Source organism: Impatiens glandulifera, chromosome 8 (genome assembly GCF_907164915.1).
Source record: "Impatiens glandulifera chromosome 8, dImpGla2.1, whole genome shotgun sequence".
NCBI lineage: Eukaryota > Viridiplantae > Streptophyta > Magnoliopsida > Ericales > Balsaminaceae > Impatiens > Impatiens glandulifera.
The window spans coordinates 11163901-11301774 of NC_061869.1; the positions used below are offsets into that span (position 1 = coordinate 11163901).

At 30.2% G+C, this 137874-nt stretch overlaps 17 protein-coding genes, 1 long non-coding RNA gene and 4 other non-coding genes across 26 annotated transcripts; 10 read left to right on the forward strand and 12 right to left on the reverse strand.

The window, feature by feature from the left end:
* Nucleotides 1-1263: 1263 nt before the first annotated feature.
* Nucleotides 1264-2146, forward strand: LOC124912987 (ninja-family protein Os07g0602900-like). Its single transcript, XM_047453613.1, has 2 exons — nucleotides 1264-1693; nucleotides 1773-2146. The coding sequence occupies exons 1-2, from the start codon at nucleotides 1264-1266 to the stop codon at nucleotides 2144-2146; spliced, it is 804 nt and encodes a 267-aa protein (XP_047309569.1).
* A 3425-nt stretch (nucleotides 2147-5571) lies between these two features.
* LOC124912411 (norbelladine synthase-like) lies at nucleotides 5572-6169 on the forward strand. The gene is made up of 2 exons (XM_047453024.1): nucleotides 5572-5768; nucleotides 5828-6169. Exons 1-2 carry the CDS (start codon nucleotides 5588-5590, stop codon nucleotides 6130-6132), a joined length of 486 nt encoding a protein of 161 aa, XP_047308980.1. The 5' UTR covers nucleotides 5572-5587; the 3' UTR covers nucleotides 6133-6169.
* Nucleotides 6170-7773: 1604 nt separating this feature from the next.
* Nucleotides 7774-10537, reverse strand: LOC124911316 (galacturonosyltransferase 8-like). Of its 2 annotated transcripts, none has more exons than XM_047451783.1 (3): nucleotides 10169-10517; nucleotides 8834-10078; nucleotides 7774-8341 (listed from the first exon to the last, which is right to left on the reverse strand). In XM_047451783.1, exons 1-3 carry the CDS (start codon nucleotides 10346-10348, stop codon nucleotides 8066-8068), a joined length of 1701 nt encoding a protein of 566 aa, XP_047307739.1. In that variant the 5' UTR covers nucleotides 10349-10517; the 3' UTR covers nucleotides 7774-8065. The 2 variants fall into 2 exon arrangements, with proteins under 2 accessions (XP_047307739.1, XP_047307740.1); XM_047451784.1 differs by lacking the exon at nucleotides 7774-8341 and adding an exon at nucleotides 8385-8539 and having other exon boundaries at nucleotides 10169-10537.
* Nucleotides 10538-19557: 9020 nt separating this feature from the next.
* LOC124911433 (oleoyl-acyl carrier protein thioesterase 2, chloroplastic-like) lies at nucleotides 19558-22202 on the forward strand. Its single transcript, XM_047451914.1, has 7 exons — nucleotides 19558-19974; nucleotides 20047-20180; nucleotides 20272-20385; nucleotides 20903-20998; nucleotides 21288-21375; nucleotides 21464-21532; nucleotides 21672-22202. The coding sequence occupies exons 1-7, from the start codon at nucleotides 19624-19626 to the stop codon at nucleotides 21960-21962; spliced, it is 1143 nt and encodes a 380-aa protein (XP_047307870.1). The 5' UTR covers nucleotides 19558-19623; the 3' UTR covers nucleotides 21963-22202.
* Nucleotides 22203-23897: 1695 nt separating this feature from the next.
* On the forward strand, nucleotides 23898-26078 carry LOC124912331. Its single transcript, XM_047452935.1, has 5 exons — nucleotides 23898-24257; nucleotides 24654-24761; nucleotides 25020-25145; nucleotides 25452-25577; nucleotides 25646-26078. The coding sequence occupies exons 1-5, from the start codon at nucleotides 23954-23956 to the stop codon at nucleotides 25792-25794; spliced, it is 813 nt and encodes a 270-aa protein (XP_047308891.1). The 5' UTR covers nucleotides 23898-23953; the 3' UTR covers nucleotides 25795-26078.
* A 1817-nt stretch (nucleotides 26079-27895) lies between these two features.
* Nucleotides 27896-28338, forward strand: LOC124912366. Its single transcript, XR_007096656.1, has 3 exons — nucleotides 27896-28025; nucleotides 28124-28179; nucleotides 28269-28338. It is a non-coding gene; the product is annotated as an uncharacterized LOC124912366 (long non-coding RNA).
* A 74-nt stretch (nucleotides 28339-28412) lies between these two features.
* LOC124912365 (protein XRI1-like) lies at nucleotides 28413-30008 on the forward strand. Its single transcript, XM_047452977.1, has 6 exons — nucleotides 28413-28544; nucleotides 28718-28772; nucleotides 28858-28963; nucleotides 29042-29076; nucleotides 29186-29266; nucleotides 29466-30008. The coding sequence occupies exons 1-6, from the start codon at nucleotides 28413-28415 to the stop codon at nucleotides 29750-29752; spliced, it is 696 nt and encodes a 231-aa protein (XP_047308933.1). The 3' UTR covers nucleotides 29753-30008.
* Nucleotides 30009-46392: 16384 nt separating this feature from the next.
* LOC124912157 (uncharacterized protein At4g13200, chloroplastic) lies at nucleotides 46393-48376 on the reverse strand. The gene is made up of 3 exons (XM_047452719.1): nucleotides 48109-48376; nucleotides 47549-47703; nucleotides 46393-46742 (listed from the first exon to the last, which is right to left on the reverse strand). Exons 1-3 carry the CDS (start codon nucleotides 48326-48328, stop codon nucleotides 46527-46529), a joined length of 591 nt encoding a protein of 196 aa, XP_047308675.1. The 5' UTR covers nucleotides 48329-48376; the 3' UTR covers nucleotides 46393-46526.
* Nucleotides 48377-50376: 2000 nt separating this feature from the next.
* Nucleotides 50377-53010, reverse strand: LOC124911620 (pantoate--beta-alanine ligase). Its single transcript, XM_047452124.1, has 5 exons — nucleotides 52831-53010; nucleotides 51126-51773; nucleotides 50941-51054; nucleotides 50723-50854; nucleotides 50377-50554 (listed from the first exon to the last, which is right to left on the reverse strand). Exons 2-5 carry the CDS (start codon nucleotides 51702-51704, stop codon nucleotides 50432-50434), a joined length of 948 nt encoding a protein of 315 aa, XP_047308080.1. The 5' UTR covers nucleotides 51705-51773; nucleotides 52831-53010; the 3' UTR covers nucleotides 50377-50431.
* Nucleotides 53011-54569: 1559 nt separating this feature from the next.
* LOC124911407 (60S ribosomal protein L13a-4-like) lies at nucleotides 54570-56254 on the reverse strand. The gene is made up of 4 exons (XM_047451884.1): nucleotides 55915-56254; nucleotides 55714-55830; nucleotides 55538-55625; nucleotides 54570-54852 (listed from the first exon to the last, which is right to left on the reverse strand). The coding sequence occupies exons 1-4, from the start codon at nucleotides 56184-56186 to the stop codon at nucleotides 54709-54711; spliced, it is 621 nt and encodes a 206-aa protein (XP_047307840.1). The 5' UTR covers nucleotides 56187-56254; the 3' UTR covers nucleotides 54570-54708.
* A 962-nt stretch (nucleotides 56255-57216) lies between these two features.
* Nucleotides 57217-62719, reverse strand: LOC124912577 (glycine-rich protein DOT1-like). Of its 4 annotated transcripts, none has more exons than XM_047453217.1 (15): nucleotides 62437-62718; nucleotides 61483-61563; nucleotides 61309-61397; nucleotides 61146-61220; nucleotides 60226-60320; nucleotides 60064-60144; nucleotides 59870-59932; nucleotides 59692-59757; nucleotides 59541-59603; nucleotides 58706-58768; nucleotides 58531-58596; nucleotides 58356-58418; nucleotides 58180-58245; nucleotides 58016-58078; nucleotides 57217-57614 (listed from the first exon to the last, which is right to left on the reverse strand). In XM_047453217.1, the coding sequence occupies exons 1-15, from the start codon at nucleotides 62557-62559 to the stop codon at nucleotides 57508-57510; spliced, it is 1164 nt and encodes a 387-aa protein (XP_047309173.1). In that variant the 5' UTR covers nucleotides 62560-62718; the 3' UTR covers nucleotides 57217-57507. The 4 variants fall into 4 exon arrangements, with proteins under 4 accessions (XP_047309173.1, XP_047309172.1, XP_047309174.1 ...); XM_047453216.1 differs by having other exon boundaries at nucleotides 57217-57617; XM_047453218.1 differs by lacking the exon at nucleotides 58531-58596 and having other exon boundaries at nucleotides 57217-57617; nucleotides 62437-62719.
* Nucleotides 62720-63754: 1035 nt separating this feature from the next.
* LOC124912625 (uncharacterized zinc-finger protein C4F10.19c) lies at nucleotides 63755-64932 on the forward strand. The gene is made up of 7 exons (XM_047453268.1): nucleotides 63755-63899; nucleotides 63986-64017; nucleotides 64092-64132; nucleotides 64212-64335; nucleotides 64423-64523; nucleotides 64601-64654; nucleotides 64744-64932. Exons 1-7 carry the CDS (start codon nucleotides 63826-63828, stop codon nucleotides 64768-64770), a joined length of 453 nt encoding a protein of 150 aa, XP_047309224.1. The 5' UTR covers nucleotides 63755-63825; the 3' UTR covers nucleotides 64771-64932.
* A 397-nt stretch (nucleotides 64933-65329) lies between these two features.
* On the reverse strand, nucleotides 65330-67097 carry LOC124912467. Its single transcript, XM_047453093.1, has 3 exons — nucleotides 66975-67097; nucleotides 66529-66755; nucleotides 65330-66466 (listed from the first exon to the last, which is right to left on the reverse strand). Exons 1-3 carry the CDS (start codon nucleotides 67087-67089, stop codon nucleotides 65372-65374), a joined length of 1437 nt encoding a protein of 478 aa, XP_047309049.1. The 5' UTR covers nucleotides 67090-67097; the 3' UTR covers nucleotides 65330-65371.
* Nucleotides 67098-67198: 101 nt separating this feature from the next.
* On the reverse strand, nucleotides 67199-68060 carry LOC124912988. The gene is made up of 4 exons (XM_047453614.1): nucleotides 67911-68060; nucleotides 67587-67658; nucleotides 67446-67502; nucleotides 67199-67332 (listed from the first exon to the last, which is right to left on the reverse strand). The coding sequence occupies exons 1-4, from the start codon at nucleotides 68029-68031 to the stop codon at nucleotides 67199-67201; spliced, it is 384 nt and encodes a 127-aa protein (XP_047309570.1). The 5' UTR covers nucleotides 68032-68060.
* A 1042-nt stretch (nucleotides 68061-69102) lies between these two features.
* LOC124911863 (myosin-6-like) lies at nucleotides 69103-82924 on the reverse strand. Its single transcript, XM_047452395.1, has 39 exons — nucleotides 82668-82924; nucleotides 81988-82116; nucleotides 81697-81840; nucleotides 81466-81611; nucleotides 81221-81377; nucleotides 81041-81099; nucleotides 80809-80968; nucleotides 79904-80053; nucleotides 79666-79802; nucleotides 79417-79563; nucleotides 79149-79250; nucleotides 77796-77853; nucleotides 77609-77710; nucleotides 77166-77203; nucleotides 76911-77037; nucleotides 76660-76827; nucleotides 76450-76581; nucleotides 76232-76341; nucleotides 76036-76096; nucleotides 74979-75156; nucleotides 74701-74906; nucleotides 74344-74463; nucleotides 73884-73982; nucleotides 73086-73298; nucleotides 72771-72910; nucleotides 72566-72680; nucleotides 72448-72492; nucleotides 72276-72359; nucleotides 72014-72184; nucleotides 71189-71332; nucleotides 70910-71095; nucleotides 70516-70644; nucleotides 70372-70442; nucleotides 70191-70290; nucleotides 70022-70078; nucleotides 69889-69945; nucleotides 69725-69805; nucleotides 69558-69640; nucleotides 69103-69476 (listed from the first exon to the last, which is right to left on the reverse strand). Exons 1-39 carry the CDS (start codon nucleotides 82668-82670, stop codon nucleotides 69362-69364), a joined length of 4524 nt encoding a protein of 1507 aa, XP_047308351.1. The 5' UTR covers nucleotides 82671-82924; the 3' UTR covers nucleotides 69103-69361.
* Nucleotides 82925-90920: 7996 nt separating this feature from the next.
* On the reverse strand, nucleotides 90921-90999 carry LOC124913496. The gene has a single exon (XR_007096742.1). It is a non-coding gene; the product is annotated as a small nucleolar RNA R160 (small nucleolar RNA).
* A 146-nt stretch (nucleotides 91000-91145) lies between these two features.
* On the reverse strand, nucleotides 91146-91229 carry LOC124913500. Its single transcript, XR_007096745.1, has one exon. It is a non-coding gene; the product is annotated as a small nucleolar RNA R160 (small nucleolar RNA).
* Nucleotides 91230-91380: 151 nt separating this feature from the next.
* Nucleotides 91381-91461, reverse strand: LOC124913498. Its single transcript, XR_007096743.1, has one exon. It is a non-coding gene; the product is annotated as a small nucleolar RNA R160 (small nucleolar RNA).
* Nucleotides 91462-91624: 163 nt separating this feature from the next.
* LOC124913499 lies at nucleotides 91625-91708 on the reverse strand. The gene has a single exon (XR_007096744.1). It is a non-coding gene; the product is annotated as a small nucleolar RNA R160 (small nucleolar RNA).
* Nucleotides 91709-102393: 10685 nt separating this feature from the next.
* LOC124911538 lies at nucleotides 102394-113600 on the forward strand. The gene is made up of 15 exons (XM_047452038.1): nucleotides 102394-102637; nucleotides 102950-103111; nucleotides 103200-103316; nucleotides 103402-103486; nucleotides 104153-104258; nucleotides 104720-104787; nucleotides 104907-105032; nucleotides 105111-106000; nucleotides 106287-106490; nucleotides 106611-106671; nucleotides 107292-107405; nucleotides 108783-108896; nucleotides 108999-109085; nucleotides 112698-112759; nucleotides 113350-113600. Exons 1-13 carry the CDS (start codon nucleotides 102564-102566, stop codon nucleotides 109047-109049), a joined length of 2172 nt encoding a protein of 723 aa, XP_047307994.1. The 5' UTR covers nucleotides 102394-102563; the 3' UTR covers nucleotides 109050-109085; nucleotides 112698-112759; nucleotides 113350-113600.
* Nucleotides 113601-120771: 7171 nt separating this feature from the next.
* LOC124911995 (phospholipid--sterol O-acyltransferase) lies at nucleotides 120772-128746 on the forward strand. Its single transcript, XM_047452545.1, has 17 exons — nucleotides 120772-121056; nucleotides 121244-121379; nucleotides 121738-121882; nucleotides 122396-122565; nucleotides 122651-122727; nucleotides 122888-123101; nucleotides 123179-123353; nucleotides 124691-124790; nucleotides 125712-125806; nucleotides 127103-127154; nucleotides 127251-127322; nucleotides 127415-127583; nucleotides 127669-127773; nucleotides 127855-127939; nucleotides 128027-128116; nucleotides 128298-128382; nucleotides 128472-128746. Exons 1-15 carry the CDS (start codon nucleotides 120841-120843, stop codon nucleotides 128106-128108), a joined length of 1893 nt encoding a protein of 630 aa, XP_047308501.1. The 5' UTR covers nucleotides 120772-120840; the 3' UTR covers nucleotides 128109-128116; nucleotides 128298-128382; nucleotides 128472-128746.
* A 4142-nt stretch (nucleotides 128747-132888) lies between these two features.
* On the forward strand, nucleotides 132889-133865 carry LOC124912262. Its single transcript, XM_047452830.1, has one exon. The coding sequence runs from the start codon at nucleotides 133219-133221 to the stop codon at nucleotides 133651-133653; it is 435 nt and encodes a 144-aa protein (XP_047308786.1). The 5' UTR covers nucleotides 132889-133218; the 3' UTR covers nucleotides 133654-133865.
* Nucleotides 133866-137874: the final 4009 nt, after the last annotated feature.

Genomic DNA, 137874 nt, shown 5'->3' on the forward strand with positions numbered 1-137874 from the left:
CATTCATAAACTAATAAGAACCTAACTAGTTATAAGTTTCAAATTAAAAAAAATGTTTTACAACAAATGTAAAATATGAAAATGACCAATAAAATATATATCATTAATTTAAATATTATAAATCTTTATTAAAAAATTCAAAATATTATATTCAATTTTATAACGTCATGAATTCATGACATTATATTTTAATTTATTTTAAAAAAATTATTATTTTATGAGTAAGTGATCAGATGTAATATATATATATATATATATATATATATATATATATATATATATATATATATATATATATATATTATTTAAGAAAAAGTTATTAATGAAATGAGTACATAAATAGCTGGAAAATAAAAAATGAATTTAAAGAACTAACTACACGTGTAAATAATGAAATGAAAAGTGTTTGAATCAATACATTTACGTGTAAACAAGGACCATTGAGTTTCTGTTTTCCAATTAAATGTTACCGAACACTTGTTAGTAAAAAAATTTAAAATATTAAATAAATAAAAAATACACATTTCTCTCGGCCTGTTTGATCTCAAAATTATTGCACATATTAAATCTTTTTGATAATTGTTTAAATATTAAATTTTAAAAAATAAAATGATATGTTAAAATAATTAACACATGATAATTCAAACCCAATACTACAATTTAAAGTTCCAACATATTATTTCATAAACTTATAACTCAATCCATTTGAAAAGATTAACCCATAATTTGTTTTTCCCTAATTGTTTATACGTTACAATTAAAAAAATATTTTAAAACAAAGTAAAGTATGAAAATGACATAAACATATTACACAAATCTTGACTAAAACGTCATAAACAAATATTATATTCAATTTTATCAAAAACGTCATAAATTAAGTGACGTTACATTATAAAAAAATAATATTTCTATGACTAATTGATAAAAAGTGTTATATTTTATAATTAAAAAAAATATTTAGTAAAAGGGTACCGAAATAGCGGGAAAATAAAAAATGAATTTAAATAATAAACTACACGTGGAAATAGTAAATTGAAAAGTGTTAAACTCTATACGTTTACGTGTCAACCGCCGACCCCTTGAGTTTCTCATTTCCGATCACGTGGCAATATGTTACTCCCTCTCTATCCCTCTCCTCTCTTATCATCCTCTCCCGTTTCTATTTCTCTCCCCGAAACCCTAGCAAAAAATTACGGCATGAAAAAGATAATCATCCATTGCTGAAACCATAATTCATTCTCATTTTCTTCAACTTTCTTTTCAATGGCAACCTCCAACAACAACAATGGTTCTCCAGCTCTTGACCTATCCGGTTCTGGTTCCGGTTCTGGTTCTTTCATTGAGAATCATGTTGATGCTGCCAATGCCAACCAGGTTGAGTTGAGCTTGGATCTGTCAATCGGGAGAAGCTTGACGAAACCGATCCATTTCCAAAATTCAATGGAGTCTGGTGAGAATCCCAGTTCGGAATTGACTGCTGTTGTCATTCCGAAGGAGGCCGGGGAGCTAGTTGGAGATCAGATCGAAGTTAAGGGGGAGATGATGGCCACGACTGTGGAGGGGAAGAAGAGGAAGCTAGAGGAAATGGGTGTGACGGAGGATTCGAGGGAGATGGAGACAATCGAAGGGATTCTCGCCAAAGACAGTGTGGATGTGAAAAAGACTTGCATGCCTAGCTCCTCTCTGGAAGGAGGTACTGTTTCTTTATAAATGTCTAGTTGATATACAATATACATACAAGTTTGGTAATCTAGTTTATCTTTTCAATGTAGATGCTGTCAAGAGTGAGACCGGGGGGATGATTGTCGGAGCAGGAGGAGAAGAGAACAAAGGCAAGAACCCGACATCAAATGAAGGAGGAGGATCAACCGCAACCGCAACAGGACCACCACCACCACCAGCTGCTAGGCCGACTTTCAAAATTTTCAGGCACCCGCAGATACCATGTGTGTCAACAAAAGGTAATGGACCGAATGGTAAGAGGATTAATGGCTTCTTATACAAGTACACAAAGACGGAAGTCTGCATTTGTTGCATTTGTCATGGAACCTCGTTTACTCCGGCCGAGTTCGTTGAGCATGCAGGTGGTATAAACATCGCCAATCCTTTGAGGCACATCACCATGATACCTTTCCGTCTTACTTAATGTTTTGTTTTGCTCTATTTGGGTAGGAAGAAGGTTGGATTAGATTATTGCTTTACACTAAATAGTGATTTATGATAGAAAAAGGTTCACATCTTTTTCTACATAAAAAGCTTAGTGAAAACATGATCATTCAACTGTAAGCCAATCCAAATGGGACAAATTTCATTTTCGTTGTTTATGATTTGGTTTGAAAAAAAGACTAGTTACAAACCATATCCTGTCTTCCTAATGATTCTGTCTCGGATTTTGCTGGTCTTCGGACTTGCTTTTATTCGTTGACAAAATTTGGTTTCTTTTGTTTGTTTTAAGACTTATGTTATCTCCAAGCCATGCTTTTATTTAAGTTATATCAAAGCTTGAAGTTATTTAGTTTCTCTTGATTAAGTTTGTGTTCTGATTGATCTTTGTTGCTCTCTAAATTATAAACTAAATCTTGCCCCAAACTGATTTTTTCATAGAAAAAAAACTGAAGTATTCCCTAATACTCTTTTATCCAAATTTTAAGTTTAAATATATAATTTATTTTTCAATGATTCAAAACAAATAAGATCATAACTCATAGCTGAAGAAAGCCTAAATGAAACAATTTTATTTATTGTTTAAAGTGGAATCTCAAATGTTAGTTTAATTCAATTTATATAAATAAGTTTTTTTTATTGCGACTCTGCTGGAGATTGAAAATTTATCTTGCTAGATAAATTGAGTTTAAATTTAAAGTTTAGAACAATATTATTTATCTATGGTAAATTCATAATTTAGTGATAGAACATATTAGTTCATATCTTCTTATTAACTGTGATTGAAATGTCAATAATTTGAATGAACCGTGAATTATTTGACATAGATAGAGACTCATAACTTAGTATCAATTCATAATCTCATATCCTTGTAATTTATTTGGTGGAAACTCATAACTTAGTGAGTATATTAATTCGTATTATTATGATTGAAATGTCAACAATTTCAATGAACTATGAATTATTTGACATAGATAGAGCATATTAACTCATATCTTCTGTCTAGTGGAGACTCATGACTTATTGTTATAGCATAGTGATAGAACATATTAACTCGTATGATCGTGATTGAAATGTGAATAACTTCAATGAACTATTTGACATCATGTAAAGACTCATAACTTAATGATATAGTATATTAATTCATATCCGTGGTGAAAATTCATAACTTAATGATAAAGCATATTAACTCATATCATCTTGATTGAAATGTCAATATATTAATTTATATCCTTGTAATATATCTGGTGTAAACTAATAACTTATTAATAGAGTATTAACTCATATTGTTATGATTGAAATGTCAATAATTTTAATAAATTATGAACTATTTGATATCAGGTAGAGACTCATAACTTAGTGATAAAGTATATTAACGCATATCCTCGTAATACTTATATCTTTGTAATTTGTCTGTGGAGACTCATAACTTAGTGATAGAGTATATTAACTAATATTTTCGTAATACTCATATTCACGTAATTTGTCTAGTGGGGACTCATAACTTACTTCGTAATACTCATATCTCTTGTGGAGGCTCATAACTTAGTGATAGAGTATATTAACTAATATTTCATAATACTCATATCCTCGTAATTTGTCTAGTGGGGAGACTCATAACTTACTTCGTAATACTCATATCCTCGTAATTTGTCTTGTGGAGACTCATAACTTAGTGATAGAGTATATTAACTCATATCTTCGTAATTTGTCTAGTGGGGAGACTCATAACTTATTGATAGAGTATATTAACTCATATCTTCGTAATTTGTAATTTGTCTTGTAGAGACTCATAACTTAGTGATAAGGTATATTAACTTATATTTTCGCAATACTTATTCTCGTAATTTGTCTGGTGGAGACTCATAACTTAGTAATATAATATATTAATTCATATCCTCGTGATAATAAATAGAGTATATCATCGTAATCTATTTGGTGAAGACTCGTGACTTATTAATAGAGCGACTTATTAATAGAGCATACTAACTCATATCATCATGATTGAAAACTATTTGAAATCGGTAGACTCATAACTTAATGATATTGCATATTAATTCATATCATCTTGATTGAAATGTCAATATAAATATATATATATATTAATTTATATCCTTGTAATATATCTGGTGTAAGCTAATAACTTATTGATAGAGTATTAACTCACATTATTGTGATTGAAATGTCAATAATTTTAATAAATTATGAACTATTTGATATCTAAATATCAGGTAGAGACTCATAACTTAGTGATAGAGTATATTAACTCGTATTCTCGTAATACTCATATCTTCGTAATTTGTCTGTGGAGACTCATAACTTAGTGACAGAGTATATTAACTAATATTTCGTTATACTCATATCCTCGTAATTTTTCTAGTAAGGACTCATAACTTACTTCGTAATACTCGTATTCTCGTAATTTGTCTTGTGGAGACTCATAACTTTAACTAATATTTTCATAATACTCATATCCTTGTAATTTGTCTAGTGGGGACTCATAACTTACTTCGTAATATTCATATCCTCGTAATTTGTCTTGTGGAGACTCATAACTTAGTGATAGAGTATATTAACTCGTATCTTTGTCATACTCATATCTTCGTAATTTGTTTTGTGGAGACTTATAACTTAGTGATAAAGTATATTAACTTATATTTTCGTAATACTTATATCCTCGTAATTTGTCTGGTGGAGACTCATCACTTAGTAATAGAGTATATTAATTCATATCCTCGTGACAATAGATAGAGCATATTAACTCATATCATCGTAATCTATCTGGTGAAGACTCGTGACTTATTAATAGAGCATACTAACTCATATCACCGTGATCAAAAACTATTTGACATCGGTAAAGACTCATAACTTAAAGATATAGTATATATTCATATCCTAGCTTGTAATCTGTCTGTATAAAGCATATTAACTCAAATCATCGTCATTGAAATGTCAATATATATTAATTCATATCCTCGTAACATGTCTAGTGTAGACTAATAACTTATTGATAGAACATATTAACTCATATCATTGTGAATTCGTAATTGAAATGTCAATAATTTTAATAAACTATTTGATATCAGGTGAAACTCATAGTTTAGTGATAGAGTTTATTAACTCATATCCTCGTAATCCGATTAGTGGAGATTCATAACTTAATGATAAAGCATATTAAATCGTATCCTCTACCATTGTAAATAATTTCAATCAACAAATTGAACTATTTTGAATATCATAGAAAGAGTGTATAAAGAAATGCAAAAGGAAATCACCTTCACATGTGCCATGACATCCCATCACATGTTTAAACTGACATTGAGTATCCTTTTTACCTGATTCCATCCTTGTCTACTCTCCCTAAAACAAACTTAAATCTATTTCAACTGCTCAATAGAACAGAGCATTTTCATCACCATATAGAATGATTGGATCAATTTCCAAAGAGATTCAAGTGAACGTTCCATCAATCAAAGCATGGGAGCTATACAGTTCCCAAGCTCTCGCAAAAATAACAGAAGAAAAACTCAAAAACGTAATCGAAAAACTCAAAACCGAAGGAGACGGAGGTGTTGGTACAATCGTAGAGATCGTATTTACACCAGGTAACAAAATCTCTCCTAATGTTATAATGAATCAAATCGTTTGTTAAGCAATCTAGCAGGTGGAGCGCAGGGATTTAGATCTTATAAAGAGAAATTTACAAAGATTGATCATGAAAAGAGAGTGAAGGAGACGGAAGTAATAGAAGGAGGTTACCTGGATTTAGGTTTCAATCTGTTTCGCGTGAGATTTGAGATAATCGATAAGGAAGAAGGAACGTCGTGTATTACCAGATCTACGATTGAGTATGATGTTAAGGAAGAGTTTGAAGACAATGCATCTTTCGTTAACATTGAACCGCTAGTCATGCTCATGCAAGCCGCCGCAGATATCCTCCTCATTGCCAAAGCCAATGGCCATAACTAGTCTCTCCCTATCTCTCTCAACTAATTAAATTATGATAATGACCTATTTTATTAGTCTGATCTATAAAATAAAAATAGGTTAAAGAGATTCGGCTTCTTTAAACTAATCAATGGTTTATTTAGTGGCCCAATTGCATTTTGAGCTTCAAAGTTCAAACTTAAACATAGGAATTTGGTGGGCTCGAGAGTTAATTGCAATCGTGAGATTTGAATTATCAAAATTTTCATTAATTTAGTTTTTTTTTCTTCAAATGGACCAAATAATCATAATATTTTTTCTAATAATTTTGTTAAATTTTTAAATAAAATGATATTTAGAGATTTATGCATTTTCATTCATGGAGTTGTTGTTAGTGACTAAAAGAATATTACAAATATTATAAATTTATTTTGTTTTTACAAATATTATAAATTAATTAAAAAAAAAGAAAGATATTATATTCAAGTAAAAAATTCGGGTTAATTTTAAAATTTTAAAATTTTATAATTAAAATAAATATTAATTAGTCTTATTTTAAATAAACTCTTTTAATTTTTATAAATTTTTAATTAAAAAAATTATTTAAATAAACTCTTAAATATGTAAATTTTATGATTTTAATTTATTATAATTTTATGAGTTTATAAATAATTTAAATTTTACAATTATATTATTTTACATTAAAAAATAAATTTAAAAAATATTATTTATTCAAATAAATAAATTAATATAATTAATTTTATAAATAATTTTTATAGTGTTATTTATTTATTATAATTATTTAATTAATTTTATATTTAAATATATAATTTTTTTAAATTGACTAATTAAGTAATATTTAATTATATATATAAATAATTTTAATAATATATAACTAATATTTTTTTAAAATTATACCTTATAATTTTAAGTAAACTAGTAAAAAAACCCAAATAACGATGGGCCTTTACCTAATTGTAAAAATTAAAATATAAATTTCTTTTTTATAAAATGATAAAATTATTAATATTTAATAAAAAAATATATAAAATAAAATATAAAATATATTTTAATGGATGAATTTATTAATAAGAAAATGAATGAAAAAATTGAGATTTTTTTTTTAATTATTTAGAAAAAATAATAGTCTAAATTGAAATGGAGTATGATTACAGGGATGATAGAAAAAAATTATTATCTCTTACTAAACATAAAACTTAATTATAATTGGATTTGAGTATTCATTTGATTATTTAAAAACTTAAAATAAGTAATTGAAATTATAACTAAAAATTACAATTCCAACTTAAAAATTGAATTTTAATTCTTTTAAAATTGAAATCATTTTAATTTCAATTATACTCATAGCCTAAAAGGGTTAGTTCCATTCTACATATACATTTATGTCTAGGCACAACCCGAATCCACTAGATTGTCACCTGAATACAAATCTTATTAATTTCGACCTTAATCGAGCATGAGTTGGTAATTTGTATACAGATGGCGATTGCTAAGGTATGTGCTTGTACATGTAGGATCGAACTAAACAGCGTAAAAGAGTGCAAGGTCTCAAACTAGCACATCATACCTAAGTCATAACTCATAACCTACCATAAAATCCAGATGACTTTAATAAGAATCAAACCTGATACTTCAGGGGTGATAAATAAACCTCTTAGTAAGCAGAATAAAACAAAATTCAGAAACAATAAGTAGAGGAAGACCATGGCCCATGATTTAATAGTGGAAAGTGCAACAAATTCTTAAAATTATTCAATTTAAATTAAACATTTATAAACAATTGAACAAGTATTCTACTATACTACCCCTTCTTCTTCTTCTTCTTCTTCTTCTTAGGCAAGAAAGAAATCTATACTTTAGGCTAGTAATACCTTGATTGTGAACCGCATGCAAAAGAAGGACCAGCTTAGCCGCATCCTTCTCCCCAACAACATAACATAGGTTTTTTCGTGTCTCAGAGACCAAAATTGCAGGCCTGTATGTAATCATTGTTATAATCGACATACTTGGTCCATAGCGGCTTGAATTGGTTCATGCCCAAGTCTAGCCACGGTTTCATGTTTCCATTGAAATGCACAACAGCAGCATTTTGAATCTCTTCCATGCTTATACTTGGATTGTAGCCAAGCCCCAAGACATGCCATGATTTATCCAGCGGCTTAGTAGTTGAATAAAACGTGATTAATCCCGGTGGCAATGTCCCTAGTTTCCATAGAGTTCGATTCTCATTCTGCATCAAATTTCATAGCTCAATCAATGTAATAACAACTTGGAATCAACAAATGAATTGAGTTAAACTAGGGGTGATCAATATGGAAATAACAGAACCAACTCTTGTTTCAGATATGTAAATAAGCATTCTCATGAATAAAGGATATTTAGGTTTGGTATACAGGGTTCTTAGTTTCCACAGATTTCGATTCTCATTCTGCATCAAACTTCATAACTCAATCAATGTAATAACAACTAGGAATCAACAACTGAATTGGGTTAAACTATGGGTGATAAATATGGAATAACAGAACCATCTATTGTTTCAGATATGGAAATAAGCATTCTCATGAATCAGGATATTTAGGTTTGGTATAGGGTTCTTGATAGAGTATAAACAAGTCTAGAAACATGGGTTAAGCAAATTGGGTTCAATCCAAATTCAAATATATCTATGCACTAATGCAAGCAAAGCAATTCAGCATAAATAAAGAATGCGAAAAATGCTCACCAGATTCTGCCAGTAATGATACTGTTCAGTGCATTTCTCCTTCCTCCAGGCATCCAAATCAAAGAAGTTCATGCCATAAGCCCATCCACATGTTTTAGGGTTAAACTTCTCCTTGATCAAAGGGTGGGAGAAATTCATGTATTGTGCATAACGATGGAATGAACCAAAGCAAGTCTCAACAGCACCATTCACCTTTCCATCCATATCAATCTTCCATAACCCAGTGAGATCCCTCTGAACAACAACATCGTCGTCAAGAAACAATATACGATGTAGTTTTGGGTACATCTCCGGTAAATAGAATCTCAGATGGTTCAGCATTGACAGATACTTAGGGTTCCTAAATTTCATGTTGTTGGTATCTTTCGTTGCATTCGCCATGTTATTCTCAAAGTAGAATCTCTGCAAGTTAGCTGATTCTAGCTGACGAAGAACCGGAACGTAGGAGGAATTCAAGAACTTGTAGTCTTCAACAGCTTTCACCTCAATATGAGCACCATTGTAGTCCTTCATCTTGAACATCACCTGCATTGCACCGAGATTCATCTTATCCGTTACAACATGAAACACGTGTTTTGTTGGCTCCTTTTGGCTAATTACAGCAGAATTCACCACAACTGAGGCAGCAACCACGTTATCAGAGAAAATAGCATAGTGATAAAGCTTTGGATCCTCTAATTCTGGTGCTACCGGTTTTCCTTCATCAGAGTATTTATCAGGATGTGCAATTCGCTCTTCCATCAGCCTCATCGCAATACAATGCAAGCTCTTCGGAATAGATTTTGCCGCAATTAAACTCGAGAACGCACCTTGTTTCTTCGCCTTCGTCAACTGTTCATTTACAGCAAAGATTGTATCCTTTAACTTCTGGATCTTGAGTTGGTTATCAAAAGACTCCTTCGCCTCCGATATAACCTGACGCGTAACCTTGATCCGTTCCTTCACATCCTTTTCGAACTGTCTAAGTGCCGATTCATCAATCGAGGATACATCAGATGTAAATAAAGCACGATAATTAGGTTTAGCGATCAGATCCGTGTAACTACGAGAGAGTTCGGCAAAAACTCTCACAAGCTTCGAGTCCTCGAGCTTGAGCTTCCTTGCATACGAAGCATATGCAAGGACAAGAGATCGATGATCTTCCGCCTGTTTCCTGAGCTGATCTAACTTTGGCTTTAGTGGATCTGACTTAACCGCAAGCATTGTTCTCCGGATCGAACCAACTCCAATTGAGGAAGAGAAACCCTAAAAATTGAAAGAAAAAAAAGCATTAGGTATAGAAAACACAAAACTACAAGATACAGCAAAACGCACATGTATAATAACTTAACTTACCATATCGAAGTCAGAAGGATTAGCCGATGAAGTGATAAAGAAACAGAGAGTGAGGAAGAGTAATACAGAAACCGTAATAGCGGAGGCAAAGAACTTGAATGTGCAGGACGGCCTTATGATCGATGCAGTGCGATCGGAAAGAATGGCGCGAGAGTTCCGCATTGCCGCCGGATAAGCCATGAATGGTGAAAGATGGAGAAATCTCTGGTACACTAGAGTGATGTGAGAGTGGGAATTCCCATCACATCAAGAAGATGTAGGCCAATTATTGGTTTTGCCACTATGAAGAGAGGAGAGATCAGGAGAGATTGAGAGAGATCGAGAGAGAGAGAGAGAGATCGAGAGAGAGAGAGAGAGGAACGCGTCTAATGAGAGAGATAGAACGCGGTATTACGCCTTGCATTATGAAGTTAGTTTATAACATGTTTAAATAGGGTTGGTTAATAATTAAATTATATTAATTTGATGGAACGCATTTACCTAGGGTTTGGTTAATTTTTATTTTATTTCATGAAAACAATGGTAACTATAGTATTTCTTTTATTTATAAACTAATTTTATCCACAGACATTTTGATTAAATATTCTCATTTTTTCTTTTATCAAAATAATGTACGTTGAGGAAGTAGAAAGAATGTTATATTATTATTTCTAAAAAGTTGTTATATAAGATATTACCGACATAACCCTATATTTTAAAAAATTTAATGTGTTTTAAAAAATTTAATGTGTGATCTTTAATATTGGCATTTTTGAAGAAATAATTTTGGGAGATAAAATTCAGTTTTTATCCTAAAATTCAAACATCTTATCAACTATTAAAATAAATAATTTTATCATTTAAATACTAAAATTACCCTCTAATTTTATTTTTTTCCTCTAAATCATCATTCTCTCTTACACCTTATCCTCTAAAGTCAAAAAATAAATTAGTTTTCAAATTTTAAAAAATTAATTTTTTCATAATTTTTATCAATCAAAGGATAAAACCTTAGTAAAACCCAAAAAAAAACCATTTCCTCAAACAAGCCCATTATATACAATATTATTATTATTTAAACTAGAATGGGTGAGTCGGTTTTAGATACCAAAATGTTACAAGTTCGATTTTATTTCACTGAAGTGTATAATTCAAGTTTTTCTTTAATTAAAAAAAATTAAAGTATGTGATTATCCTTGTAAATCATGTATATCAAAACCATGGCAGATCAGTAATAATATTATGCATTTACTTTGGATCCCATTTTTAGAAGTTCTTAAAAGTATATATATATATATATATATATATATATATATATATATATATATATATATATATATATATATATATATATATATATATATATATATATATATATATATATATATATATTGAACACTAAAGTTATAGTCACCTAATAAGGACTAATCAACTAAGTTTAGGTAATTTAATTAATTTTATATTAATTTATTATACATTTTTTAATTATTTTTAAAAGTATTAAAAAATTAAAAGAAATAAAAGTTACATAAACTCTATAAATATCAAACTTTAAGATAATACTGAATTATAGCGCAATCTGAATAGTATTTTGATAAAAAAAAAAAATTATTTTGAAATATATAATGTTATTGCGTAATAGCTCTGCAATTGCTAAAAGTTAAAAATGTAAAGAAAGATGAAAAATCATTACTTGAATCTTGTTCTTTATAATTTATAGATAAAAAGAATTGAAGACTATGGAAAGAAACAAGAAGATATGATAGAAGCAAAACTTAATATAATTCAATATTTACCATTAGTCTAATATTTAAATTGATTATATTTGTGGGTTTGTATTTGAGGTAAGTTATTTTAAATTGGGAATGATAGTGTTATATGTGATTGAGAAGTTGAAAGATGAAGTTATTTGTGTATTATAAAGATTTAAATGAATATTTATTAATAGTTGAGTGAAATATATCATATATTTTTTTTGATATCTATATATATCTAATGATGCTTAAGAAATAAAATGTAGGCTGATATTCACGCTCTTACCACATATCACATAAACTTATTATATTTTATAACTGTTTCTCTCTCTTGTCATTATTACTAATTTATCTCTCGTACCATAATTATTAATTTATTTTTTCTAATTAATTTTTATTTTATTTTACTAATTTTTTTTCTAATTATACATATTATTTTTCTTCATTAATTTTATATAAACTTATATTTAATATTATATATATATATATTTATAATATACATAATAATACTATATATAATATATAATAACGTTTAAATAATTTATTAAACTTAAAATAAAATTATAAATTTTACTTTTATATTAATTTCTCTCTCATATTCATAATATACCTTCCTAATTAATTTTCATTTTGTAACACTAATAATTAATTTATTTTTTATTTTTTTCCTCATTTATATATATATATATATATATATATATATATATATATATTTCATATTTCATATTTTCTTACACATAATTTTTATAATTTTTTTCATAAAATAAAAATTATAAAAATTTTAATTTATTAAAAAATTAATATTAAGCGTTTCTCTCTCCTAAAATCTATATATAATATATTTTATCATTAATTTTATATAAATATATTTTTTTTCTTCCTATTATCCTTCTATATATATTTATTATTTATATAAAATCTATAATTAATTAATTTTCTTTTATTCATTATATATTTTATCTATTATTAATTAACAAGGATTAAATATTTATACATACATAAAATTTTAAATTCAATTTAAAAAATACAAGTGGTAATGATTAAAGTGTTCACATATTTATTATTTATATAATTAATTAATTAATTTTCTTTTATTCATTATATATTTTATCTATTATTAATTAACAAGGATTAAATATTTATACATACATAAAATTTTAAATTAAATTCAAAAACACAAGTGGTCTAATGGTTAAAGTGTTCACATTTCATATTAGAGACCAGAGTTCAAGTCTCAATTTATGTGAATTTATAAATGATTGTGCATGTGTGAGTCCCTACATAGTGGGTATGAGTGGGTGAATTTGTGGTAAGTTAGGGTAAGAGGTAAGATGGCATGTAAACGAAAGATAATATATATATATAAATGTTTAAAACAAAAAAATTTATGGTGATATTTACCAAAATTTTACATATTTTATATGAATTTCTCATCAAATTTTCGTAGTACAATTATCTTTCTTTTCTCCTTAGGAGGTGGGTGTCGACAACGGAAGAAAAACTAGAGAAAAATATTCGATCTTGATTTGAAGAAAAAACGGGAAGCGAATGAATACGAGGATTGTAAATTAAAAGGAAATCGAGGATTTCTCTACCTCCGTGGTTTCTGAAATTTTTTTTAAAAAATTTAAAATTCATTATTTTTTTTATTATTTTTACACATTTTATATGATTTTCTAATCAAATTCTCACGGTTTATCAAATTTTCGCGTTACATTTATCTCTCCTTTCTCCTTAGGTTTAGGTCCTTTTTAAATCGACACTCCTTTCTCTTTAGGTATATGTAGCATGAGAAGAGGAGGAGGGCGACGCCGACGTGATGGAGAAGAGCGACGATGATACAACGGAGGAGGGCGACAATGACGCAAAAGAGACATAGGGGAAAATATTCGATCTTGATTTGAAAAAAATGAGAAGAAAATGAAGATGAAGATTCGAAATCAAGAGGAAGACGAGTATTCTGTCTCCGTAGATTTAGAAAAGAAAATAATTTTTATTTTATTTTTACACATTTTATATGAATTTCTCATCAAATTCGTCTCTCCTTTCTTTTTAGGTCTAGGTATTTCTTAAATTGACTCTCATTTCTCCTTAGGTATAAGTAGCACGAGACGTGGAGGTGGGCAACGACGACGCGACGAAGGAGGGCGATGACGACGTAAGAGAGACCTAGAAGAAAAAATTCGATCTTGATTTGAAGAAAAATGGAAAGCAAAAGAAGACATAATTTGAAATTAAGAGGAACCCGATAATTCTCTTTCTCCAAAGATTTAAATTTTTATTATTATTAATTTTTTTCTATAACAAAACCTAATAAGATATTTTATAAGAAAACTATAAATAAAATTGTATTTTAATGAATAATATTAATATTTTAATTATTTATATATATAATACAAAAATATATTATATATATAAATAATACAAAATATATTTAACTCTATATTTTGATAGGTTTTAAATAATTGATAAATATTTATTAATTTAATTTATAATATTATTATAAATATATATATTTTTATACAAAATATTATAAAATTGAATTAATGATATTGTTTAACCAAAATAAAATTATATATGTATATATATATATAGTTTTGAAAAAAGAGTTTTATGGTGTTGACATAAAAAGATGGTTTAATATTATTTATTAATAGATATTTCACATATAATTTAATTTATATTTTGACTTTTAATGTATAATAAACTGTTTTCGAAATTTTTGAGAGGATATAATGAAGCTGAAATAATTATGTACAAAAGAGAAAAAAATAGTAACATATTTTTCTCAAATATTATTTTCGCCAATTTAAGATAGTGTGATAATTCACGTTAAATTTTTTTAATTAAATTAATAAAAAAAAACTAAAATTTTGAATAAATGACCATATTTGTATTATTTTATTTTAGTTGTATTTTAAAAAAAAAAATCTATAAAGAAAAATTATAATAAATTTGAGATTAGATAACTTCACAAAATATTAATAAAAATGGAAATGTGAAAGAATATATACACAATATGAAAACCGTTAATATAGTATATAGTGTGATTAAATTATTTTAATATAGAAATTTTGATTTTTTTTTTTTATAAATTTATCCGTTTGCATCGCACGAAAATCATGCTAGTTTTATTTATAATAAAAGTTATATTTTACAATTTTTTTATTTACCATGTTGAAACAAATTATATTAAAGATTGTTTGCTTAAATTAAGTCAAATATGTTTAAAAATAAAATAAAAAAATGTAAATATCATACTTAGAAAAAATAAGTTCATTTTACTTAAAATAAAACTATGCATATCAATGATTGTTAAAGTTAAATGCATGAAATTAAATTTGGTCTTAGAAATCAAAAGCAAATTAAAAATGGTTTTTTTTAATGAGATTTGAATTTATAATTAAATAAAAGAATTTATTTTTTATTTTAAACAACTATGGTAAACAATTTATTTTTTAATTTAATGCCATAATAGTGGGCTTGGTAGGCTTATCATGGAGGCCCTGTTATTGGTTCCAATTTTATGATTTTTTTTTGTGAATTTAACAAGAGTGATTTAGACATTAAAAATATCATGTAATAAAAAGTTAAATGATTTTTGTAACGCAGGTACATGTATCTAGTTATATAGAATAAATATATTTAATGTTAGTGATGCGTAACACGTGATTACATCAATATTTTACGAGGTGAAATTAAATATATGATAATGCATATATAATTTATTTTACTAACCACAATAAAAATTTGATCTCTTAACTATTTAAGTGATTAGTGTTTAGTTTCTTTCTTCTTCTTTTATCATTTTGATTCTCAAATGGGCTTTGTAAATGTTATGTAACTATCTCTTTTAGAAAAAGATGTTACTTTATTTTTGTTGGTTACTAATTTTGGGCTTAATTTGACATGTCTAAGAATTGTTAGTCATCATGTATTTAAATGTTTCATTTTACAAAGCTAAAGCTTTTGGTTTGATTTTGAATTAATTATTTGTGTCAAAATATTGAACATGACAAGACTTATGAGGAGTAAGCAAAAGTTCTTGGCCCATAAAAATATATATTATCTTACTCTCATTATTAAGATTTGTCTCTATTTTATTTTTATTTTGAATTAAAAAAATAACACCATTCATTTCTTCAACTTAATTTTTATGTTGACACTTATATTATTCTAATAAGTTTGGCAATAATTTTTTTTTTAATTAACCTGATTTATTTTAGAAAAATGATAATTGGTTTTTTAGGTAATTTTTTTAAAAAGTATTAATATATAATGATAAATTATACATTTTTAAGAAATATAAATTATTTTCGAGTTTTAACTAATAAATTGAATAATGTGATTAATGATAGAATAATTAAAATAATATTTGATTATGATTAAATTAAAAATAAAAACTCAACAAAAAAGATCACAGAATTGTAAATTATAATTTTGGATCAAAATGGTTACCAATAATGAGATGCATGAGAAAAACAATTGATGGATGAGTGAGTTTTTATTATAGTTAAGGAGTATCTTAATTTAAATGATGTTTTAGGAATGAAATGGATATTGAAAAATATATTTTCACTATCCATTTAGTTATATATAATATTTTTTAATTGTTATTTCAATATATTTTTTTAATAGAAAAAATATATGAAGTAGTGTTGGAGAGAATTGTTTTTATTTTCTAAAGAAAAAGGAAGAGGTTAGAGAGAGACATTCAAAATTTTACATTTTTTTTTTGTGAAGAATTAATTTTTATTAAATCAAATAAAAGTTATATATGTATAATTATTAATAAATAATATAAGATATCATTTTAAAATCAAAATAGACAAATAATTTTCTGCATATTAAATTATATAAATAATATATATAATACTCTAAAAAAATATTCAACAATCATACAATTTGTTATGGTTTCTAAAAATTGAACTCATTAGAGTTTATGAACGATGAGTGTTGAAATAAAGCCAACAAAGTCGACCAATAAAACGGTATGAGATGAATCTACAAAAAATGACAAGTGATAGTTGAAATTCTCCTTAACCGAGAATGCTTAATAAACCTGTACAGGAAATAACAAATTTATTAATATTTTATTGAAAAAATAAAAAATAATAACAAATTCATTATTTTATTTCATTTGTTATTAATAAATGAATGGATAGAGACTCGAATAAGAATTATAACACAATAAAAGTATGAACAATAACGACCCATTATCGATTGAAAGTATTTTTCGAACGGTAAAAATTTAAAAAAAAAAACTAATATGAATAAACAAGATTTAGACGGAACAAAACAAATCTAAATGATTAAAAAAGCGACATCATCCATGCTAAAAACATTAGAGTGACCAAAAAAAATATTCTGGCCAAAAATATATTGTTTCAATTTTTGTTGAGTTTTCTTAAGAGAGAAACTAAAATGTTGATAATATTATGGGATATTCATAATTAAATATTATTTTATTTTTATTTTTTTTATCTAACTAAATTTATTAATTAAAATACTAAAATGCAATTAATTTTTTTTTTAAAACTTAATCATAATAAAACATTATTTGATTATCTATTAACAATTACATAATTTAATTAATTAACAAAAGCACTAAATATATATTTATTTATTATTATTATCATTATATATTAATAGCCATCAAATCTTAAAAAAAAACACATATTTTTAAAATTATCATAAATCAACATCTTTTAAATCATTTAAAGCCTTTGCTAACCTAAGCAAACATTATTTCACATTATTTCATTTACCCCGTTACTTATTTTTTTTAAATTAAAAGAAAATTCTCATTTTTTATAATTATACCAAAATCATATTTGTAAATAATTCATATGTTATTTACACAACCCACTAACAAGACCCAATATTATTTAAAAAAACCCTAGCTCAGAAACTTTAAAAAATATATATAATTCTCTAGAAAATCATAATTACTTTTATGACTTTTTAAATAATCCAGTTTATTTCAATAAACTAAGACTGGATAAACCTTCATCTAATTCTCAACATTTTAAAGGTGTATTTAATGTTTGATGTGATTTTTTATTTTTGATTCTAATACACTTACAAGACCTGAATATTAGGTTTATTTAATGTTTGATGTGAATTATTATTCTTAAACACTAATAAGACCCAATATTATTTTTATTTATTATTTGATGTAATTTATTATTATTATTATTTAATATAGCCAAATTATTATTTTTTAATTAAATAATATATATGAAAATAAGTATAACCCTTTATTTTTCTTATTATTCTAACATAATTAAATATTATTTTACTATTCTCATCAAGTATATCTCTTTTATTAATAAAATTATTTTATATTTAAAAATAAATATTTTTTTATCATTATATATTAATACTTTAAATATTTTTAACAAAAAAATAAAAACTTTATTTTCTTAAAATTTATAATCAAATTATTTTATAAATAATTCACAAATTATTTAAATAACCTATTACCAAACAAAATCAAAAAATAATCTATTATAATTAATTAAACGTGTTAAGTTAGGTCCCAAACTCATGTTTTTCTTAAATTATAAATAGGCGAAATTTGGGAAATCCTTCCATTATATAGGACAATAGAGTTAGGTGTGAAAATCATGGGCTTCTTAAATTCAAAAATTATATTTATATTTATATTTATATGTCAATAGATTGAAAGAATATATAATCTTTGGTAACCAACTACAATTATCATATACTATTAAATAAAGCATGAAAAAAATTAAGTATTTCTACAAAAATCCATATTTATCTCCTTGTCATTATTCTTTAATAATAATAATTCACAAAATGCAATATTAAAAGATTTGTTTACTAAACAAATTAATTGAGTTTTTTTTTTTTTTAAAATGGTTATTTTACATATTTAATATTATGGTATAGTTAAATGTGTGAAATAGACATTAAAATGTTAGTTGGACACTTAACATTGAATTTAATTTAATTATGTATGGCGAAACATTAAATTATGTTTGGCAAAACTTTAAAATTATAATTAAATTTCAACTTTTATGTTTGAAAAAAACTAAAATAAAAAAAAATTTAAATATATATTATTAATATATTTGTTTGACACAACTTATTATAATAGTTTTAATATCAAATTTATTTGTTTAGAGATACATTCTAATGAGAAAAAATATCAGTTAGACATATTTTTTTACTAAATTAAAAAAAATTAATTTGACATATTAAATTCATAAATTAAAATATATATATATATATATATATATATATATATTCAACACTTAATATTCTAAATAAAATAAAAAATAATTCAAAATAATAATTTCACATTTAACTTTTTAAATTAAAAAAAATATTACTACTTAAACACATCAACAATTAACCTTGTAAATGGAAAAAAATAATATAATTTTATTTAGAAAATATATAAAATTTTTAAAATTATAATTCTGCAATAAAAATATTGTAATTGAAAATGAAAAAAAAAACATTTTTAATATTATAAAAAATAAAATGTATTTGAGTTTTTTTTCTTTCCAAAAAGGTAAAAGAGTAAATAAATATAAATCCAGGGGTAATTTGGTCATTATACAGAACCTCGTTTCCATCGACAGGAAAACGGGATTATATAAGACACGTATAGAAAACCCTCTTTAACAGTCCTAACTGCGTTCTTCTTTCATATACAGATTTTATTTGTGGCCAAAGAAGAAGAAGAAGAAGATGATGTTAAGGGCGTCATCATCTTCTTCATCTTACAATGCAGATCACTTCCTCACCCCAAATCACCGATTCCATCTTCTGGGTTCACTCAATGCCGTCCCAGTTCGCCGTCAAAACCACATTCTTTCATCCAATTCTCTTTCCTCATTTCACAGATCTCCTATCCAAGCCATAGCTACTGGAGAATCAAAGGTCACTGAAGCTGTAATCGAGCGTAGTTTAGCTGACCGACTCCGTCTTGGTAGCTTAGTAGAGGATAGATTGTCTTATAAAGAGAACTTCATCGTGAGATGTTATGAAGTTGGAATTAACAAAACAGCTACTGTTGAAACTATTGCTAATCTTCTACAGGTAATCTTTTTACCCTTTTGTTTGAATTTTATTAAATTAGTATTGGATCATCATATAAACTGTGTGTTGCAGGAAGTTGGATGTAATCATGCTCAGAGTGTTGGGTTTTCAACCGATGGATTTGCTACGACTCTTTCTATGAGAAAATTACATCTTATATGGGTTACTGCTCGCATGCATATTGAAATTTACAAATACCCTGCTTGGTGAAGCTTTAGATTTCTTGATTTGTTGGGTTATATTGGGTGATGGAAAATTTTCTTAATTTGAATTGATGGATTTTGGTTTTGTATACAGGAGTGATGTGATTGAAATAGAAACATGGTGTCAGGGTGAAGGAAGGATTGGTACTCGTCGGGATTGGATTTTGAAGGATTATGCTACTGGTGAGGTTATTGGAAGGGCTACAAGGTATTGTTTAATCTTTTACTTTCAATTTCAACTTAAATTCCTTAAGGTATATGTCATTTGAAGTGACCTCTTTTGATGACTCAGATGTCCATTTCTTATCTTACCTGTTGCAAATGTTACCTTGATGATATCTGTTTTATTAAATTCCTTCATTTTATTAGTAGTTCTCAGCCATTTTTGAGGTTAAACTGTAATTTGTAAGTGCAGTTCAAAGACTAAGAATATAGCATATACATGTAATGACTAGGAATCAGTCATTTAATCATAACGATATTCGTCTCTTTGTTGGATTTTCACGGAAGTAAAGTGGAAAATGTATAAGAAAAGAGTTTCCTTAAAAAATTACTAGAACAGTTATGGGTACATTTCTGTAAAATTTGCTGATAGGTGGTGGGTTGTAAGAGTTATATATAGGGAACCAGATTGATTGTTCTTTACAATGCTTTTCTGAAAATGTTGCTATGTTTTTCATTCTTGTGTAAATAGAAATGTAATTTTTTTTTTCTTCTGGTTGCAGTAAGTGGTTGATGATGAATGAAGACACTAGACGTCTCCAAAAGGTCACAGATGATGTCCGTGATGAATTAAATATTTATTGTCCAAAGGAAACTAGGTATAATAATCATCGTCTCCACACCCACCTGTTCTTGTTATGTTTTCCAAAAATCACAATGATCTCAAAATACTAAATGAAGCAAAAAAAAAATCATACCAAACGAAGTAATATAATCTGAATCACGATATAAAATAATCTGATCATGATCCAAGAAAATCTTATACCAAACAAACAAAAAAGCAAAATTACTTCCACTTCTAACATTGGCGATTTTCCAATGAGATTGTGATTCTAAATAGGCTGAAAATTGGCTTGCACTATATATAATCTACCGAATGAAATGCAGATTATCGTTTCCTGAGCCGAACAATAAAAGCCTCAAGAAGATATCAAAATTGGAGGACCCTGCTCAATATACTAAGCTAGGACTGGTGGTAAGTTCCATTTGACTTTCACTAAGTTTATTTCCTTAGTGATTATAGTCAAATATCTAAAAGTTCTTTAATGTAATATCTTCTGCAGCCAAGAAGAGCTGATCTTGATATGAACCAACATGTCAACAATGTCGCCTACATTGGATGGGTTCTTGAGGTACTACTATTCTAATAAATCCCCATTATTTTATTAACAACAAATTGACTAATATTTGAAAACAACTACAAAGAACCAAAACCTTTTTGTTTTGTAAAAGTCATGAACTAAGAGTACTATGTTGTTTACTACTTGACAGAGCATTCCTCAAGACATAATCGACACTCATGAGCTACAAACAATCACGTTAGACTACAGAAGAGAATGTCAACAGGATGACGTGGTTGATTCTCTGACGAGTATCGAAACAGATGAAGATTTAAAGTTGGATGGAAATAACGGAACTACTACTACTACTAGTATTGAAAAAGGAGAGAAAGATGGCGATTACTGTCAGTTCTTGCATTTACTGAGACTTCAGAAAGATGGTATGGAAATAAACAGGTGCAGAACAGAATGGAGAAGGAAGAAACCAGTAAGATCTCGATAAGCTAATTAAAGCTTTTTAATGTCTGTTTATGTCTACTCTTTTATGTTGGTTCCCCACCTAAATGCTATTTTCTGTTTGAATTTAGTAATGTTATTCTCTTGTTTTCTCAGTTTTGATTCACCTCCTCCTGCAGACACTTGAAAACAATAATATATATGTAATGTACACTAGTACTAGCCATATTTCTTGTTTCCAGTGAGACTTTTATGAATTTAGTATAATAATTTGCTCTTTCCTTTACACCTTCTTCTTACAAAGAGTTATTAATTACCAGTAGATATGTTCCTTTGTTTCTGAATCTTGATTCGGATCCACTGATAATCTGAGCTAGATTACTTTTGAATCTAAATGTGATCCCATATGGGTGATAGATATATGATAGAAATGGTGTTTCCTATGAAGCTTTCTTTCTAGTTGAAGAACTTGTTTCATTCTTTGGTTGTATATGTCTTACAACTGAAGAAGAATGGGTGCATACATTCAGATCTGATTGAAAATGCAAATATTATATATCATGAATGTTGATGTTCATGACTTGATGGTTGATAAGTTGGTTAATCTCGATTCACTTGTGGAATGAGAAATTCATATGGGTTTTTCTTACAATAAATTAGAATAATGAGAAATTGGGCTAATTCCTGGTTTCTTTCAATGAGTTAGAATAATGAGAAACAGCTTGTTTGGTAGATGATTATTAGAATAATCTATAGAATATTTAAAAATTGTTAATTGATATTAATTTTGAGATTTTTTTTATAAAATGATTTAATATATATTTTTTTAAACAAATATAAAATATTTTAATATTTTGGTTAATGAAAATACAATCTTTTTAGACAATAGACAAAAGGTAAATTTATATTTATAAATTATAAAAAAAAATATTATTTATTCAAATATATCAATTTTATAAATATACAAGTTTTTATACTTTCAAAGGTAAAAAAAATTTATAATTATTTTAATGTAAATAATTACCAAATACTCTACAATAATAACTTTCATTTCAAAAGTGTTTTAAAAAATAATATGTATATTATTAATTTTTAATTAATTATATATATTTTTTAAATAATAAATGTTTAAAGATATTTTATTATATATATATATAAATAATAATATATAACTAGTATTCTAATAAAATAAACTCCTATAATTTAAAGTAAATTAGTGATGTTATGAGTTTATAATTACACAACTATTTTATATAAAAAAAAAATTATTTGCCCTTTTCAAATAGATGCAACTTTTTGAATCTTGTTTTTTTTTTTACATTTTAAAACTTTTTTATAAAATTGTCCAAGATTAATTTTAGTTAAAATTGGGTGTAAATTAGTGTTTTGAGTGGTATAGTATCTCTATTATTAAGAATGTTTGGATCTAATTTTAATTAAAATAAAATATTTTATAATAAAAGTCAAACTCAATTATAAAACTTATGAAATTAACAAATTATTTAATTTTATAAATTTAATATATATATAATTAAAATTAAATCTACTAAATTAAATATTATACATTAAAATAAAATACATGAACAATTAAATTAAAATTCATTACCAGACTTAATAAAATAAAATATACATTTTATCAAAACAATACATTATATATTTAAATGAAATATATTAAAAAAAATTATCAAACTTATTAAAATAAAATATATTTAAGTATATTTTATTTTATTTTGATTTAATATATTTTATTTTAATGTATAATATTTAAGTATATTTTATTTTAATTATTTAAGAAGAAAGATTGATATATTAAGAAAATAATCAAATAGTGAATAGTTTAAAAAAAATTGAACATGAATGATTAAGAGGAATGACTTTATTTATATATATATATTATTGATTCTTATAATTGAATAATAATAATGTTAATTTGAAATTCAATAAAGAAAATGGAATTTTCGTAGAAAACAGGTTTACATTCATCATCTCTTTTGACAGCAGCCGACGAAGTAGTAAGAAGCTAGAAGAGAAGAAAAGATGGCCGGAGATAGGAAAAGGATAATCAAATTGTTCTTCCCATCTGTTCCCCACAATATTGTTCCATTTGTAGTTTGGGAAGAACAAAGACTCGATCTTGGCTCGATTGCGCGTCTGTTTGATCTTCAACCCTCGACTTTGAAGCTCAACGGCCACTTCATAAGCAGGGGAATCGACTTTATTGCTTCGTCCGTCACTTGGAAGTCTCTTCTATCCTTCTTCTCCTCTCGCGGTTTCTCCACCGGTTCCTCCGACGCCGACGCGCTTTTAGTCGACGGCAAGCGCTTGATTATCGGAACGAAGCGTATGTTCTTCCTTTTTCTTTTTAATGATTAAGCTTAGTTTTACTATAATAGGGTTTGGGTCTCACCTGGAATCATCTGTTATTAAGTTGAAGATTTGAGGCTTTAAGTTTATCAAATTTTCTCATAGGAAAGGGGGAATCTTTTTGAAATATAGAATACTGTGTGGTTAGAAGTTAGAACCCTAGTTCTTGATCGATGCAGACCTTCCATTGTTATTGATGCTAACAGTTGGTTTTTCTTCTACTGCAATGTGGGTTTGTTCTTAATAGGATATTAGCAATCAATTTTGTTTGGAATATTGTGTGATTTCCTGATGTAGAATCAATCAATCTGTATGTTGTTAAATCTTTATTTATGTGGCTTTATCCCCTTATTTAACAAGGTTGTATGAACAGGATCTCATTACCCACCAACTGAAGATAATGAGGCTGCATGGTTAAGTTCTAATGTGGAAGGAGAAAATCTTTTCAAGAAGAAACGAGTAGTAGTTTCGCAAAACTCAGGTAAAATTTGGGAATTCATGAGTGTGATGCGATATATCTGTGTTGTCTGTTGTTTGAATGAGATTTTATAATCAAAACAAAGCACTCCGGTTTAGGTAGGATTTTTTATTTTAAAGTTTGTATTGATAAAGTTGTCGATTCTAAAGACAAAGGGTTATGTTGATCTAACATCAAAACACTCCGGCAATGATCTGATTTCTCCTTTTGATTATTGTATGTCGTAATGAACCTTTTTATGTTGATGTTCTTGTTTTAAAGGATATAATGAACATCAGAGCGGTATAATTTGCAATAGTGGTGAAATTGGGGAGAAGAGAAAGTGGCAGTATGAAGATACAACCGCGTATAAGAGAACAAAGACTAACGGTACTGGTAGTAGTCCAGGTAAAATATGGGAATTCATGAGTGTGATGCGATATATCTGTGTTGTCTGTTGTTTGAATGAAATTTTATAATCAAAACATAGCACTCTGGTTTAGGATTTTTTTTATGTTAAGTTTGTATTGATAAAGTTGTCGATTCTAAAGACAAAGGGTTATGTTGATCTAACATCAAACACTCCAGTAATGATCTGATTTCTCCTTTTGATTTGTCCTATTGAATTTATCATTATCACCGTTCTACAGTTATTTGCTTAAGATTATTGTATGTCTTAATGAACCATTTTATGTTGGTGTTCTTGATTTGAAGGATATAATGATCATCAAAGCGATAAAATTAGCGATAGTGGTGAAATTGGGGAGAAGAGAAAGTGGCAGTTTGAAGATACAACCGTGTATAAGAGAACAAAGACTACCGGAACTGGTAGTAGTCCAGGTAAATATTTAAGCTTTTTTTTCCTTTTCTTTTGAATGGCTGGTGTATTTATGCTTTTGTCTTGATAGGTGAAGGATCATTTTCGAGAACAAATTCGAACTCTCAATCAAGATGTGGTTTCTTCGATAGAGGTATGAAACGACCTAGAGAATTGGAGGTTAATATCTCCAGTCCTTGCAGCAAAAGAAGCAAATTTATTGACTTGAGTTTAGGTTAACACAAGTTTGTACAACATAGAATTAGAATGTTTTATGGAAAGACTCTATTACTATGTAATTAGATCCATAAGTATCATTCTTAAATTTTGTAGGAAAGTGAGTATAACCTTGAAAAAGAAAAAGGTTCAAATGAACTCGAATCTTGTGAGGCCGTGTTAGGGCTTTTATAGGGTAACGAGTTTATTTTGTGTTTTGAGATGCAGTTGTAAGGTTTGTATCGTATTTTTCATACTTTCATGTTGAATTGAAGGTTATATTTATAACTTATGGATTTAAAATAATATGACATAAAATAGAAATTAATATTTTGTTACAAATTTTTTGGGTTGCATTAGCATTCTATTTGAAAATAAAAAGTTCAAATAAAAATAATAAAAATTACTTGGTAAAAGTTTTTATTTGTTAGACAAACAAGTTTATTTGATATGTGAAGAAATACATATATGTATTTCTTGTTGATAAATAAAATTTATAAGTTTCATTTTTTTTTAATTCTCAATATTTACTGTTGGTGTGCATACGGATCCCTATAATGATATAAATTAAAATAACAGTTATATTATAGGTTCATTTATTTTTATTATATTAAAATGTTAGAATATATATATATATATATATATATATATATATATATATATATATATATATATATATATATATATATATAAAATTCCTTCTTATTAGTTTTCATGAAAGTAATCAATTAAAAATAAGATAAAAAAATGAAAACCTAGAGTTCTACTCTTAATAATAAGATCACTAATATTTAATCAACTAAAATAAATAAATATAATCAATTTTAACACAAGAAAATTGCATTTATCTAATTTCACTTAAAATAGAATATAGAAATTAAAATAAAAATAAAAAATCATTTTATTTTTGTTTTCAAGGTACTTTCAAACTCATGAAAATTGTTATCCAGCACTATTCTTTGAAGTTACATATGTCATGATAATTAATATAAACTATCTAATTTGGTGTATTGTAATTTCATTAACAAATTGACTAGATATTTATTTTGAAAAAGTTTGACTAGATATTTATTTTCATAATATTTTCTATAATTTATCATGCAACCCTTAATTTTATTTTGGAAGAAAATCTCACATTCAATTGATTTTCCAAAAATAATAATTTAAAAGCATGAGTATGTATAATTAATAATTTACTTAGCCAATAATTATTTTTGTAGCTGTCTATTACACAATGAAAGTAAGATTTTTGCAAAATTTTATTTTTCTTCCTTTTAAGTGAAAAATAAATTACCTGTATTAAGAAATTACAACTTTCTAAATTTTTTAATCAATTATCCCAATATTTCTATAATATATCTTTTACCCCTTCTTTATTTAACAAATAGAAATACTCACAAAAAAAGATAATAATATTATACATAATTAATAATATTTTTTCTTTATTTGTATAAATCACCTAAAATCCCAAGTATGTGGTAAATTGATCCAACATTCAAACAATAATGATTTAAGTAAAAATAAAGGATTAAGTGTAAATCTTAATAAATTATAATTAATTAAATAAATAAAACTCTTGATTATGTTAATTGAAATATGTTATATTACCTATCAAATACAATAGTATTTTTACCAATTATACGTGTTATAATAATTAGTTCAGATTTGTCGTATTCTGGATTTAAATATAATATACTTAAATTACGATATTTGTCGTGTTGTGTTCTGTATCTAAATATAATTAGTTAGATTACGATTTAATATGCTCGTGTTTATATGTTATTTATCCGTGTTATATTAATCGAGATTTGTCGTGTTCTGTATCTAATTAATTATATTCTTACTCAAATTGTGATATTTACAATTAATAATGAAAATGTTTTATTTTCTTTTAAAAACAAATTTAATTATTTTTTTACAAATGAAATAAATAGTTATTATCACAATATTTCTATAATATAACTTTCATCACTTCCTTAATTTTATTGAGAAAAAAATACTCACAAAATCTAAAAGATATTTAGTATGGTTAATTAATTAATTTCTTACTTATTAATGTAAAAGTAAAAAAAAAAAATTAAGAAAAAAAAAATTGTTAAGAGAGAGTTGGAATTGGTTCAGACATATATATATATTTGCTTAACATCGAGAATAGGATTCATACTCTAGTAACGGCTACTTGTAAATTTGCGATTTGTAAACCCTATTCGAGTTTTGAACACTGATTTTACTCAGATGGATCATGTAAATCACAGGTATGCCTCTCTGATTTCCTTTTGTTTTTACTTTTCTGGTTAAAATCGATGATCTATTGCTAATCTGTATGATTTTCTACCCTAAAATGTGTTCATAGTCAAATGTGGGATTGTCAAGAAGGATATGTTAAGATCCAAAAGGAAAGCAATCTGGGTTAGTTTCATTCTTCTTTGGGATTCATTTGTTTAATCTATTTATACTATGTGAAATGTGTATGAGAATGGGTTTTTTGATTTGAGCAGATTGTTTCTCTTATATGCATAATGGAGAATCAACCCCAGTTAGGGCTTGTGGGGATTTGACTTATCATGGTAGGTAGCTTCATTGTGTTTATTTTTCTGTTAAGGAAGAGGAATCAAAACATTTGTTAATGAATTGTAGGAAATATGAATAAGGACTTGGAAGAAAGTCCAGAGATGACTTCACAAGCAAAGAGACGCAGAATGTTGCAATTTGATAATGAAGTTGTTGGGACATCTCTTTACAGTGAGATGCCTTCGACTTTCTTAAAGTCAGAGGTTCGTTTTCTAATCAAGAATGTTAATGTAACCTATTTCAAATCCACATTTGAGTACTTTTTCATATGACTAGGTGATTAGCTGAAAGGGTAGATAGATAAGACCCTATTTGAAAATCCACATTTGAATACTTCTTCATTTGACTAACCTAATGTAATTTTGGTTGTTTCTAGGATAAAGAGGATTTCATTGGAAATGATTTGCCAGACTGGGTTTCCTTGTTTACAGGTATTATGACATAATTTCTTTTTAAGAAATACAAATTAACTTGTCCTATAAATAGGCTAACTGTGGTGATGTGTGTTGATTCTAGAAGATGATGTGCCTATGTCTGGTTTTGATGGCCTTGATCAGTCATCTGAAAGTTGGCTTGCTGATTGCTTCAATGATCCTGATTTCAACTGCAGCTCTGAGATGATGTAATCTTCCTTTCAATTCTATTATATGAAATAACAATAACTCACTTTAAAAATTATTGATGAAGAGTGTATTTTCAGGAATTTGTCAGGTGCATCTGATATTGATGTTTCTGGTATGTTTGTTTTGCTTTGTGTTGATAAGTTATCATTTCCTTGTTTATATTTTCCTGACCCATATTTCACAACATTGTCTGCATTCATAATCTTATTGCAATTTATTAGCGTGTAACACGCCACCTGAGGCTGAAGTTGTAGTTGTTGAAGAGCGACCTAAGCAAGTTCGTCGAAATGTTGTTTTCAAAGGTTTTTTCTCTATTCTTTTACCAATTGTTTTTGAACCCAGATCAATGAATGCATAAATTTGATTATCATTAGACAAAATCATGTAAAGTCCAAACAACTAAGATCTTGTTTGATATGGGATGATTTGAATAATGTGAATTGTGAAGTCATATTTGATCGTATAAACAAATGTTCCATTCTATCTTTCATTTTTTTCTAGGATCAAAGTCATATATCCAACCTCTTCCGAAGAAGATAGGTTCATCATCAACTATTGTTTATCCATTTGCATTTGTTAAGCCATGTGGAGCTCATGGTGATGTGACTCTTAAAGACATAAATCAGCGGATTCATACTCCACTCAAAAAGTCAATACAAGAAGAGGATGAGGACCTTACTTCTATCTACCCAACTTCGGCATTCTCTGGTAAGCCAGTAGTTGGCAAGACTAAAATTCGAACAGATAGAGGGAACGGATGCATAACCATCATGAGGACTAAGGGATGAGTTCACTTACAAATCTCTTCATTTTTCTGGGAATTTAATGTTATCTTGACATGTCGTCAGTTTGACGGCCAAAGTAGATAATGATGATGATGATGATGGTCGGTCTTCTAGGAGACCCTACCCTAAACCTCTGTTCTTTATTTTTCTTTGTCTTGAACTCTTATCTAGTGGGGAAACAATTGTTCTACTAATGTTATATTATTAATTGTTTGAAATCATAGTTCATGAACTTATGGAAACATCTTATACTAATATCCTTATACATTTCTGTTTTGTGTTAGAATCTTAGTTCTTGTATGATTGAATCTGTCTTTTTTTAATCTCATTGTCTTTTTATCCCAAGTGTCTAGAGGTTTGTTAACTATTAAGCCTGAGATAGTGGGCAAGAAAGCCAAGTTCGAAAGTTGTTTGGTGTTCACAAATTGTCGTTGTCTTATCATTTGAATTATCACGAGTGAGTAAATCATCAAATTTTCATTTCTAATTTGTGTATTCTTCAATATGCCTGAGCTTTTCAATCTCAACATCTTACAAAGTAGTCAATTTGATATGTATTCCCGCACTAATGGTTGAGTTGGCACCAACAATTTAAGAACACACATGAAAGAATGATTTTTTATGCTCCTAGTTCATAGTTTCTTGAACTAGTCTCTAAGTAATGGGAGATAGTCATATAGTTTATGTTACTAAAAGACATGTCATATCAAATAATCATTTTTAATGATAATTGAACATTAGGCTAAATTTGTTTTAAGTAGTTTATTGGACAAGTTATAATATGTTAATTAGTTTTTTTCTATGATGATAGGATAGCCATATACCCGATATTTGTAGGTATGATCGGGTTTGAATATTTTAAATCAGCTAGGGAAGGGAAAAAAATGCATCAAAGTCGCGAAACTAAAACCCGAAACAAAAATTTATTAATATTAAATAAATATATGTCTTTTTTGCTAAGAAAGTGACAGTTCATATCTCAAGATCATGACAAAACATAATTTATTTTATTTTTACTCACTCTTACTTTTTTTTTTTAATAACAAAATTTTTATTTCTCTCTCATTATTTTTAATCTTTTAACTTTTTTTAACATTTATTAGTTGGTTTTTTTAATTATACTCAAGGTCTTTGGATAAGTTCAGCCCATGAGATAGGGCATATCAACCATTGGGTAGCCCATCAAAAGTAATTAATAAAGCCTATCAATGCCAAATCCAACCCAATATGTGAAAGATATTTTTTCATTCAAATGTTATTTATTTATAAGAGTTCAATCATTTAAAAATAAAAAAATGATTATCGTTTAAACTAGATATATATTTTTTAACATACCTAGGAGCCTAGGACAGCCCAATAGTCACATGACTTTCCCTAGTAACAATAAATTCAATTTGTAAAAACATAAGTATATAAATAAATAATATTTTTATTTAATTTTTAAAATTTCAATATAACTAATTTTAAAGTTGTTTATTATTTTATAAAATTATATTTCATCTCTAACTTTTACCCTCTTATATTTTATATATATTTAATTGAGTAATGGAATACTCGAATTAGAGATGGTTACGTTTCCTAGCATAACTTGAATAACTTGCATGGTATAAGTAATTCTAATTTTGTTCTTGGGAATAATGTAGACAAAATCATTAAAAAAGAGCAATGGAGTTGAAGAAGAAATCTTACTAGCCAAAAATAAATTTAAAATGAGAAACAAAGCACAATAAGAGGAAACATAACCAAAAGAAATTGATAGGAAACAAAAACATAAAAAACAAATGAGACATAAGAGTTAAATGAATGCATTGTTCTTTCTTAAACTATTAGTCATAAAAATAACTCTTTTGATTTTAAAGAGACTATTAAATATATTATATTATATTATAATATCATAAAAATATCTTATAATATAATATTAATATACAATTAAGAAAATATTGTATTTACTAATATATTTATGTAGGTCATTCTCTTTATAAAGAAAGAAAAATTAATATGTTTTAAATATGAAATTAAACAATAAAGAGTTTCACAAAATCATACAATTTCTTCAATTCTCTTTCCTACAAGCTCGAGTAGAAATTGTAAAATTTAACAAATATGATTTAGTCTAAATGGCTATGGATCAAACTCTAGCCTCTCATCCTTTGTTTTGTAATAATTCATAATTTTATTAATAATATTTTATTTGATTCAAGATTAATTCAAATTAAAATTTATATATTATTAGTGTAATACTTATAATTAAATTTTATTTTATTTTTTCTATATTCTTACATAATTAGACTTTATTAATTAGTTTTTTTTAATATTTTTTTATTTATTTATATATATAGTTAGTTTTTTTTTTTAAACCTAATCAATTTAATTTTTCACATTTTTAAACTTAATTTTTATTCAACTATATAGTTCTAAATTTATAAATTTCTTTTTTAAATCGAGTATTATTATCTTTATATTTCGTATATTTATTTTAGTAAGGGTATTCGTAGAATGATTTGATTAATATTTTTCACTTATTACTCGTATTAGTGTAATAACTATAATAATTTCACCTAGTGAAAAAAAAATTCCTGAATTTAGCCTTACCAATAATGTATTTAACTTTAGACAAGTTTTTAAGTAAGAAAGGAAAGTGACAATTATGTTTTTAGATATCAGTTTTAGTCTAATCTCAGTGAGTTAAATTAGTATTATTTCTTTTATTATAAAGTACTGAAAAAATACATCATTGTACGGAAAATAACAAACTAGTTCATGTTTATTGAATATTAAGTTAATAATATTTTGGTGGACGAAACTCCATATATTACAACTATTTTTTTTTAATGTGGCTTTGCACTAATGGAATGTTATGACATTATTAATTATTAGTTTTTCTTTATTTTTAGTATTATTTATTTTAGATAATTTTAAAATTTTGGTGATTTTTATTGGATTCAGATGAATTATGTTATTTATAACTTGAATTAAAATACATTTTTATGAATTAAAATATGTATCTTGTTATCAAATGAAATATCATATCTGGTGAATTGTTTGTCCATTATAAGAAGTCAACAAAAAAATTGTGATATATGGTGAAATTTAGAATTGTTAAGAGATGAAATATAAGTATATGAATGGTAACTTAGATAAATACAAAACCACAAGTAGCTAATAGCTATTAAGAACTTTAACTAACAAATATTTTGAACATTTAAATAAATTAAGAGATGAAAAATAAATAGTGAACATGTAAATTTAGGCATTCATGATTTGTTATTAGGAAAATAAAATATTTAAACAAATACTTTCTTAAATAATTGAAGGTTTATTACAAAAGTATATATATATATATATATATATATATATATATATTATATTATATATATAATTATGAAATTTTAATGTTCTTGTTTAGAGTTACTAGGATATGGCTACTATTTACTGTTTTTGTTAGAGAAGGTAGTCAAATCTCGAGAATTTTATCAAATATTAATACTATATAATATAGAACATTATTCAAATCTCGTGTTAGCGTTAGGGTGGCTCGAGATGGGATGATTTCAATCTTAGTTTGTGTCAAACATCTTTTTAATATTAACCATTGTTTTTTTTAAAAATTTTGAGAATATCTGGCTGCTTTTGAAATTAACTAATAAAAATAATTAATTTTATTCAAATTTTAATAATTTAGGGTTTTGTTATAATCAATTTATAATTTGATTGAAATTCGGTTGAATTAATAAAACATAATTAATTTAATAAAATATTATTTATTTGAAAACAGAGTAGTCAAATGATTTTAGAAAAATCAGTAAAATGTACGTATATAAACTTACTTTATACTAGAGTTTTCATAAGGGATTCGTTATTTGATTACGTTAGGGAAATGGTTTTCGCGTTATTTTAAAAAGTCTAGTTATCAAAAGATTTATTTATAACATTTATTTCCTTCAATTAGTAGTTTGAGGGTCATAAACAAAGGATAAGTTTAAATTACGTAAATAATTATTCAAAATTATTTAGAAGTGCGTACCTGTGATTCTAGTTATTTAAGATTGAGTACAAGAACTTTCGGGATTCTTTAAAAATGAATTGGGGTTCCAAAATTACAAAAATAATTTTGGGTTTTGAAAGGTGGAACCAAACATTCTTTAAGACTGGAGTCCTAGGGCTTGGGTCCGTTTTTATCGATCGGAGACAGAATGTGCTCGATCTAGACCGAGAGTGCTCGAGATTGGGGCTCGGGATACTCGGTTAGGGGACTGGAGTAGTAAAAAAATCATTTTTAAGAAGAGCAAAAATCCTCGGAGAAATACAAATGCCTTCGATGATAGTATTCACCGAGGGCGATAAATGCTCTCGTACTGTCTTGGTGATATGACTGTCGATGAAGGAAACATTAATATCCGCGAGAGCATTTTTGCCCTCGGAGATGATTAAATTCTTTTACCAAGAGCATAACCAATGCTATCACTGATAATCAACTTTTCTAAAAAAAATATAATATTGAATCTCCATCCGATCGTCCAAACTCAATCATCATTTCTAGAATCTGAGTATTCAAACAGAAAATACTTCCAACAAATTACAGCATGATCGAAAATCAAACAAATATTTGATTAAATATGGAGTACAATCAATGTATATATCTACTACAACAACAAATTAGAAGAGGATGAAGAAAAAGAACAGTTGAGATTTTTCGGTAGAAAATAATTAAAAGAATGAGAAATATATACCAAGCTTCAGATATGTAGTTCGTTTCCTAGTTTTTTTCTACTTCTTCAGATCTGCGCGGATGTCTTTTGCAAGATCGAAGATTCACAATAAGTTTTGCTTATTTAGATTTGTAATGGCGTCATAATAAGTTATGCTTCTTTAGATCTGGCGAGATCAAAGAGACATAGAAGCAACTGAAACTTACTTAATCTACCCGAAGGAAGATAGATCGAAAATTTGCGGCATTAATGAAGAATGTCTCACCGGTTTGTTAAAAAAGATTCTAAAGGTGTTGACGACGGCGACAGAGCACATGGTGACAGAGCGGTTGCGTTTTCCGAGATGCGGTGGCACAGGAGATAGTGACGAACGACATGGAGGAACGAAGATGTTTTATTGATGCAGAGTAATTGGGCAAATAGAGAACGATTTGCTGAAAATATTTAGGGTTAAATTCAAGGATCTTACTATAAGGAGACCTGTAGATCTTGCTAGTAAGAAATATATTTACCTGTAAGAGATCGGTAGATTTGTAAGACATTATGTGGAGAGAGGAAGAAGAGAGAATAAGAGCGTTGGGAGTTAGGCGGCTAAGAAAGAAGAAGAAGAGAGAGAATAAGGTTGAGAGTTGGACGACCCTATTAATTAGGGAAAAATATAACTCTTTTACCGAGAGCAACCATTTGTTCTCGGTTATAATCATAATTATCGACGAGAGCCACCCTTTGTCATCGGTGATATTAATATCACCGAAAGCATTCTTTCGTTTTCGGCGACAATTCTCGGTAATGATGCATTTTTTACTAGTAAGTGTTCAGTTCTAGGGTTCGGGAGACTCGGTCCTAAACTCGGATGGTTCGATCTTAGGTCTGAGAGTTTTGGTCCCAAATCTAGATTTCTCAATCGTGGGTCTTGAGAGTCTCGAAAACAGGTCAGACCTCTCGGTCCTAGATAAAAATCCTCAGTCGGATTTCTCGGTCCTTACTCAAGAACTCCGGTCCTAGGGCTTGGTCCAAACTCAAGAACATTAGTCCTTGGTCTCGGTCTTAGGTCAATTTTTTTGCTCCTTGGCTTTGGTCAGGACCGAGGGTTCTTGGTCATACTTCTCGATCCTCGATTCTACAGGACTCGACCCTCTTGGACTCAAGGACCGAGTGTTCTTAATTTGGTTCAAAAGTTGTAGATTTGTAACTTTTGATACAGATCATGAAAACATGATCGGTAAGTTGCTATCAACTCCATTTGATGTAAGGATCATAACCCCTAATCGTAAAATCGATCAATCGAACCCTAAAATGATTGATTTTTCAAAATAATTTCTAGGGAAAAATTTGGCATCTTTTGTATTACGCCATATCATGGCCTAATTCTTATTCCAACAGATTCGAAATGATGTTTACAATCGAACACGACTAAAACATGAACATTAAGTGAGCTCTGTAACAATTTTACAAACTAAAATTTAAACTTTATTTTTCTAAAATTTCAAATCGATTAAACATGATCAAGATGTATGTGATATCATTTAAAAATCATCCTAGCATGTTTGTAGCAACTATTTGAATCAAATTCAAGATTAAAAGTTCAAGAACACGAATTTCAAATTTTCTAGATTTTCAAATCAAATTTGAGATTTTTTATTGGGGTTGAATTGATGAAAACTTTTTCAACAGAAAGCTTGAACATCATTTATGAATTGATTTTGACTATAAAAGGAACAAAATTGAGCCCTAAATAAGATCAACCCGACTGAACTTAAAATTTTCCAACTTTGAATCACAAATCAAATTACAACAGGTCTGGAAAACTTACTATTGATTGGAGAACACTCCAATGGTCTTTAAGAAGTTTTTCAGAACTCTTGATCGAAGCTTGGAACGCCATAATGATTTTTTTAAAAACAGTCGTCAAAGCTTTAATTGAAATCTTTGAGTAGGCTGTAAATTCTAGAGTTTGTTCGATGGATTGGAAGAAGAACACCTTTAATTTATACTCGAGCTAGTTCGATTTCGAAGTCGAATTCATATTGAATTTGGCTTTTGAAGTCTTATCCTTTGATTTCAATTTTATCCACGTGGACCTAATCTAGACTAGGGTTTGAATTCCTATTCTAGGGGAATTGAAGGAGAGACGTGTACATAGGTAAAATTTGGAGGGATAAGGATGAAAGATGGCGGAGATAATGCTTTTAGAAGGATCGCCGACATCGAGCGCGATTCTCCGGCGTTCGCCTTGTATCATCAGAAAAGACGAACAAAACAACGTCATTTTGTTTAAATAAATGCATCGTTGGAGTTCCGTCCATCGTCAGGCGTTCCATTTGGCGTCTGGGCTAACGAGGTGAACATCCCTTTAGTTGATCCTGTGTGGACCTAGGCACACGCTTCCTTGGTTACAATCGGATGCGTGGCTTCGTCATCTGCGCTGGATGAAAGTCCAGCGCTGATATGATGGATACAAATCTTGTTGTAGTCAATTTTCTTATTTTCGGGCACACTGAATTTTTTCAGTTTTTATTTATAATAAAATGGTTATTTAAATTGAATTTTATTTTTATTTTATTTTATTTTTCTTCACCAAATGAACACATATTTTTGACCACATAAGTTCATTTATTTTATTTTTAAATATTTTTAAGTATTTATTTAAATTATTTTATACCATAAATTATACATAATTTATATTTAAAATAATCATTAAATTATTTCAACCTCTTTTTAGGATAAATTTAGTAAAATAAATACAATATTTTAATTTTTAATAATTTTTAATTATTTTTTATATTTAAAATTTAATTATTATAATAGTTAATCATAATTTACCTTTAACTCTCTTTGATTATTTTGAATTAAAAATTCAAAATATTATTAAAAATTATTAATATTATTATAAAGGTCAAATTTTTATTTATTAAATTAAAAAAATAGTATATAAAAAATTATTTATTTTTTTAATTCTATTTATTTTATAATATATATATATATAACACTTTATTTTAAAAAAATTATTATTTGTCACCTTTATATGTATATATAATTCTATTTTTATTAATTATTTTATAATACATAATTATATATTATATATAACCACCTTTTTAAATAAAATAAATTATTATTTGTCACTTTTTTATATTAATATTTTTAATTCTCTTCATAGATACATTATTATTTTAAGTTTTTTAAAAAAAAAAATTTTTGTTTTTTTAATAAATAGTTATATACTGCTCAAATAAAAAAATTTATTTTTTATTTTACATTATTTTATTTTTAATTTTTTTAACTGCCCTATCCCAAGGGATAAGTTGGGCTTACTAGGCCAGCCCTGACCTTAAGCCCATGATACCTAAAGAAATAAATCTCTGCATCGGCCGCCGTCCTAAGGTGGAAACCCTAATTTTTATACCTACAGAAAATTATAAAATGGGACATGATCCCAAATGAAAGAAACCCTCCATATCTCTCTATCAGCCGCCGTTCTCTCCCCCACTTTCATTCTTTCTTTTTCCATTTCTCATGCGCCTTTCAACCCAAAGAAGTTTTGAATGTGGAAAGAGAATCATGAAAGGATTCATATACAATGTAAAAATGTAAGTGATACAATACATGTCTATGATGTTTTATATATGAGTGTTTGTAGGAGAATATGAAACATGAACTTGGAAAAGATGAGACCTGAGCTCACATTCCTTCTCATACTCAATGGCTGCGTTTGAACTGGCGTGGATAAAGTATTGTAGGGCAGATTCAAGCAAGGCACACCGACCAAATCTTTAACCCTTGTTAAGATTTTGATTGGATCAAAGCACCCTCGGGAAGTGCAACCTCTGTATCAAATCCTGGATTAGAGACGAAAGAAGAAGACAAAGAACCTTGGTAATGTCAATGAACGGAGATGATGTTGATGATTAGAAGTTTAGAAATTAGTTTGTATATTATATTTTTTCTGTAATTTTTTTTTTGAAATTATTGAGAATTTGTAATATGTAACCTATTAATGAAATGATAGATTTATTCTAAATGTAATGTGTTATTTGATGTGATGTGTGAGTTTAATTTTAATGAATGGTTGTGAATTTGTTCAAATTTATTTGTGTTTTAAAAACTGATTATAATTTGTATTCAGAAATTTTGTTGATAGAGAATTTATTTAATAAGATACTAAATTTTACTTTCAAACATAATCTAATTTGTTTTTTTTAAGGGATGTTCAAAGGGAGAGGACACAATTATCAAAACTACTTAATTTATATATATATATATATATATATATATATATATATATATATATATATATATATATATATATATATATATATATATATATATATATATATATATATATATAAAATAAACCCTAAATTCTAAATTATATATATGACATTTTATTTTAATATTTAATTTTTTCTTTCCTCTCTTCACTCTTCTATGAGACACAAACAGAGCCATCCCAATGTTTGGGATGCCCCAACCTAAAAAAAAAAAACTAGGTTTGAACACATGACAAAATGATAATTTTATATTTTTTTCCCAAACCACAATAAAGATCTATTTATGTTTAAAAAATTATAAAAATTTATTCTTTATTTTATTTAATGGGCTGTCCTAGGAAGTGGGCTACCCTAACCCGGGGGCTTGTTGGGCTTACCCTAGGGCCGGCCCTGGACAGGAAGTGGGCTACCCTAACCTGGAGGCTTGTTGGGCTTACCCTAGGGTCGGCCCTGAACAAGAAGTGAGACTATCTTTGGGTTAGCAGATCCGAATTCATCTTTGGGACAACAGATTCGAATTCGTTTTCAAATGGGTCATTCATCTATTTCTTTGTTTAAGAAAATCTCTAACTCAAAATCCAGTTGAATATCTTTTTACACAAATTTTAAATTTTTTTAATAATTATTTATAACTTTATAATTTAAACTTTAACATTTTTAAAACTATGGCCCATAAATAATTTATGATAAAATTGATTATTAATTAATAATTTATACACATAAAAAAATTAAACATTATTTAATGAAATGTTTTTTTTGTTATTTTTTAATTTTTTTATTAATATTGTTTATTATTATAAATTTATAATAAATAAAAATATTATAAATATATAAAATAAAACAAAAAATTAAACATATAAATAAATTATATAAAAAACTAAATATAAATGATTTAAATTAAAAGTTAATACCACATAAATAAATTATATAAAATGGAAACTAGTGTGATATACAACCACTAGCCACTTACAAATTTACAGATTTTGGGTTGACGAGTAGGGATGTAAATGAACTGAGCTGCTCGCGAGCTATTCGAATCTCGGCTCGATAAAAAGCTCGTTCGAGCTCGTTCGTTAGTCTTAATGAGCCGAGCTCAAGCTCGTTTAAAAACTTGAAAATTTAAACAAGCCGAGCTTGAACTTCTCAATATTCGGCTCGTAAGCTCACGAACATGTTCGTTTATAGGCTCGCTTATAAGCTTGCGAACAAGTTCGTTTATAGGCTCACGAACACGTTCGATTATAATATTGTTTAAATATAATTTGTAAATTATTAAAAAAAATAGTAATATATAAATATATATTATAATAATTAATATTATTACATGATTATATTTATAATTATAATTTTAATGTTGCATTCATTTCATTGTTCAATTTATAAACGAGCTTTAAACGAACTCTTAACAAGCTTTCTAAACGAGCTCTAAACTAGCTTTCTAAACGAGCTTTAAACGAGCCGAGCACGAGCGACTCGTGAGCTCAAATAAATCCATACGAGCTGAGCTCGAGCTCGATTGTAAAAGCTCGAAACGAGCTCGAGCCCGAATATATACTAGACGAGCCGAGCTCGAGCATGATACTGTTCGGCTCGGCTCGACTCATTTACATCCCTAATGAACAGTAATTAGGGTCTGCGCCTTAGGTAAGCCCAACAAGCCCAAGTGTACCGTTTCCAAGTCAGTCAATTTACTAAAAACTTATAAATAGTTAAAATTTATTTAAGAAAACAAAATTAATTTTTTTTTATTTGATTATAGGTTCAAATCTCACAAAACTAAATTAGTTTTATTAATTTTTTAAATTAAATCTAAAAAAAATACGTTCTATCTGGAGCTAGGCAACCCAAAACTAACCTTCATAGACTCCTCAGAGTACTAATGCTGCATTTCTTAGAGAGAGAAAATAGTGATACATGCATTTTGAGTTTCATTTAGTGAAAGGTTGGAGCTGAAAACCCTATAGGGTGAAAACTAGCACTCTAAGAATGAAATCTAAATAATAGCCACCGTAGTGGAATATAAAACAATAGCGTAAAAGTAAGAAAGAACAAATAACGACATAAGAATCTTACCAAAGTTTGGACCAACAATGTTTCACGTCCTACTTTCGGAAAATCAATTCAATAGAGTTATAATAGGGATTACAAACTTCAACTCTCTCTGTTTGTTCTAGATTTTAGTCTCACACGCTCTTCTCATTTACACTATATATATATACTTTTAGAATTCATAATAATGATATTTTTAACATCTCCACCATGATATGATCTCGTGGCTATTTAATTAACATTTCTATAATCATTATGTGATTTCATGCATTTTTGAATTCAATAAATAATTGCACAAATTTTTCTTCCCATTTTTGTAAATAACATTGATGCACACTAAATTGGGCCTCAAAACCATAGGCCCAATTCCACAAAATTTTCACATTGCCTCTATGTTTATTGTCAAATGAATGAACATCATCACCAAGAACACCAAAGAACCGATCATCTTACTTCTCCAATTACGTTCCAACTTTTGTGACGTGAATCAAGTTGCAAAATTTTCGAAACTTGATTACCGTCACCACCTTCGTGGTTATATCTACAGGATTTTCATCTGTGTGAACCTTCTCCACAACTTCGCTCCACTCCTTATGGCATCTCGAATGTAGTGAAGTCGAATATCGATGTGCTTTGTGTGCTCGTAAAACATTAAATTCTTGGACAAGTGTATGAAGCTTTGGTTATCGCAAAACAACTTCACTTTATCGTCCTTAATCCCAAATTCACCCACGAGACCCTTCAACCAAAGTGCCTCTTTGATGTTCTCCGTCACAATGATATACTCGGCCTCCGTTGTTGAAAGGGCAACTACGTATTGTAATTTTGCCTTTCAAATTACTAAGCATCCAAATAGGGTAAACACATGTCCTATTAGGGACATTCTCTTGTCCAAGTCACCTACAAAATTAGCATCAACATATCCTCTCAACTTATCATCACTTACACCCGCCCGTTTAAAACAAAGATCGACATCTAAGGATCCCCCAACGTAATGAAGAATCCACTTGATCTCCTCCCAATGTTCTTTCCCCGGCTTCGCCATAAAATGACTAACAAGATTGATCGTGTAAGCAAGATTGGGTCGTGTATATACCATGACATATATTAGGCTCCCGACTAGGGTGTTTGCCATTCTCATATTTTCCTCCTCGGTACTCGGTGATATCTTTGAGGAGAGCTTAAAATGAGTAGTTAATGATGTTTCAACCGCCTTAGCGTTAAACATCCCGAACTTGGCGACCACTTTTCGGAGGTAGTCGTTTTGAGACACAAACAGAGAGCATGTCTCCCGATCCCGCTCAATCACCATCCTTAAAATTTTCTTTGTCGGTCTCATATCCTTCATCTCGAACTCACTCCTTAGCAAATTCTTGACCTTGCAAACCTCTTCTTTGTTTCCCGATGCGATCAACATATCTTCCACATATAACAATAGGAAGACCCTACAACCATCAACCCACTTGACATAGACACAACTATCGAAATTGCTCCTCACGAAATCGTTATGAACCATGAACTAATTTGTGCAAATACCATTGTCTTTAGGATTGTTTCAAACCATAAAACGAGAGTTTAAGGATACATACCTTGTCTTCATCACCGGGTTTAATGAACCCCTCGGGTTGCGTCAATAAGATCTTCTCCTCTAAGTTCCCATGAAGAAATTCCGTCTTCACATCCATTTTCTTGAGCTCCAAGTCAAACTGATTCATTAGAGCAAGCAACACACGAATGGATGTGTGCTTCACTACCAGGGAGTATATTTCGTTAAAGTCGACCCATTTGTATTGTGTGAAGCCCTTAACTACGAACCTCACCTTAAACCTTGGCTTGTTACTACCCTCTACACCTTCTTTGCACTTGAACACCCATTTTGAACCAACCACCCGCTGATTCTTCAGTTTGTCCAACAATTCTCATGCCTCGTTTTTGTCAAGCGATGTCATCTTCTCCGCCATAAGGCCCATAACATACTTCAATTCGGTTCTCTCCTTGCTCTCCATCACTTTTCTAAACGGTCTCGGCTCTGAATCTTATACCTCATCTTCCACAAGGAATGCAAAGGCCGCCAAATTGGAGTAGTCAAATCTCTTTGGAGCTCGGATTATCCTACGGTCTCTATCTCGCGCTAACTAGTAGGAGCTAAGGTTATCATACGGATTCGTACATTCCTCCTCTACCTGGCCGTCTATTTCATCATCTTCACTAGCATCTCCCGTGTCTACCAATTCTTTAGTAATCCCTCATAAGAACTCCACCTCAAATTTGGTCATTTCTCTAGCGACTTCGCCAACTTCGACTGACTAAGTATCTCCATAATAGGACTCAGTTTCCCTAAAAACCACGTCACGGCTAATTATGCACTTAGTCGTCTCCCCGTCCTTGTAAAACAAATTTCAACCCTTTAATTTGTGCATACACTTCTTCGCTCTCAGATCCAGCTTTCCATTTAGTTTGTGCATTTAAGCCACACATCCAAATATCTTCAGGTTGTCGAGTTTTGGGGGAGCGTCATTTCAAACTTCTTCCGGTGTCTTGTATTCCAATTACGTCGATGGACAACGATTAATAAGATAAGCCGCAGTGTTAACCGTCTCACCTCAAAACCTCTTCAATAGACTGACCTCAAACAACATACACCATACACGCTCAAATAGCATTTTGTTCATTCGCTCCACCAAGTCATATTGTGATGTTTGTCGGACTGTTCGGTGACGAACCATCCCTTCTTCCTTGATAAACTAATTAACTCCTCGCATAGATACTCCAAACCGTTATTTGTTCAGAGCTTTTTAACATTCTTCCTGGTCAAGTCTTTATCATCTTCTTTCACTCATTATACTTAGAAAATACCTCATCCTTGTGCTTCAAGATGTATATTCAAACCTTGCGCGAAAAATCATCAATAAAAGTGATAAAGTACTGACCTCCACCTGGAGTTGCAGTCCTTGTCGGTCCCCATAAGTCTAAGTGAACATAACTGAGCGTCTCCCGAATCACCTCAACTGACCGCCCAAACTTCACCCTCGTAGCTTTATCGTATATGCAGTTCTCGTAAAACTCTAAATCATCAAGTTTCTCCTTGATAAAATAGTCTTTCTTACTCAACTCCTTAAAACCCCTCTCACTCATGTGCCCCAATCTTTTATACCATACACTCGTGGGCGATACATCTCGATGATCTGTCACTACCACCATATCACCAACCAAGGTGCTACCTTGAAAGACATAAAAACTTTTCTCTTGCACGCCTCTCATTACCACTATCGACCCCTTTTTAACCCTCAATACGTTCTTCTCAACATTCCATGCAAAACCAAGTTGTTCTAGTGAGCCGAGAGAGATTAAATTCCTTCGAAGGTCCAGGATGTGTCGTTTGTTTGTCAATACCCTCTCGATTCCATCATGCATCTTCAAACGCACTATTTTTATTTCCATCACCCTACAAGACTTTTTGTTACATGATAAAACATCGTCCAATGATGTTTTCTCATAGATTTTGAACAAACTCTCGTTAGGTGTCATATGGAACGAATACCCGAAATCCATAATCCAACGCTTATCAGACTAATTAGTGGAGACAACGAGAACATCCACACATTCGTACTCATTCTCAACCTCTAGAACAATCGCCGTTTCTCCGCTCTTTTTCTCGTCGTTACTCAAATATGGACAATCTCGCTTAAAGTGTCTCTCCTCGTCTCTTTTTCTTTCTTTTATTGTCTCTCCTCTCGTTTTTCCCTCGAACCAAGAGTCCACCTCCACTTACATTGATCTCTCTTCATTCTTCTTATTTTGGTCCTTCGATCTCTACACACTCATCACATCATCGAGGGTAAGATCCTCCCTCCCATGCTCAAGTATGTCTACGAACGTCTCATACGACTTATCCTCATGCTCAAGATTTCAAAAACATCAGCGCCTTATCCTCATCCTTGTATTTCTCCCCCAATGTTTTCCAAATCGAGGAGAATCTTGACATAATCGGCGAGATGCGTCAACAAGTCCTTCCCCTCAACCATTCTAAACTTGAAGAATCTTTGCTTGATGTTAGATCCGAGACGATGGTGTCTTAATCATATACAAAGACTCCAACTGAAGTCACACATTTATTGTCATCGTGACACTAGCAACCACTCGCAACACCCTATCATTGAGACTAAGAATCAAGGTGTTATACATCCTTTCTAACACCTCCATCTTTTTCTTCGCATCCATCGGGTCGGTAATTGCGATTCCCCCTTGAATGCTTTAGAAACTCCCATGTTATCTAAGTGTGCCCACATCTTCATCCTCCACAATCCAAAGTCCTTCGTACCATCGAACTTCTCGATATCAACCCTAGAAGTTGACCACATCTTAAATCTTCAAATTAATTGACCGAATCAAGAAAAAAAACTCACCAAAAAAATTGCACTACGACTACCTTAGCCTAACTTAGCTCTGATACCAGTTTGTGGTGAAAACTATCACCCTAAGAATGAAAACGGAATAATAGCAACCGCAGTGGAAATGCAAAATAATAGCATAAAAGTAAGAAATAACGAAATAATGACACAAGAATCATACCTAGGTTCGGACCAACAATGTCATACGTCCTACTTTCTGAGAATCAATTCAATAGAGTTATATACAAACTATAACTCTCTCTGTTTGTTCTAGATTTTAGTCTCACATGCTCTTCTCGCTTACGATGTATATATATAGGCTTTTAGAATTCATAATTAGGGTAAAAATCATGTGATATATTTGACATATCGTGACGATTTAGTTGACATTTTCATAATACAATTTGATTGACATTTTTACCATGATGTGATTTTATTTTTTTTTAATCCAACAAATAATCGCACATATTTTTCTTCCTCTTTTTTACTTAACGAGGCTCAACAAATTGGACCTCAAAACTCTATGCCCAATTCTACACCTATACGTATGAGGATGTTGAAGATGATCTAATACTTATTATCTCCTGAACTTTTTTATTTGAATGTGAATATATATATATATATATATATATATATATATATATATATATATATATTTTAAATTTTTTTTTAGTATCCGAATCATTACAAAATTGATGTAGAAAAATTAAAGCTCAAATTTTAATTCATCTCCTTCTATTATATAAGTTTGAGTTCATATATCTTGTAAAATTCAAAGTGATCTAAATACTTTGAGACGAAAATATAATTTACAAGTGCCAATGTTTATTTGAAGCTAAAATTTGAATCATTTTTATGGAATAAAATGTTCAAAATTTAAATTATATCAAATGAACCGTCACTATTTTTATGTTTTCTCATAAGGATAACAAAATGTTAGTCTTCTTATTTTTTAATGTAATATTTTATTTGTCAAATATTTAAATGAAATATATTTATAGAGATTTTGGTCATATTTTTAATTATTATTATTAAGTTTTTATTTTTATACTTTCGAATTTTAAATTATCGAAGGTAGTTTGAAAATTTGATAACTAAAAATATGCGTCTCTGTTAAACAATACATCTCATATTTTCATTAATGTGTAATGAACTGAAAATAACAAATACACACACATTGCCTCATAATTTCTGCATTAAAATGGCCACATAATTTCAAGAGGATATAATAAACATAACCATTTGTATAATTCAGAATAGTTCTTCTCTGTTGTGTATTGCGTTTTCAAATTAAAACATAAACATATCAATTGCTTAGAATTCGAAAAGGATAATTATATTAAGAAACCGACTGCTGACTTTAGTCCTCGTCTGAAATTACAATCTCACCCGAAAATGATGATGATGCAGGCTTCACATTATCACTAGCAGGAGGTGCAATTGTTAGATCTGCGCCATCTTCAATTATTGTAATGGAAGAAGTAGAAGATGATGACCTATTATCGATTCCCCGGGCTTCCATGGATTCTCGTGTTGCTTTCTCCTTTGCCTGTTTGGCTCTTTCTAACACATCTTCCTGCACACCCCAAATTCATTAATATGACACTTCAAAAAGAAAAGAGAAATTGAAAACTAGGATTAAGGATGATCGCGAATTGGGTTAGTTCGGTTATTCAAATCAATATTAATTTGACTCTCTAATAGATATCTAGCAAATCATATGCATCAGAATTGTCAATTTTTGAATATCCAACGCCAAAACAATTCAGATTTCACTAAACCAATTGATTAAACAAAATCAACTATGAAATTAGGTCTATGAGAACTAGCAAATTTTAATTGAATAATATGGCAATAGATAGACAATAACTGAAAGACAAATAAAATTTTCTAAATGAACAAAGAGTGTTGAAGTGTTAGAACTTAGAACAAATGCATCAGTCGGCGCAATACCAAGCCTAATATTTCTTTTTCATATTCGAAACAAACAAATAGAAGTAATAAAAAGTAATATTTAACGAGTTAAATATTATTGAATAGCAGCTACAACAAACTAAATGGATCAGTGTTGCATCTTTCAAAATTTCTTCGCATATATCACCATTATCTTTTCTTAACCTAACCAATTCTGAGTACAAACTAGTGTGATCGATAATTGAGTTTGTTCTTCTTATTATACTCAAGACCCTATTTTCATCCTTAATAGAAAGGTTTATCCTCTACCAAGACCCTATATCCAGCAAATCAGATGTTTTTCGGTTCGAGTGGGCAGATCACAAAACAAGGCCTTGATGCATTGTTGGCATCTCGGGGACATGTGAAAATGAAGTAGAGAACACTCCAAAGAAGTAGAAATTAACTCTACTCTACATATTTATCTACCTGAAAATCCAGAATTTGCTTCTGTTGTTCCGCCTGCAACCTGCCAATAGTACTCAAAAACTCGCCAACCGAAGATTCAATGCGCTCATTAAGAGCTTCAGCTAGAGCTTTTCCCAAGAAAAATGCATCCAGAATATTCTTGCTTTCATCCTCACCTGTAAATTCATATTAACATCCTTAATCCATAGCCATACATTGAGATTGAAAGGCAATATAATCAGAAACTAACATAGGATTAACTTACAATGTTTAACTAATGTGACATTTTAAATGAATCAAAATTGCCACATAGAAACAAGTTATGAACATGAATGTCAAAATCAATCACAATATGTGACAATAATCATCAAAAAAACTAACAGTAGCAGTTACTAATAATCAAACAATAAAGATATCATTCAACATCAGCATATAGAAAACCTAATCGAACATGTAGGCTATTTTGTTATCAGATAGATTCAATTCAGAGTCGGCAGTAAACAAGTGATTATGAAGAGAAAGCAAAACGCAATGAAGTTTGAATGATTGAAGTAAAAAAACAATCGAAAAAGCACACAAACCAGGTGGAGTCGGAGTTCCGGGGCTGCAATTGCATCTAATGGAGAGTTTGTTGTTGAATCTGAGATCTGTCTGCCGGAGATGGCGATGCTTCAAGGAAGAGGTCCATGATTTCGATTTGGATTTGGATTTGGCGAAAGTGATATCTTGTGGTTTCGATTGAACAGCAGCAGATGAAATTGTGAACTGTATTGTTGGGGTAGATACAAATCCCCCATTCATCTCTTTACTCTCTCTCTCTTCTCTACACAAAATGTGTAATTTTATGATACAAGAAAGAAAATGTAAGAATGAAAGATGAAAAATGAAAAATGTTTATTTACAACATTTAATTGTTTTTTTAATATAAATGTAATTTTATATATTATTGTTTTTTATTGAATAAATAAATAATACTTAGATATCAGGTGGTAAAAACGACAAATAAGCAATAGTCAATAGAGGTTGGGCCGTCAACAGTCAACAGATGTCATACATGACACATTGTCCCCTAAACGTTGAACTATTTACTTATAATAGAATTTGAGAAATTTTATCAGGTTAGGATGATAATATTATGCATTATAATAACAGGCATAATGGGCAGATTTTATCTTATTTGACAGATCGATCGGTCGCAGAAGAACCGTGGTGAGAAATTCATTGTTACGTAAGACTCTCAAAATCAAGAGTTTACTTAAAATCGTTAAGTAGGTATAAATTCGTAAGAGTTTAATTTGAAAAAATAATAGTTATATATTATTATTATTATTATTTATATATATAATTAAGTATTTTATACTTAGTAAACTTAAAAAAATTATATATTTTAATATAAAATTAATTAAAAAATAATAATAAATTAATAACACTATAAAAAATTATATTAAATAAATAATAACTTTATTTTTTAATTTTTAAATATAAATATAAATTTGTTTTTTTAAAGTAAAATCGTATAAAATCGTAAAATCGAAATTATTTATAAACTCGTAAAATCTTATTATCGTAAATTTAAAAATTACATATCTTTTTAGATGAGCATTTTCAAATTTTGTAAAAAATTGACATTACCTTCTAGAAAAATAAACTCTATAAAATATTTATACATTTTGTCTTGTTTTTCTTTTCTATTCAAATTAAGTTGGTATTACATTTTGTTCAGTATCGTATTTAGCGAGATTATTAAAATTTCGAATAAAATACTCAATCGTTGATGGATCATTTGTTTCTTATACCTTTCGATTAGGTTGGTGATCCTTCTCAAATATGTGTATTTCCCCTCTTAGTCTTAGCAGTAAATGAAATAAAATGATCAGATTTAAAATTATTTTTTATTTATTTAATAAAAAATTATTATATTTTATTATTTATATAAATGTCTTCCTACATTTATCTCCTCACTATTTTATGAATTTCTCACTATTTCAGTATTTAGTAATATGGGAAGACTAAACTCATGATATTTGGTAGAAATTTTTTTGTTATCATTTCATTGATTCAGTTTACTCTACTTCAACTCTCATTTTTTTTAATAACTCACTCTCAACAAATTTCATGATTGTTAGATATTTTTTATTAAAAAAATTATTTTTATAAATTATTCCTACAATTTAATATCTATAACATCAATTATTTATTTTAATTTTTAAATATTATTTTAAATTATTTATTAATTAATTTGAATTTAATAAAAATTAAAAAATATATAATTGTGTTTGAAAGAATAAAAGTTCTAATATAAATTAAACTTCAAATAAAAAATCATTTTACTTTTATGGTTAACAAAATATAATTGTATTTGAAAGAATAAAAGCTCAATATTATATTTTATACAAGAAATTGATATATATTTTAAAAGTATGTAAAAATGATATATTTTAAAACTATATATAACTATGAAAAAAAGCCAAAAATAAATAAAATCCAACTAACCGAACCCAAAAAAAAAAATCTTAGATTAATCAAAATTATTTTAACAAAATATTCATGTTCCTAATCTTACAAGTAACTAAATATCAGATGAATAATAGATTAAACAAAGCAAATCATTATTAATATTGGTTATAGGAATGACTAAATTATAAATAAATTTAAAAAAATCAATAAAGACCTTAATTTTAATTGTTTCCTATTTCTCTTTACAGATCCTTATTTTTCCACATTATCTACATATGACTATACTTTTTGGTATGCTTCTTATTCAGTTTGTTTTGAACTATAACTAATGTGACTTTTCTTCAATTAAAAATATTCCAACTTTATTAAAAACAAATATTAAATGAAATAAATAATATCAAACATACCTTATTTGAAAATAGTTATAAAATTCATTATATTATTACCTTAGACACTAATCATCTCCATATTATCAATTAACCTAACTTTACCAAACCAGGCAGCAATACAAAACACCACAGGCCTTACTATTGTCTCTTCCACTGCTTCAAGATTTTCTTGATCTACAACCTGCATCAATGTAACAAAGATTTTCTAAAACCCGCATTTAAACAAGATTTTATCCGTTTTCTAAATCGGGTAAACGATAGATTCAATGATAAGGTTTCTGATGTTTAATAAGATCCAGGTATTCCAAGAAGATGTATGAGAAAAGATGATTCTTGTTTAATTTCTTACCTCTACATAATCAATCTTTCCACCAGCTTCTTCTATTGAATGAACAACTGAATCCCTCAACTTTATTGAATTAGCTTCACCATTTTCAGCTAATCGTTTAGCTTGATATAACGATTGGTTTATTGACAAGGCCTGCAAATTGTGGTAACAAAATTATGCATTTTGCATGTAACAATGAAAAACAGAGACAATAATAATGGTGGTTTTGTTTTTAAAACCTGCGTTCTCAGTTCCGGTGAAAGATACACATTCCGGGAGCTCAGGGCAAGACCATCAGCATCCCTTACAATCTCAGAACCCACCACTTCTATACCAAAATCAAGATCTCTAACCTGAATGAGAATCATCAATTATATATTAATAATGAAGATAGATCCTTCTAAAGTATGAATTGAATACTCACCATCCGCTGAATGATTCTCCATTGTTGGTAATCCTTCTTCCCGAAGAAGGCGATGTCAGGTTCTACAATGTTAAACAATTTGGCCACAACAGTGGCGACTCCTCTGAAGAAGATTGGACGGCTCTTTCCACACATACCCTTTTCCAAATTATGAACTTTAATCCATGTTTCATGACCTAAACCACTATTGTCCAAACAAGAGACATCACCGTCTCCCTTTTTCTCTTTTTCCTTTTCTATCCTTTCTTCTTTTCCTGCTCCGTAATCATACAAGTTGTGAGGATGAAACACGACATGAACCCCTCCAGGGACAGAATTGAGTTTCTTTATATCGCCGCTAAAATCAGATGGGTAAGTGGAAAGATCCTCAGTTGGCGCGAATTGACCTGGGTTTACATAAATTGAGACAACGATAACATGGGTTCGCTGATGGGCTTCTCTGACGAGAGAAAGATGACCTTCGTGAAGATAACCCATTGTGGGAACGAGTCCAATTGTCTTCCCTTGGGCTCGCATGGATCTCGACCATTGCCTCATCTGGTTCTTGTCTGTGATTACTAAGGGTTCCGTCATCGCCATTTTTGTTGATGACAGTAAGTGAGAATTGATAGGGTTTTGAACTCTATAAAACTGATACGCCCGCAGGGTCTGAAATAAAGGGTCTTTTGTCAACCAGATACTTTTGAAGGAGAAACTCTTAAAAAAATGTTTCAGCAATGCTTTAAGAAACAAAAATACAGTAATATGCAGCATTTAATAACCAATTGTAAATGCCAAATCCATTCGCCATTTTCTTCTCCACCGTTTTCAAAAAGAGAAATTAGAATAGAAGCTTAAATGAAAAGGCAAACTTTGTTTTTAAGACACTGACACTTGATTTGCTTAAAAGAAACCGGGAAAGAAATAAAATGCATAAAGAATGCTTATCAAAGTTCTTTGTTTCTTCTGTGTTTGGTGAAACTCGAAAAAGAGTAGCTCTACTACTCCAAGAAGTATTTCTGGCCAATTAAATGTAATATTTACATATTTATAGATTTTTGGGTATAAGGAAAATTGGGATTGAAAAGAATGAAATGGACTAAAAGATATCATATCATTGGAATTGAAACTCAATTTCAACTAGGGCATACAAAGAATCATTCTATCCCCCGAGTTGGCTAATGATAGTGGATAGTTGGGCTTCAAAGAAAGGCAAAACCCAACATCATACTCCAATGAGTGAGATTTTGGATAATTGTCTTAATGATCAATCCCACTTCAAACCACCTAAATGATGACTTGAAGAGAATAATAAACTTGAAGAATTGTTTCAAGTGATCTAGGCAAAAGAATCTAGATTCATTGGTTTTTTCATTCCTAAGTCAAATCTATACCAATGACTCTAAACAATGATCATCATCATCATCACCATCATCATTGATTCATAAAGGTAACAAAAGAGCAATCAAGCAATTAAATCAATGTAACCAGTTTTATCAAAACAGATTAATTTTCTCATTTGAATTTCATTTTGTGATCTATTTTCAAAACTCATTTTCTCTTCTTCATTCAATCTCAAGTCATAACTTTGACTCAAACAATCAATTAATTAATTAAAATTCACATTCATTAAAGCCATTACATGTATTCTCAAATCAAGCATTATAAAACCCAATTAGTGTTTACTCAAAATAGGGTTACTAACTTAAAAATTATAAATACTTACAAGAAATCAAAAAAGATAACCATTGATTCCAGCTTGTTCTGATCGAAAAATCCCGACTTTGCTGTCCGCCTTTCGTGCCCTCTTTGCTGCCAAAACCAACCGCATCGTGGCCTCGGCCGAAGAAGAAAGCTCTGTTTGATTTCAGTTTTCTCTCTCTTCTCTTTTCTCTTTTCCTGTCGATTAATTTAGATGGATTGGACTCTGAGTTTGGCCCATCTTTAAAATAAAATATTAAGCCCATGTTTTCTTTTTTATTTAAATATATATATATTAATTTTTTAATTAATGGAATATATATTTTTCACATCATACTTATTTATTTATTTATTATAATTATTATTATTATTATTAATTTTGTAATAATTATATATTAGTTTCGTGTATAATTAATCCGAATATATTTATGTATTATTTTTTAAAAATAAAATTATTGACTCCAATTTAATAAAATTATAAATTAGATTAAGATAAGTGTTATAACAAAAACAAAAAAAAATTATAGAATATTAAAATTTCATATATTTACCTTACATTTATTTCGGTATAATATAGATATTATACATTTGATACCTAAAAAACATATTAATTTAAAAAAAATCAATTTAATATAGTTAATATATAAATATTAAACAAAACTAAAAAAAATATTTATCATAAATTAAAATATTCGTTTTAAAATTCAAAATTTGTAAAAACTAATCATTGTTAAAAATTAAAATTAATTAAAAAATTTGGAAATAACAACAATAAAAATAAGTTTAGACTTCAAGTTATATTAAAATGGATACGAAAGTGAAATTAAGAACACTCTTTAATCATATATTTATATCTGTAAATTTGTTTTTAGAAATTGATAATACAATTCAGGTTATATAATAATAATATTAATAATAAATATTAGTTAATTTAGACTTAATTAATTAATAGAACAAATAACTCTTTTTCTATTTTTCAATTTTTATAAACAATTCAAGTTCATTTGTTTTTAGAATATTTTTATAAGTTTAATTCTTTTCTTTTAGTCAATTATTTGTGTAAATCAATGTTTTTATCATTTTATAATTTAAACTGCTCCTAAAAGTATTTATTATCTTTTTTATTCAAGCTGAAAGAAGACTCATTAACAATATTCACTAACTAACAACCGTTTATAATAAAATTTCAAAAATATTTTTCATAATAATTAAAAAGATTGTATTCCAAATTTCACTTCCTTTCGATTACTTGTAAAAAATTAAAAATTTAGTCAGATTTTTTTTCAGTCTCATTAATATTTTATTGAATAATATTTTGTATATATATCAATATATATATATATATATTAATTTATAAATATTATTTTGATATATACCAAAATTTTGAAAAATTTATATTTTTACCGTAAAAATAATTTCGATAACGATACCATATTTTACTTTTGTCAGGATACCTTAAAAATCGCGGTCAAATGTTGGTGCTTATTTTAAAAATATGAATATTACAAGTGGATATATAAATTTAAGAAATACGTACTAATATTTTAAATTTATTAAAGTGGTTATACAAATTTAAGAAAGGATAGATTGTTCTTGGAGTGACTAATTCAAAACCTTAATTTATTTCCAAAATTTCAACTGTTCACATAAACATTTAATAACAACAAATCAAGAACTTCATTCAGAAAATTTTAAAGATCTGAGACCAACATAAAAAACATCCAAAACTGAATAACATTTAACCAAACTATGATCTGATTGATGGGTTCAAAAAGAAAGAAAGAAAAAATCTTAAAATTTAAACAAACCCAGGTCTTTATTATTAGCTTCTCTATCAATAGATTGGCTAATAATAATATTAAATTGTGCTTAGTGATGAAAATGAAAAAGAAGCATATTTCATTCAATATTTAACTGGAGCAAGGATGTCTAACTGAGAGCCAAGCTTTTCTTCAGCAATTTTTTCAGCCTTGATTCTCAACTTAGCCAATAGCTTCTTCCTCTCATAAACAACCTGGGATTTCTCCTTTCTCTTCTCCTCCAACTCCTGAAAAAAACAACAATGTTTACATCATTATCGAATAAGTTCAACCCAATGATTTAAGTTTACAAAATTCAGCCTTTCGGAAATTATACCAATTTCAACTCTTGAATTGATTCATAACTTAATGAATGAACAAGATCAGCCTCCCCAAACTCTTAATATACACACCCAAATAGATATAGCCTTCAGCCTCTTTGACTTATTCTCACAATTCATAATCTTACCCTTTTGTAATAGAGTAATCTCATTCAACTCTAATTTCATTTTTATAGGATTAAATTCTTAAGTAGCTAACACATAGGTATGCCCTTATTCAACACAATTATAACGGGAATAACCCAACAACATTGATCAATGAAGTAAGATTCTTATCACTTGAACTACCCTAGTGAGTTGGATTGAGTTTTTTTATTTCAAATCAAAGAAGCTAGCAAAACCAACCCAATCATGACAAAGATCAGTTAAGCAAGACTCATCCACTTGAGCTACCTTGGGTTTAAATTAAGTTTCAACACAAGATTTTCAAAAATACCATATTTTCAATATGGATTCAATCTACATTTCAAGTTCCTATCTTAGTTCTATTTGTTATTCCTTATGGTCAACAATTCTAGAAATTAAAGACAATAAATAGTGCAACAGCTAAGATTTGAATAACAATAGTGATCGAAATATAATGGAATCTTACCTTTATGGTTTCGTGGTAGTTCCATCCAACCTCAGCAGAGAGTTTACCCAACAAGCAGTACTTGTGTCCAGCTTGTAGCCTCAATACTCTGAGGTAAAAAGTAAAAATTGAAACAATAAGATCAAATGAAAAAAGTTCTCCACAGAATCAAACAGATAATCAATCAAAACACTTACTTGAGAGCATCAGGGATGACCATTCTCTTGATCTTGTCATACGGAGGTGGGATACCTTCATAAACCTTTAGCCTTGCAAGTGCAGCAGCTCCACGCTTAGTCTTATGAGGGATCATCCTATAATAACACCCAATAACAATAATAAGCATAAAATGATCATTTGATATTCAAACAGATAAACAGATAGAGAATGAAGCTAACCCGCGAATGGTACGCCAGAGAATCTTGGAAGGAGCGCGGAAATGAATGGGACCATGAGAAGGCTTGGTGTTCATTCGCTTACGGAGAAAACGGAGGTACTTCATTTTCTGGCGAACAAGGCCACCGGAGAGACAGATCTCTTCGCATCGAACGACGACAACTTTCTGACCATTGAGAAGCTCTTTGGCTAGAATTGACGATAATCGTCCAAGCATGTGGTGGCGAGCGTCCACCACCACGACTCGCTTGCAGACGCCGGATCCAGAAACCATTTTTTCTTGATTCTCTCTGGTTATTTCTTCTACCTCACCACAATGTAGTCGCTTTCTGGTTATCTAGGTAGTGAATATATTAGGTTTAGGGTTTCATGGAGAAGGAGATGAACTAAGATAATGTTGGGCCTTGAGGGGTTTTTTTAATGTTGGGCTTTTTAATGGGTAGAGTCCAGCATTTAAATCTTATTAAAATTTAAATATTTTATACAAGACTAATAAATTTTATATTAAAATTAGTTACAAATTTTACATTGTTTTAAGACAACAATTAGAATCAAAAAGTTAAAATCTAGATTTATTTAATAAATCACAATATTTTACTATTTCAAAGTTAAAACTATGATTTATTTAACCCTTACTGTTAAATTTATAAATTATTTCTATTTACAATTTTACAAGAATAAAGTGAATATATATTTATATATTTAATATATATATATATAACTTGTTCAAATAATATAACTTAATGAAATTCCCAATTTCAATTCTTAGGTTACCATTTAAAATCCAGAATTAAAATTATAATTATAATTTTAATAAAATTAATAAAAATATAATTTTATAATTCTCAATTATATTTTTTTAATTTGAAATTTTAATTATAGTAATTGTTTTATTATTCTATCAATTATTTATGTGTAATGATATTTTATTTTATTTAGAAAATAAATGTGTAATTTTATAATTTTCAATTACACACTCTTTATTTTTTTTTTAATTTAGAATATTGAAATATTGAAGCAAATAAATTCTTGATATAAATTGAACTCTAAACAACTTTTTATACCTAACATATTTTAAAATTCAATACAAATTTTGAAGAAATAAAATTTCCAATTCCAATCAAACCCTTATGTATTAATGTTTTATTTGTGATTGTTTTTTAAATTAATTTTATATTTAACTATATTAGGCACTGTTCACCTATGTTTTTGCTTTGAAGACATGTATATTTTATTTGGTTTTAAAAAAAATGTTATAAACATAAAAGTAAATAAAAAGTGAATAAAAATAAATACATATCAAGTAAACAAACAACCAAGATCAAGCTCTAATTTTCACCACCACAAATATTATAAACTGAAAAGGATAATTCTTTGGGGCCAAAAAGATGAAAGCAATCAAAACCCATAACAACCCATTTGTTCCCAACAACACTAACCAAAACAACCTCAAAAAGGTAGGAACACAGAAGATGATCAGATCATTGCATTGCTTAAATAAAGGACACTAAGCCACATATGTTCTTTCAAGCTATTCAAACTTAACTTCAAAATACCAAAACCCATTGCAAGCATCTATTATAGCTCAATCTTCTTCAATCTTCTTGTTCATTCTTTGGTGGTACCCTTGGCCCCATTCGTCCACGCCCACGTCCATAACCTCTACCTCCGCCTCTGCCCCTTTCATATCCAGATCCACCTCCTCCTAGCCCATAGAAAACAACAACCTCTTAAACATCCTTTGATTTGGGTTAGTAATATTGATCTCAAATAACCCAATATCTCATCATCAATCCCACCCCCAATCCATCCCATCATTTTAAAACTCTATTTAAGAGGGCAATTTGGAAATAGAACTCTATTTAAGAAGGCAGGTTATTTAAATAAACCAAGATCAAGCAAGGCCCAAGTAACTTGTCGGTACACGCCAATAAAATCAGCCACATGGATATCAGGTGAGTAAAAATGATTTTTTGGAGCACCCATTAGCAAAAAAAAAATAGAATACATGGTCTCAAAAAAAATCAGACAACTAAATATTTAAGATTTTGCTGTCAAAGGGTAAATCAACAAAAAAAGTTTATGAATAAAGCATATACTAACCATTGTATCCCCATCCTCCACCATTCCTTCCACCTCCGCCTTGATTTGGGTATCCACCGTTTTCTGTCGGGACGAAAAAATAAGTCATTTCATATATTTATCATAGATTCCAACCATGCCTTCCATGAAATGATGTTCAAAATATTGATAAATCATATACTAACCATTGTATCCTCCCCTTCCTCCGCCATGCCTTCCACCTCTGCCTCGGTTTGGATATCCATCATTTTCTTTCCGGATGAGAAAAATAGGTCATCAGGTATGAAACAGATTATAACCAACTGAAGTAAAATTCCTTCAATGAAATGATGTTCAAAAGATTGATAAAGCGTATACTAACCATTGTATCCCCTTCCTCGACCATGCCTGCCACTTTCACCGCGATTTTGATATCCCTCATTTTCTATACGTGTGAGAAAAATAAGTCATATCATATAGAAAATATATTACAATCAACAAAACTAAAATTCTTTCAAAGAAATGTTGTTTATATGATTGATAAAGCATATACTAACCATTGTATCCATTTCCTCTACCTTGCCAGCCACCACCTTCCACCTGATTTTGATATCCATCATTTTCTATTCAGAGGAGAAAAATAAGTCACATCAGATAGAAAACAGATTACAACCAACAAAAGAAAATTCCTTTCAAAGAAATGTTCATAAGATTGATAAGCCATATACTAACCATTGTATCCACTTCCTCTACCTTGCCAGCCATCTTCAAACCGATTTTGATATCCATCATTTTCTATCAGGGGAGAAAAATGAGTCAATATCACTAGAATTGGTTTCATTATTAGATGGTCACGGGCAAAGCACCTTCTTGCATGTATAAATCCTCGGCAATAGTGATCAAGTTGAAGAGTGTGAAAGTATCTTAAGGTACCTTCCCCGAGTTCAATTAGTTTTCATTATCACTTTTCTTTTCGTTAGTAAAATGTTGGTCACACCTCTCATTTTGTGGTGGACAATCTAAAAAGAGAGCTACAGAAGGACATTCATATGAAAGTGGGTTGGGAAAAAAGGATCAAGGCTTCTTCCTTCACACATTCGCTTCAGTAAAAAAAAATGAAACCAGTTGGGGGTAATTTGTCTTTTTCAATTATTATTTCCATTTCACCTGTAAAATGATTGCACCTAGAGTTCATAAATATTTTAATACCAGGTTAACCCTCTCATAAAAAAAAGTAGAGCCATATTGGGTCATATCGCTAAACACATTTACATTGTGAACCCATCATCTCTGCCATGAAGAAAAAAGTCACATCAAATATGAAATAGATTACAGCCAACAGAAGTAAAATTCACTACATAAAATGATGTTCAAAAGATTGATAAAGCTCACTAACCATTGTGTATCCATCCTCTTCCATGCCTGCCACCCCCGCCTCGATTAGAATATCCATCATTTTCTATCCCCCAAAAAAACAAGTCATGTCAGATATGAAATAGATTGCAGCAAGTCAAGTCAAGTCATTCTATCAAGTTTTGTTCAAATGATTGAAAAGGCATAAACTAACCATTGTATCCCCATCCTCTGCCATGCCTGCCACCTCCACCCCGATTTGAATATCCATCATTTTCTATCAGATATGAAATTGATTACAACCAACATAAATAAAATTCCATCCACGTAATGGTTGTCAAAAGATAGTTAAAGCATATGCTAACCATGGTATCCCCAACCTCGGCCACCACGCCTGCCTCCTCCACCCCGATTTGAATATCCATCATTTTCTATCCCAGGAAAAAAAGAGATCTCATCAGATAAAAACGATTACAACCAACAAAAGTAAAATTTCTTCCATGAAATGATGTTCAATAGATTAATAAAGCATCGTAGACTAACCATAGTGTCCTCGTCCTCTTCCATGCCTGCCACCTCCACCCCGATTTAAATATCCATCATTTTCTATCACAGGGAGAAAATAGGTCATATCAAATATGAAACAGATTACAACCAATGGAAAAATCATTCCTACCATGAAAAGAAGATCAAAAGATTGATACCTTCTTAGCAAAAAAATAAAATAAAATTGATACCTTGATAGTTTCCATATCCACCCCTAGCCCAACCACGCCCTCGCCCTCTCCCTCCTCTTCCACGACCTCGATTGTAAGAATCTAATGTCAATTGTAAGAAGTTATCAATGAAGGAAGAAGAATATTTTAATAACAATGTTCAAATATGTGGATGAAGTTCACCATCATTGACAGTATTGTAGGAAGGACGTCCAAGTCTAGAAGGCTGCTGATGCTGATTATCTTCTGTCTGCTCAAACTGAGACGGTGCTTGATACCTATGAAAATAGAAGCTTCTTCAACAATAGAAACCAATTCTCTTATTCCATTTACAGAGAACATGAGAAGTTAACTTTTACCACATGAAACAAACTACAATAACCGGATCCGGAAACAACAAGCAAAATCATTTGAAGGGGAGACTAGGGTTCTGAAGGGACAATCACAAGACAACAAGTGACTTGGAAACTAATAGAATTAGGGTTATTAAATTTAATTATTTTTATTTACTTTTTCATTTTGTGTAGTAAAAAAACCAAACTAGAGAGATAGCAAAGGCATGGGTGCAAGGATGGAGGCACTGATAATTAGAGTTCAAACACTAGGGTTCAAGAATTGCAATAAAGGGGTGAGAAATCAAGACGAGATTATAGAACCTTCAATAGTTTCATTCAATAATATTAAGTTGTAACTTAGATATGCTTTCATACTAGTCTAACCCTAAACTAGAAAGGTAAACACTGTCCTACTAATTTGGAAAGATAATAACTATCCCAGTACACAATAAACTGGAAAGCTAACTACCATAATAAATTGGATAGATAAACACTTATCCTTGTATTACCTAAGATAACTACTACCTTAATAGATTCATACTTATCCTAATAATTAATTACCATAAATAAAAATATAATAACCCCAATAAATTTGCCCTAGAGTCATCTTGACTCATGTGATTGGCCCTTCAAAACCCTAGTCCATTGCATATCAGGATAATAGAGATGAGATCCATCAGAAACATTGACAAAAGGCCCCCAAGTAATAGACCTTTATTTCTTTAGCATCTCTAGGAAATACATGTAATTCAAAAAAGAAATACATACCCTGGTGAATTTATGTTCAGCTCTTTTTGCGACAATGTGATTGAGATCATTGATACATGACGTGTCTGCTCCACACTGTATTAGATAGATTTCCCATATCAGACACATTTTGGTTCAATTTAAGCTTATCCCTTCGAGATGATGACACAAATTGACAACTTACGTTTGAAGGCCCTCTTCAATGGGTTCAAAAACATCAGTTATACTTACAGAGCTGATAGACGTATCCTGATGAAGGTGGGGATTATTCCTCTGTTACAGAAGAAGAATGAGCTCCTTCTCTTGGAGAATAATATTGCAATTGAATATCAATATCATGGAAGAAAACAAAAAGGACCTTAATGATCTCTGCAACAGCCACTGACTTGCTAATGGCTTGTCCCATTGCTTTGAAGACAATCTCTCTTCCCCGCTTCTCCTACATATTTTTAGAATTTAATCCATAAATAACGGGAAATTCAAGAATCAATTGACTGTAAATGAGAAGTTGACATAGGACAAATATTATACTTAAAACTTAAGAGTCAGTTACAAAAAGACAATGCTCATATATGTGAAAAATATAGAGGTTATACTAAGAATTTGGTTATAATTAAAACTTAAGAGCCAGTTACTAAGAATTCAAGAGCATTTTCGAGGGTGCGATGTGACGCTGAGAATGTATGGAGGAGTATTATGGTTGATTGCAACTCACTCACTCACTCGTACTTCGAGGCGAATCCCGAAGAATGAGCTAAAGGTGTTTTGTTATTCCGTTATTTGCACGCTAAGTCGTTTCCCCCCCCCCCCCCCCCCCCCCAAAAAAAAAAACAAACAAACTGAGAAACACTTGTCAAATATTAAATTTGTTTTGGAACCATTTTCATAAAACCCTCTTACTAGGAGATGACAAGATTAATACACCTCAATGAGAACTAGCTTTTAAAGTCCAATGTCCTTGTTAATAACTATATTCAATGCAAACTTCAATATTTCAACCCCCCAAAAAATGCCTTTTTCAAGTTATCACTGCAACAAGTTAGTCACAATAGACCAAATTTTTCCAAATCACATTTTTTTAACAAAACAATCATCATTTTAGCTTGATATTATTTTTACTCAAGAATATAAGAACATCATAGAGGCAATATCAGTACATCCATCTTGATTTGACAAATGCTACTAATTGAATTGCATATAAACTCCAGCCACGTTTTTACAGTAGGTTAAGTCAAGTGAGAAGGATTAATAATTCAATGAACAGATAATTACTTGAAGAAGAAAGGTAATGATGAAAATGAAAGTAGGGTACCTGAAGAAGACTAGAAGCGTAACTGATGTAGTTTCTAACCAAACCTTGTGTGGTGATTCGGATTTCATTTTCGTTGATTGGAAGAACAGTTTTAGGTCTTTCGACTTTCTGATATCTGTCCATGACTGATTTGACTGACTGACTGACTGACTGTGTGGAGGATTACAGAGAAAACCCTTAAAGTTCGTGGGGGTTAAGAGTGAGAAAGATGAAGAAGCGCGAGGAAAGCTAAAACCTTTACAGAAGAAGAAGGCAAACAGTCATGGTGATACTTGCGTTTAGCGGCTCAAGGATGGTTGTTTTTTATTGGATGACACCTGAATAGTTTTATTCACGCGCTGGATTAGTTACGTGATTTATACGGTTACGTGAGAGTATGAACATTTGGAATAATATATGGAGTATGATTCACGATTTACTTGATCGCGTTTGATGGAATTGTTAGTTTATTTGGGCTTTTTTTAACAAGCCCATATCTCCTCCCTTAAGGGTCTCAATTCAAATGATAATAAACTAACGGCCCAAATAGAGTTTTATCCATTTTGACATTGAACTTTTTGGTTGGTTTAAGGAAGTCTTTCTTCTTTTAAATGGACCAAAAATATCAGACTAAACCGGATTTATTTTATTTTATTTTAATGATGACTCAGTCAACTTCACCTTTGGAATGTGACTAATTGATTAATCTCAACAGGGTTAAGATCATATCCTCGCTAATTTAAATCAATTTAGCCGGAACAAAACTTGTCAATAGAATAGAAGAGAGAATATAAAATAAGATGCTGAACGGAAACAAAATGCAATATTTAAGTGATTAAAAGATAAACCATACTATCATAAAAAATAATGACTTAAATATTTTTAAGTTTTTAAAATTTTATTTGTATATAGAGAAAATATAAACTATTGAATATTATATATATATATATATATATATATATATGTGATTTATTGTGTCAATTTACAATATATAAACCATATTAAATGTAATTTAATATTTTAACTCTTAAGTAAATAATGAAAAGTGATAAGAGATTAAATTTAAGAAAGTGGAGGGAGGAGAGAATAATGTGTTACCACATAATTAACTGCTGAGAAAATGATAAAGGATGAGGAAAGAGAGCAGAAAAAGAAAATTTCACGCACAGACAATTTCAACGAATCAGAATGTGTGACAACAATCCTCTCAATTTCTCTTTTCCAAATTCCCTATTTCAATTGTTTCTCTTAAATGATATTTATAAGATTGGGCCGGGTTACGTATAGGCCCATGGACTATATCCCATACCTCTACAGGTCACGAGTAGCCTTCTTTCTTCTTCTTGTTGAATGAAGAATCGGAAGTTGTGACGACTGGTGGAGGAAGCAAGGGAGAAAATTAAAAAAACAATGGGTCCGAAAAAGTGCGAGGTTTGCAACGATGCAAACTCCAAGTACAAATGCCCTTCTTGCCTTACACCTTAGTAAGAGATTTTCAGTTGATTTGATTTGCTTTGATTTTTGATGAACACACTGAGATTAAAACTGTATATATTTGGTGGGTCCGAAGCTGTTCTTTGGTCTGTTACAAGAAACACAAAGGTATGAAGAAGAATTAATGATGATTGATTGATTGATTCCCTCAAAATCTTAATTCATCTATTTCCTTCCTACAGAAATTCCATGTGAAACAACAACAACAACATCAGTTGCTGTAGTAAGTTTGCCTTGTTCAAATTTATAGTATATACAAACTGTTGTTACTTACCTGTTGGATATGGTTTTGTGGTATATAGGAAGAAGAAGCTTCAAATCCATTATTATTGGCAACAACAACAACTGATGTTCCTGTTCTTCAGAGACCTCTTGTTGTTCATAACCCTGGGGATGTGCTGCAACAATTACAACTAGAATCCATAGGTAGTAATTGAACTTCTTCTTCTTCTTCTTCTAGAAAGAAAGATAGATGTTGAAATTGTTCATCTCTTCTGCTCTGTATATGTTCAGCTTCTTCTACTGAGATCCGACAAGCTTTAATGAATGATGAAACTCTTCAAAAGATTATACAACAAATAGATTCTTCATCAGAAACAGCAACAGCTGAGATTGTAAGTTTGTAAATTAAACCAACTTATGCATCATTCATTATTGTTTATCACTAATTTCTTCTTTTCTCCCCCTCCAGCAACTTACCAATGCAATGGAAGAAGTTGAGGCATTCTACAAATTCACTGACAAGGTAATTGTTTTTCTTTACTATGGGGACCTATCCTATGCTAATAAATAAGTTGCATTTCTAATAAGGCCACAAACCTTTCTCAATTGCAGATTCGGTCCATCATTACTCCTCAGTAATCTATCATTTTGTCAATTGGGTTTTGAAGGTGGGTGGAGTCAAAAGGCTCTATAGCTTGAATATCTTACAAATCTTTATTCACAGTTTGTGACATTTTGAGAGTAATGTTGATGTTGGTGATCTTTTATTTATTATATGAGAACTAACAAGTTTGTGTTTCATTTCTTATATAATAGTTTTACAAATCCCCAACACCAACTAACTATCTGAAGCTTGTTGGATGTTTTTTTTCTTCTTCTAAATAATCCAATTTTTTGGTGAAAATAACATGTTTGATGAAAAAAGTGAACTATATGGGTTAAATGACTAAAATATCCTTTGTTTTAAATATTGTAAAATCTTATAAAAGAGAAACTAATGATTTGAGAAATAACCTCATGAATTTGTCTAGCTTACCAAGGTCCTAACATGTTTTAGTTGATGATTTGATTAATGAAGTGTTTAACGATGAGATGGATGAGTGATTAGCATGTAAGTATAGAACAAGGCAATAACGGCTATGTATGAACAGACATTTCACGCATGCATGCTTTAAGAATGAACATCTTCATGTTTGGATTATTATTATAGCCTTAGTTATTGAAGGCTTTGAAGCATATATCAACAAAGAACAACCATTGATGAAAATATACCTGGAGAGCTGCTTTGATCATCTGTTGCTACGTTGACAAAGTCTGAAATCTCATCTTCTTCTTCTCCACATATTAGATAATCTCTTCTTCCTGGATACTGAGGCTGAAGGTCTTCCATTGAATGATAATATGGAAGCAATGGGGTATTAAATGTCAAGGGATAACGGTAAACAAATGTCTGATGGTGCAGCTCATCATTCACAGACCAGTCAGGAGGAATATTACAACCACCAGTTGATGAAGCAGGCAGTTGAGGAAAGAAGCTCATCTGTTCACTTTCAGTGGTTGAATTCTCATAATCCCAACCCAATAGAGGCAAGCTTGACTCTCTTCCAACTGTCAATACACGTCTATCCAAAACCTCAGTTGGCTGTTTGAAATAAGTTGTTGATCCGAAATCCCCAAACCATTCATAAGTTCCAGTGTACGGTCTAGAGTATTTTTCAATTGATGATGTCAATCTATGATCAAAATAATCATATCTTGTAATCTTGCTTTCATTACAAAATCTTTCCCAAAGCCTGGTCAAAGGTGGCTGATAATCTACAGCAGCATCCCATCCTGTTATGTCTCTTGATTGTTTATGCTGTTGATATTCACCTTCAAGATTATAGTTGTCAACATCAAAACTATAGTGAGATCTATCAAAATCAGACACACCGGGTATCATTGCATCACAATGGTGGTTGAATTTGAATATATCTCCATTACGCGATCTTGGTTGCAAAATAGATGTTGTACCCCATTTGGGTAGATATTTCTCTCTTGATCTTCTAGAATCACATTCAAGAGGAGAATTATCCACCGATAACCATAAATCATCTTTACCCATCATGGGATCACTTTGACAATCCTCCCATCCAATTTCCTTGCTTAAATCATCTTTACCCATCATGGGATCACTTTGACAATCCTCCCATCCAATTTCCTTGCTTAAATCATCTTTACCCATCATGGGATCACTTTGACAATCCTCCCATCCAATTTCCTTGCTAGTATAATAGGTAAGTGATTCTGGATGAATGCTTGATTTAGTTACCTTTGGCTTTTCTGTCCTGCGAAGCTGTCATGAATGTCTTTCATCAGTTTGTAACCCCTTGTGAAAAAACAAAAAGCAGACCATACATTGTTTTCATTGCCTTGAGGAAACAGCCGACTGAGCAGTGCAGTCACTAAATCCTGCCTGAGGAAAATCTTTAATCTATTTAAGATGCATGAAAAAGTAGCAGAACATGAAAACAACAATAATAACAAGTCTAACCCCTTCAAAGAAAGTTGTTTAACTTCACGAGACGATGTTTCTGCTATCAAATGACACAAGTTCTTTCTCTTCTTAGAGAATACATCTGCATCTGCACATTCATCATATGCACAATAAAGTTTCACTTGATGGTCTACTATATTATATCTAACTAGTAATGTTTGTATAAATAGTGCCCCAATCGGCTTGGTTCCAAATTTAATTAAAGATAATCATCTATATATCTAATCGTTTTGAATTCACAATTGACAGGGAATAGAATTTAGCTTTCTAAAAACAATGGCTGATTCAAATGAGTAAACCAAACTACCTGAATACTTGTAATTCTGATGAAGTGGTGATTGGTTCAAATCAGAGTTGAGCAGTTGTTTCTCACCAACCAATGGAGTATGGAAGCTATGATGGTGGTTATCACGGGCATACATTGGCTCTTAATAAGATAAAACAATGACCCAAAAACATACCAGAGATTAAGCAATACAGATAATGTTGTTTTCTAATTAAACAACATCATAGAATTGAATTACAATTTATTCAATTGTGTAAACCTCGGGCCATAGTTGTGGTTACAGCAGGAGAGGATGGTGAACAGTTGTAGTTGATAGGTCTTACTTTCTCAACATGGGTGGAGAACCTGAGTTCTTGGTAATTGTTCATGTCTTCTGAATCTAATAGTAATCCATATATTATTATTAGCAACAAGATCTGGAATAACAAAAACCAATAAATAGTACAGAACCTTTAGACTGTTTATTCTTGGCCAGAGAATGAGAATGGAAACCTGCATTATTCTTGAACTTCCTGAAGTAAGCATATTCAGACGTTTTTGGAGCTTCACCTGCACACAACTGTTGTATTTGTTGACCTAATTTCTTCAATTCTAAAAGAATGAAACGAGACTATAATATGAAAACATAGTTACGTTCATGAGAGGAGGTTTCTCCATGTTCCCATCTAGAACTTTTAAACTTCACCTTCTTTGCTCTGGCCGTATCTGCAACAGAAATTGATTGTTCTAAAACATCCAGATAAGTCTAAAAATCATGTAAGCTACCACACTTGATCAGATACAACGGTAGATTGTTCCGATTTCTGAAACCATGGGGAAAACATTCATAATCTCCCTGATCTAATAAAATTATCGAAGACTAACAGTGAATTACTACATCTAGTGGCCTCATTGAAGATCATTACAAAAAATAAAAGAAATCGGGGGATTTTCTTAACAGAAATGAGAATAACAAACCTTTGCTGATTCCTGGAGTGGTGGCGGAACTGGTTTGATTGGTGGTAAGGCCTTTCATGGAAGCAATTTTCCATCGCGGACGAACAGATCTTTCACGGCGAGCTTCGAATCTTCGCTTCATGATCTATAGATTCTGCATATGAGAAGTGAGAAGACTAGAGGGAGAGAGAAGGACAATGAAGCGGGAAATTGAGAGAGCGGTTTTTTTTAGTTTTTTCATTTTTGTATAACTGTATTGAACCGGCTGCCCTAAAGATTATTAATAAACTGATTTTACTTTTCTTTTTCTTTAGATTTGGATATTTAAAAATTAAATTAGAATTTCAAACTCAATTTAATTAATTAAGAATTACATTTACAACCCAAATTAGTCCACATATTACTCAAAACTAATTATCCTAATGTGGTGTACAATCTAATTGAATCATTTTCTTTAACCAAAAATTATTGGTACAATTGTCTCAACAAAATTTATGTTACACGCTTTCGTTTCAATTCGAAAAATAAGTTTGTATGGGATGATTTTTTTTATATTATTGGCATTTCAAATTATTTCATTCAAAGCTTCTGGTGGAAATTGAATCTATCACATTTTATCTCTTAAATCGATTTTATTTCACCCAAGCACCCTAGTTTCTAGGTTCATATTTATTTAACTATTAAAATGTATGATTTTATAATTTTAAATGAGTTTTATTAGTTAGCTTTAGATAAAACTTAAAATTACTTAAACTCACACAATTTAACAATTTACTAGTTTATAAGTTACTTTAATTGTATGATTTTATTTAATTTTATAGAAATAGAGTGAATTTATTATAAATTCAAGTGATTAATTATTCAAATAGGTTGAATTCATATAATTAATTTTGTAAGTATTACTTCTTTTTAATATTATTATCTCTATAAATAAATGTTTATTCTTTATCCTTCTTTTTATGGTTGGGATTTTGAGAAGTTTAAATTTTCTAGGATGGAAAAACTATCATTGGATCTTCCATTTCAACTTGGTCAAAAACATTTCCACAAACAGAGCTCCATGTTTGTAGAAAGATGTTGATATCGTATTAGCTCGTGCATCTCGATGTCTAACCGAATGAGAATTCAAATCGAATCACGATTCAATGATACACTTTTCAACACAACCTTCATTAATTGAGAGAGGAAGGTACAAAAAAAAATTCAAAACTAAAACCAAAAACTTGAATCTCCAACAATGTATTATTAACCAAAACCAATAATCTGAGTCAATTACATTGAAATAGGTGGCCACAGGAACAAAAACACTAACCACCAACCAACTATGGTCTTCTTTTTTTTTATCATATAATATTATACTTTTGCCTATATAATGTATATGTATAGATGAAAAACTATACAAAATAAATAAAGAATTATAGAATCAAAACAATTAAACCAATGATTTTGATACTATGTTCCTCAGCCCTCCCTCATTCATCCAGGAATTGAAAGAGTGGATTCTCAAGAAGTTCGGCTGAAGGCTTTACATCTGTAAATTCTTTATCATTTAATGAACTTGATAGATCGTCCACTGAGAAGGGAATGCTGCATGAATATGTACAAATTTAATTTCTGTTTTTTCATGTTTAGTGAAGGGAAATACACATGTTAAAGAGAATTTTTTACCTGGAATTGTCGTCCAATAAAAATGAATTGCTGTCGGCATTGTTTGAATCTTCAGTCATTAGTATTCTCATGCCAGAAATGACCTATAAATATAGTCCACCTTGAGAAATGAGTGTTCTGTTCAAACTAGCGAAAATTGTTCTTTAATTTGATAACCACAAGCTTACATCTGGAGATACACTTCGAGTATTGTAGTTATCATCCCAGTATAAGGTACAAATTCTATAGAGTTGCTGAACACTCAGAATCTAGAAAAAAAGGGATTCGAGTTAATGAGTAAATACTATGATAAGCAAAATGCAAGTAAATGACGACAAAGTGAAATATTTACTGGGCATAGATCATTGGTGATTTCATCGTATGAGATCCTGTACTTTTGATGTATGACCTGTGGGGAACACCAGATGATGCGTAAATAATATTTAAGAGGGCATATGTTGGAGAAAAAATAAATATAATCATACCAAGAATCCAACAGCTTGTCTTATGTGTTTAAGTTCATCCCATGATGATCCTGCATACTGCAAACAGAAAAGGCGAAAAAAATAAATGTGAGTCACCACCCAAATTAAAGACCATTAGAACTGATAACAACAACAACAATAATAATAATAATAAGAGCCTAGAACTAACCTCATCTTTTGCATGACAGCTCCACAACTCTAATTCTGCCAAACCAGATTTCACATATTCCCCATTGCTAAAAGTACAACACTCTCGACGAAGTAGAAGGCTGACACAATTCAATCATTCACAAAGATCATTATCCATCCAAATATTGATAAAATTCAGTACCTAGAGGCACGCAGAGTACCTATTGAAGAGTTGCACATTTATGTATGAGAAATTCTGAGTGAAGATTTTCTGTACAAGAATTGTTGGGACCTGAGAAACAAAAATAAGCATGAGCAGAGTTCTAATCATGGTACAATAAAACAAATATTGTCAAGTCTCTTACAAATTTTTCTTTCAGGGTATTGAGAAGAGAGTTGAGAGATTCAACAATTAACTGCCAATGACTAGGTGGAGAATCTTTCCCAAATGATCGGGCTCCTCTCAGCACATTTCCTTTTAATGTTCTCGGTGCCTATGTTTTTAGCATGATAAACGAGCATAAGAAGATTTAATATTTTGGAGAAAAATATAAATGCATAGTAACATCCTGAAAATTACAAACACTATTATAAAGTTTGAGAGAAAGGGAATCATATTGCCAAGAGAAATCATGAACATGTTTGTGATAATATAATTTGAAGTGAGATGAATATGGTTTTATGTAATGTGCTTATAATTTTGTAGACAGCAGTTTTGTTTTGTTTTATATGCAATCCAAGGTGGCATAGCCAAGTTACCTGAATACACAAGGAAAGCGATGATGTCAACTCCTTTTTCAAATTATCACGAATTATGCCATAGATCTTCTCCACATATGCAGTGAGCTGCTGCTTGAAAAGAAGAGCAGGGTATTTGGCCTCAACTTGCCTCACTACCTCAATTACAGGTGGAGCCATTTGCGAAAAAGAAGAAGAACGGAATCCCTGATAATGTAACATTGCAGAAAGAAAATTATCTGCAACTGCGTCATAAAGATTCACAAAATGAAAAGAAGATGAAGGAAAATAGAATAATACCAATGCCATTCTCCCAAAAAGTGATGTCGGATTTGGTGGTTTTCGATTTGTGGTACCAGAAGCTTTTAAGCTTTTTTGTAGCAAATACAACAATGTAGAAGTATTTGATAGCCAATAAGCCATATGATCATTGTCATCCTGATTCTGAGATAATATATATATGTTTTATCATTCAATTTTGATGCATAAATATCATATGCACAAGCAAGATCATCGCAGCCTGAAAAATAGTTTGCCCAAAGGCTATAGTTTTCAAATATGTTGTGCTTTAATTATCATCCATTATTAGGGTAACTAATATGATAACATACTAATACCAAAGATATGATAAAGTTCCACTAATTCTTTTTAAAGAGAGTAATGAAACACTTTTGCCCGCAACAATAGGACATTTCATGGAAAGCAAGTGGGGAGAGAGAGATCAAGGGCTTCTTTCTCCACACTTTTGCCTCAATTAAGAAAGGAGGAATCTGCACTGGGTGGATGTTTTTGATTTAATAGGATTCTAACCTTTTTTTTATATGATTTTCTTCCTTTTGGTTTCACTCTTTCTGTTAAAATAGTGAACGCACTTTGTGTTCACAGCTCCTTTTAGTACTATAAAAGTTGACATTTTTTTACAAAAAATAAATAAGGGGGATCATCACGAATGAATTGGATTTCCCCTCCAAAATGGGTACACACTGTACTAATCAAAAGAAAAACTATAGCATTCTAACAGTGATTAGGATAAAAACTGTAAGGATATTCTCTTGCATTCTCAACCCTGTTGCAAGCCTTTTAGATATATCTAAACGACAAATTTGTCAAAGTAGGCAGCCTTACCTCAATAGCTGAACCAATCATTTGAATAAGGTGATCAAACACACTAGTCCTCTCAGCCTCAAATGATTTCCAGTGGAGAAGGCATTTGTAAATCGTGAAGGCTGCAACAGGCTTTCCCTGACTGAATCCTACATCTTTAATGACACAGTTGACAAGTGCATCGACATTCTCCTGTTATAAGTTTGGAGTTAAGGAAAAGCAACTATAAGTTCCAAAACAAGCACTAGACAGAAATAGGAAGTCTAACTGTCTTTTCACATACATGTTGGCGATCAATTATTGATCTCCTGAGTTTGCTATCAGATTCTGTCCCAAACTTCTTCACAGGTGTTGGAGTTTCAGGTTCCTGCAAGAACAAATCTTCATTGTGTAACTTTATGTGGAGAAATACAATACTGATAGAAATAAATGGTTAAAATGATAATGGAAATTACACTAATGCTAATATCTTCATTCCCATAATGACCATTATCCAAAAGCTGCATTAGACAAAAACAGAGTGTTAAGATAGACACGAGTAGTGGAAAGAATGAGGTTCCACAAAACAGTTACCTTCGCAAGTGGTATTTGGGGCTGTTCGGGGACCCTTCTAACAGTAGTATTAACTAATGACTGCTGACGGAGAATTTTATTCTCAGACTCCATGTCAAAAACCTTTTCTTGAAGGCTGTACATGTGAGGCAAGACAACTATTATTCATTATCTTTTTTATACCAACAAATATTTGGCATAAGCTGAGACATATATAGTACACAACCTTCTCATATCAGTCTTCAGTTTTATTATGTTTGACTCGGCGTCCAATGCCTGCTTTAACCTCTCCTGGCTAAGTTTCTTTTCCTCTTCATACTTTTTCTCTGTTTCATCAATTCTCTTTTCCAAAGAACTTATCATAACCTGCATGTAGTACAAAAGAACAATAGTTTAATCCTTTGGTTCTGCCAGAACATAAATGGAATGCATTCCAAATAGATGAAAATTTGTCCCAGAATTGAACTAGAAGAAGTCATTGTTAACCCAAAAAATGGAATTTAACCACCAAACAAGACTAAGAGCTTGAGTTCATCATTACCTTCAGTTCATCATTTTCAGCAGTCAACTTATGTACCATTTCATGGTCAATTACTGGGACTTCCTGTATAATAGGGATTTGCTCTACTTCCGTTTTGACTGCTACACGCTCCTTTGCAAAAGTTTCCTTAGCTTGTTGGAATTGATTCTTCATCTCTTCCAAAGCAGACTGGAGCTTGGAATTTTCTTGTGTTTTGGCTTCTTCTAAGTCAGACTACAATGGTGGAACTAGAACATATTAGAAGAAGTATTCATTTTGTTGCAATGAGAACGATTGAAGACTAGACTCTACATAAGGGACACAATTGTAGAATATTTTGCTACTAAAGTCAATCTGCCTAATATGGAGATAATAAACAGAATGCAGCAAATCAACAGTATTGAAGATTGTAGATAATGCTCCTTAATTAGTTGTTTAGTATGCAAATTATCATATTAGCAATTAATTAAATTAGAGGGATGAATATTAATATTAGTATTTATCCCTAACTGCTTGTATTTTATCCTCGTAAAAGGTTCCTAGTGTAGGAGGTTAAATATATCCTCAAAAATGTAACTTGTATTTAAACAACTCTCTTGTGGAGTAATACACAACACAATTTTCTCAATATTGATTTCTGCATGGTATATGAGCCACCATCGTGGTAAAACACCCTTATTCTCTTAAAAAATTCAAACGTATAGTTCTTGTCAAAGCTTCACCATGACAACAAATGAAGAAGCTTTCTTTAACTTACCGAAACAGGAAGTATTAATTTGATTGTACTAAATAAAATAGTAGGATTATGCAGAAAGATACCCTCAAACGTTTCTCCAGCTGTAAGCGCCATGTTAGCTCTTCAACTTGCTTCTCCAGCTTGTTCTTGGCAGCTTGCAGAGCACCAGTCTCCTTTGCAGCCTAATTCGAAGAAAATAAAATAAAATGGATTAGATATCATGAAAACAAATAGATCTTTACGATATCCCTGTCAATTATGTTTATTCTTTGTTCCACAAACAAGGTTCATGTGCATATCCAGTTCCATGAAGCACTGCTTCATATCAGAAGCATAAGATAAGCTTATTAGAATTTGCAGCAGGTCCATTATTCATATTATCTTACTATTGGTATCTAAAAGTTCTTAAATCCAAAAAAAATGAAAATAGAAAGAAGAAATAAAAACATTCCTAGGTATTTGCTTCTACAAGTTAGAAAGCAATCATGAAAAAAAGGAGGAAAAAAGACTGCAGAAATAAGACAGAAGAATTAAGCAATTCACCATTTTCAGCTTTTGTAATTCTTTACGAGCAACTTTTCCACGCCATAAACATTGAGTAGTAATTGCAGCTTTCTTTAGCTTACTGTAGTACAACTGAGCTATGAACCGGCGACAATGACTCTGGAGTAATAAATTAGTAGTCAATGTACAATACTCGTAATGGGGTAAAAATCCAATAATCCAATATATGTGAAATGAAAATATAAGGCCAACTTTGGGTTACTGACAAAGTACAATAACTGAAAGGTATTATATCTTACTTCGTGTGTAGTAACATCCTAAGATAAAGCAAGAAACAAACAGCTAGGATGATAGTTCAATAAATAAAAAAGTTGCAGTTCTTTATCTTTAATAAACCTGAATTATGATTGCTGCTTTTGTTTGCCTTCTGAAGCGAAGCATATTTCGTGCAGCCATCCCTCGCATACCAGTCTGAATAGAAATGGAAGAACTGCATAGTTTTTCATAAGTTTTCTTTGCAAGATACATGCGCAAGTTTCTCTGAATTCTCAGAGCAGCAGCTTCCCTTCTCATGTCCTCGTAAACTTTCCTGACAAGTTGTCCTACAACCAGTAAATAGATTATGAGTCATTCAAGATTTGGCGGATAGGTAGATATGTAACTGAATATACAACCTCTGCAGATTGATTGTATCCTTATTGTAGAACCACGCAACAAAATAAAGCTTTTCTTAGCCATGTAAGACCGGGCTTTCCTCTGAATAATGCTTGCTGATTTTCCCAAAATCTCGATTCTGCGGGCATCCAGATCTGCCATCTGTCCAGCCCTTAGAAACACCTTTGTCTTGCCAATCTATAAATACATGACATATTGATAACATGGAAGTAATTAATATAAGTATAATGTAGGAAATTCACATATGGACATTATACACTTGAGATGGGTGAAGTTTATAGAGAAGTCAGTCTTATCACCAAGTACTTGTTTCTTTCCTGATAAAAATACTATAATTCAAGAAATATATTTTTCATGTCAGTTTCATCTCCTCACATTAATAGGAGTAAATTGGAAGAAGAGATGACAAAGCTATATGTAACCCTGTATTCAATTAACTCCAAAGTGTGATCATGCAGACTCCGTCTATACAGTAAATAGACTATAAGTGAAAGAGATCTATCCCAACCAATCATAATTTTGGATAGGAGGTAACTGGAAGTGCATGCATTTCTATATAATAAAATGCAAAATGAGTAGAGATACTTTGTGTAGTAGGATTTTTGGTAATACTTCTCCTTAAGTATCCCAGTTTTCCAAATATGTATTTATAAGGTGAAGGATCCATACTCCTCTAGTCTTCCTCGATCTTATTGGAATATAACCAACTCTGCTTTCGTGTTTTTTCTACTTATCTTCTTTGATAATGTACATTTTCACGTTCACCTCGTTTTGTACTAATTGAACCCTCCTCCCGTTCACAAAAAAAATATCTTTAATGAAAAGTTTACCCTTTATAAAAAACGGTGAAGGGTCCATATTCTTGAATCAAACTAAATGTCCAACAAATGTACCATTATCCACCATAGATGATGGTATTGCTTCCCTTGTCTTGCTCAATTCTTGGTGTATATGTAAATAAGTCCAGGTCAATGGATTTACTAAATAGTCTCTTTAGGCATGTTCAATGGTTGACAGTGTTAGACATCAAATAGCCCATTAATGTGATATAGTTACCTGATAGCCCTGTAGTCCGACCTTTTCCAGGAGCCTCTTACAAGCAGCAATCTCATCAGAACTACCACAAGTTCAGAGAATATGAATCAGAAACTTCAAGTCAGAAGTCAGCAAATGAGCACGACATACTGAACAAACAAAAAAAGAAAATTAAGAGGAAGATGCATGTACACATAGAGATTGGAAATGAAATTACCTCCCATCCAAAACATCAGGAACAAGTATGCCAAATCGATGAAGAAACTCATAGAAAGGTTTTCTTGTGGGATACCCAGCACAACTAATCCTAATTGCCTCAAGGACACCCTGGAATGGAACTTAGCGATTAACTAAAGTAATTTCTTTATCAACAGTGTGTAAAAACGGGAATTTCTCTTTCAACATATCAGTAAATATTAAAGAATAATGCTTTACCCCGCATCTTAACTGCTGAAGGACATTCTGGTTTTCAAAAATTGCTGGCTTAAGAAGGTTATTAGGCTTTACGCAACGAATGTAATGAGGTTCTGTGGAGCTTAGCGTTTCCAGCAATGTTTGTAATTGTTGCTGCAAATTAAAGAAACCATGCATCAAGACAGTTTTCTACTAACTGTGATTATTCATAGGGAGAGTGGGAGCAAAAACCTTGAATCGTGTCCCTATTGAAGAAAATTTTGATTGTTTAGAGGAATCCACACTAGATGGGAATAAACCAGACACAAAAGAACAAGTTGAAGCAGTCAAAAGATCTTGATGTTCAGCAATGACATAATCTTTGTTCTTGTCCAGAAATAGTTCAGTTTGGTATGTCACCTGCAAAATGTTCAAGTTATGATGGTAAAATCCATATGCAGAATTTTAGAATTAAATGAGTACGAAAAATACTGGGAACTTACATCACCAGCATAATGGTGAACAGTGAAATCGGTACGTGATAGCTTTGGTTTACTGAAACGCTTATGTTGGGTAAATGTCTGGTACAGCTTTTGAGCAAATGTTTCATTTGTTGATCTGGGGAACATACTATACAAGATAATCCTTGTTAGTCTCTTTATCAACAACAAAATGATCAAGTCAAGAAGGTTTTGCAATTGAGTTGTTTGAAACTTCTGTGCATAAAATATGGATGTTTTCTTATTTTAGTTACTCACCAAGCTTCATCAAGAAGAGCTATTATGCCACCAGGTTTCTGAAATAAAAGAAGATAAAGTAGTTGTGAAATAAGAGTGTATTTACCGATTCAGTGTGGCTTGAAGATTGAGTTATTCAATACAAAATTCATGTGACGTGCTTAAGACTTGGTATTGACATGATATGTATTATTAGAAGTCATCTTGTTGAAACTCTAGTAATGCAAACATTAAAATCTTAGAAAGACCTTATAAAGTTGCCAATGAACTACTGATCAAGAGAGGTGAATCATCATAGAATGTTTATGGTAATGCAAATTGAAGCTCACTATATAAGTTGATTGGTATAAAAGTGATTTGAAAGGATTGAATGTTGTAATTAGAGACTGTTAAAATGAGTGGAAGAGATAAAGAACTCAACAAATGTGAAGCAACCATTTTCAGATGGGAAAAAAACTACCAACCTTTTCAATAAGATCCAGAATGTCTTTATTATCAACAAACTCAATGTAGCTCCAGTTGATTTCTTCCTTTGTATACTCTTCTTGCTCCATTTTGAAAACATGCTGTCGCACATATTTATTGGTGACAAAATGCACAAAAGAGAAGTACAAAAATAAACAAATCATGAGAAACAGGTGTAGACAGAACCTGATTGAAGTGCTGCTGAAGTTTCTCGTTGGTTAAGTTAATGCAAAACTGTTCAAAACTGTAAAACATAAAAAATAAATAAAATTGTAGACATTTTATCCACAAGGAATTTTTAAAGAGCAATATGTGGTACTCCATCAAACAGGGTGTTCACTTAGACAAACATCAGTATCCAAACTACTTTATAATGCCACTCAGAATTTCAATGGAATGGCATCTGAACAATAAACATTGCATCTCCTATACAATCATTTGCATCAGAAAACATTAGTATAAGAAAATATACTTTTGTCAAATATAAATCTTGTTATGTTTCTTTAAACAGTCTAATACTAAGGAAAATAACCACAAAACCTGCTTCTGAAAGATTGCCCCCTTCTGCACAGCTATAGTGGTAAAGTTGAACTTACTCTTTTGTTAATATAAAACTTGTTGCATAGTTCAACTAACCACAAATCCCATGAATAGACAGTTTTGAATATTATATATGGTCTATCCCTAGAATTATGAGATTAGAATAATATCTCATAATAGGCCAAATACTTGTTTAGACCCTGATCTTGAAGAAATATCTTGCATTAGTGATAACTAGGTGATCTTTATTAATGACAAATATCTCCAACTAATGATATAAATTCTAGAGCCAACCCCTTATGAGCACGAGACAAAGGCTGGAGATAAGGAGATGCCAAAGTGCATAAGACAAAGCCAGATTGTCCAAGCCTAATTTATTAACTTAGGTGAGAGGGAATGTTGGAATATTAGGTATGATATACCATTAGTCACAAATTACAATAATAACACGTAATATAATATAGTTATGATATGATTAGAAAAAAATCGCAAGTGACAACAATATTAAGATACATTATCTAATCGTATCCTACTATTGATGATCTCTATTTTGTAAGTTAATATTCTCAATACTACAGTTCCTTTTTGGGTTTGTACATATAGGAGTGCAAATATATGAATCATTTCCAGAGCCAAGTATTTCATTTCATTTTCACTGGACAATGAACACAGGAAAGATGATATGGAGACTGGTAAAACACTAGAACACTGTTTTATCACATAAGAAAAATTAAAATACATTCATTCATGGAAAAAAATGAAATTCTCTGCATCATGGAGGGGAAAACTTTGAGGAAATACTTCAGAGGAACACTAAAGTAGAAAAACATAATTCATCAGAAACAAAAAAAAAATATAACGGAGAAAGGCTAAGAGACAAATGATGCAGGATTATGTTCATGATAATGTAGTTCCATCTAAAATCGGAGAATCTTAAACAATCTATTGGACAGTTTTTTTTTCATCATTAACAAAAGCAAATGCATACCAATTAAGCACCTGTTTGTCTTGAAGCTTTCAAAACCATAGATATCCAAAACTCCAATTAAAACCTTTGAATCAGGGTCTTGACCGATTGAATTATTAATCTTATCCACAAGCCTACAAAAATATTGGGAAATTACACGATAGTTAAGAACAATATTTAAATGGTTTCTAAAAGGTAACTTCAAAGGTCAAACCTGAGGCTTGATTTAAGTACTACCATAAGCAAGCACCATTTAAATAAAGTTGATAGAAACACTAAAAGCGCCAAAGGGATGCTTACCAATCAAACAACCTTGAGTAAATCACTTTTGCTAACGCATCTCTACTGGTAGTAGCTGATTTTGGGTCCAGCCATTTTGTAATGGTCTCATCCCGGGTTACAATTACCTTTTTACAAAGGGAATCTTCTAAAGCTTTTGGATCACACCTGAAAGAAGAACAAGATTAAACTCTTCAACTTCTAGTATTCTGAAATGACATTATCTCGTCTTTCATTTTTTTACTGGAAGCACGTCATTTATTTACTTACATTAACAGCTCTGATGCAGTTTTCAGATGGAACCAAGACTTTTCATCTTTAGGCATGGACGAGTCAGCTTCCTCCCCCTTAGAAAACTCAATGTTCCCAAGATGAAGAATAGAAGCCACTACTCGGAAAATACCATCCTGCAATAGGAAGCAGGGATTGTAGAATGGAAAGTATTTAGGTAACAGTAGCAAACATCAAGCAGTCTTGAAGAAAAAAAATCAAGTGTGCATTAATATACTTGCTCCTCAGAACTTATTCCAACAATGTCCATAGCTCTTCTTGTTTCAAGATACTCTTTAGCATCGTCCAAACCGTCAAGCTCAAAACAATTTGTTTGATTAAGGTAATGGAAAGTTCTTGGGTTCCCTAATTTGAACCTTTTCACGTCCTGACAAAAAAATGAATATGAAACTTGATGAGTCAATTACCATATATGTTTATCAGTTGTCAGCAGGATCAGTAGTCAACACATTAATTTGTTGATCAACAGAAGTCTTTGGAAAAAATGACCAACAATATCAATATATCAACCCGCAACTCTGCAAAGTAATAAACATTTTTCTTTTAAAATAAATTATATATATACAAAATATATATGCTGCAAATATATTAAATACAAGTGACCTGAAGAAGAATCAGTAACCATCATATCTTTTTAGTTTTGATTTCCCTCAAGTTAAAGGAGGGTATTTTTGATAGAAAGTTTAGGTAATTTGTTGCCATGACCATCAAGGATGATTCTTTTCCTTGTGGCATTTTTACTTATTACACATTATGAAGGGTAGAGTACTAGCTAGCCATGGCTCATGTCCGTCTTTTTCCTCGCTTGTAATTATGAACGCACTTCGTGTTCACCCCTTATGAAATAAAGTTGATCTTTCTCAAAATATAAAGGTGGGTTGCTCGAGAATGATACCCTATATAAAGTTGATCTTTTTATATTATGTGATCCTCTGAAATTACTTTGTGCATGATGCAACCAATTTCAAGGGATAGCATCACATGTGAGATGACATGTCAGTTCTTTTGAATTGAAAAACCTATTCTTAGGATAACAAGTTGATTGGGTTAGCACTAAGATATTCTCCATTCTAAGATAAAAGGTAACAACAAAAGAGAAATTGAAGATCTCAACAGACTAACCTCTGGTGGTGCGGCACAAAGCATGTAAAAACAGTGATAGTTCCTCTCAGGATCAGATATTTGGCAAACACGTGATCTTTCAAGCAAGTAAGTTCTGACAGCAGCTCCAGAGATCTTTCCCTTTTGGTCAAACTGGAGCTCAACAAACTTCCCAAAACGACTGCAGTAATCATATATGTCATAATGTTGTATGTAAGGGAGATAATATTAGCAATTTCAATATATCACCCACCTCGAGTTGTTATTTCTTACGGTTTTTGCATTACCAAAAGCTTCCAGAACTGGATTTGACTGGAAAACAGAAGAATCATTCAACATGAAGAATGATGCAGTTTATATATAAATGTTGTGACAACTTCAGTACAGAGATTTTTTATCACAGTTGACATAATGCATTTGATAGGCTTATTACCTCCAACACTTGCTGTTCAACTGTCCTACCTTCAGTTTCTCCCCTTCCTCCCATGTAAGCAAGGTAACGCATAAGCAATTTTGTGCTTTCTGTTTTACCTGCACCGCTCTCACCACTGACCAAAATAGCCTGGCTTATTCCATCACCGATCATTTGTCTGCACTCATAAATATGATCTGACGTCAATAGGAGAAATAAGAAAGGATCAATACCTATTTCATTATAGCATATCAGTGACGAAATACCTGTACGCTGCATCAGCAACAGCAAAAGGGTGGGGACTCAATTCACCAAAGTCGGCCCCTTTATATTGGGCCATCATATGGCTATCATATAGATGTGGTAGTCTCATAAAGGGATTCACGGCTATAAGTATGTTCCCTGTGTATGTCTGAAGAACCATTAAATTCGCAATGTTGATCTCAAGAACTTCAATTTATTGTGACAAAATTTGAGAGATAAAGATGAAGAATTACATATATTTCATTAATATCGTATCTGGACCTCAAATTTTGTAGAACTCCTGGCTCATGCAAATATGCCAACTTTGTCATATCATCAACTCCACATGCTGGTGCTTCAGCATCTTTGGGGTATATAGTGTTAGACTTCACATCAACCTACAATATTATTGAAGAGATCATAAAATACAAAAAAAAAACATCAGAAGCAGATAGACAGGACTTTTGTGTAGAGAATTTAAAGAAATAAATAAAACATGAAATATCTAATAAGTTCCTGGTTGGTATCTTAACAAGAATGCTCACCGTTTTCCCTGACGAGCAAAGAACCTTTAAATTATCACCATTAACCTCTGTGACTTCTCCATCTATCCATGCCACATCAGGATCTTCCAACCAAACAAGAGATCCAACACTTAAAGTGAGTGCTCCAGCCTACAAAATCAAGTAGCTCACAGTTAAACAAGCCAGACATTATTGTGAATTGCGATCACAAGTATATATCATCATAATGGGAGATAGAATTTGATTTGTAAGTGATGTCTAATGTGATCAAACTTGGACTCAAGTCAAATATAGAGAACTAACGGAAAGCAAAAGAATTTATATGCCATTTTCAAGGAACCAGTCAACTGAAATTCCAACACCTAGCTGCAAATATTATCTCACAAGACAATGCAGGGAATACACAAATCACTATCTTAAGGCGTTTTTATGCTAATAAAATTCATTTTTTTTAGTTTGAAGATTCACATTCTAATGCAGATTTGTTATAACATTGTATACTTCCATTACACCATCTAAAATCGCCAATCATATCGGAATTACTTTATACGGATCTCAAGATTAGATTCTAATGAGTTCAAATTAGTGATCTAGCACAAAACAGATCAAATAACCGTCACGAAAACAGCTGATCATCCTACCATCACAGTACAAAATACATCAATAATGTTGAAAAACGATATTAAAACAAACTATATTACCATTTCCAATAAACTCAAACTGGATCAATCAAAATCTTCCTTCACGAACGCAATGCCGATCACATATGCAGAACTTCCTGAAATTCCTTCAATAAAGAAAACGAAATTCAATCTCAATCTCTTCTCCTTCTTCAACCGCTTTTGATTATCTTTATATTTGATTCTATGATAAAAATGGAACTGTGAGTTCTCAAGTTTCCGGCGAAGAAGAAGAGTAAGTAACGGCAAAACAGAGGTTTCTCTCTCTACTGGTATTTTATTTTCTTTCTTCTATTCTAGTCAGAGAGAGATGTGACTCCTTTTGTTTTGGACTGCTGTCTATTTTTCGCTGGAAACTTTTAATTTCCTAAATTGCCCTTGTTAAAGGTCCGAAATTACCGGGCGGTGGGACCCAGAAAGTGCCGAGAACGTTTTGTTTTCGGGTCTGTCAATGAGCTGTTTTTCTAACCGCGTTTTATCACAACTTTTATTATTAATTAAACTATCTTAAATCTTATTTACATTACTCTTAAATTAATTAATTCATTAATTATTCAGACTCTTTATCGGGTCGAATTTCGAATATTTACTTTCAAACCTAACTATTTGAGACGTTTTATTGTTAAAATTATACCAAACGAAGTTTTTGTTTTAACGTTAGTTAAATAACAAAAAAAAAATTATATCACTAATTGTCAAATTTCAACGAATTAAAAGTTTAAATATCGGATTTCAGAGAATAATTAGTCAAAAGACTCAAAACCATCAATTCGCTAAAATTAGTGATATAAATATTTGATTTATTTGTTAACCGTGTTTGATACCATTAAAACACAATTTCGTTTAGTATAATTTTAACAATAAAAAAATTAATAATCGAAAAGAAAATATCCCCATATTACCCTGATATGGAGCTATAATTTGACAATTTTGTTGTAATTATTTAGTTTTGTTTATTAAATTTTTATAAATTGATTAAATTGTTTTTTATTTATATAATTTTAAATCAGAACATAAATTATTTAAATCAGAAATTCGGATTGAAAAAATACAACATAAATAGTTCATATTGAGTAAATAAATTGAGATTTTAAAGTTGATAAGAAAAAAAAAGAAAATTTTATTATATTATAAAATAAAGTATAGTTTTTTAATACATACTTGTTGTCCATTATTTCAAGACACAAAATTATTCTTTTCTCTTAAATAATTGTATATGTCAAATCACAATTACAAATTAAATCAAATTTGTTCTATAAGCAATCGTGTTATGTATAGGAATAATTGACATTTAGTATATCTAATTTTGTGAATAAACTTTTGGGATTTCTATTAAGTAGTTTTTACATTATTGGATTATAAAATTGTTTTTTAAAGTACAAAGGCTTTCATTAGGAATAAACAAAATTCAACTTTAGTTGTTTTTTTGTGGTACAATTTTTTTTTATAGTGTATTGGACTTGCTTTTAATAATGTTTTTTTGAATAAGTTTCAATATGTAATATTTATTATGAATTATGTGGACAACTCTATATTTGCTTTAACTATGCTTTGACTTATATTTATTGTTTTTTTTGCCTTGATGTTATTAATTAATTTATATTATACTAGCATTTATCCCGTGCATTTTCACGAGTAATAATATAAAAAATCGTGAAAAAAATTAGGGATAACATTTTTAATTTTATTTTTAACCGTTTTAAATTTATGGGTGGGTCAACACATAATCCGACCCAAGTATCCATTTACTCAACATCATTATATATTAGTTAGTTAAAAAGTTGAACTTATATTAATATTAAAACGTCCCGCATTTATCAAATTTGGTGTTTGAATTTAATATATAAAGTCTTTATACCCTAGTTGGTTAAAGAGTTGTACTTGTTTTGTTAGGTTGCAAGTTCGAAACATACCTCTAGCATTTTTAATTTTATTTTTAACCGTTTTAAATTTAAAAACGGGTAAACCCACAATCCGACCCAAGTATCCAAATTAACCACAGCTCTCGACCCGGCAATCCGGACACTTTAAAAATTAAGCATCATTATATATATATATATATATATATATATATATATATATATATATATATATATATATATATATATATATATATATATATATATATATTAGTTAGTTAAAAAGTTGAACTTATATTAATGTTAAAACGTCCTGCATTTATCAAATTTGGTGTTGAATCTAAAATATAAAGTCTTTGTAGCCTAGTTGGTTAAAGAGTTGTACTTGTTTTGTTAGGTTGCAAGTTCGAAACATACCTCTAGCATTTTTAATTTTATTTTTAACCGTTTTAAATTTAAAAACGGGTCAACCCACAATCCGACCCAAGTATCCAAATTAACCACAGCTCTCGATCCGGCAATCCGGACACTTTAAAAATTAAGCATCATTATATATATATAGATTTGATCCAGTTTTGAAAATGCTTGTAAATTTGTATTTTGACAAAAAAATAATAATAAAATATTTAGATAAAAGAATATTTTAAAATATATTTTAATTAGGTATATATTAACAAATTTAATAATATTTTTCCGTTTAAATACAAGTCTATTTACTCTATAATGAAAAAAAAAATATAATTCACATATTTATTTTGAGTTGAGAGAAAAAAAAAAAAAAAAAGTTAAATTAAGTAAATTTGGATAAGTACTATTTGAGAGATTTTTTATCATTTATTAAAATATTTTTTATAGTTACTCTAAGAATATATATGATAAATAATAAACTAAGATTATTTAATGATAAAACAAGTGATTAAATTGTAAATAATAATAAATAAAAAAAAAAGTAAAGGTTATATAATTGACTGTAGTGCCTTCCTCGTTGGCTTGAACTTAAAGTGATTCTGCCTTACTTGTTAAGGAGTTTTTATTTATTTTATATTTTGCAAACCATTCATTCAAGGGGGAAAAGATTTTGATTTCTCATGTCTTTATTATAAATTAATAAAATATTAGAATTGTTATTTTTACACCTCTTTCCCATCAAAATTATTTGGTTATGGACCATTTTTTAAATCTGTAATCGATTAAATTAATTTACTATTTGGTTATTGGTTATGGACCATTTTTTAAATCTGTAATCGATTAAATTAATCTACGTATAATTTAATAAAAAAAAATTGGACAACGGATTAAGTATGTATTCCGCAAACACATTTAACCAGGCGCAGAACTTATCGTCTGATGGACTTGAACTTATCGTCTGACGGGTCTAAACCCAGACCTTAGGGTTAATATTCACGTAAGGATAAGGAATAATAAAAACAAATAAATATATAATGTCACTAGTATATTTTTTTTTGTCTTTTATGTTTTATAAAATTTTAATTTTTTTATTAATAATATAATTTTTTTATTATATTAAATTATATATTATATAAAAATATAATTTTATCATAATTGTTGTTTTATAATATAATATAAAAGATACCCACAAGATTTTTTTCGAAACCAACCACAATAAAAATGATAGTAAAAAAACCTTAAAATATAATTGGCCCCATTAACCCTCCTGTTTCCGAGTTCTATTACACAAAATTAAATAAATAAATAAACTTGCAAATTTGTATAGAATTAAAATGATGCATTAATAGAAATAATTAATTTTAGCATTTGAGAGGAGATTAATTATAAAATAAGTCTTTAAGTTATTTTAGAGTTGAATACTAATCTCCAGAACTTTAATTCTCTTGTGTAGTAATTTAAGTTTTAAAAATTTTGGAAATAATTTTAGTCTCATTTTTAGATTTGAGTGTGGGATTATATTAACTCTTTAAATTTAAAATAATAATAATAATTTATTCAATTTAAAAGTTTTGACATGTTAGTTAAATTAATTGATTCACTAAGTATGATAGAAAAGGTGTAATTTTAATAAATTAAAAACTTGAGATATCTAATTTAAATAAAAAACAGATATAAAAAGTTAAAAATAGTCGAAGGACTTGTTTATGAGTTTTATAAGCATTAAAAGTTAAAACTTATTAATTATTATAACATAATAATGAATTGATGGTCCACACATGCACATGAATATAAAGTAAATAGATGATATTCAAAATTATTTATAAAATATTGCATTCAAAAATATTTGGGCGCGTTTTATTTATTTTTTCAAATTTTTTATAACAAAGTTTAAGTGGAATCATTATTAAAACGTATCAATCAATTTATATAAAGTGCTTGTTTGAAAACAAACAAATTACAAAGTGACAAATAAAAAATATAAATATAGAACTATAATATAACTAAAGATAAATAACTAGTTTGATATATTTAAATACACTCTCAACCTAAAAACAAATAATAAATATAATCATAAGTTCAAGCTCGACTTCAAATTGTATAAAAATAATATATATAGAACTAAAATATTTATACTAGTTAAACTCTCAATTTAAGCATAAAAACATATCGAATTTCAGGTATAATAACGAGTTTCGGGATTTCACTCATTTGACCCGAAATTGCAAAATGAATATCCAATTTGAGTTTATTGATAGTATATAATTGAACATATATATTTGGTACATTAAAAACTTTATTTTGTCAATTTATTTTGAGTTAAACTTTTTAGCTATTTTTTTATATATTCAATCAATTTTTTTTATACTAAATACAAAGAATATCAGATTTTTAAAATTGATTATTATAGTAATAAAATACTAAATTCTAAAAGAAAATATTGTCATTCTAATATATACAATATAAATTGTGTTAAGAAAATTCAATCTCTTTTGAGATTCATTGAGAAGAGAATCACAATCCATCTTTAAGTTGTTTTTTTAATTATACAAAATTCTTGTTGTTTGATCTACAATAGTTTTTTAAATATTTATTAAGGTTAGAAAATAAAAGTAAGAAATTTCTTTTATAAAATGATTTATTTTATAGATAGATTAATTAAAGAAAATAAATGAAATATTTATATTTGTTTATTATCATGTTTTTGTGTCAATTTATCTAGACTTTGTGATATGAGATCAATATAATATAAAAAAGTAACAAAGGATTTTGTAAATCTTTGGCTGTTTCAAATATTTATTTTATCTATAACTGCAAGCAATGTATATTTCACTTATTTGAAAATTAAATAAATATATATAATAAAGGTTTAAAAAAATTAATTACAACACAACTTGAAAATTGAAGTGTATAATAATTCATTTTAAATTTAATTTAAACTATACAGTTTTAAATTATAAAAATATATTTTCAAATAGAAAATCCCATCTAAATTTAGAAAATCACTTAGAAATAAAGCCATCAAACTTTAAATATACAGATTTTGTGAAGATATTTTGATGTTGGTTGTATTACAAAATTTTAAATTACTTTAGACTTTTATCTTTTAAATTAAAAATAAATTTAAAAATTCTTTAAGTTAAAGTTAAAATAGAATGACTATAATCTCGTTTTAAACTTTCTAAACTAAAATAATAAAAATAAATTTATTTAACCCTTCAAAATATCTATTTAGAAAAAGTTTTAGAGGACTCATTTTGAGAGTGAAATGATAGCAGGATTGTGCAAAACTAATTTTATTTGAAATATTCTTTATTGTCGGTCTAATAAAATCCGATTTTATTGAAAAATTAGGTTAGTAAATTTTATTTTTGTAAAATTTTAAATTCTTACCCCAAAATTGTTGTCACTTGACTTAACAAGATAAACATTTTACTAAAATAAGAAGAAATAATATTTTTAAAATTTGAAATGAAATTAAAGCAACTAAGTAAATTTTGCAAAATTCTATCAAGAACTTAATATATGTCTTTAATAATCTTTATTGGTAAGTTGTCATTTTTTAAGTAAGAATCAAATTCCTTTTAGACTAGTAACTCATTTTGGATTGTGTTCATATTTCAATTTTTATTAATCTTCTTTTAAACTTCTTCTTACATTTTTTTAGTTTTAAATTGAATATCTACACGTGAAACTTGTCTTATTTTGGTTTCTATTTGTGTTTTTATCCAAAAACCCAAATATTAATATATTTTTATAGATTTAATATTAAAATATTTTTATTTAATTATTTTTATAATTTTATTATTAAATAAATTCTTATTTATAATAATTTATTAAAACATATTTAACTCATTTTCTCTTAATTTTATAAAAACATGTTTGTTTCATTACAAACTTTAAAAATAATTGTAGTAGTCTAATATTTCATTCAAAAAAAATACAACTTAATTACATAATACAAATAATTTCATAATTTTAACAAAATAATAATAAACATTAAATACTTAAACTTAAACGATTAAAACACATTACTCAAATAAATAACTATATTTGAAAACTTAGTTCACCACATATTTTCTACACAATTTTCGGCCTAATACATTGATAAACTTTTCTAGAAAATTCATTTTAAAATATTATGTATCACGCTAACCACTCTAAAACGTCTAGGATTCTCATTTATGGCTTGTATATTATTTTTTCTAATAAAAATAGGCAAACCCTTAATTGTTTGAATTATCCAAAGTTGTTTCTTAAAATTGAATTCACATCATGATCCTCCATTTGATACGATTCGTCGCTTATTTTTCTAAATCCCGTGTCGAACATCTCTTATTCAAAAATATGGTGCTGAATACTCTATTTAGTTAGCATAACACCCCTAAGATAATATTTTTATGTAACAAATTATAGTATTAGTGTCCTTCTCATACAAATCTTTTTTACACTTTTTCAACCAATAATATTTCAAGAAAAAATTTGTCATTTTTCGACAAACTTTATATTTTGGTGTAATATCACAATATAGTTTTACAATTATCAAACGACTAAGAATATATAAATATGTTTCATTATGTACAAAATATGTAAATCATATTAAAATTTGAAAAAAAAAATTGATAGAAAAAATAATAGGAATACACATTATTATAGTATAAATAGTTTATGAACAAATACCTAAAAACACATTATTTGATAATGCTCCTAAGCACTAAAAACTCATTTACACCCTCCAATTTTATAATTTATAAACAATTATTTTAAAATAATTAATTTTTAATAAATTAATATTGTAATTAGCCTAAATTATAAAAATGCAAAAATTTTATCATTCTTAATATGTTTAAAATGTTTTATCATTTAAAACAAACACACCAAAATAAATTTATTTATTTTTAAGAGAAGACATTTCTTTTTTAAGAGATTTGAAATTTTTTGCTTAAATAATTTATTTTGTTGCATTTTAATTAAATAAGTTATTATAGACTTATTTAATTAATAAAATCACTTAAAAAGATAAAAATTATTTTCTTAATATATATTAATGATTTTTTCACAATATTTTATTATTTAAATTATTTAATTGTATTTTATTATCTATTAAATAAAACTATAATGTAAAACTTAATCTTTTTCCTTATTCAAAATTATTTAAAAAATTGTTTTTGAATGGTTTATGAATCCAACTAGTGACCCATTTAATGTCCAAAATCCAATCCATAAAAATGATGAAAGACTAAGAAACGAGCAATGAGGAAAAGGAAAAAAAACTTTCCTTCCACACCATCTTCAATGGGTCGGATATTGGACATCTCATCGACTCCTTCGAATATCCACTAAATTTCATTATTGGATCCATCTCGAAAATATCATATAGTAAAGGAAAAACATTTAATTAACCATTAAAAACAAATTTTATAATAAGAGAAAAGACCAAGTCTTATACTCTTACATAATAATTTTATAAATTTTGTAACATTGGTTAATATGTCCATCCTAGTAACCAATTTCTAATTGTTAATTTCTACTTCCTATATAAAACCCAAACTTAACTTCTTGCTAGATAAAAAGTTCATCTCCTCATCATATCAAGTTTTTTTTCAAGTTCTAATTTCGTTTTTTCCCTCTTGTTTAGTGTAACTTGTTATTTTGTCATAATCTCCATTTAATTGATTTTGGTTTGGGGTCTTATTTTACAGTCCAAAACTCCAATTGGCACAAAAACTACAAAAGATTCTCCCTTTCTTGCACAGTCAACTCACATAAAACTAAAACTAAGTATATACTATGTAATGTAATCCAATGATTAACCAGTAACATGTAGATAGATATAGTTGCTATATCAGAAACTACATTTTTCAATATAATTACCCATTTGCTTCTACTACCATATACAACTGAAATAGTTCATAAAACTAGACACATGTAAACTTCTAACAAATGAATATCAGGGATGGTGAATAGATTAGATGATAATGAATTGAATAAGAAATAATATAAGCAAAGCAATCAGAGAACTTTGAAGGCTAATTCAGTTAGAATCAACATTATTCATTTAGATATGTAAAACTCATCATCTTGCTCTGCTTATAATTCAGAATATATATATATGTATACATAGATCTTCATTGAAATGAACAATAAATCTCAAGCTTAAAGAGAAAGAAGAAAGAAACAAATCAAAAAGAACTAATAGACATAGCAATTGAATAAGAAATGGCATAAGCAAGGCAATCAGAGAACTTTGAAGGCTAATTCAGTTACAAAATCAACATAATCAATTCGGATATTATGTTAACCTCATCATCTTGCAATGCTTATAATTCAGAATATATATATAGATAGATAGATCTTCATTAAAATGAACAATAAAGCTTAATCTAAACTGACATCGCAATGATCTAAAACGGATTAAACAAAACTAATCTATACAAATCTCAATGAATAAGAAATAACATAAGCAAGGCAATCAGAGAACTTTGAAGGCTAATTCAGTTAAGAAATCAACATAATCTATTCAGATATGTAAACCTCATCATCTTGCAATGCTTATAATTCAGAATATATATGTATAAATATTCATTTATATGAACAATAAAGATTAAGCTTATAGAGAAGGAAGAAAGAAACTGAGATCGTAATGATCTGAAACAAATCAAACAGAACTAATACCTCTTTATCTCATTGAATAAGAACTAATATAAGCAAATCAATCAGAGAACTTTGAAGGCTAATTCAGTTACAAAATCAACATAATCAATTCAGATATTATGTTAACCTCATCATTTTGCAATGCTTATAATTCAGAATATATATAAATCTCCATTAAACTTATAGAGAAAGACGAAAGAAACTGACATTTCAATGATCTGGAACAGAATCAATCGATACCTCAAAGAAGATGAAGCAGAACGGAGACCGAAATCGCCAATCGCTCTCTCCGGAGAGATGATAATGTAAAATCTTATTCTTGTATTTTTATATATTACCGGCTAGGGTTTTGAACAAGAAATACGCTGGGCTAGGTTATCTTGTATAATTGGGCTTTAAGACCCAATCTTATGTCTTTTAGGTAAAGCCTAGTAAGGGATTCAACTTTGATCAAAATTTCATTTTTGTAATTTATATTAGTAAAATAATAAATAATTAAATACAATAACTTTTATAAGGTTTCATCAATCAACTATGTTTTTATATTGTTTATTTAATTAATTAAATACAATAACTTTTATAAGGTTTCATCAATCAACTATGTTTTTATATTGTTTATTTAATTAATTAAATACAATAACTTTTATAAGGTTTCGTCAATCAACTATGTTTTTATATTGTTTATTTAATATTAGATTAGCATATGGTCTTAATCATTTTGTTTATAAGAATATAATTTCAATAAACACAGGAATCGCTCACTCCGCAGCTTAGCACGGGTTGTGGACACGTAGCAATACGAGAAATATTGCGAGGTAACTCGAGAGTTCGATGTTTTTCAACATTAGTTTGCGTGCTAAGCTTTTTTAAAAGAAAAAATTATTTTAAAATATTTTTTAAAATAATACATGGGGCTTTTGGAATTAATCATGTAAAAGTAATTGATTTTGTTCAAATTTTAATATTTGGGAACCAAATAACAATTTGGTAAGAAACGAGTTTAAATTATATAACATAACTAATTTAAAAGATTATTTATTTGAAATCAGAGTTGTCAAATGATTTTAGAAAAATCAATAAAATGATACATGTATAAACGTATTTATACCAGAATTTCTATAAAAGATTCGATTTTCAAAAGTATCAATAAAATGATACGTGTTTAAACGTATTTATATCATCCCACCAAGGTAGCCCACTAGTAAGAGTCGGCTTAAGAGAACAAAAAGTCACGGGTTCGATTTCACATGAAAGTGCTTTGAGTTTAAGCGAGGGGTCATGGTTGTAGGGGTGTCATGCTAGCTCTCCTTTATTAAAAATAAATAAATAAACGTATTTATACCATAATTTCTATAAGAGGTTCGATTTTTGGTTACGCTCGGGAAAGGGCTTTCACGCTATGTCCTTTACGCCGTCAAATGACGGTTTTAAAATTTTAAAATAAACAAAGTCTGGCTCTTTAAGATTTATTTATAACATTTATTTTATTTAATTAATAGTCATGTGGTCCTAAACAATGATAAATTTAGATTACGTAAATAATTATACAAAATTATTTAGAATGCGTACTTGCGATTGCGTTGATATAATATGAGAAATGATACAGACAGCTACTGGGAGATCGATTCTCCCAGCGACTGTCTACGTGGCAGGCCACGTAGGCCCAATAAAAAAAAATAAAAAATAAAAATAAAAAAATCTAAAAACCCAAAAGCCCAGAAGCCCAGAAGCCCGCCCTTTCATCTTCCCAAACATTTTAGGTTTTCTCTCTCTCTCAAGTTCATCTGCAATTCTAGCGATTTACAAACGCAATTGATTAACTCAACCATCTTCAACATCTTCAAAGACATTCACATATTTCTCTCTCTTTCTCAAATCCATCTGTTTTCGAATCCTAGCAATTTCCATCGTCTACTCGCGTTCTTCAGAGAAAACCCTAACATTAATCATCAGAGAAAATTCATCGCCTGCTCGCGTTCTTCGTTCAACACAAAATTGTAACTTCTTCATCATTTTTTACTTTAGTACATTCGGTTATATAATCTAACTTGCGACATTTTTGTAATGTTTAGGAATCAAATAAACAAGTGGTTATATATGATGCTTCTAAGAAGAACGAAGCAAAAAAGACGAATACAATGATTGAGATAAAAACAGTGAAGAAAAAGAACGAAGTGAAGAAGAAGAATAAACAGAATGAGGAAGAAGAACGAATGTAACAAACGAACAACAGTTAACTGCATTGTCTAGTTGATTTTGTTAACTACATTATGTTTTATTTATGCAATTTCATGTTTATGAACTGTAATGAACTATAATAAACTCTAATGTCATGCTACATGAGCTGCAATGTCATGTTTCATGAATTGCAATGTAATGTTATATGAATTATTTTGTCATGTTATTTCTGTTAATTGTATTGTCCTATTAACTCTGTTAAATGCATTCTGTAATGAACTGTAATGAACTCCAATGTCATGCTACATGAGCTGCAATGTCATGTTTCATGAATTGCAATGTAATGTTATATGACTTATTTTATCCTGTTATTTCTGTTAACTGTATTGTCCTATTAACTCTGTTAAATGCATTATGTTTCATTTATGCAATGTCATGCTTATGAACTGCAATGAACTGCAATGTCATGCTACATGATCTGCAATGAACTGTAATGAATTGCAATGTAATGTTACTTGAACTATTTTGTCATGTTAGGTGAACAACAATGTCATGTTATCTTAAATGCACTGTCCTGTTATTTTCTTAATTGTATTGTCATGTTTTATGAACTGCAATGTCTTGTTAGGTGAATAACAATATCATTTAACTGAACTGTCCTGTTATTTTTCTTAACTGCATTGTCATGTTTCATTTCTGCAATGCCATGTTTCATGACTGAAATGTCATGTTACTTGAACTACTTTGTCATGTTACTTGAACTACTTTATCATGTTAGTGAATAACAATGTCATGTTATTTTAACTTCATTGCCCTGTTATTTTATTTTAATTGTATTGTCTTGTAATTAAATTCATTTGTCATATTTTTTTGTAGTGCGAATAAAAAAAAAGGAAAGCAGTTTCACCACCTCCACCTCCCGCATCTTCCATGAATAAAAAAAAGGAAAGCAATTTCTCCACATCCACCTCCCGCTTCTTCTATGAAGCTAAAAACAAGGAAAAATACAATTTTTAACACCAGAACCTCGCCTAATGGTCTGTTCAATCTCGTTCGAGAACTCTCAGATGTTCAGAAAAAAGCCGTAAGAGAAATTGGATTCGGCTCCTTACTCTCTTTGGGAATATCTAGATGCAACTTCAAATTATCCCGTTACTTGGTGAAGAATTTCAATGTTAGAAGAAGTGTTGTTCTCCTCAACAATGGGGAGCTATTAAAAATTGATGAAGAAGATGTCCAATGCATTCTGGACCTTCCAAGAGGTGATATTGAAATGACTGAATCTACTGGGAAGAAATCGGATGGAGCCCAATACATATCTATGCTGCAGGATTGGAGGAGGAGGTGGGGTGAAAATGAAAATAAAGGAGCTCCTAACACTCTCTCAATGACCGACAAAATTTTATCAAACACCAATGCAGATGACAATTTCAAGCGTGACTTTGTCATCTATGTCGTCTCGAGCTTCTTATGGACAACACAAAATCCACAGTGCAGGTAAACAACAATCTTATACTTAAGAATGAATAATGTTATGTATTGCATTGTTATTAATTTTGCTTATATTTTGAAAATTGCAGGTTCAAAATTTTAAAATTTTTGATGGATGTTAACAAGATAAAACAAATGAATTGGTGTAAATTCGCGCTGAATGAATTACTCGAGAGTGTCGAGAAATGGCAGTTAAACGAAGAATCATATTTCCACGGACCACTAAGTTTTCTAATGGTAATTTATTTCTAACTTTCATTTTGGACTCCTTCTATCATTTCTGGAATGACACGTTTCATGAACTATAATGTCACGTTTCATTTCTGTAAGGTCATGTTAAATGAACTACAATGTCATGTTATATGAACTACAATGTCATGTTACACGAACTACAATGTCATGTTAAATGAACTATAATGTCATGTTACTTTTCTACAATGTCATAACATATTAACTGCATTGTCGTGTCTTTGTTTCAGTTGTGCTACCTGGACAGGGTATTAGATTATAGTACAAGAAGTAAATTCAAGAGACAGTTCCCTATCTTGTCATGTTGGGATGACAAGATGGTATCTGAAAGAGTACAAAAAGAAGAGGAACATGGGGGATTCGGCCAAGGGAGGGTTGTTGATAGGATTCAGTTACCTATAGTGGAGAATGTGCATGATGTGGAGAATGAAGCTGATTCGGAGAATGTGGAGAATTCAAGTGTTGATGCTTGGAAGAATGTGCATGATACAATTAAGAACTTAACAAAGATCTCAACATGCAATTCTTCAAATGTTCAATCCATACATTCAATACTTCAAATATTGAATGCATACATACAAAATCCAAGCGCTCACAATGATGGTGGAAGTGACAAGCCTGAGCATGAGCCTGAGCTTGAGGCTGAACATGAGCCTGAGCATGAGCCTGAACCCCCATCCACTGCGTTATCAATCCCCATGGAAATAATACAAGCTATACCGTTGAAGAAGAGAACTCCCCGTCTAAGGAGGAAACCTTTGAAGTTGAGAACTCCAGTGGCGAATGATGTTGTTAAGAAGGTGGCGAAAGATGTTCTTAAGCCGGCGACAAAAGATTTTGTTAAGACTATGGCAAAAAATGTTGTTAAACCGGTGGATGAGATCCTATACTCAAGCAATTATATAAGCCTACCACGTAGTGTTTTGCAGTCGATGAAGAATGGCCACTGGCTTGACACAAATATCATCGACGTTTGGGCAATGGAAATGAATACCGTTGCACAATACGAAGCCACTGGCTCAATATATGGTTGTGCTCAAGGTAGACACTAGTAATCTCAAATTCACACTCATTCCTAACAGCAACGTTAATCTTAGCCTTACAATTCGTCTTGATGGAAGGTCTAAGTTGTAAAATATTTTTCCCTTTTGAAGTAAATACACCATTTTTAGCACATGCAATGGAGAACCACTTTTGCTTTCTATCTTGCCCATTTCTTGCTCCTAACTTACAAATGCCAAAACCCTTTGATTGTGCGTAAGCATTATAATACTCACGAAGTTCATTTTCAGAATCAAAAGTCATGCCAACAATGGAGATTTGAACATTGGTAGGGGATGATGATGGTTCACCCATGAAGCTGAAGAATAAGAGAGAAATTTCAGTATTAAAAACATGACATGACATTGCAGTGTTAAAAACATAACATTGCGGTTGAAAGAACATGACATTGCATTTGAAAGAACATGACATTACAGTTGAAAGTGTAATGTAACCGAAATTCAAAATACAAAAAATGAAAAAATATTAAAAATGAAAATTGTCAATTTTAATGTTGTATTAAGCTTGAATGTCATGTTTTGAAATAATAAACATGACATTCAATTTTTTTAAAATGGACTGCAGTTTAATAGACATTTTATTTTAGTGTAAAACATGACATGACATTGTAGTGTTAAAAACATAGCATTATAGTTGAAAGAACATGACATTGTAGTTAAAAGAACATGACATTTCAGTTATATATAGTTTATGAACAAAACTAAATACAGTTCATTTCTCTTATTAAAAACAGAGAAAATAACGACATTACAATATTTTCTTGAACAATTAATAATGATACTTGGACAAACCTCTCTACATTCAGGGGTTACAAACTGGAAGCGGGAGATAGGGAGCGGACAACCGAATGGAGGGAGGTCGGAAATCGTAGTCGATGGAGAACGGACGGAGGTCAGAAATCGGACAGAAATTTCAGACGATGAAGGCGCTAGAGAGCGGACAACCGAAGATGAGAATGGAGAGAGGTCGAAAATCGTATTCGACGGAGAACGGACGGAGATCAGAAATTGGACGGAAATCGTAGACGATGAAGGCGCTGGAGTTTGTAGAATCATTAGATGATGATCTTGAGTGAGAGAGTGAGCGGTGAGATGAGCGGTAAATGTGAAATTAATGGCGGGCTTCTAGGAGCTTCTGGGTTAATATTTTTTTTTATTTTTTTTTGGCCTACCTACGTGGCCGGCCACGTAGACAGTCGCTGGGAGAATCGCTCTCCCAGTAGCTGTCTGTATCATTTCTCATATAATATTGAGTAAAAACCCTAATAATATCAGAAAATGGTTAGAATTTAAAAATAATTCCAAACAGGACCTTAGCCAAAATATTGGTTTAGGAAATATCCCAAAAATATTTACATATCATTTTCTAATCTTTCGGTATTATTTGAAAATGAATTAGGGTTTCAAAATTACAAAAATAATTTTGGATTTTGAAAAGTGAAACCAAACAGGCCTTAGGACCGGAGACCTAGGATTTGGGTTCTATTTTGGTGATTTGGGCTTGGTCTAGACCGGGGTGGTCTAGACTAGGGCTCGGGAGCATAGGTCAAGGGACCGAAGGGCTCGGTCTTGGGTTTAGGGGCTTGGTCTTGGGTTCGAGAGGCTCTTGGATTGCTCGGTTGAGGGACCGGAGGCCCGGTCCTAGGTCTAGGTTTCTTCAGTCGTGGACTTGAGAGGCTCGATCCCAAGGTAGACTTCTCGGTCCAATGTTAGAAACATCGGTCGGATTCATCGGTCCTTACTCAAGAACACCGGTCTCAAGTCTCAATCCTAACTCAAGAACATCGATCATCGATCTTGGTCCTAACTCAAGAACACTGATCCTCGGTCTTAGTCTTGACTCAAGAACATCGGTCCTTGGTCTTGGTCCAAACCAAAGATTCTCGGTCATGTTTCTTGGTCCTAGTCCTAGAACCGAGTGTTCTTCATTCGGTATGAAGAAATTGCAGGTCTCATAACTTTTGATTTAGATCATGGAATCACGATTTGTAAGTTGTAGATGATTCATATGACTATGACGAACAAAAGCCCTAACCTTAATCACGATCATTCAATCCTTACAAAGATCAATTTTTAAAAACTATTTTTATGTTAAAATTTGGGATTTTTCAAATTAGTCCATTTCAATGTCTGATTTTTATTCCATTAGCTTTGAAATGATGAATATAATAGAACACAATCAAAATAAGAACATCAAATCATCAATATAACAATTTTTTAAGATGAAATTTAAACTCAAAAATTTCAAAAATACAGTTTGATCAAACATGATTGAAATGATGTTATAGTCATCTAAAAATCATACTAACATGTTAGACAACTATTTAAATTAAAATTCAAACTTAAAAGCTCAAAAACATCAATTTCAAAAACTCAGTTTACTTAACTATTGGAGGAAAGAGTGTAGATTTTCAAACTAATTTTTCAAAATTTTTGTTTTAGGTTATTTGATCAATTCTCTTTCAACAAAAGTTCATGTATGATATAAAGAGTGATTTTAAACAAAGAACACACATAATTAGGCCCTAGAACAGATCAAACGGATCAAACTTGAAAATTTTGAAAAAAAAATCAAATTTTCAATCATAAATCGATATACAAAGGATCTGGAAGCATACCAACAGTTGGAGAACACTCCTTGAATGTGTTGGAAGCTTTCCCGAAGCCTAGATCGAAACTTGAATCGTCAGAGCAAGTTTTCAAAAAAAAAAGTTCGCCAAAACATCTAAGGAGTATTTATAGCAAGTTAGATCGGTCGATGTGATCGAATTTCACTTCAATTTCGCTTCTGAATTTCTTATCCCTAATTCTATCAAAATTGTGGCAGCCTAGATCTAGGGTAGGATAAAATCAATAGGTATATGATTGTGCTAGCGAGGATAAGGCGAACACGTGAGTGGAAAAATTAGGGGATAAGTATCGACGGAGCTGGACCTTCTGGAAGAAACACCGGTGAGGGTCGCTTTTCGACGAGCGTCCCTACTCAATGAAGAAGACGAGTTGAAACGACATTGTTTCGTGGTGCCGTTAGGCGTTCCGTCCGCGTTTGGTGATCTTAGCTAACGGGGTTAGTTCATCCCATTAGTTGATCTGGTGGAGCGAGTGCACGCTGGCTTTGTTACATTAGGTTGTGTAGCGCGTTCATGAGCGCTGGATGAAAATTCAACATTGATCCGATGACTGCAAATTCTTCTGCAACCTATTAAACATAATTTCGGCTACACCAGATTATCAATTTTTTTTATTTATAAAAGGGTTATTTGAAATTGAATTCTAATACCCTTTTGCGCTTTTCTTAACCAATATTTCCACGAAACATATTTCTAGAAACATAATAAAAGTTATGTTCATATTTTTTTGTATTTTTTGGGAATTTTGGGTATTTATGTAATTGTTTTTAAGACATAAACTACACATAATTTATGATTAAATTCTAATTAAATAGTTTAAATCCCTTCCTGGACTTAATTTGGGTAGAATAAATATAATATTTTAACTTCAAATTTATATTTTATTATTATTTATTTAATTTTCCTATTTAAAATTTAATTATCATAATAATTAATATTAACTTGATTTTTAATCTCTTTTTTGAATTATTTTGAATTTAAAAATTCAAAACATTATTTTAATACTATTAAAATTAAATAATAATATAATTGATAAAATATGATATGTCAAAAATTTCATTTAAATACATGCATACACAACTATTTTTTTTATAATGTATAAGTATTTTATTTTAAAATAATTAAATTATTATAATATTTAAATTAATAAATAGTAGTTTGTTTAATAATGAATTTAAAAATTTATTCAAAATTGAGTCATTAGTCTCTCACATATTTGAAGAGCTACAATTTAAAAATAATTTAAATTTATAAAAATGCTTATTTTTCTCTTCAAGAAGCTCATCAATAATGTTGTATATATTTTTGTAAGATAAAGAAAATTGTTAAATTATTTTTCACATTTATACAAATTATTTATGAGGTGGATTTATTAGTCATGTTTTTATGGACCAAACTTAGTTAAGAACAAAACCTTATTAAATGTTCATATTGTTTCTTACTTAGGCCAAACATGATGCATTTAAAATGCACATTGGATTAACTTTTCAAATTTATGAATGATAAGTTAAGAATGCATGTCTCATATTGAATGACAACATAAACAATCAATAACTTTTATACGTTTGTTGATTGTAGAAAAATATTTAATGAGTACATATTTTATACGTTAGATTTTATTGTTCGGATAAATGACTAAGAAAATAACATTTTGATCGCATTTGAATAAGACAAGGAGCAAAATGCATGTTGATGAAAAAAGGCAAATAATAATGTTCACTTTCAAATCATTTAAGAAAAAAACCCAGATATCTTGTTATTTTTAATATAACATGATAATAATTAACCTTACAATTAAAAAAAAATGCCCAAAAGTATCATTGAAACACAAGAACTTAGACCGTTCATTTCTCGTTTTTGTCTCAAATATTCTTTTTTGAACTGAGATGGGCTACCTTAACCCATGGTCTTGTTGGACTTATCAGTGTCGGCCCTGAATATTATATTTTTTTTTATGAATAATTTATGTTCACTAACAACAATTTGACAATCATAATTGACCAATTAATCTTATCATCATTAGTTTGAAGGACAAAAACTATTTTGATTCATGCATAAAAAGAAAAAGATATGAGATGCATCTAGAAATCCCCTATGTAACCATGTTCTCTATATATGTTAAGCATTTGGACTATATTTCCATAACTAAAACTCTTTGACCTCTCTTACAAATCCTTGTTGCCTTCTTTCAATACAATAGAATCATCCATATTTTATTTGTCATTCACAAAAACATTGCTATCTCATTTCACATTTAAAATAAGCACTTGTTAAATATTTTTTTTAGACGGAACAAACATAATTAGTTATTGGTAGAACATAAATTATTCATAAAAAAACATATAATATTTAGGGCCGACACTGATAAGTCCAACAAGACCATGAGTTAGGGTAGCCCACCTCAGTTCCAAAAAAGAATATTTGAGACAAAAACGAGAAAGGAACTGTCTAAGTTCTTTTTATAGAGTAGCCCATTTATTAAATAAATTAAAAGTTTTTAACTCTTAATCAAATTTATTATGTTTTTAATAAAAAAAAAGTGTTTTTAAAAGTGATTCATGGTGGAATTTTTTATTTATTAAGTTATGAGTTAAAATTTTACTTAAAAACATGTTTTTTTAATAATTTTTTAAACTAAAATGAAGATAGAAAAAAAAATTATATTTCCTCACATCCATTACTTATAATAATGATGTTTAACCTATCAATTGATATATGCACACAAATATTATTTATGAAATTATAGTTGGGAGATAATGTTTTCTTTTATTAACTCACATTCTCAATATAAGTAAAATTTTCTATATCTATTTTCAATTTAATTATTGTACTTTTATGTGAGAAGTGGTATTTATTTTTACTCTTATACTTAACTTCTCAAAAATAAAAATTAATAAACCAATTTTTTTTATACAATTGTTAATCTTATTTCCCATTTTAGTAAGATTGTCATAAAAAATCATTAATATGTATTTGAAACATTTTTTTTCTTTACATGACTAATTTTATTTCTATAAGTAAAATGTACCACTCAAACAAAAGTATTAACAAAATAAAATCAAAATCAATAATTTGTAAAATTCATAACTCTTTAAAGTTTGTATGATTTATTAATGTTTTAAATGAATTAATTTTGATGAACAAATTTAAACATTGATAAACTAATTTAGAACATAGGCCAAAAGCAGCAGCCCATGCCTTAATTTCCCTCTTTGGCGCTAGCTAGGGTTTATCATCATTTGAAAACGAGATCAAGGAGTTAATTGGTCTGTCTTCTACAGTGTAGGAAGGAGAGACCGCGGTACGTCGATAAGAACTAGGTCCGCCCTCATTCTCCATTTATACAATTCTCTGCATCGCTATTAAGAATTTCCTCATTTGAATGAAATGATGGGTGGACCTCTATCCGACGATACAGACGCTACATCGATCTCTTCTTCGCGAACTCAATTCCATCATAGGTGAGACTCAATTCCTTACTTTCTTTTACAAGATGAATGCTTTAAGGTATCTAGATCGGGATTTAATGATACATCTATTGTCACTCAGCTTATCTAGAAATCTTTCTTGTTTCAACTTCAATCTCACTTCCATGCATGATCCCTTTTCATATGTCAATTAAATTGTCTGCATTTTGAGCTGAACTATCTTGGGTTTGCTATGTAATTTGAGAAAGAATCTTACTATTTAATGCTGCATGATCTGGATGGATGTCTCTTTAACTTTTGATAACTTATTACTGTTTTCTTATAATGTGTTGTTAATTCATTTAGAGAAAGAAATGTGTTCTCTTTGTTGTTACGGAGAGAGATATCTCCTCGAACAAAAAGTTGTCCAAAATGGAACTATGGTGAAGCTCCTAAAAAGAATGTTATGGCTTCCTTTGGACCACGAAGTGAAGCTGTGATGGATGCAAGGCGAGGTCTTTTATCATGGTAATTGTATAAACTTTCTTTCTTTCTTTTTCTAATCTCTTGTATTAGCATGCCAATGTTTTTGCCTTTTGTTGTTGAATACTACTAGGGTTGAGGCGGATTCATTACAACATTTGTCAGCTAAATATTGTCCACTGTTCCCTCCTCCTAGATCAACTATTGCAGCCTCGTTTAGTCTTGATGGGAAAAGACTTGCTTCTACTCAGTAAGTTCAATCTCTGTGGTTGTTGTTTTCTTGACAATATGATAATTTTTTATTCTTGTTGACGATTTTTCCCTTGATGCTTTAGTGGTGATCACACTGTAAAGATAATTGATTGTCAAACAAGAAGATGTTTAAAGGTGCTGAGTGGCCACAGAAGAACTCCTTGGGTGGTATGTACCATTTTCTATTTATAAATGATTGGTATAAACTCTATTCTAGTGATGATGTTTCTGCCAGAAGGTTTTGTCAAGCCAGCAGAAATTCTTAGAATGGTTTATGAATGTTTATTGACTCTATTAGGAAATTGTTGTCTCTTTCCTGGTTTATTGAATGCAATAGGATGCACAATGCACAAGAATAAGTTTACTTTAGTGCCTCCAATGTTCACTCAAACTTTTTTGCAGCTACACTGTTTCAGGCTGAAAAGGTAGAATAATTGAAGACCCTAAAATATTTAGATTAGAATCAAAAGACAAATCACCCTTTATACTTCCAAATGATTTAGTATTCACTTTCTATTTGGCATGAATTTCTAATTACTGAAGAATATGGAAGAGGAAGGGCATCTCTGTATAGAAGAATTAAATCTTAATTTCAGTGAAGATGATTGGTGAACTATGCTTTGATTGCCATATTATATGCTAAAATTTCCTAGGCCTTTAAGTGTAACATCTCAAACATATTTTTAATTTTACAAAGTTATGTATTTGGTCCGAAGAAGATTTCCTGACAATACTCAGGACTGTTAGTCATGTTTGTATCTTTTATCAAGTTAGTCATGTTTGTATATTTTGTAAGATTGATCTTATGGTGCATTTCTTGTTCTTCCTCTCCAGGTTAGATTCCATCCGCATGAAGAAATACTTGCAAGCGGTAGCTTGGATCACGAGGTTCGCTTGTGGCATGCAATCACCTCAGAATGCATAGAGTCTCGTGATTTTTGTAATTCCTATTCACAAACACTTAAATTATTTTCTTCTTTAACATCTTTTATTGGCACTTCTTAAAAGGAAAGGAAAAATCCTTTATTTTGAAATGTTTTGATATATCATATGATTATTTTAGTTTGGTTTCTTACTAGTTTTTTACCGAATTGATTTCAATAGGTTTCCTTACTCATAAAGGAAAAAACCACAAAAAAATATTTTGTTTTATGACTATTCCATGTGTCTGCTTTATATCGAGTGATCATTTTGAGGGAATTTCAGTTCTAGAGAAAGGTGGTTCCTGAGTTAGAATTTTTTGTCGCGGGAGATGCATTGTTGAATGTCTCTAGGTCTAGGATGAATATTTCAATAATGAAACAAGAGGGGTATAAGTCAGAAAAATCAGTGGGGCTAGAATTTTCATCAAGAGTACGTTTAACATTGTATTTGGTGACTTAAACTGCATTCTGGTTTCAGACCGCCCTGTTGCTTCAATTGCATTTCACGCTGAAGGAGAAGTACTTGCTGTAGCTTCAGGTCACAAGGTGCTTATTGTTGACCTCTCTGACACTACTTTAATCTATTGCACATAATTTTTGCTAATTATTTAGTATTTCCAAGTCTTAGTTCTCAAGATTGTTAACTTTGTCTGATCCTATGTCAGCTGTACATGTGGATTTACAATGGGAAGGGGGATGATTCCATACCAACCATTGTATTGAAGACGAGACGCTCCCTTAGGGCTGTGCACTTTCATCCTCATGGAGCTCCTTTGTTGTTAACTGCTGAAGTGATCTTCTATTTTTATGTTTTTATTGGTTATGTGCTCTCACCATCATGTTGAGTGAATTACTTCTGACATTTGCAGGTCAATGACCTTGACTCTTCAGATTCATCATTAACAAAGGCAACCTCTTCTGGGTCTGTGCACAATCCTCCTCCTTCTGTTTATGTGACAAATGTGCATCCAAATGATAATATTGATGCGACTCCGGACTCATCTTTGATGGATTTTCCATTCATGTACATCCCTTTCTTAGGGAGAGAGCATTTTAGGTCAGAAGAGGGATATGTATCCACAGAGTTACCTTCTGCTGGAGCTCCTAGCTTCCTAAGTAGGACAGATGGCACTTTAGGTAATTTTTGTCCTCGCATCCCAGGTGCTGATAACAGTGAGGCTTTGGATATGCAACTGGCAGAACAGCCTGGTCAAATAACTGTGTCAACCAATCATGAGGCAGATAGAGTTCCCAACATATCAAGAGAGCAAGAGATTCTGCTTTCTCGAAATCCAACATGCTGGGAGTTACCATTTCTGCAGGGTTGGTTAGTGGGTCAAAGTCAAGCCAGCATGCCTTCAGGGTCTTCCCCACAGGATTCTCATGGATTTCTTGCAGCTGATTTTCCTGCTTGTTATAGGAGTATTCCGATTGCCCCTTTCTCAGTGTCATTGTTGTCAGAAACGAATCTGTCCATATTAATGGCAGAATCTCATCGGTTTTCTCGCTCAACACAACCCCTTTTAATCCCTACCCCAAGTTTTACGCAGACAACTGATTCAGATACTTCACATGACATAAACCGTTCTCTCTTGCTTAGAATCCAATCAGAAGTTGCAGCTTCTCTGGCTGCCACAGGTGCTGCTGAGCTACCGTGCACAGTGAAGTTAAAACTATGGTGTCATAATGTCAAAAGTCCTCGTGAAATTCTGGATTCCAAGAAATGTCGCCTAAGCATACCACATGTTGTCCTTTGCAGGTGGGCTTGAACCATGAAGTATTTTACTCCTTTGTCATGTTTTTGTCATTGGTGCTATTTAACAGTTTCTCTTGATTTACTTAGTAAAATGCTACTTTGAACTATTACCAAAATCTAGATAAGGTCTAGTTTTCCTTCAATTAGTGCAACTATTTTAATTGGAAATTTATTAGAATGACACATGAGTTCTTTTAGCTATTGGTTTTATTTGGAATCCACACCTAAATGTGTGATTATCAGATTCTGATGTCATCTTCTTATAATTATATATTGATTGCCATTGCAGTGAGATGGGGGCCCATTTTTCTCCTTGTGGAAGACTTTTGGCTGCATGTGTCGCTTGTGTGCCTTCAAATGTAGATAGTGATCCAAGTTTATTGACACAATTGCCTCAAGATGTCTTGGGAGCTCAATCATCCCCAACTCGGCACCCTATTTCTGCACGCGAGATCATGTATGAGCTTCGTGTATATTCTCTTGCAGAGGCGACGTAAGATTCAACCACTCTTTTTGTAGATATATATTTAGGCATATTTTTCTTGCCAATTTATGACTTATTCCTCTTCTGCTATTTCCTGCTAGTTTACTTTAAAAAAAATTCCTTATGCAGGTTTGGTTTGGTTTTGGCATCAAGGGCAATTAAATCTGCTCATTGTTTGACATCTATTCAGGTAGGTGACTCTTATGAGCTATTATGAATATTGTCTTTGCCTCCTTATCTATATCTTAGCTTAATGGTTCCAGCAGATCTTAGCTGTTGTCAATGATAGCCTAATGCTCTGTTGCTTGAGAGTGGCTGTGTATGACATCCTTATCTATGGCCTACATTTAGCTTAATCTATTATTCTGTGACCCGAACTCTTCACTTTCTTTCCTTGATATTGTGTGATTAGTAATAAGGCATTTCCCGAGGAACATAAAAATAATAGAGAATTCTATTTGCCCCTCAAACTTTTTTTTTTAAAATGACCCTTAAACATAACCTCGTTGGATTTTGCCCCTTGTACATTTGAAACCTTCTAATTTTACCCCAAAGTAACAGAACTGGAAGTAGTGTCAATCTTTTGAAGTTTGACCAGTTGGCAGCCGGTTAAATGCCATTTGTGGTGGTCCGTTAGTTTGGGGTTAAAGTCAAAAGATTTCAAAAGCTTGAGGGGTAAACTCAAAATTGAGTACAAATTTTTGGTGTGTGTGGGGAGAGTGGCAAAACAACTATTATCTCTAATAACAATCTTACATGATGTTTTTTTTGTACTTCATATCTGACATTGTCTTTTGCTGCATTCTGCAGTTCTCTCCTACGTCTGAGCATATATTGCTTGCATATGGACGACGTCATAGTTCGCTTCTTAAAAGCATTATTATTAGTGGAGACACTTCTCTATCGGTTTACACAGTTTTGGAGGTAAGCAAATCCTGTAATTTACTGCCTTGCTAATTTGAAATCACCAAAGGTGCATATCATTAACCAGAGTTGTCTTTGTATCCTTCTTATTTGTGCATAAATTAACTATCTCATATGTATATTTTATTAAGACTTTAGGCGTTCAAACATTACAAAAAAGGGGGAGATATCTCAAAAACAAAGAAAGAAACAAAAACAAAACTGTCTGCCACTTTAGCCTCTTTATTAGAGATCTCGAAAGGGTCCCAATGATTCTGACAGTTTTACGCTTGGGTGCCAAGTGGATGCCATGGATCATACTAGAAATCAATCTTCTTTCCGTTTTCTACCGTGAAGGAGAGTAGGGTTGAAGGGCCTCCCAAGTTTTAGTGATTTCGTTCCAAGACACTTTTACCCCAATAGTATGGCCATTCACTCTTGTGAGATGATAGTATGGAGGTCGCAGAAGAGTGTTGACATTTATGAGTTGCCAGTTGAGCCTCAAATTATGAGGAGATGCTTATAGAAAGGAAATATGGTCAATTAATTGATTGATTGTATGTGGTCAGCCATTAGCAGTGCTTGTATACTTGTGTGGGTTTCTAGAGCGAGATTGGTGAGGAATAAAACTTTTCAATTTTTTCTATATTAAATTGAGTGAAGTTACACGTGCTTTTATAGAAACAAAAATAAGTAAGTGTTAAACAACTATTACTCCATGGCTTTAGTTGGTTCCACTAATTACTAACCATTACTTAATTACTAGTCTAGATTGACTATTTTCACCAATTTATTGGTGTGACTTGGACCACATATTTGTTATATTGGATAGACTTCAGTTTTTGTGCCGTGGATAGAATATAGTCAAAAGTAAATGTTTTTTTTTGCTAAGAAAATTACATGGTTAGATGTGACATTATCTGGTCTGTTTTTTTTTTTAAATTTATTTTTCATTGATCCAATTCATCACAAAAGTTAGCATGAATTTGACAAAAACGAAGAAAACATAAGAAAATCTCAAAGCAAAGAAAAATACTACAAAACACAAAGCTCCATACGAGGAAAAGAGTTGAGATCGACTTGAAGCTATCCTTGACGGGTGAACACAAACATAGTCAGACCTTGTTATTTTCCATCCTAGTTTCTATAGAGTATGTGCTTCTCTTTATCAAATTTTTAGCAATCTTAGCTTCCTTTTTTTCAGTTATCTAGTTTGTCTCTTAGTACTTCAGATATGCTTTCTCTTTGGCTTATTGCTTGGTTACAACTGGAGATAGTTTTGACAGGTTGATGTTAGTAAAACAGATACTGAGACATAAGTTTAGCTATGAGGTTTCTTTGACTGTATTATCACTTTGTCGTCCTTCCCAAGATTGTTTATTTTATCCATTGTTACAGGTTTATAGAGTTTCAGATATGAAACTTGTGAGTATGCTTCCAAGTGTGGACGATGAGGTCAATGTGGCGTCCTTTCACCCTTCGGCTGGTGGAGGCATTGTATATGGTACCAAGGTATGACATTTACTTTCAAGGAAAGTAGAATTCATTCATTCTTCTTCTTCTTCTTCCATTTTTTACCTAGGAATCCTAGATAACTTCTATTGTTTTTTGCAGGAAGGAAGACTCGGAATCTTGCGTTATGATCGTTCTGTCAATTTGACATAGTTTTCCTGAGACTTATTAATGCATACAAGTTCAAAGGTTCAAGACACCTCCATCTTTTGTCCTCCTACATCCACAAACATCGGATAGATAGACATTTCATCTCTTCTTAGAACCTTAGGGTGTGTTTGTTTGCCAGATAAGTTATTTGTGGGATCATTTATCTAGTATTTGGTTGAATCACTACTTAATATTTTGAATGTCCCTTGCGTTTTTGTTTTGTAATGAAAAGTTGACATTTTTCAAAAATAAAATACTTATCCTTTAGTTAGGAGTTTTAGTGCTAAGATATTATTGTCCTTAAAGTAGGAAATTGATATTATGAGAACTATACGTATACAATATGTAATCTAGGTTTGACAGTACCTTAGTAACTGCCGATAAGATGAGAGATTAGAGGAGTAGAGAATGAGAATAACTACAGATCTGCAATTGATAGGAAGAAGAGATTGAATTAGAAGAGATACAAAATGAGAATAGGAAGAGTTAATCAGGGTTACCTGAAGAGTCATTCATCAGTAGTCGTTTCTATTCCAGTTTAGCAAGTATTTAAGGCAGAATTATTCACTCCTCTGCAGGACCCTCTAACTGCCTTTGCCAGCTGGCCTTACCAGCTGTTACTGCCCTTCTGTTATAACTTATGCAGTTACTCAACTGCTACAAGAACTTTCATATGCTGTGTAACAGTTTATTCTCACTAAAAAACCTGCTGTCTGTGTAACAGCTTATTCCAGACTAAAAAACCTGTTGTGTGAATACAACTTATTAACAACGAAATTACCGAACCTGCCGACTTTGTTAACAATCCGTCGACTTATTAAGGGTTAGAAAACCTAACCCTAAAATCCTCTCGTAACATTAGCTTCCCCATCAACACTTGTTCGCCCACGAAAAAGTTGATTGAAAGAAGCTGTGTCTCCCACCGTCAACACAAATTGAGGATACTTTGTCATCAACCATGACTCTTCCTCCCAGCTAGCATCATCATCTGAAGCGTTAGACCACCTGATCAGGAATTGTCCCATACTGACTCCATCCTTCCAAACAATTCTCTCATCTAGAATTGTCACTGGTTCCACAAGACTGTCCTCTTGTAGGATAGGAATATGAGGATTGACTACTGCATTTCCCACCTTTTTCTTTAGCTGAGAAATGTGAATAACATTGTGCATTTTTGCTGTAGACGGAATGTCAATCTTGTAAGCCACCTTCCCCACCCTTTCCATTATTTGAAAGGGTCCATAGAACTTAGGGCTGAGTTTATGCATTTTTTTCCTTTCACCGAAGATTGTCTTTATGGTTGTAGCTTAACAAACACCCAATCCCCCACTTGGTAAACACAGTCGACCCTTCTCTTGTCTGATTGCTGCTTCATCCGATGTTGTGCCTGTTGGAGATTAAACTTCAAAAGTTTCAATGCCTCTTCCCTTGCCGACAAACTGCGGTCCACTGTCTCAATCCTTGAGTCCCCTGCTAAGTATGGATGATGAACTGGTGGAGGTTGACCATACACGATTTCATATGGTGAAGATAACGCTGCCGAGTGAAAGTTTGTGTTGTACCACCATTCAGCTAAAGGAAGCCACCTTACCCATGACTTAGGTTTTTGACCTGCCATACAACGCAAATAAGTTTCCAGGCTTCGATTAACCACTTCCGTCTGCCCATCGGTTTGTGGGTGATATGCTGATGACATGGCCTGCTCAATACCTTGCAATTTACACAATTCCTTCCAAAAAGTACTCACAAAGATTTTATCCCTGTCACCTACAATGGTCAGCGGCATTCCATGTAAACGAAATATATTATCCATGAACACTTGAGCAATATCACTAGCAGAAAATGGGTGTTTTAACCCAACAAAATGAGCCATCTTGGAGAGTCTGTCCACCACTACAAAAATAACAGAATACCCATTGGCTTTAGGCAGACCTTCAATGAAATCCATGAAAATATCACTCCAAATTGATGTAGGAATAGCCAAAGGTTGCAACAACCCTTTATACCCTTGATTCTCCCATTTCTTTTGCTGACAAATAACACCGTTTCTCACAAATTCTCTAACATCTCGTTCCATTCCCCTCCAAAAATACGCTTGACGCAGTTTCTGATATGTGACCATTACTCTTGAATGCCCGCCCACTGCTGAATTATGCATTGTTGAAATAACATAAATTCTCAAATCTCTATCACAACCCACCACCAAACGCCCTTCTTTACGCAGCTGACCTTTGATGAAGGAAAACTCTTTTACCCCTGACGGATTTGTCTCTAATGTTGAAATGATCTTCTTTAAGTTCAAATCTTGACTCCACGATTTCTCAATTTTTTCAATAAAACTGATGAAAATTCTGATATTGCTGAGCAAAATCCCTCTTCTGAAATTCTCGATAATAATGCATCTGCTGCCATATTTTCTTTGCCCTTCTTATATTGTACTGAAAAATCGAATCCCACCAATTTGTATAACCACTTCTCCTGACTCGGGTGTTTAATTTTCTGCTCCAATAGATGTTTAAGCGATTCGTGATCCGTTTTAATCACGAATGGTTTAAACTGTAAGTAACTCCTCCATTTCTTAATCGCATGTAACACTGCCAACATTTCTCGTTCATATGTTGATGAGGCTTGAAGTCTTGGCCTAACCCTTTGCTGATGAATGCAATAGGATGTCCTTGTTGTAATAAAACAGCCCCCACCCCTGTTTTACTTGCATCCGTCTCAATAACGAATTCTTCTTCGAAATTTGGCAACTTGAGCACCCCTCTGCAGGACCTTCTAACTGCCTTTGCCAGCTGGCAAGGCCAGCTGTTACTGCTCTTCTGTTATAACTAATGCAGTTACTCAACTGCTACAAGAACTTTCATATGCTGTGTAACAGCTTATTCTCACTAAAAAACCTGCTGTCTGTGTAACAGCTTATTCCAGACTAAAAAACCTGCTGTGTGAATACAACGAAATTACCGAAATTACCGAACCTGCCGACTTCGTTAACAATCCGTCGACTTATTAAGAGTTAAAAAACCTAACCCTAAAATCCTCTTGTAACAGAAATGTATTAGTCCTTGTTACTATATTTAAATACTCTATTATATAGACACAAATAAAAGAATTCACATTTTGAATAATTGATTTATTTCTTAATAGTTAATTAATATTGTGTGTTCAATAATGTTTTTATTCTACTTTAATAATTATAATGAATCAAAATTCTAGAATAGGATGTTTAATATTTGTACAATTTTATATATCTATTATCTTACATTAGGCAAAAATGAAAGTAAACTTGTAGACATAAGAGTTATTAAACAAATACCACTCTTGACAATATACAAAATATTTGATATATTAGTAGAAAACAATCACTGGTCAAAAAATCACTTTTAGTTACCCCAAAAAAGAAGTTATCAGCATTTATCAAATAATTGATCCAATCTGACAAATTATAACAGGACAAACAAACTTACCTTATTGTTTCCTATTGGCTGATTTGTATGTGTGACATGTTACAATTCTACAGTGTGACGTTTTGGTGTGTTTTTGTTCTACAGCTTTCTTATAATTTGCATATGGATATGGTAGTTTCACATAAATGATATGATATTATTGTTAATGATACTGCTATGTTATACTTATTATGTTTCTCTACAGGTACAGACTACAGTAGAGAAAAGTAAAAGATGTCAAATGCATTCTTGTTCAAACCTTTTTAGGTAACTTCTCTTGTAATCATGCCTATGATTGTGATCTGAGCTTTAGTATCTAATATTATAACATAGAGAATATGTCAGGCTATCTATTTCCATGATTTAGTTCATAGTTGAGAATGATCATAAATTTGTCCGGGCCTAAGAGGTTTATGTATACATTCCCTTGTATCTTTATTTCGATTCACCTTGTATATAAATATCACCGTGGTCTATATCTTTAGATATACCTTGCATTTGGAAGATAATAAATATGTAATTGGTGTGAATTTCTATTGTATTAAAATAACTAGTATAACTTTGAAATATGGTTAACTGTTGCCTTTGAAATATGCAAAATTTTCATAACAAAGAACTTAATGACTTCTATGCCCTAGAGTTTAAAATGAAATATCATCGGCTATCAGCTATTTTGAACCCTAAGCCTTAGGCCTTATTTAGTGTTTGGACTATAAACTTAAAACTTAAACTAGCTTTTGCTTTATGTATCAATTTGAATATGGAAGTTGGCTAAAACTGTTTCCGATTCTGTCATATTATCTTCTATCGAATGTCAATTTTGGGTGGTATTTTGACTCGTGAAATTCTATCTTCAGGAATCGGGGCACTCAATCATCCACGGTGACCAAATCCGGTTCCCCTTTCTTTATACTTTTTTTGTTCAGAATTCTGTTTCCTATATTATTGAATTCCATTGTTGAGCCAAAAAAAGTAATAAAAAAAATTCCTTGAATGTGTGGTTAAGTGAATGTCAAATGGGTGTTTACTCGTGAATTTTGAAGTTTGGTTGTTTTTACAGTTTGTTAATGGAACCTTATACTAAAAAAAATCTCAACAATTTTCTTTAGACAGAATGAACTTGTATGCCTCTTTCCCATTTGGGTCAAAATATGGAGCTATTGAAAATGAAATATCTAATTTGATAACAAATTTGTTGCATAATTTGTCATCTAGTTCTTCTTCTTCTTCAGAGCTGTCACAAGTATAAAGTAGATATATCCTTCACCATCAGAAAGCTGCTCCATATTTGTTGGTGTCATAACAGTATATTTGATGCAATGTAAAAACAGTTCATCTTCGATATCCAGGTTCAAATATGCTGTTTATCCAATCTTATGATTGTCAGCTCTTTGTAAGTTCCTCATATTAGATATTACCTGATATTGATTGAATGCCTCCATAAACAAAACAGTCCATACCTATCTATATTTTTACTTTTCTTCATTAGAAATCAAGCATTTCATTAGTAATTTAACACTAGCATGTGGGAATGCAATGCAACAAGAGAAAGATTGATCAAGTTTGAATAATTTGAAAGAAAAAGAGAATCAAATGATTATCTTAAGTGCTAATGAGGTTAAGGTTAGGGTTAGGGTTTAGTTAATTCTCCTAAAGAGAATATTATTTCAGTTCCTTATCTATATGGATTTTCTACTTTATTAGCTTGATTTATTAATGTAAATGTTTGGCCCTTGCCAATTCATTGCACTTGTGCAATGTTTTGAATGATTATGCAGCATATTTTGATTTCCAAAACTACTAATATCTCATCTTTCCCTAGCCGCCCCTAATTCTGCCCTAGTTGTTCGATGAGAGCAACTGCTCGAGTTTCCCTTTTTCAGCAATGCAGAGAACAATTTAAGCATTTCCCACATTCATTAAAAGTAAAGTTTTGGAGCTTTATACAGTTCTCTGATACACAAATCCATTTAAGAAAGGAGGAGAAGATAAGAACCCTTTAGGAAGAAGAAGAAACCCTTAGGAAGGAAGAAAATTCATTCAATATTCAACATAATGCCCTATTTGGAAATGCCCAGCTCCGGAGCTAGGTTTGAGCGATTTATAGGTGTTTCCAATCAGGACCATATTGCAAACTACTTATTTATACTACTATCAATAAATAACCGCCGCCTTCTAACTGCTAATAACAGTTATATTATTTACTAGCCTATAAAATACATATCACTTTAATTACAGAGGAAAAGACAGCTTCAACTGGTAAGTATTAAACTCTATAGCTTATAATGAGTATTTAACATTTTTCAGTTTAAACTATTATGATGTTTTCCTTTCTGTTTCTTCATGTGGTGACTTGAACTGAAATGGTTTGATTTTCTACTATAGATGTGACAATCAACAAATGCTATTTGTTATGATAAATATTTGACAGGTTATGAACTAATTCAACAAGGATTAAAGCTTCATTCAAGTGAGAAAACCTAGTTGAAGGTTCTTAAGACAAAACAAAGAATTAAAGGCTAAAATAAACTGTCTTTGACTATAAACATAAACCTATTTCAAATCAATGCATGATCATCATGTTGTTGAAGAAGATGAAGATGGATCAAACTTGTAGTGTTTGTCCACGTCGACGGAGACATCCCAAGTACAACTGAGACCCTTGGGTAAGATAACAAGATCTCCGGCGCCGAATTCCACAACCTCTGTCTCCGGCAGTCCTTTTGGGTATGCTTTAATCTTTCCCCTTAGAAAATAACAAGTTTCTTGGGCATCATATTTCAGTTGGTACTTCCCTGGTGAACATCCCCATCTATATTACAATGATCAAATCATTATACTTTAAGTATCAAAAGCCAGATAATAAATTAAAGAGACTTACTTAGGCCAAGACTTGATACCAAGTTCATCGAGTTCAGATTCTGTTACGTAACGATAATTCTCAGATTTGGTGATTCCCCTGCCATTAGAGCAAAACCTACTTCTTGATCAAATCTTCTGAAATGGTGTTCAAATATATATATATATGTTTACTTTTTGTTGTAGTTTGACCAAGAGCTTGTTTGATCTTGGGTTCTTGATCTTGGATTATTTGAAAATTCGGTTAGTTTGATTTTGTTTATTTGTTGTTTTAATTTATTTGGTAGTATGTTTGATAGCATATTTAATTTAATTCAGTGTTTACTCAAATAAATGTAGCAATTTATTTGAAAAAGTTAAATTAGAATCAAACTAGACAAAGTGGAGAGGATGGGTGTTCATAATTAATAACATTTATTTTTAATATATTATATGAATACTTAGATTGCTGATGATTTTTTTTTATCTGAAACATTATCTTGAATCTTGATCTATTTAAAAACATACAAATCAATTTAGTAGTTATATATTATATTTATAATGTAGTGATGGGTAAGGGAAGAAATCCATTTAATTAGTTAAAAATTAATATTTATAATTATTGGAGAAAAACATAAAAAAAAAAACTGAACAGGCTTAAATGAAAATTTATTTTTAAGCCTATTATTTATAACATGTGACTATAGTAAGCAACGGTTATGAAAAACATTACTTTCAAATAAAATTTAATAACAAAATAAATTTAAAAATAGAGGTTAGAAAATTTTATTTATGTAGGGGATACAATATTTTTACCCCCAATTTATATTATTAAAATAATCTTGAATTAATGAAATTAATTTTTAAAATTTTTATATAGGTTCATTGCTTGGGATTAACATAAATATAAAAGAGATATAGATAAATTGATAAATTAAATAAATCAAATAAATAAATTAATTTTTATTATTATTAATATTCGTTTATTTATTTTGTAAGAATATTTTTTTTTAATAAAGTACCTAGTCAACTAAGTTAAACTTGGTCAATTAAGTAAATTAAAAAAATATCAAACAAAACTTAAGGAGAAATCTAATAGTCAAATGGAAAGCAAGTGGTACGACCAAGTGATCTATTTAATTAAATGCTAGTATGTCTTGGTCCAAGATATGCAATTACAATTAATAAAATGGAAGCCCATGATTCAACCTACTAATCAATTACACCATTGGAGAAGTCAATGCACACTAGGTCACCAAACCTCAAGTCTTCATCGCCCGTCTGCGCTCAGAAGCGACCACAAATGCCTTTCCGCGATTTAAAGACTCCCGACGCCCATCGATGAGGAATCTCATGGGACCCACCATACAAGTTTGTTGTTTCCCTTGCTTCCCTCCCGCCTATTGAAGGCGATTTTGAAAAAAACCAAAGATCGATTGGGACCACCGTTTCCAAAACGATTTAAAGCCACGAGAAGGAATCTATATTGAAGTGGCCAGTCCAATAAGTTGTTTTGCAGTTCATCAATTGAAATAATGCTAAGATATTTTGACTCTTCAAATGAACAAACTATATAGGCAAAATCAAGGGTCATCGATTTTAGTATATTTTCAACAACATCCTCATCACTTACCTTGCCTCTGTGCTGCCTCATCTTGTTAACAATGATTAAGGTACGCGAAAAGTGTGCATTACAGACTCTCATGCCTTCATCTGTAACACCTTAAAATCCTTTTTGAGAGTTTATAATTATGATCGTTGAACACAATTAGTTCTTTCATTGTTTTCTTCATTGAATCCCGAATGCTTTTGGCTGATCCAAATATCTAGAATAGTCCGAAGAACTGTCATATTAATAGCCTAAAAAGATAGTTTTTTGCCTTCAAATTCTTTTCTTACCTTTGTTGAGTTATGAAGTCTATACTTATAATAAACTCTAAAATAGTTAATTAGAGTTTATTAGTTTATATTTGGTTTGGGCTTGGGCCAAATTAATAATTATTTAGATTTTATTACCTGAATATTACCTTATAAATATGTTATTATTATTAAGGATTTACATTAAATAAGACAAAATTCTAGAGATATAAAGTGTGAGGCAAAAACTTTGTATTTCTTCTTCTTCATAGTGAAGTCTGATGGCGGCTGAAATTAACGTAGCTCATTTGAGTGAACCAATATAAATCTGTATCTTCTTGTGTTATTCTTTTTTGCGTTTTTATAGATCGTTTCAAATAGATCAGATTTGGGGGATTCCAAATTCTAACAATTGATATACGAGGGAGTTTAAGATAGATCGGAGCATTGGAAACGATGACAATCGAGAACAATATAGGACACGACATTGGAATATTCGATGGAAAAATATGCCTTCTGGAGGATGCAAATTGAAAATTACATATACAGAAAGAAACTGAATAAACCAGAGAAGATGGATGAAGCTGAATAGAAACTCCTTGATAGACAGGTTTTGAGAGTTGTCCGATTGACGTTAGTCAAAGACTATTGCTCACATAGTAAATGAGAAAATCACAATGAGTCTGATGAAAACTTTTTCTGGTATATATATGAGAAACTATTTCCAACAACAATGTACATTTAATGAAAATACTCTTCAATTTAATGATGGTTGATGATATTTCTGTCACTACTCATTTAATAAAATTGTGAATCAATTGGTTTCTATTGAGATTGATTTTGGGGACGAAGTTAGTGCCATTATTTTGTTAACATCTCTACCAAATAGTTAGGAATCTATGAGGGCAACAATTAAGGTGAGCATATATTGGGTTAATCCAAACCCCAATCTTAACCCAAACCCAAAATATTAATTTGGGTTGGATTGAGTATGAGTTGGGTTGAGTTAGGGACATAGGGTTACCCAAATTAAATAAATTTAATTTAATTATCTCTTATCAATCTAATATAAACTAACCATCTTCCAATTTCAATATATTCTATTGATTTTTACTACCTTGATCTTCATTACAATCAAATGAAAAATAATTGAAAATTTTAAAACTCATTAATAATATATTTATTAATTATAGTATAGTCAAACATAACTAACCTATCATTATTATTCTAAAACTCTTTAATTAATTAATTTGTTTATAAAAAATAATAGAGTTTACCATGTTCAAGACTTTATTTAGTATGAATGATTTAAATAATTCATATTAATCTCACCTATTATTTCTTCAACAAATTTAGTAATTAAAATATCAAAATAATTTAAAAAAAATTAAAATTGTGTTAAACGGATAAAAAAACGTATAATAATGTCAACGGAGCAAAAAATAAATTAAACGGATCAGAAATGTTAAATGTGTCACAAGTGTGTTAAATGGGTCAAAACATGTTAAACATGTCAAAAACGTGTTAGACGTTGGGGTGTTCAATATTTGGTCAGAACCGAATTCGAATTCACCGAAATCGAATTCTAAACTGATTCGAATTCAAATACGGTTTTCAGTTTAGTTTTCGAGTTTAGGTTTCAACTCGAAAACCAAACCGAAAACCAAATTCATTTTTTTTATTATATATTATATAGTTTATTAAATATTATATATTAAATTATCATGGACCTCATACTAGATCCTTATATTAAATTCATAATCCCTCATTCATTTTCCCCTTTCTATAGTCGTCCACACCTCTCAACCGCCATATATTATCGTCGTTGACACTGTTTTACTTTCGTCGTTCAATTGTCGAATATATATTGGCGTTGAGTCACTAAGCTTAGTTTGCATGATTTATACTTTTTTTTAAATTTAAGTAGATAAGATCTCTTTAACAAATTATTATTTTGTTAACTCATTTTGAGATTTTTTTTTATCTTATGGGTAGGTGATGTTCAATATTTGGTCTAAACCGAATATCCGACCGAATTCGAATTTATTCATATCGGTTCAGTTTTTGAATTTGCTTAAAAAAAATAATATTTCAAAAACTCGAACCAAAAACTTGAATAACCCGAAAACCGAACTGATGAACACCCCTAGTTAAACGTGTCAAAATGTGTTCAATGTAAGAAAAATGTGTTAAATGTGCCAAAAACATGTTAAACATGCCAAAAACGTGTTAAACTTGTTAAAAACATGTTAAATGTGCCAAAACATGTTAAATGTACCAAAAACATGATAAACGTGTCAAAAACATATTAAACGTGCCAAAACGTGTTAAACATTTTAAAAATGTCAAAAACGTGAAAAACATGTTAAACATATCAAAAACGTATTAAACGTGCCAAAAATGTGTGTAATAGATTAAAACAAGTTACATACTTTAAACGTATTAAACGAGTCAAAACAGATCAAACGAATCAAATATTAGTTATAAAAACGTGTTGAATAAATAAAAAACCTATTAAATTAGATAAAATGAATAAAGTGTAGACACTTTAGACCATTAATTTAATTTTATAAATTAAACTTTTAAGTCTAGTTTATTATCTCAATCCTAGTCTCTTTTAAGATTCAAGAATTTATAAATTATAAATTCATTCGGACAAACATAAATGAATAAAGATTAATTATTTTCTTAATTAATTATCTAATTAATATTTTAAACTAAACACAGCTTAATGCCAATATAAACATCCAATTAACTAGGTCTTGGGCGCTTACAAATATATATATATATATATATATATATATATATATATTGAAAATTTATAAAAAGTTAAAATAAAAGTATTTTTTTTTTAATTAAGTGAATTTAATTGTTAATAGTATATTTGATTTAAAATAATGCAAATAACCAAGATAAAAAAATAAGAATTTATGATTTTTTTTCTGCAAAAATTTAACTCAATCTGGCTTGGTTAGTCCTAATTGATATTTTGTTTTGGGTGTTCAGATTAAAATAAAAAATTCATATGAAAAATCAAATTTTTATATTTTTAGAGTGATTGAAAAAATTGGAAAAAGAAATGAGAGGCCAAATTTATCTCTTTACCCTCTCTTCTTATATATATATATATATATATATATATATATATATATATATATATTTTCAGTTAATAACATTATATCACTTTATCCTCACTCATTTCTTCTTACAAATTTTTTTCTCCTATCTTTTTTTTATCATATTACCTATCTTTTAAATTATTAAATTATTTAATTCAAATTAAAATATTCTTATTTTATTTTATAAATTAAAAATATAAAAAACATATTAATAATTTAACTTAAATAATAATAAAAAAGCAAACTTTTTCAAACAAATTATTTATAAAAAAAGAAAGCACTGCAAGTCTTTTTGGAAAGGTAGTCTGAAAACTTTTGCAAGAATAACTTCCAATCAGATTCATATGTCTTTGTTAACTAACAGTCCTGGGGATATTTTCGGAATTCCATTTATTATCATTTTTATTTTTATTAAATAAATTCTATTCTACATCTGAAACACATTATTCCTAATTGGTTACGGTCATAACTGCATCCCTCTTTCTCACCTCCTTTCTTTCTCTCTCTTCTCTCTTTTAACAAACAGAGAGGAGCATGAGAAGAAACGCCCTCCTATTCCCAGTTCTATTGCTATGTACAACAACACTGTTCGTCAATGCCGGAGAACTTTCCGGCGACTATTCAAAACTCTCCGGCATCATAATTCCTGGCTTCGCTTCAACTCAGCTTCGCGCCTGGTCAATCTTAGACTGTCCTTATTCTCCTCTCGACTTCAATCCTCTCGATTTAGTCTGGCTTGATACTACCAAGGTCATTATTACAAGAGTTCGTTTCTATCTTCTTTATCTTTCGTTTCTGTTGTCTTCGTCTCGTCTCTGGCACCGGAACATCATTTTGATTGAAAATAAGTATTAATTAACCGTTTGTTTGCTAGTCCTGCATTAGAAATTTCTTTTTCATGTATGAAATACTCGCGGATGATCCAATTGTCTTGCAGTTACTTTCGGCAGTGAATTGCTGGCTTAAATGCATGCTTCTGGAACCGTATAATCAAACTGATCATCCTGAATGCAAGTCTCGTCCCGATAGTGGTCTTTCTGCTATCACAGAGCTCGATCCCGGTTATATAACAGGTTTCATATACATTCTCCATTTACTTTGTCTTTTTTGCAAGCTCAGTAAGTGATGAGAACTTTCAGGACATTTACAGATGCTTGTAATTATGTAGACTGCATATAATAGCAAGTTTGTTGGATTTTGAAGGATTAAGCATTTCATGATTTTCTTTCAGTCTTTATCTATGGTTGAATGGCTATATTTTGAGTTATTGCACTAGACATGCTCCGATTTATTCGTTGATAGTTAGTTTCTGTTGATAACATTAAGCTTATTTCTTGGGGCTTATTTGTGTAATGTCGATTATTGATGAGTATATGGCTTGTAAACAATTGACATGAGAGTCTGGCATTGCTCTGTTCATGTTTGGATCAGGTCCGCTTTCTTCAGTATGGAAAGAATGGATCAAATGGTGCATTGAGTTTGGCATTGAAGCTAATGCAATCATTGCCGTGCCTTATGATTGGAGATTGCCACCATCAAAGCTAGAGGAGCGTGATCTTTATTTCCACAAGCTGAAGTTTGTAAAATCTTGCGTACATCTCTTGTGCATTTCATTTTCGATATTTTATCTGTGTATTGTAATTGCAAGTTGGTTATACTCTTTGATTACCTCTGAATATGTCCATTTAACTTAGTTAGAACTTATTAATCCACTTCATGATCATGTGTTTTGCTCTTTACTACATCTCAACATGTTCGTAAAATCTCCTAATTGATGGGATATTCCAGAAGTTTTTTCATATGAAATCAGTAAAAACTTTTTGTATGCTCCATGGGGTTCACTCAGATTCATTGATTTTATGTCTGGTTGTAGGCTTGATTTGCATAGATAAAAATATTGGTTTAGGTAGGGATCTTCCAATAATCAGTTGAATTAAGGAAAGTGTTGGTAGTCATATGATTAAGAGTACCAAAATAGTAGTATGCATATCTTGCTTGTTTTAATGTTTTTTTTTTCTGTCATTTATTTATTTTTGCAAATGGATCTTGCATCTCAAACAATGTCTGGTTTTCCTGTTCTTCCTTTCAGATTGACACTTGAAACTGCCCTTAAACTTCGTGGAGGACCCTCAATAATTTTTGCGCATTCACTGGGTAACAATGTCTTCCGCTACTTTTTGGAGTGGCTGAAGTTGGAAATTGCACCTAAACATTACATTCCGTGGCTAGATGACCATATCCATGCATACTTTGCTGTTGGTACATGAGATTTCCTGGTTCGATAATAACATTGACGTGAGACTCTTTTAGCTTGTAACTGATTGTACATGTTTGTCTCCTTTAGGTTCCCCTCTTCTTGGTGCAGTCGAGACTGTTAAGGCAACAATGTCGGGATTCAGTTTTGGCCTTCCTGTATCTGAGGTTCATGCTGAATCCTTTTTTTTTTCAGACTTCTCTAGTTGGTGTTTGAAAAGAATTGATAGAAATGCCTTTTAAAGCTATCTTATTTTTCTGTCTAAGCAATGATTATCTAATTTCAGACCATCAACTTTGAAGATTTGCATTGTCTTTTAACATGTAGGGTACTGCTAGACTAATGTTCAATTCATTTGGGTCTTCGTTATGGATGCTGCCAATTTCAGAATATTGTGGCACAGGTGATGTATATAGACATCATTTCTCTTCTTCAACTAAAAAGGGACAGAATACATACCATTGTCATGAAACTGAGTATAAGTTCAACTATTCTGGATGGCCAACCAATGTTGTCAATGTTGAAATTCCTTCAACGCGAGGTGAGACATATATGCCTCCAGATTAAGCAATCATCATTCGTATATTGAACTTCATAGTCTATAATGTCAAATATTAGGGATCAATGCTTATCCTTCAATTCTAGACGTTAAAGGGGCCAACTCATCGTCTGAAGAATGTAGATTACCTTATCAGCTGTCTTTTTCTGCTCGTGAAGTATCTGATGGAACCTTTTTCAGAGCAATAGAGGACTATGATCCTGACATCAAGAGAGTATTGCACCAACTACAGAAGTGAGTGGTTTAATTGCTATCTGGAGGAATACAGTTAAATATGTTTTAATACAAAATATTATTTTATAACTTAAAACACAAAAACAAATTAGGAAAATTACAAACAAAAATATGTGAATCGCAAACTATACATGCAAGTGAACTGTGATTTCAAAATCATTCTCAGTTTCAACTTTGAGAATATATCAATAAAATTGTGATTTTGATAAAAACTGTAGCAAAATTCAACTTTCCAACTAAACTTATTATGTAGAAATCCTAAGGTAATAAATAACACATACATACATTGCATACTATTTGTACATATTAAAAAATTACCTAATCTAGTATTTTTGGTAATAATTTTGACATTTGATCTTCATGGGACGAAAATTTATTTACTCAATAATATTTATTTATTGTGTTACATATACATTTTTCCTTTTAAGGTTGGTACAGAAAAAACAACAAATCCGATTTTGAATTATTTGCATCATTACCCTACACATCCATATGCAATTTATAGATTTTTTTAGAATTTATAATCCATTTTCTTAAGAAACATTGAATCTGTGCCTTTGGACACGACTCTTCAATCTGTCCTCTATTTTTTTCTTTTGTAACTAGGACAAAATTTGCGCCTTTGGACATCCAAAAAGCAATAGTTATAACTCTTCACAGATGGAACATAATACCAGGACAAAATTTGGATAATGAATAGTCAAGATTTGAACTCACAAACACAAGAAACAAGATTTATAATGCCATATCCAGTTACCTATTCGTCTAAAAGGGCATGTTTATAAATTGCTCCCAACAAAATAGTATTAATAAATCACTGCCTTATTTTGAGGGATTGTGGTCCATAGATCAAATATGTTGTATCACTATAATAGTAATTGCTTAAGTTCCGTGAACACTGATGGTTTTATTAATAGGTATGTAATACTCATGAGCTGCTAGTTTTATATTATAAGATGTGAACATGTAAACAAATGCCAAATTTTAATTTTATCTTGCTGTTTTCTTTGTCAAGCTATTTCAGTATTGTTATATGCATTGCCTTTTGAATTGGAATTGCCAATCCACGACGCTTGAAACCAACTTGGTTTATGTTAATCTGTCCTCTCCACCCGTATGTTTTATAGGGATGAAAGATTGTAACTTGAAAATGCTCTATATATAGTTTTATTTTATATGCATATTAATCATGCCAAAATTTCCAATACCATCCTCAGAGTTTATCTGTTTTAAATATGCATGATAGGATCTTCATACTTCACACCTTGGCATTAGTACGTTGATAAGATGCAAATTTAGCCAATCTTTGTCACTTGTTTCTGCGGTGTTTATTTCAGGTCATATCATGGTGATCCGGTGCTTAATCCACTAACCCCTTGGGAAAGGCCACCTTTACGTAACATTTTTTGTATATATGGTGTGGACATGAAAACTGAGGTATATGAATTTCTTCATTGATTTTAACTTCTAATTACAGCTTAAATCTTCATTGAATGCTATGTTTCCCCTAATTGAGAATTTATTTTGAAAGTTCATTAGTCCCATATTTTTGTGAAGATTGCAAACTTTGGGTGAAAGACCAAAGAAACCTGTGGAGTACATGTTATAATATGAATCTGTCATAAGTTACAAAATGAAAACCAAATAAACTCAAATTATATAAAAGTATGAAATCTGATGTAGAATGATCCACATAGCTCTCAAAGCGAACCGACAAAGTTGATGTAATAACAAAAATAGTCTTTGATGAACCGAGATCAAGACAAATCTTGAGTAGTATCTTGGAAAGTTGGGGAAATTAGTTTTAAAATCCTGTCTAATTTACCATGTATTTTGGTTCTCTTCTGGCTTTTAGTAGTAACTTGATATTTGCTGGCTGTCCTATTAATCAATGGTTCAAACTTCCATATCCCATATCTACTCTTTTTATATTTTAATATTTTTAACTTTATAAGCGATCAACATTTATTTAAAAAAAGATGTGAATGCGAAGTGCACTCACAAATTACAAGCGAAAGGAACCGAAGAAAGAGAATAAAAGACAACAAAATTGCCAAAAAATTAGATCCATATCATCTAAAGAAAAAGTGCTTCTATTTGTTAAGATGTCATTGGTAGTATGAATGACAAAATTGATCAATACTGCGACTTTCTTTGTTAAGAGAACTGATTAATAAATGACATAGAAACTATCACATTACGTGGTCATGCAAATTCATAAGAAAGAAAAAATGATCAGTTCATTGTTGTAATTACTCTCTTTGAAAGTGAGCTAGCATAATTTTGCAACCTACAGTAAAGTGGTTTTATATCTGAAGGATAGATTATGCATTCACAATCTTCATAATTGTCAAACAGGTTGGTTACTATTTTGCAGCCAGTGGCAAGCCTTATCCTGACAACTGGATTTTAACTGACATCATATATGAGATTGAAGGATCCCTATACTCCAGGTAACTCTTCTTTGTGAAATTACTATGTTGGACTGCAGATAAAAGTGATTGATTTTTTCTTCTCAATCTCTGACAATATTTTATGTCAAAGATTGAAGTTTATAATTTATGTCAATCCGATACATACTTTATGACGTTGTTCTGAATATTGCAAGAATAGGCCTTCCATAATTGATGTCTGAATAGAAAGTTGAAACATTTGAAAGAGGTTTTAAGCTCCACCTCATTCAGCTCCGGGCGATGTGTAACATAGCACCCTACAAATCTAGAATTTAGAGAAGAAATGTAGATGAGAAAAACCAGATTGCACAATATTTTCATTCATAACTGCTCACAATACAATACTTTACTATTTCTATGTGGGTTTTGATAGTTAGTTTTTGTGAAGGATTGAAGACTCTATTTTTGTTATTATAAAAATGTCTACAACCTACATTTATAAATTAAAATTAGTAGCACTACTACATAGTTGTAGTACACTTAACTAATTTAACTATTTACAATGGGGAAGAGAATCTCTAATTAGACTATTCAATTAATTTATCTCATAACTATACATAACAAGTACATTAATTACTGACACTTATCCTAACCGGCATGCTTCCCAACTACATATTTCAACCATATCATTAGGCTGTTCAACCGTATACTTCAACTATACCGTTAGGCTTCCCAACTGTACATTTTCACCATAGGGTATTAGCCCCAACTTTTTCCCTTATATCAGATACATAAAATCTTGATTCAACTAAAAAAGAGTGGCTACGAGACAATAGCCAAACAAAGGGTCGATGCTGAGTGGCGTCGTCAGTCGTGACTGCGGAGTTACATTGCTGAATTGACATACTCGGCATTGAAGTATTGCAGAAGGACGATGATGGAGTTTCTGTGGAGGTGATGCCAAAATTTATGTCGTTGATAATTCAGACTAAGAAAGCTGGATTGATGATTTGACTCAAAATTTGTGCTTTAGACGAGAAATTCAATAAATTTTTAATTCCTACTTTTTACTAGTATGGCCTCACTACCCTAGATATGTATGACATGATTCTCTGCTTAAAGATCTAGTCCTGCTTGTAGACACTAGAAACTGCTTTGTGTTTGAGTTTAATTTTAATTGTATGTGTTATTTGAGTTATTAAATGTTAGATTACAGCATTTCAAATTTTAGACCCTACTTATCTCAGTTGTGATCCTTTGGATATGCAGATTCTTTGCAATATTTGTGCAATCTTAATTTTACAATGTTCCATCCTAGATATGTTTAATTAACGTCATTCTTTCCTTAATTTGCAGGTCTGGGAATCAGGTAGAAGGAAACCCTGGAGCTACAAGTGGAGATGAGACGGTATACACATGAAAAATAAAGTTCGATTTGTTTTCCATCTTTTCAACACTGATGATTCTCTCTGGAGATGCTTATCATTTAAAGTTTGACACTCAGGTACCTTACCATTCTCTCTCTTGGTGCAAGAATTGGCTTGGACCAGAAGTGAACATAACAAGGGCACCTCAGGTATATTTTCTACTGAGTTGAGTTAGATGCATGGACTTTCTGTTTCTTTTTATGTGATGTGACATTATAGTGTTTCTCATGGCTACATTCAGTCAGAGCACGACGGTTCAGATGTACAAATAGAACTCAATGTGACGCATCATCACGGATCAGATATAGTACCAAATATGACAAGGATGGCCCGGACCAAATATATAACATACTACGAGGACTCCCAAAGTCTACCCGGAAAGAGAACAGCTGTTTGGGAGATTGATAAGGGTATTTCTCATTGCCCAAGAATTAAATGTTACATAACCAAACTGCATTGTTTAACTATTTAGTTGGTATATTGTTTTGTGTGTAGCAAATCACAGAAACATTGTTAGATCTCCGGTTCTGATGAGGGAGTTGTGGCTTGAGATGTGGCACAATATCCACCCTGATGCAAAATCCAATTTTGTTACTAAAGGTAGATCTCTCTTACTTTTCTTTTTTCTTTTTTTGAGTAGTTAAACAACAACTACTAAATGTAAAGTTATATGTATAAAAGCAAAACGCGGACCTTTGAGAGAAGATGACTGTTATTGGGATTATGGAAAAGCTCGGTGCGCATGGCCAGAGCATTGCGAATATAGGTATGCAACATTTGTCATGTTTGTCATCCAATATTATTATCCCACACCATCATCTAGGTTCAGTTTATGAGTGGAATTTGGTTGCAGATATCTTTTTGGAGATGTCCATCTTGGGCAGAGTTGCAGGTTAAAGAATTCTTCTGATGATCTTCTTTTACATTATCTATAGACTACAAGGTACAGTATACTTTTCCTTATCGATAGAGCGTGACATCTACAATCATCTCATGTCAAATGGTTTTGATAGTTTAAGGGCAAATTTCAAAATTGACGAACACCATGTCTCTGGTTTCGTTCTCCACATATATTATGACCTAATAACTAACTAAATACTTATTTTATTCTTCTGTTTCATTAGGAACTCTAGTCTTTGAAAAATGAGAATCGTGAATTACTACTACTTGTCAATTTAGAGGAGGATCAACTCAAAATAGGATAGACAGGTAACAACACATCTCACTCTCTATATTCATTCTATTGGTTTAGTTGGCTTGTTTGTATGAAAATAAAAGTATTGATGTCTTATGTCCAGGATCTAACAAGGACTGAATGTAATATCTTTTTGTTGGCGACTTCTAATGCTCATCTTGGAAATTTGGTCTAGAAATTATCTCCCCATAAAGAAAAAGGAATGAATAAAATAAAGAAAACCTTCCTTAGGAGCAGCAATATTATTTAGTAGTGTGTGTTGTAAATATGACTTAACCATGCAGCATGTTCTTTGCTTTAACTTTTCTGCCTTTGATTTTGATTCTTGACATAAATGGAGACCATGCTAGAATATGATTGAAGTAATTGGGATATGTATGTATGCAAAGGTTCTTCTGGTTAGGAGAAAGAAACAAGTACCTAATTATAACTTAGTGGTAAGTCAAATTGCCTAATCTGCCAAGACGATCAAACAAATAAATTTTAGTTTATACATTTTAGATTTGTTACATCAATTATGACCAACCGACCCTATTAGAAAACCTATAGAATCATTTACATTTACAATCTGACCTGGGTTTATTTTACAAAGGAAGTTAATGACCATTTAAAACATGAAACTTTTGTTTCTTAAGCCTTATTGGTGACAAATAACCCACTCTCATCTTACATCTTACAATATCATCTTGTTTTCACCCATAAACAAAATTTAAATATAAATCTCTAATTCCTAATTAGTTATCTCTCTAGGTATCTCAGTCTCTTAAAATATTCTTTTTGAAAATTCATATTTTTTTCATACTTATCAATTTAAAAGGTGAATATAATTATTTAAATATTTACTATAAAAAGTGAAATTAGTTAAATAAAAATATTTAAGGAGAAATTAGATGAAATAATTAAATTTGTTTTTAATGCTAAATCTGATATTTTAATATATATATATATATATATATATATTTTTTTTTTTTTTTTTTTTTGAGAAATGACCATGAGAAAATTTTGGGGTGAATGACAACTGAAAAAATATAAAAAATGTTTATTTCTCTTCTTTTTACTATTAATTCATTCTTATTTATTATTTGTAATGATACTTATACACAAAAGATAAACATCACTTCCCCTTATTTGTTTACTTCCCCCTTATTTATTAATTTTTTTTTTCTCTTTTGTACATATGACGCTTTCTTAGTGGATATAAACAATACAAGTACTAGTATCGAACTAATTTCTCATGTTAATTTGATCACACTACTGTCCGTATTTTACTCATGAATTGACACTTATACACAAAAGTAAATCATCACCTCTCTCATTTGTTGATTTTTTTTTATATATTTTTTTTTATACATGTGACACTTTCTTAGTTGTCGAAAGAATCGAACTAATTTTTTTTTTTTTCCCTTTTTTTTTCAAATCACTTGATGTCATCCCCTTCCAAAGTTCTCTCTTCATGTCCCTCATATGTTATATATATATTTTTTGTTTTGCAAGTGAAATTTGTGTCTCCAAACAGGATAAAATTGAATGAGGCAGACTTCATCAGTATTCAGTACTACATACACATTGACATGAGAGGCTGGGCTCCCTTCTGTAATCATTTTCTAGATAAAATAATTTTTTTCTCACACTCTAGTCTCTTCTAATTTAAAATGAATAGGATCACATGTTTTACATGCGGTTTTAGATAAAATAAAAATAAAAATAAAAACTTAGGTAATTTGTATTTTGTCAGAAACATGTTAGCTCGTTTGTTTGATGTTCTGTATTTTGGGTTATTTTGTTTTTATTAAAAAGAATTCCATTATCACAGTTTTATATTTTAACATTTCACTAAATTCAACTATCAAAATATTAAATACTTTTATTTTATTTTAAATATAAAAAATATCATAATTAAACTAATTAAAATTTCAAATAACCTGTTTTTTTTTACCAATATTTAATAACAATCTTAAACAACCAACTTCAAACCAGCTCTAAAAGGTCTACATTTTGTTTATGAGATTTTGATACTTAAGATTAAATTGAAAATATTTAAAAATAATAATTAATGTTTTTTTGGACTAATTTAAACATATTGAGATTATTATTATGGGTAAGTTAGGTAGATAGAGGGAACCAGGCCAGGAAGGTTTGGCTGGCATATCATCTAATTAACAAATCAAACATATTCTAGCTTTGTTAATTACATGTGAATTCTTATTAAGAATATTATTAAGTTACTATTTAATTTAATTTAATTTAATTTAATTAAAATCCCTAACTAAATTATTTGTTACACACGCCTATACATATAGAGAGGGCACACCTGATTCATGAAGGGGTGGGTAGGTGTTGAGATAATGTTTCGTGTTAGAAGCTGAAACGGTTGTAATTTTTGTCCTTTTCTTTTTTCAATATTCAATTTTCATATTTAAACATTTTTATATTTATTTTTAATTTTCTCAATTGTCATTGTCATAGTGACAACAACAAAGTGCCATTATAGTAAAGAACAAAATAGGAAAAGCTTCTTCTTTTTCCTTTGCTATTTTTATTAGTAATTATTTTTTTCTTCTAAATTTTTCATATTTGGTTTAATAATATGTCATGACACAATCTTGTTATTAACCTAGATGAACTTTCAAACTGATTAACACATTTGATTTTTCAAATATAAATATATAGTGATATATAGTGTTTTAACAAGATATATACTTTATTAAAAAAAAAAAACTTAATTAATTTGGTTTGTTTTTGAAATATATTAATTAAAATTATGATTTATGATTTCTTTTAATAAATGTCAACTTGGTTTTTTTTATTTATTTAATTAAAAAATGTTACTTTGTGATACTTTTTAATTATTTTATTTAATTAATAATAAAGTGATTAAAATTGATTTTACTTATATTATTTATCAATTATCAAACATATAACATACCAAACACTTAATTATTTAACTAGACTAAAAATATTCGTATGATCTTTAGACTAGAAGGAGGGATGATAATTTTTAATATAATAACTAAATGAGGAAAGTTAAATTTAAATTTTTATAATATAATTTCATATTCATGATTATTAGATATATATAAATATATAACTATTAAATTTACACCCTAAATTCAATAATAATTTTAATTAATTATTATTCTGTATAATTAATTTAGTGTTTATATAAGGAGTTTACGAATCTTAAAGGAATAAAAGGTGAGAAATGTGGGAGAACTTTCTTCTCTAGTCAATATTCTCCTTATTTTATACAAGTATAAAATAGTATTTATATATTTTAATAATTAAGAATTATATCTTAATTAATAGTTTAGGAATTACTTTGTATTTTTTATCTTCAAAACTAATTTACTTTATTATATTGAAGTTTATATTAATTGTTGTGAAAATGATTTTTAGTAATATTAAAAATGAAAATGATTTATTTTATCTTCAAAACTAATTTCACTCTGTTGTCATCTTTTTTAATAATATGAAAAATAAAAATGGTTAAATAGTACGCATTTCTTCGATAACACTTTTTTTAAAAATAATATAGAGTTATATAATATAATTTAATTGATAATATATATATATATTTTTATAAGTTTAGCAATATATATAAAGTTTAAACCTGATAAAAATACATTTTTTTAATTTTTTTATTTTCATCCTCTTAAAACCAGTCTTGGCTATTAGTTTTTACTATTTTTTTCTTCTCTTTTTTAGTTTTAGTTCAAAATTTTCTACTAAAAAAATATTATGGCTTGGGTCAATTACATTTTGTTTGAGATTTTTGATACCTCTACATTCAATATTGCGTGATCTCATTTTAATTATTTATTTTAACAGACTATTTAAAGAGATTATATGTGAATTAACGAAAAAATATGTATAAAATATATTTAGAAAAACATCATCAATTTACTTAACTTTGTTTTTCAAGAAATTTATAGGAAAATTTACTAAATTTGTAGTTGCACTATATAATTTGGATAAAAAAATGTTTGGTAAGATAGCAAGTTCATTTGAATGTATTATAATTACAGTATTTGAATAGACCAGTATTTATTTTTCAACAAAAGAAGTTGAATTTTAAAATTGGATATAAACTAGATCTTGAGTTAGATTTTGTGAATTCCATTATACACATCAAAAAAAAATTTAAAAAAAAATTATGTTAACAAATAATTTATTGTTATAAGATTTTGATAATATTGTTTTTTATAAAAAAAATAATTAGTTTTACCAGGTTAAATGTCTTGTGTAAATACACTTAAAAATAATATCTTGTTAACTTATTTCAGAGAATAAATTCTCAATAATATATATCTTTTACTTTCCTTTTCAATAAAAAAAATTATAAAATATAATTAAGCCAAGTGGCCTTAATTTTATTAAAATAAGAAACAAAGAAACCCTAATATTTGAAATAAGGGTGTTTTCGTCTTCCCACACCAAAATGGCTTATTTCCGTAATTTTAATAAAGTTGATGGGCTATTAATCACTGTCTATCCTATATATAAATAAACATCAACGCTAATTTTAATTGCCCCTTCCTTTCTTTCAATCTATCTTTATCTTCTCTTCTCCACCGCATCCTCTTTTCTCTCTCTTCTTCTTCTCCGGCGAGCCACCGTCGGTGCCGGAAAATCAAGCTTTTCCGATCAGATTCCGGCAATCTTTCTTCTAATCGAATTGCTTCTCCAGAAATTTTCTCTATTTGTGTTTTTTGGGTAAAAACTAACCTAAATCACTAACTTTTATTCTATTTATCATTTCCTTCCATTTTTACCCTTCTATTTTCCAATTATTATCAACCACGTCCTCATCAAAATAATTAAACTTTGACGTGGCATGCATCCAACGAGTCATGAGCACTTCCACTATGATGAGCAATCAGCACCGTAGATTCCCAACTCCTGGTTTTGTGGACCCCACTTTTAAGAAACGTAAGGAGAGAGAAAGTGATGGTTTTGAAACCCTAAAGCCAGCCAAGCCGATATCATCTAGACCCGGCTCGATCATTCCGGTTTGCCCCAAGAACCAGCTCCTAGCTGGCTATCTGGCTCACGAGTTTTTGTCTAAAGGGACCTTGTTTGGACAGGAGTACGATCCGGCTCGATCTGGAGCTGCGTCGAATTCGAGCCGGGTTAAGATGGCAGCTGGGAAAGCCGAGCCGGAGGTGGAGAGAAATGAGAATAAAAATAAAAGGTATGCTGAAGTAGCGGATCTATTGAAAACTGATGAGGCCCATTTACCAGGTATTGTTAATCCGGCCCAATTAGCTCGATTCCTTCAGCTCTGATCTGGAGGCCCAAATTATTTTCAACTACATCCCTGCACCTGCACACAGGAAATTCCTTCTCTCTCTTTCTTTAATCTATATTTATATATATATATTTCTCCTTGGAAGATTTTTGTATTTTATTATATATTGCATGTAATGCACATCTTTTCTTGATAAACTAACTCATGTGTTTCATGTTTCAATTTGGAGAATTTTAAATTACACCTTTTTTTTTTTATTGTTTTCTCATTTTCCAAATATATTTGGAGGAAGTTAATTAGTACAATCTTCAAAGTTTAAAATTTTCTTTTATTTCTATGATGTTATATTAGTTTAAATTTATACAAAGTGACTAAATAATTGACTGATAATTTCTTATGAATTGAATTTGGGAAGGTGGTTAAATAATTGACAGAGACGAATAGAATCCCTAGTTAAGTTTGGAAGAAGAATCTCAAACCTCAAACCTCGAACCGAACACAAAAAAATTAGGATAGTGACATGTATTTCTGGGTTAGGAAAATTTCGTCTAATTTTTTTAAATGAAATAGAAAAATCTCATATGTACTTAAATCGGGTTGAATTCGAGTCGACGAATGTCAATCCGATCCGACATGCCTAATAAATAGGCAATATATATAATTGTTACATGGATCATTGTTTATGAGGGTCATTGAATTAGGGTTGAGCTTAAATGAGTAGTAAGTAGGGAGACTAGTTGGTGACTCAACTAAATGAATTGTTTTGGAAGTCAACAGCAAAAATACAATAATTCATGTTGACTTTGATGAGCCTTCCTTTGCATAACACCTATCTAATTTAATGGAATATTATTAGAGAATGATTATATATGAAAAATTATCTTATGGGTTTCTTTAATTAGAGCATTTTCATGGTGCTTTCCTATTTTTTGTTTTCAAACTAAATGATTTGTATATATTGAATGGTACATTTTTATATAATGTAATCTATATATATAACTTGAAAACTCATTATTTAATTTTGAAAGTGATTTGTATTTGAAAATTTTATATTTAGAAACATAATTGAAATGATGAACTATTTGTTAAGAGGGTCCAATGACATTTAACATTTTATTTATTTATGACTTATGAAAAAATATACACAACTTTATTTGCGTATCGAAACACTCATATTTAAATTTCAAGGACTCTGATTCGTGATACAACACTTCTACTTTACCCACACTCATATCTCGAAACCAAGACTAAGCTCATTGTGTTATATTTATTCTTTAAAATAAATACATAATTTAATAATTCTTGATAAATTTTATGTTAAATCGAAAATAAAAGTGTAATTGTTTGAATCTATATCTCAAGTCACTTGTTGTCAACAAGTCATTCAAAAGTTACAAATTTTTCTTAACCTTCTCATTATTTCAACTCTCAATTAATTGTGCAAGTTTTTAATGAAGGAGTAAGTTTAGAAATAAATTAATGTAATTGTATTTATTATAAAATTATTGTCAAATCTCAATTTATGTTTTATAAAATTATTGTCATCAAATAACCGAATGTACTTGTATGTATGAATTCGAATAATATGAACTATAATTTATTTAAGTGCATTAAAAAGTTGACATATCATTATAGATAATAGTATAACCTCTTAAAATTTAATATATAATTTTAATTAAATGAGATACATTGAAAAAATGTCATAATAGATAATTTAACTTCATACCATTTAATGTAAAATTATTTCTAAGGTTTTTCTAATGAGTGGTTCTATAAGTTATAGCTTTTCAAGTCATAATCCTAAGAATAATTGTGGACAATAAGAGCAAGTAAACATAATAATAGTCACATAAGCAATTGAGATCACATATTTTGGCTTATCTTCAATCTTTTTGCCTATCGAGGTCACGTATAGTTTAGCAAACTTTATAATCGATGTTATATGGGAATTGAATAAAGAAAGCTTCATTGGAATAAATTCAAACCATAAAAATAATTTAGGGGTGTAACAAGTACTTGGTTAGTGAGTTTGAAAATAAGATTTTTGGAATTATTACCAGTAAGGAATATGTAACAAAAACCCAAAAAAATGGTTGAATTTAGAAGTTCATTCCCAATTTTATAGTAATGGAATAAGCAGTTAAATTTGATCGGTTTATGATCGAAATAAATATTTAAACCGTTCACGACAACTTACTAAATTTCAAACCGTCGGTTTAAACGGTTTAAAGATCAGTTTGATCTATGGACAAATTTGTTAAAACATTTATATAAACAATTACAAATATTATGAATAAGATTGAATAATATAATACATACAACATAATTCTAAAACACAGATGCATTATATTAAGATACAATTATAAAATTAAATTTGTCTAATTAGTAGTAAATATTTTTGATAGTGTAATAGCAAGTCTTTAAGTTTATATGATATTCTCTCATTATTACTAGTTTAAAAGTGTGCTAGAACCTAATAATTATAATACATTATTACTAGTTTAAATGTTCCGTTTAATTATAAGGTCGTCCTCATGGGGCAAGAATAAAGTAGGCTCGATAGGTCTTAATTAATGAAGCATGGCATATTCAATATACTAAGAGTCAGATCCAGACTCTTAGTCTAGGAATTTCATACCACTGTCCTATTAAACTGTCTTGAGAAAATGAGGAGAGATTTAAAAGGTATCTTGGAATTCCAGACTATTCTGGAAGAAGTTTGGAACAAACAAGTTAAGGGGTCTAAAATGTTTCAAGTTATCGAGAAAATAGGAGGAAATTTAATTAGTAACATCTCAGCTAAGGTTAAAGAAGCAAATAAGACTCTTGAGGAAGTTCATAACCGAATGCAGAAATCGAAACAGAGCTGGCTTTCTCTTGGTGAATTCAGATTGGAAAAAGTGGGCGGTGGAATTGCACAAGGACAGGTCAAGTACATGAGAAAGCAATCAAATTCTATCAGGATTTTATTGATACTAGAAGGGAGCAATCTGATCATTCAAACTTGATGGTTCAAATTGTCAACAATAGGATTACGCATGAGGACAGTCAGAAACTTATTGAGATTGTCACAAAGGAGGACAAGAGTCTAGGGCCAAATGGGTTCAATGCTACTTTTTTCAAAGACACCTAAAAAGTTGTGGGTAATGAAGTTTGTGAATAGGCGAATGCTAACAATAGAATGTTACAATTCTGAACCTTATTCGAAGAGTATCATACCTCAAAAGATTCAAGTTTTCCGTCTCATATCGTATAGTATGGTTATTTACAAGATTATTTCAAAATAAATTCAAAATGTTTTGAAGACATTATTTACAATCTTATTTGTCTTGGGCAATCAACGTTTATTTATGGTAAATCTATTTTGCACAATATCCTTCTTATGCATGGACTTTTGAAGGGCTATGGTTGAAAGAATATTTCACATAGAGTTGTTTTCAAGATTGATTTAAGGAAAGTTTTTGATTCTATAAAATGGTCCATTATTCATGAATTCCTTAGTGTTTAAAAATAAGCGGAAATCCATAAACACTAAGGAATTATTATTAATATTGAATGAATTATGCAATCGTCTCAACTCCTCAGTATATTATTAACGTAAATGACATTTATAATGGATATTTCAAAGGTGAAAATGGGGTGAGACAAAGGATTCTTTTTTTCTTTTTTTTTGCATAATCATGGAGATCCTTGATTGCATCTTTAAGATGTTATTGAGGAATCGACCCTACATCCACCACCCATAATTCAGAGATGAAAATATTATATATTTATGATTTGCATATTATCTTTTTGTGATGGTTCATTCGGATGTGAATTTCATTAACACAATTAAGGAGGCATTAACTATGTTTGATAGTATCACATGTCTTTACATCAGATATAATAAAAATTTGAATTTTATGGTGGAGTTCAGGAAAAACGAAGGTGGACATTTTTAACATCGTGAGCATTACGGGAGGCCAATTTGTCGGTTTGATACCTTGGTGTTCCGTTGTCAACTAAGCAGCTACATATTTCACATTGACTTATCAAAGTCAATAACTTGATTAGAGGATGGGCAACAAATAAACTTTCTTATGCGGACATAATTGAGTTGGTACAAATAGTGATTATGGGCATCATCAGATTTTGGGTACAACAAATCGTATTGCAAAAAAAAGGTCATGATAGATTTGGATCAGCTCATGAGAGATTTTATTTAGGGCAGTCAAGGAAGGGAGGGTGAAAAAAATGTCAAGTGGAATGATGTTTCCAA

Coding starts and splice junctions, on each gene's coding strand:
- LOC124912577 (XM_047453216.1), bottom strand. CDS start 62,559: ATGGACAGATATCAGAAAGTCGAAAGACCTAAAACTGTTCTTCCAATC. Junction 61,398..61,482: donor CTGTTGCAGAGATCATTAAG/GTCCTTTTTGTT, acceptor CTTCTGTAACAG/AGGAATAATCCCCACCTTCA. Junction 60,321..61,145: donor CTGAACATAAATTCACCAGG/GTATGTATTTCT, acceptor CTATTTTCATAG/GTATCAAGCACCGTCTCAGT.
- LOC124911995 (XM_047452545.1), top strand. CDS start 120,841: ATGAGAAGAAACGCCCTCCTATTCCCAGTTCTATTGCTATGTACAACA. Junction 121,057..121,243: donor TCTGGCTTGATACTACCAAG/GTCATTATTACA, acceptor ATTGTCTTGCAG/TTACTTTCGGCAGTGAATTG. Junction 127,584..127,668: donor TGTTTGGGAGATTGATAAGG/GTATTTCTCATT, acceptor TTTTGTGTGTAG/CAAATCACAGAAACATTGTT.
- LOC124912988 (XM_047453614.1), bottom strand. CDS start 68,031: ATGAAGCGAAGATTCGAAGCTCGCCGTGAAAGATCTGTTCGTCCGCGA. Junction 67,659..67,910: donor CACTCCAGGAATCAGCAAAG/GTTTGTTATTCT, acceptor TTTCTGTTGCAG/ATACGGCCAGAGCAAAGAAG. Junction 67,503..67,586: donor AGAAACCTCCTCTCATGAAC/GTAACTATGTTT, acceptor AGTTGTGTGCAG/GTGAAGCTCCAAAAACGTCT.
- LOC124912987 (XM_047453613.1), top strand. CDS start 1,264: ATGGCAACCTCCAACAACAACAATGGTTCTCCAGCTCTTGACCTATCC. Junction 1,694..1,772: donor TAGCTCCTCTCTGGAAGGAG/GTACTGTTTCTT, acceptor TTTTCAATGTAG/ATGCTGTCAAGAGTGAGACC.
- LOC124911863 (XM_047452395.1), bottom strand. Junction 76,097..76,231: donor CCTGATGTTTTGGATGGGAG/GTAATTTCATTT, acceptor AACTTGTGGTAG/TTCTGATGAGATTGCTGCTT. Junction 69,806..69,888: donor TCACCAATGATCTATGCCCA/GTAAATATTTCA, acceptor CTTTTTTTCTAG/ATTCTGAGTGTTCAGCAACT.
- LOC124911316 (XM_047451783.1), bottom strand. CDS start 10,348: ATGGCTTATCCGGCGGCAATGCGGAACTCTCGCGCCATTCTTTCCGAT. Junction 10,079..10,168: donor ATCCTTCTGACTTCGATATG/GTAAGTTAAGTT, acceptor TTCAATTTTTAG/GGTTTCTCTTCCTCAATTGG. Junction 8,342..8,833: donor ATCATTACTGGCAGAATCTG/GTGAGCATTTTT, acceptor AATTTGATGCAG/AATGAGAATCGAACTCTATG.
- LOC124912467 (XM_047453093.1), bottom strand. CDS start 67,089: ATGTATGCCCGTGATAACCACCATCATAGCTTCCATACTCCATTGGTT. Junction 66,756..66,974: donor TCAGAATTACAAGTATTCAG/GTAGTTTGGTTT, acceptor ATGAATGTGCAG/ATGCAGATGTATTCTCTAAG. Junction 66,467..66,528: donor CTCAAGGCAATGAAAACAAT/GTATGGTCTGCT, acceptor CATTCATGACAG/CTTCGCAGGACAGAAAAGCC.
- LOC124912625 (XM_047453268.1), top strand. CDS start 63,826: ATGGGTCCGAAAAAGTGCGAGGTTTGCAACGATGCAAACTCCAAGTAC. Junction 63,900..63,985: donor CCTTCTTGCCTTACACCTTA/GTAAGAGATTTT, acceptor GTGGGTCCGAAG/CTGTTCTTTGGTCTGTTACA. Junction 64,133..64,211: donor CAACAACATCAGTTGCTGTA/GTAAGTTTGCCT, acceptor TGTGGTATATAG/GAAGAAGAAGCTTCAAATCC.
- LOC124911620 (XM_047452124.1), bottom strand. CDS start 51,704: ATGGCGATGACGGAACCCTTAGTAATCACAGACAAGAACCAGATGAGG. Junction 51,055..51,125: donor GGAGAATCATTCAGCGGATG/GTGAGTATTCAA, acceptor ATTCTCATTCAG/GTTAGAGATCTTGATTTTGG. Junction 50,555..50,722: donor GAAAGATTGATTATGTAGAG/GTAAGAAATTAA, acceptor ACATTGATGCAG/GTTGTAGATCAAGAAAATCT.
- LOC124912262 (XM_047452830.1), top strand. CDS start 133,219: ATGAGCACTTCCACTATGATGAGCAATCAGCACCGTAGATTCCCAACT.
- LOC124911538 (XM_047452038.1), top strand. CDS start 102,564: ATGATGGGTGGACCTCTATCCGACGATACAGACGCTACATCGATCTCT. Junction 103,112..103,199: donor AGGCGAGGTCTTTTATCATG/GTAATTGTATAA, acceptor GAATACTACTAG/GGTTGAGGCGGATTCATTAC. Junction 106,672..107,291: donor ATTGTTTGACATCTATTCAG/GTAGGTGACTCT, acceptor TGCATTCTGCAG/TTCTCTCCTACGTCTGAGCA.
- LOC124911433 (XM_047451914.1), top strand. CDS start 19,624: ATGATGTTAAGGGCGTCATCATCTTCTTCATCTTACAATGCAGATCAC. Junction 19,975..20,046: donor CTATTGCTAATCTTCTACAG/GTAATCTTTTTA, acceptor TGTGTGTTGCAG/GAAGTTGGATGTAATCATGC. Junction 21,376..21,463: donor ATACTAAGCTAGGACTGGTG/GTAAGTTCCATT, acceptor TATCTTCTGCAG/CCAAGAAGAGCTGATCTTGA.
- LOC124912411 (XM_047453024.1), top strand. CDS start 5,588: ATGATTGGATCAATTTCCAAAGAGATTCAAGTGAACGTTCCATCAATC. Junction 5,769..5,827: donor AGAGATCGTATTTACACCAG/GTAACAAAATCT, acceptor GCAATCTAGCAG/GTGGAGCGCAGGGATTTAGA.
- LOC124912365 (XM_047452977.1), top strand. CDS start 28,413: ATGAATAAGGACTTGGAAGAAAGTCCAGAGATGACTTCACAAGCAAAG. Junction 28,545..28,717: donor CGACTTTCTTAAAGTCAGAG/GTTCGTTTTCTA, acceptor GGTTGTTTCTAG/GATAAAGAGGATTTCATTGG. Junction 29,267..29,465: donor TCGAAATGTTGTTTTCAAAG/GTTTTTTCTCTA, acceptor ATTTTTTTCTAG/GATCAAAGTCATATATCCAA.
- LOC124911407 (XM_047451884.1), bottom strand. CDS start 56,186: ATGGTTTCTGGATCCGGCGTCTGCAAGCGAGTCGTGGTGGTGGACGCT. Junction 55,831..55,914: donor CTCTGGCGTACCATTCGCGG/GTTAGCTTCATT, acceptor GTGTTATTATAG/GATGATCCCTCATAAGACTA. Junction 55,626..55,713: donor GTCATCCCTGATGCTCTCAA/GTAAGTGTTTTG, acceptor TTTTTACCTCAG/AGTATTGAGGCTACAAGCTG.
- LOC124912157 (XM_047452719.1), bottom strand. CDS start 48,328: ATGAATGGGGGATTTGTATCTACCCCAACAATACAGTTCACAATTTCA. Junction 47,704..48,108: donor CGGAACTCCGACTCCACCTG/GTTTGTGTGCTT, acceptor ATGAATTTACAG/GTGAGGATGAAAGCAAGAAT. Junction 46,743..47,548: donor AGCAAATTCTGGATTTTCAG/GTAGATAAATAT, acceptor TGGGGTGTGCAG/GAAGATGTGTTAGAAAGAGC.
- LOC124912331 (XM_047452935.1), top strand. CDS start 23,954: ATGGCCGGAGATAGGAAAAGGATAATCAAATTGTTCTTCCCATCTGTT. Junction 24,258..24,653: donor CTTGATTATCGGAACGAAGC/GTATGTTCTTCC, acceptor TTGTATGAACAG/GATCTCATTACCCACCAACT. Junction 25,146..25,451: donor CGGTACTGGTAGTAGTCCAG/GTAAAATATGGG, acceptor CTTGATTTGAAG/GATATAATGATCATCAAAGC.